The sequence below is a fragment of the Oncorhynchus nerka genome, linkage group LG22 (assembly GCF_034236695.1).
Source record: "Oncorhynchus nerka isolate Pitt River linkage group LG22, Oner_Uvic_2.0, whole genome shotgun sequence".
Classification (NCBI taxonomy): domain Eukaryota; kingdom Metazoa; phylum Chordata; class Actinopteri; order Salmoniformes; family Salmonidae; genus Oncorhynchus; species Oncorhynchus nerka.
The window spans coordinates 1135977-1280155 of NC_088417.1; the positions used below are offsets into that span (position 1 = coordinate 1135977).

The following is a 144179-nucleotide window of genomic DNA, read 5'->3' on the forward strand; positions in this document are numbered from 1 at the left end:
CACCCCTCACTTCCCTCTGTGTGATTCAGAACACCCCTCACTTCCCCTCTGTGTGATTCAGAACACCCCTCACTTCCCCTCTGTGTGATTCAGAACACCCCTCACTTCCCCTCTGTGTGATTCAGAACACCCCTCACTTCCCACTTCCCCCTCTGTGTGATTCAGAACACCCCTCACTTCCCCTCTGTGTGATTCAGAACACCCTCACTTCCCCTCTGTGTGATTCAGAACACCCCTCACTTCCCCTCTGTGTGATTCAGAACACCCCTCACTTCCCCTCTGTGTGATTCAGAACACCCCTTCCCTCTGTGTGATTCAGAACACCCCTCTGTGTGATTCAGAACACCCCTCACTTCCCCTCTGTGTGATTCAGAACACCCTCACTTCTGTGTGATTCAGAACACCCCTCTTCCCCTCTGTGATTCAGAACACCCTCACTTCCCCTGTGTGATTCAGAACACCCCTCACTTCCCCTCTGTGTGATTCAGAACACCCCTCACTTCCCTCTGTGTGATTCAGAACACCCTCACTTCCCCTCTGTGTGATTCAGAACACCCTCACTTCCCCTCTGTGTGATTCAGAACACCCCTCACTTCCCCCTCTGTGTGATTCAGAACACCCCTCACTTCCCTCTGTGTGATTCAGAACACCCTCACTTCCCCTCTGTGTGATTCAGAACACCCACTTCCCCTCTGTGTGATTCACCCCTCACTTCCCCTCTGTGTGATTCAGAACACCCCTCACTTCCCCTCTGTGTGATTCAGAACACCCCTCACTTCCCCTCTGTGTGATTCAGAACACCCCCACCTCTCACTTCCCCTCTGTGTGATTCAGAACACCCTCACTTCCCTCTGTGTGATTCAGAACACCCTCACTTCCCCTGTGTGATTCAGAACACCCCTCACTTCCCCTCTGTGTGATTCAGAACACCCTCACTTCCCCTCTGTGTGATTCAGAACACCCTCACTTCCCTCTGTGTGATTCAGAACACCCTCACTTCCCCTCTGTGTGATTCAGAACACCCCTCACTTCCCCTCTGTGTGATTCAGAACACCCCTCACTTCCCCTGTGTGATTCAGATTCAGTGTGATTCAGAACACCCCTCACTTCCCCTCTGTGTGATTCAGAACACCCCTCACTTCCCCTCTGTGATTCAGATTCCCCTCTGTGTGAGAACACCCTCACTTCCCCTCTGTGTGATTCTTCCCCCTCTGTGTGATTCAGAACACCCCTCACTTCCCCTCTGTGTGATTCAGAACACCCCTTCCCCTCTGTGTGACTTCCCCTCTGTGTGATTCAGAACACCCCTCACTTCCCCTCTGTGTGATTCAGAACACCCCTCACTTCCCCTCTGTGTGATTCAGAACACCCTCACTTCCCTCTGTGTGATTCAGAACACCCCTCACTTCCCCTCTGTGTGATTCAGAACACCCTCACTTCCCCTCTGTGTGATTCAGAACACCCCTCACTTCCCCTCTGTGTGATTCAGAACACCCTCACTTCCCCTCTGTGTGATTCAGAACACCCCTCACTTCCCCTCTGTGTGATTCAGAACACCCCTCACTTCCCCTCTGTGTGATTCAGAACACCTCTCCCCTCTGTGTTTCAGAACCCTCTCACTTCCCCTCTGTGTGATTCAGAACACCCCTTCCCCTCACTTCCCCCTCTGTGTGATTCAGAACACCCCTCACTTCCCCTCTGTGTGATTCAGAACACCCCTCACTTCCCCTCTGTGTGATTCAGAACACCCCCCCTCACTTCCCCTCTGTGTGATTCAGAACACCCTCACTTCCCCTCTGTGTGATTCAGAACACCCCTCACTTCCCCTCTGTGTGATTCAGAACACCCCTCACTTCCCCTCTGTGTGATTCAGAACACCCCTCACTTCCCCTCTGTGTGATTCCACCCCTCACTTCCCCTCTGTGTGATTCAGAACACCCCTCACTTCCCCTCTGTGTGATTCAGAACACCCCTCACTTCCCCTCTGTGTGATTCAGAACACCACCTCACTTCCCTCTGTGTGATTCAGAACACCCCTCACTTCCCCTCTGTGTGATTCAGAACACCCCTCACTTCCCCTCTGTGTGATTCAGAACACCCCTCACTTCCTGTGTGATTCAGAACACCCCTCACTTCCCCTCTGTGTGATTCAGAACACCCCTCACTTCCCCTCTGTGTGATTCAGAACACCCCTCACTTCCCCTCTGTGTGATTCAGAACACCCTCACTTCCCTCCCCTGTGTGATTCAGAACACCCCTCACTTCCCCTCTGTGTGATTCAGAACACCCCTCACTTCCCCTCTGTGTGATTCAGAACACCCCTCTGTGTGATTCAGAACACCCCTCACTTCCCCTCTGTGTGATTCAGAACACCTCTCACTTCCCCTCTGTGTGATTCAGAACACCTCTCACTTCCCCTCTGTGTGATTCAGAACACCTCTCACTTCCCCTCTGTGTGATTCAGAACAGAGCTATATATTTTATTTTTATCTACTCTTTTATTAAAGTATTATGTGCAATGATTCTGATTTGAAAATGTGATGCAGTATTCTTTACTATTGTGTTGTCTTCCTATGATTACCTTGTTGTAGTGGATGGGCTACAGGGACATGATTAGTATTCTTTACTATTGTGTTGTCTTCCTATGGTTTTCTCTAGAATTCATTAGGGAATGAAAGAAGAAAACTGTCCCAGAGTCAAGCTGTCCCTCAAAATAAAACTAAGCTCTACAAACATAATTTATCAGCTTACAACCTGTTTATGAGGGACCACCTTAAAGCAAAAGGTTTGTGCAGGTTTGGCTTTAATTAGCTGTTTGCAATTGCAAGAGCAAGGCGGGCATTCGAGTATTGTGGACTATATGCATTTGTCAACCGGTGTGTCTTTGATGTAGGTTCATTATTATACTCTTTGAGATGAATGATCAGAGGAGTTTCTCTTCAGAACTTTATGGGTCTAACAGCAAACTCTACTGACTCCATCTGACACATATTTCTACTTTGTTTCAACCAGTAAGTGTTTGTTGTTGTAATGCCTTGATAGAATAGATAGATAAAAGGTACACAGGGCAAATGGCAGGCATTACCACCTGACACAAACCCCATTACAATGAGGAGGCAGACATTACCACCTGCCTCAAAACCCCATTACAATGAAGAGGCAGGCATTACCACCTGACACAAACCCCATTACAATGAGGAGGCAGACATTACCACCTGCCTCAAAACCCCATTACAGTGAGGAGGCAGACATTACCACCTGCCTCAACCCCCATTACAGTGAGGAGGCAGACATTACCACCTGCCTCAACCCCCATTACAGTGAGGAGGCAGACATTAACACCAGGGACATGATTACCTTGTTGTAGTGGATGGGCTACGGGAACATGATTACCTTGTTGTAGTGGATGGGCTACGGGGACATGATTACCTTGTTGTAGTGGATGGGCTACAGGGACATGATTACCTTGTAGTGGATGGGCTACGGGAACATGATTACCTTGTTGTAGTGGATGGGCTACAGGGACATGATTACCTTGTTGTAGTGGATGGGCTACAGGGACATGATTACCTTGTTGTAGTGGATGGGCTACAGGGACATGATTACCTTGTTGTAGTGGATGGGCTACAGGGACATGATTACCTTGTTGTAGTGGATGGGCTACGGGAACATGATTACCTTGTTGTAGTGGATGGGCTACGGGAACATGATTACCTTGTTGTAGTGGATGGGCTACAGGGACATGATTACCTTGTAGTGGATGGGCTACGGGAACATGATTACCTTGTTGTAGTGGATGGGCTACAGGGACATGATTACCTTGTTGTAGTGGATGGGCTACAGGGACATGATTACCTTGTTGTAGTGGATGGGCTACGGGAACATGATTACCTTGTTGTAGTGGATGGGCTACGGGGACATGATTACCTTGTAGTGGATGGGCTACAGGGACATGATTACCTTGTAGTGGATGGGCTACGGGAACATGATTACCTTGTTGTAGTGGATGGGCTACGGGGACATGATTACCTTGTAGTAGTGGATGGGCTACAGGGACATGATTACCTTGTTGTAGTGGATGGGCTACGGGGACATAATTACCTTGTTGTAGTGGATGGGCTACGGGGACATGATTACCTTGTAGTAGTGGATGGGCTACAGGGACATGATTACCTTGTTGTAGTGGATGGGCTACGGGGACATAATTACCTTGTTGTAGTGGATGGGCTACAGGGACATGATTACCTTGTTGTAGTGGATGGGCTACAGGGACATGATTACCTTGTAGTAGTGGATGGGCTACAGGGACATGATTACCTTGTTGTAGTGGATGGGCTACAGGGACATGATTACCTTGTTGTAGTGGATGGGCTACAGGGACATGATTACCTTGTTTCCGTAGCCCATCCACTACTACATGATGAACTTGTTGTAGTGGCTGGGCTACAGGGTTGTAGTGGATGGGCTACAGGGTTGTAGTGGATGGGCTACAGGGTTGTAGTGGATGGGCTACAGGGACATGATTACCTTGTTGTAGTGGATGGGCTACGGAAACATGATGAACTTGTTGTAGTGGCTGGGCTACAGGGTTGTAGTGGATGGGCTACAGGGTTGTAGTGGATGGGCTACAGGGTTGTAGTGGATGGGCTACAGGGAATTAGACTCATACATTATTCTGTTGCTTCCAATTGCAATGACTAACAACATTAATATTGGCTCTTTTAATCAGACGAAAGCACTTGTGTTCATCACGGTAGTCTGACTAAATATATCATTAGCCTGTGGTCTCTGGGCCATCACAGGGAAAGCTATTCATTGTCACAGAAAAAAAGATTCTCACTGATGGATCTCTGTTGGAATATTTAAAAAGGAGGAACACTGTGCATCTCAGAGAATACATGTGAACACAGGAGGGGCCTGGAGATGGTGCCAGAGGTCTGAAAGTTGAAATGGCCCCTCAGAGAGCGATCACAGCTGCCTGTTCTATAGTAGACCATAGTGAGTGAACCTGTTCTACAGTAGACCACAGTGAGTGAACCTGTTCTATAGTAGACCATAGTGAGTGAACCTGTTCTATAGTAGACCATAGTGAGTGAACCTGTTCTATAGTAGACCACAGTGAGTGAACCTGTTCTATAGTAGACATAGTGAGTGAACCTGTTCTATAGTAGACCATAGTGAGTGAACCTGTTCTATAGTAGACCATAGTGAGTGAACCTGTTCTACAGTAGACATAGTGAGTGACCCTGTTCTATAGTAGACCACAGTGAGTGAACCTGTTCTATAGTAGACCACAGTGAGTGAACCTGTTCTATAGTAGACCATAGTGAGTGAACCTGTTCTATAGTAGACCACAGTGAGTGAACCTGTTCTATAGTAGACCATAGTGAGTGAACCTGTTCTACAGTAGACATAGTGAGTGATCCTGTTCTATAGGAGACCATAGTGAGTGATCCTGTTCTATAGGAGACCATAGTGAGTCAACCTGTAATTGGCACTGTGCCGACCAACGGTAGCAGTGGGTGTCAGTCCTATCGCCTCTGACCATAGAACATTGTCCATACCAGAAAATCAACGCCGAACAAATGAGAAAAGCCTTACTTGAGTTTTAATGTTTGAATGCAGCCTTTTCAATGACCGCAGGATACAGACATCTCGTCAACACATGTTGTACATTCATGAAACTATTGAGGCAAAATAACTGTTAGAACAATGAAAATATTCAGTGAAAAACTAAACAGGCTTTTGTCTTCTGTAATCACTTACCTGGGTCAAAAATGGAAGAAAGCCTGACCTGAACTTGACCAATGAGAAACTAATTTCCTTTGCAAAACGTTGGTATAGTTTGCTGCGGTTTTTATACTAATGAGAATGATCCAGTACCAACCACTACTAACCCAGGATTTTTTTGTGGCGCTGCTGAATACGGCCCGGGGAGGGGGGGGGCAAAATAAACACCTCCTGCTAACCACTATTTACTAACCATAGGGCCCCTGTCCTGCCATCTGTCTCACCCTGTCCAAGCAGCTTAAGGCTTTTCTTCCTTTACCCACATGATGTGCGGTGACCACCGTTTAAATGCAAACTATCAAATACATTTTTAACCCATTGATAATTCTCAAACAAAAACAGAACTTGTCTATCATAAACTCAACATTGGATCAGTTTCTTGCTTGATGTACATTCAGTTATTTCAGTGTATAAAATCAATACTAAATAAAATGAATTTAAAAAAACAAATTAAAACTGTCTGTTAGGAATAAACAAATATACAGTGCCTTCAGAAAGTATTCACAACCTTGACTTATTACACATTTTGTTGTGTTACATCCAGAAATTAAAATGGATTACATTTAGATTTTGTGTCACTGGCCTACACACAATATCCCATAATGTCAAAGTGGAATTACGTATTTTTATTTTTTACAAATGAATAAAAAATGAATATCTTAAATGTCTTCAGTCAATAAGTATTCAATCCCTTTGTTATGGCAAGCCTAAATAAGTTCAGGAGTAGAAATGATCTGAACAAGTCACATAAGTTGCATTGACTCACTGTGTGTAATAATAGTTTAACAATTTTTGAATGACTTCCTCATCTCTGTACCCCACACACACAATTATCTGTCAGGTCCCTCATCTCTGTACCCCACACACACAATTATCTGTCAGGTCCCTCATCTCTGTACCCCACACACACAATTATCTATCAGGTCCCTCATCTCTGTACCCCACACACACAATTATCTGTCAGGTCCCTCATCTCTGTACCCCACACACACAATTATCTGTCAGGTCCCTCATCTCTGTACCCCACACATACAATTATCTGTCAGGTCCCTCATCTCTGTACCCCACACACACAATTATCTGTCAGGTCCCTCATCTCTGTACCCCACACATACAATTATCTGTCAGGTCCCTCATCTCTGTACCCCACACACACAATTATCTGTCAGGTCCCTCATCTCTGTACCCCACACACACAATTATCTGAAAGGTCCCTCATCTCTGTACCCCACACACACAATTATCTGTAAGGTCCCTCAGTCGAGCAGTGAATTTCAAACACAGATCCAACAACAAAGACCAGGGAGGTTTTCCAATGCCTCGAAAAGAAGGGCACCTATTGGTAGATAGATTAAAAAAAGCAGACATTGAATATCCCTTTGAGCATGTTGAAGTTATTAATTACACCTTGGATGGTGTATCAATACACCCAGTCACTACAAAGATACAGGCGTCCTTCCTACCTCAGTTGCCGGAGAGGAAGGAAACTGCTCAGGGATTTCACAATGAGGCCAATGGTGACTTTAAAACAGTTAAATGAGTTTAATGGCTGTGATGGGAGAAAACTGAGGATGGATCAACAACCTTGTAGCTACTCTACAATACGAACCTAATTTACAGAGTGAAAAGAATGAAGTCTGTACAGAATAAAACATATTCCGAAACATGCATCCTGTTTGCAATAAGGCACTAAAGTAAAACTGTCAAAAATGTGGCATCTGTAAGAACTAGGAGTTTTTCAGGATAAATAGAAATGCAACAGAGCTAAGCACAGGTAAAATCCAAGAGGAAACCCTGGTTCAGTCTGCTTTCCAACAGAGATTAATTCACCTTTCAGCAGGACAATAACCTAAAACATAAGGCCAAATATACACTACAGTTACTTACCAAGAAGACATTGAATGTTCCTGAGTGGCTTAATTATGTATGGCAAGACTTGAAAATGATCAACAACCAATTTGACAGAGCTTGAAGAAATTTTGAAAGAATAATGTGCAAATGTTGTACAATCCTGGTGTGCAAATCTCTTAAGAGACTTACCCAGAAACACTCACAGCTGTAATCGCTGTGGTTAGAGCGTTGGACTAGTAAGTTCAAACCCCCGAGTTCTGCCCCTGAACAGGCAGTTAACCCACTGTTCCTAGGTCGTCATTGAAAATAAGAATTTGTTCTTAACTGACTTGCCTAGTTAAATAAAGGTAAAAAAAAAAAAAAAAAAAGTGAATAAAGGAGATATTTCTCTATTTAACTTTAAATTAATTAGCAAGAATGTCTAAAAACATGTTTTCACTTTGTCATTAGAGGGTTTTGTGTGCAGATGTGTGAGAGAAAATAGATAATTAATCCATTTTGAATTCAGGTTCTAACAAAATGTGGAATAAGTCAAGGGTTATGAATGCTTTCTGATAGCCACACAAATTACATACAGGTCATTACTTTTCCCTCTATATAAGAAGTAACCAAATAAGTTCCCAATAGAAGATGAGAGAACAAAAGGCATGCCTGGTCCCAGATCTGTTTGTACTCTTGTCCAGTTCGGTATTACACTGAGTGACAGAGAGTAGGCATGATAGCTGTATAGACCCACAGGAATCACCAGGACAGAAACTGACTCCTGAACCAGAGCAACCCACATGAATCACTAGGACAGAGACAGAATCATGAAGCATCAGGACAGAACCAGATCAACCCATATGAAGCATCAGGACAGAAACTGACTCATGAATCATCAGGACCAAGACACAGACTCAGGACCAAGACACTCATGAGTCATCAGGACAGAAACAGACTCATGAGTCATCAGGACAGAAACAGACTCATGAGTCATCAGGACAGAAACAGACTCATGAGTCATCAGGACAGAAACAGACTCATGAGTCATCAGGACAGAAGCAGACTCATGAGTCATCAGGACAGAAGCAGACTCATGAATCATCAGGACAGAAACAGACTCATGAATCATCAGTCATCAGGACAGAGATGGTAACAGACATGATCCAGCTCAACTGTATCTTCCACTGTGACTCCAGTGTCGGGAGGAGCTGCGACTAGAGGAGTGGTAAGACCTGCAGAGGGACAGACACATGAATGGGGGAAAACAGTGAAAATAGAACTAAATATTTCACTTTAGTCTCGTTAAGTGGATGGTTAGACTCTTAAAAATGTTTTTAAAATAGTGGAGTAACTTTAGCAAGAGGAGAAGAGAACAGAGAATTAACCTGTGGGGGGGTTGAGAATATACCTGTCAGGTGGGGGGCTTGAGAATATACCTGTCGGGGGGTGGGGGGCTTGAGAATATACCTGCCGGGGGTGGGGGGCTTGAGAATATACCTGGGGGTGGGGGGTTGAGAATATACCTGTCAGGTGGGGAGGTTGAGAATATACCTGTCGGGGGTGGGGGGCTTGAGAATATACCTGTCGGGGGTGGGGGGTTGAGAATATACCTGTCAGGGGGTGGGGGGGTTGAGAATATACCTGTCAGGGGGTGGGGGTTGAGAATATACCTGTCGGGGGGTGGGGGGTTGAGAATATTGCTGTCAGGGGTGGGGGGTTGAGAATATACCTGTCAGGGGGTGGGGGGCTTGAGAATATACCTGTCGGGGGGTTGGGGGTTGAGAATATACCTGTCGGGGGGTGGGGGGCTTGAGAATATACCTGTCGGGGGGTGGGGGGTTGAGAATATACCTGTCGGGGGGGGGGGGCTTGAGAATATACCTGTCGGGGTGGGGGGTTGAGAATATACATGTCAGGTGGGGGGCTTGAGAATATACCTGTCGGGGGTGGGGGCTTGAGAATATACATGTCAGGGGGGTGGGGGGCTTGAGAATATACCTGTCGGGGGTGGGGGGCTTGAGAATATACCTGTCGGGGGGTGGGGGGTTGAGAATATACCTGTCGGGGGGTGGGGGGTTGAGAATATACCTGTCAGGTGGGGAGGAGGGGGTGAGAATATACCTGTTGGGGGTGGGGGGCTTGAGAATATACCTGTCGAGAATATAACTGTCAGGTGGGGGGGTTGAGAATATACCTGTCAGGTGGGGGGTTGAGAATATACCTGTCAGGTGGGGGGTTGAGAATATACCTGTCAGGTGGGGGTTGAGAATATACCTGTCAGGTGGGGGGTTGAGTTGGGGTGAGAATATACCTGTCAGGTGGGGGGAGAATATGCCTGTCAGGTGGGGGGTTGAGAATATACCTGTCGGGGGGGGGTTGAGAATATACCTGTCAGGTGGGGGTTGAGAATATACCTGTCAGGGGGTTGAGAATATACCTGTCAGGTGGGGGGTTGAGAATATACCTGTCAGGTGGGGGGTTGAGAATATACCTGTCAGGTGGGGGTTGAGGTCAGGTGGGGGGTGGGGGGTTGAGAATATACCTGTCGGGGGTGGGGGGTTGAGAATATACCTGTCAGGTGGGGAGGAGGGGGTGAGAATATACCTGTCAGTTGGGGGTTGAGAATATACCTGTCAGGTGGGGGGTTGAGAATATACCTGTCAGGTGGGGGGTTGAGAATATACCTGTCAGGTGGGGGTTGAGAATATACCTGTCAGGGGGTGGGGGGTTGAGAATATACCTGTCGGGGGGGGGGTTGGGTCAGGTGGGGGTTGAGAATATACCTGTCAGGTGGGGGGGCTTGAGAATATACCTGTCAGGTGAGAATATACCTGGTGGGGGTTGAGAATATACCTGTCAGGTGGGGGTTGAGAATATACCTGTCAGGTGGGGGTTGAGAATATACCTGTCAGGGGGGGTGGGGGGGTGGGGGCTTGAGAATATACCTGTCGGGGGTGGGGGGTTGAGAATATACCTGTCAGGTGGGGAGGAGGGGGTGAGAATATACCTGTCAGTTGGGGGTTGAGAATATACCTGTCAGGTGGGGGGTTGAGAATATAGAGTTGAAGTCGGAAGTTTACATACACCTTAGTTCAAATGTATTTGAGTTTTTCACCATTTCTGACATTTAATCCTAGTAAAACTTTCCTGTTTTAGGTCAGTTAGGATCACCACTTTATTTTAAGAATGTGAAATGTCAGAATAATAGTAGAGTTCTTTCATCACATTCCCAGTGGGTCAGAAGTTTACATATACTCAATTAGTATTTGGTAGCATTGCCTTTAAATGGTTTAACTTGGGTCAAGCGTTTCGGGTAGCCTTCCACAAGCTTCCCACAATAAGTTGGGCCCATTCCTCCTGACAGAGCTGGTGTAACTGAGTCAGGATTGTAGGCCTCCCTGCTCGTACACGCAAGGAGTTGTGCCCACAATTTTTCTATAGGATTGAGGTCAGGGCTTTGTCATGGCCACTCCAATACCTTGACTTTGTTGTCCTTAAGCCATTTTGCCACAACTTTGGAAGTATGCTTGGGGTCATTGTCCATTTGGAAGACCCATTTCTGACCAAGCTTTAACTTCCTGACTGATGTCTGGAGATGTTGCTTCAATATTTCCACATAAATGTTCCAGCCTCATGATGCCATCTATTTTGTGAAGTGCACCAGTCCCTCCTGAAGCAAAGCACCCCCACCCCCATGCTTCACGGTTGGGATGGTGTTCTTCGGCTTGCAAGCATCCCCCCAAACAGTTCTATTTTTGTTTCATCAGACCAGAGGACATTTCTCCAAAAAGTACAATCTTTGACCCCATGTGCAGTTGCAAACCGTAGTCTGGCTTTTTTATGGCGTTTTTGGAGCAGTGGCTTCTTCCTTGTCAATATAGGACTCGTTTTACTGTGGATATAGATACTTTTGTACCGGTTTCCTCCAGCATCTTCACAAGGTCCTTTGTTATTGTTCTGGGATTGATTTGCACTTTTTGCACCAAAGTAGGTTCATCTCTAGGAGACAGAACGCGTCTCCCTGCTGAGCGGTTTGATGGCTGCATGGTCCCATGGTGTTTATTCTTGTGTATTATTTGTACAGATGAACGTTGTACCTTCAGGCATTTGGAAATTGCTCCCAAGGATGAACAAGACTTGTGGAGGTCTTCAATGCTGATTTCTTTTGATTTTCCCATGATGTCAAGCAGAGGTTCTGAGATTGAAGGTAGGCCTTGAAATACATCCACAGGTACACCTCCAACTGACTCAAATGATGTCAATTAGCCTATCAGAAGCTTCTAAAGCCATGACATAATTTTCTGGAATTTTCCAAGCTGTTTAAAGGCACATTCAACTTAGTTTATGTAAACTTCTGACCCACTGGAATTGTGACACAGTGAATTATAAGTGAAATAATCTGTCTGTAAACAATTGTTGATAAAATGACTTGTGTCATGAACAAATTAGATGTCCTAACCGGCTTGCCAAAACTATAGTTTGTTAACAAGAAATTAGTTGAGTGGTTGAAAAACGAGTTTTAGTGACTCCAACCTAAGTGCATATAAACTTCCGACTTCAACTGTACCTGTCAGGGGGGGTCTGAGAATATACCTGTCTGATGTGTGTGTGTGTGGGGGGCGACCTCTTACCTGGAGCTCCTGGAGCTATCACTCCTTCTCCCACGCCTCCTGCTGGAGCTGCGGCTACGACTCCGACTGGAGTAAGTGTCATAGGAGTCAGACCTGTGTTAAGATAGACAAAGGACTGTTCACTAAACCATTAAAGTATTCAGACTTCATCCAAGTACACACTGCATTCGGAAAGTATTGAGGACCCTTGACTTTCTCCACACTGTTACATTACAGCCTTGTTCTAAAATCGATTCAATATTTGATTTCCCCTCAATCGACACACAATACTCAACAATGAGAAAGCAAAAATACTTAAGACATTTTTGTAAATGTATTAAAAATGAACAGAAATACATTTTGACATAAGTATTCAGACCCTTCGCTATGAGACTCGAAATTGAGTCAGGTTCATCCTGTTTCCATTGATCATCCTTGAGATGTTTCAACATCTTGATTGAGTCCCCCTGTGGTAAATTCAATTGACTGGACATGATTTGGAAAGGCACACACCTGTCTATATAAGGTCCCGCAGATGACTGTGCATGTCAGAGAAAGAACCAAGCCCTGAGGTCGAAGGAATTGTCAGTAGAGCTCAGAGACAGGATTGCGTTGAGGCACAGATCTGGGGAAGGATACCAAAAAGTTTCTGTAGCACAAGAAGGTCCCCGAGAACAGTGGCCTCCATCATTCTTAAATGATGTTTGGAACCACCGACACTCTTCCTTGAGCTGTCTGCCCGGCCAAACTGAGTCATCAGAGGAGAAGGGCCTTGGTCAAGGAGGTGACCACTGGCAGAGCTCTAGAGTTCCTCTGTGGAGATGGGAGAACCTTCCAGAAGGGCAACCATCTCTGCAGCACTCCACCAATCAGGCCTTTATGGTAGAGTGGCCAGATGGAAGCCACTCCTCAGTAAAAGCCACATGACGGAGTTTGCCAAAAGGCACCTAAAGGACTCTCAGAGAATGAGAAACAAGATTCTCTGGTCTTATGAAACCAAGATTGAACACTTTGGCTTGAATGCCAAGCATCACGTTTGGAAGAAACCTGGCACAATCACTACATAGAAGACTGATGGTGGTGGCATCATGCTGTGGGGATGTCTTTCAGCGGCAGGGACTAGGAGACTAGTCAGGAGAAAGGGAAAGATGAAAGGAGCAAAGTAGAGAGATCCTTGATGAAAACCTCCTCCATAGTGCTCAGGACCTCAGACTGGGGCGAAGGTTCACCTTCCAATAGGACAACAACCCTAAGCACACAGTCAAGACAACGCAGGAGTGGCTTTGGGACAAGTCTCTGAATGTCCTTGAGTGGCCCAGCCAGAGCCAGGACTTGAACCCAATCAAACATCTCTGGAGAGACCTGAAAATAGATGTGCAGCGACATTCCTCATCCAACCTGACAGAGCTTGAGAGGATCTGCAGAGGAGAATGGGAGAAACTCCAAATACAGAGGTGCCAAGCTTGTAGCGTCATACCCAAGAAGACTCAATGCTGTAATCGCTGCCTCAAGTGCTTCACCAAAGTACTGAGTAAAGGGTCTGAATACTTATGTAAATGTGATTTTTCAGTATTTTTTTTTTTTTTTACAAATGTTGCTTTGTCATTGTGGGGTATTGGGTGTAGATTGATGACGAAAAAAACCCCATTTAAATCAATTTTAAAATAAGACTGAATATAACAAAATGTGGAAAAAGTCAGTGGCTGAATTCTTTCCGAATGTACTGTAACTAGAGTTTACCCACAAACCCCAAAAATGTATATTTGTTGATTGACATGATGCACATGTAGAGAAAACATGGAGACATGACTGAGGAGGACAGATGGACAGGTCTAGACGGTCTACACTGAGGAGGACAGATGGACAGGTCTAGACGGTCTACATTGAGGAGGACAGATGGACAGGTCTAGACGGTCCACATTGAGGAGGACAGATGGACAGGTCTAGACGGTCTACGTTGAAGGAGGACAGATGGACAGGTCTAGACGGTCTACATTGAGGAGGACAGATGGACAGGTCTAGACGGTCTACATTGAGGAGGACAGATGGACAGGTCTAGACGGTCCACATTGAGGAGGACAGATGGACAGGTCTAGACGGTCCACATTGAGGAGGACAGATGGACAGGTCTAGATGGTCTACATTGAGGAGGACAGATGGACAGGTCTAGATGGTCTACATTGACAGGTGAGGAGGACAGATGGACAGGTCTAGACGGGACAGGTCCACATTGAGGAGGACAGATGGACAGGTCATTGAGGAGGACAGATGGACAGGTCTAGACGGTCCACATTGAGGAGGACAGATGGACAGGTCTAGATGGTCCACGTTGAAGGAGGACAGATGGACAGGTCTAGACGGTCCACGTTGAAGGAGGACAGATGGACAGGTATAGATGGTCCACATTGAGGAGGACAGATGGACAGGTCTAGACGGTCTACATTGAGGAGGACAGATGGACAGGTCTAGACGGTCTACATTGAGGAGGACAGATGGACAGGTCTAGATGGTCTACATTGAGGAGGACAGATGGACAGGTCTAGACGGTCCACGTTGAAGGAGGACAGATGGACAGGTCTAGATGGTCCACGTTGAAGGAGGACAGATGGACAGGTCTAGATGGTCTACATTGAGGACAGATGACAGATGGAGGACAGGTCTACGGTCTACGGGAGGACAGATGGACAGGTCTAGACGGTCTACATTGAGGAGGACAGATGGACAGGTCTAGATGGTCTACATTGAGGAGGACAGGTAGACCGGTCTAGATGGTCTACATTGAGGAGGACAGGTGGACAGGTCTACATGGTCAACATGTCTAGTATACCTGGATCTCTTGCGTCGATCATAAGAACGGCTTCTGGAATTACTTCTACTATAGGTCCGACTATGACTGTTGTAGCTGCGGTAGGTGATGCTGCGGGACTGGGAGCGCCCTCTGGGATACCTCCTCCTGCTCCTGCTCCGACTCCTAGGAGAAGAGTTCCAGATTAAATCAGATTATTTCTGTCATGTCCATATCAGACCTGTAGATCATAAAACATGGATATGTTGCATAAATTACCTTTATATTACACAAACCAGACCTGGCTACATATCAAAATAACATCAATAAGTTCAGTCAGTCAACCAGCCAGCCAGCTGGCCACCCAACCAGTCAGTCAGTCGGTCAGCCAACCGGCCAGTAAACCAGCCAGCCAGCTGGCCACCCAACCAGTCAGTCAGTCGGTCAGCCAACCGGCCAGTAAACCAGTCAGTCAGTAAACTGCCCAGTCAGTCAGTCAGTAAGCCAGACAGCCAGTCAGCCAGTAAGTAAGCAAGCCAGTAAGTAAGTAAGCCAGTCAGCAAACCTGGAGGAGTAGCTGGAGGAGCGCGATCTATTCCTGGAGCGGCTGGAGGAGGGGGATCTTCCTCTGGACCTGTGGGAGGGGCTAGACCCCGACCGGGACCTCCTGCTTCCCCGCTCCTCCTCCGTGGCCCCTCCCACGGCTCCAGCTGCAGACTGAGACCTCTCCTCACTGGAACTGCTGTCCTGGTTCCTGGGCCTCTGGTTCAGTCTGGCCGTCTTCCGTACCTCGTCGAACAGCGACCCAGGACGCACCCGGCTCTGGCTCTTGATCTGGATGCTGACTCCCCCCTGGGTCCTCCCGCCTTGGCTCTGGGTCCTGCTGCCCTGGGGCCTGATGCCTTCCTGGGGCTGGGTCCGGGGCCCACTGTGCTCCGGGAGTCTGGTGGGGAGCAGACGAGCCAGGGAGGGGTTTGGGTTCAGGGCTTGCAGAGCAGCCATCCCCTTTAGAGGCTTCCATTTAGGGTCGACAGTTTCCTGCTGCTCCCCACTAGCTAGCATCACAGCTGGCAGAGATGCTGTACACTGTGGATCTTTAACAGGTGAGAGAAACATGTCTCCCTTCTTTAAGGAGCGACTCAGAGGAGACAGTGTTTTCAGACTGATATCTGGTGCCTGTTGGCCCGGAAGGCCTGGTGGCTCGGTAGTGGGGTCAGGGAGGTCATGTTCTGGGGTGCAGATCTCCATATCGTCTACCATCTCTGGCTGATCCATCTTTGGCAGGTTAGCAGTGAGGTCCTGAGGTTTTGAGTGTTTTGGGTTCGAGTTGGCAGTTGGTTTAGCTTTCAGTTCTTTGGTAATCTCTGCTGCATCTTCCACTCTGTGAGGAATTGGCTGTACGGAACCGTTTCTGTTGGGCGAAGCAGGACTTATCTCCTCCTTTTCCAGACATGGAGATTTGCCAGGTCTTCCCCTGACAGCTCTCTGAGGACTATCCTTTACAGCAGTATGTTTTTGCTCCAGACGTTTCTCTTTCTGGGACTCATCCTCCTCCTCATCCTCTCCAAACTCCATTGGCGGCTGCCAGTGGAATGTCTCCTTCAGCTTCTGGTGTTTCCTCTTGGACCGCTTTGACTTGACCTTTGACCTGGTGGAGCCAGACTTGGCAGAGCTCCTCCTCTTGCGTTTGTGTTTACGTTTGTTCTTCTTCCTGCTCTTGTGTCTCTCTGCCTCGGGGCCCTTCTCAGGGCTCCCCTCCAATGGGGTGGCATTATGTACAGGTGCAGGAAGCAGCAACACAGAGGTTCCAGGGGCTTTGTTCATCTTGCTGTGTGACCGTACATGGTGTTCATGTTCTGACTCGGAGCTGGCCTCGCCCTCCTCCTTCTCTGACAGGAAGACCTTGGGCTCGGTGGTGGCCATCTTGGGCAGCACCTTCTCAGAGTCGCTCTCAGAGTCCCACCCAGCGAGAGCTCCTAGTCTCTGGTCAGGAATCTCTGCTGACCTAACATCAGGCTTCTGGTTGTTCACCAGGCTGGTCTTTCTGCCTAGTTTATCCCCGTCACTGTCCCACTCTGACCTACTGCTGGGTTCCTCCAAGGACTTTTGGTTTGGTTTCAGACTTTTTGCTTCCGTTTCCTGATGACGTCGGTCTTCTGATAAGATGCCAAAGAGCTTTGGTCCCTTGGAGCCATTCTGCCTGGGCCCAGGACTGTGTTCGCTGTCTGTTCCGTCCTCAGATTCAGATGAAAACATGTTGATCTGGGAGTCAGGCGCTTTGAGGTACTTATCCAGGTTCTTGATCCGCTTCAGAGAGCTGTAGTACTGTTTCCAGCCCTTGTCTATAGTCTTGTCTAAGGTCTTGTCTAGGCCTCTCCTGTGAGAGTCATAGGAGTCTGACCTGCTGTAGGAGGAGGATCTGCTGTAGTAGGGACCTGGTGACCGTATCCTGGACCGGGAGTGACTCCTGGAGTGACTGTGAGACCGGCTGTAGGACCTGCTCCTGTAGGAGCCGCTGGGTGATCGTCTCTGGTGTCTGTGGCTCTTAGAGCCACGGCTCTTTTCCAGGTGGGAGTTATCTGGGTGGTTATCAGATGTACTGGGAGCTGTGGGGCCTATGGGGGACAGGCAGGCTGGAGTCGTCTTGGTCTTGACCTCCTGGACTCGGACGTAGGAGGGTTTCCACGGTTTCTGGCCGGGCTTCCAGCGTGAGGGAGGGGGCTGTCACTCATGGGTATGACAGGGGCGTTCTCAGGGGCTGGGGTGGCAGGGAGGGCTTTGGTCTCTACACCCTTCACTGCCCCTGCGGCTGAGGTGTCTGGCTTTAGCCTGCTGACGTCAGCCATCTTGGACTTCTTGGAGGATCTGGTTGCCTTTCTCCTCCTGACCCGGGACAAAGACCTGGACCTGGATCTGTACCGGGATCTGGATCGAGACCTGGATGTGGACCTTGACATAGATAGAGACCTGCTTCTGGAGTGAGACAGACTCCTGGACTGGGAGTAAGACACAGACCTGCCCCTGGATCTGGAGCGGCTAGGTGTGTAGGAACTGGAGTCTCTGGATGAAGGGGAGGAGTGACGCCGCTTGCCCGACCCGGAGCACTGCTTTCTGGGGGAGCGTCTGTGGGCGGAAGGGGTCCGGGACACTGAGAGGGACCTTCTCTCAATATCACCAGGATTTGTCCCCTGACCCTCTCGGACGGGCGACTGTTTGGGCTCTTTGCTCTTGGTGGACTCCTTCTTTTGTCTCTTGGCATGTTTGCGTTTCTTGGCCTTCTTGCGCTTGGCTTTCTTCTTCTCCTTCCTGTGTGGGCGGGGCTGGCTGGAGCGGTCAGAGCTGTGGCCTGAGGAGCACTCCGGGGACTGGGACCATGGGGAGTCACTCCTGCTGCGTTCTCCCTCCCATCTGCTGGAACAACGGTCATTCAATCTGTTAAGTCAAGATCCCACCCTCAGAGATAACAGTCGAACTGACCTCAAGGTTTCAAACAATACGACATGTAGCTGGATCAGTGGTTAGCATTGATAATGCTTAAGTTGTCACACAGAGTAGCTATGTATTATATATACACATATAGTAGTTATAGTAGCTTTAATTTATTTTTTATTTTTTAACCTTAATTTAACCAGGCAAGTTAGTTAAGAACAAATTCTTATTTTCAATGACTGCCTAGGAACAGTGGGTTAACTGCCTGTTCAGGGGCAGAACGACAGATTTGTACCTTGTCAGCTAGGTATTATTTAGATATAGTAGTCATAGTAGCTATGTATTATACATACATATATATATACATATATACACATATACATACATACATACACATATATATACACATACAACCCCACAATGTGTATTATATATACACATACAACCCCACATATATATACATACACACATATATATATACATACACATATATACATACATACACATACATACATATACATATATATACATACATATATATACACATACATATATATACACATACATACATATACACATACATACATACATATATACACATACATACATATATACACATACATACATACACATACATACATATATATATACACATACAACACATACAATATGATTTTCATGGATATTTACACATTTTGTCTGTCATAGTTAACATACATACACATATATACATACAGGCATACATACACATATTTTACACATACTTAAAATAAATACATATTTTGCCACACTGTATATAGTATTATAGTATCTATACATTATATATAGTACATTATAGTATCTATACATTGTATATAGTAGTTATAGTATACATACATATATTATACATATATACATATATAGTAGCATGAATTATATATACATACATATAGTATCTATACATTATATATAGTACACATAGTAGCTATACATTATATATAGTAGTACACATAGTATCTATACAATACATATATATAGTTATAGTATCTATGAATTATATATATAGTTATAGTATCTATGAATATATATACACATACATATATATACTATAATTATATATAGTAGTATACATCTATATATTATATACACATACAACCCCACAATGTATTTTCTGAATTTTTATCAGTTTTGTCTGTCATAGTTGAAGTGTACTTATGATGACAATTACAGGCTTCTCATCTTTTTAAGTGGGAGAACTTAAAATAAATACTTTTTTGCCCCACTGTATATAGTAGTTATAGTATCTATGAATTATATATAGTAGTTATAGTATCTATGAATTGTATATAGTAGTTATAGTATCTATGAATTATATATAGTAGTTATAGTAGCTATGAATTATATATAGTAGTTATAGTAGCTATGAATTATATATAGTAGTTATAGTATCTATGAATTATATATAGTAGTTATAGTATCTATGAATTATATATAGTAGTTATAGTATCTATGAATTATATATAGTAGTTATAGTATCTATGAATTATATATAGTAGTTATAGTAGCTATGAATTATATATAGTAGTTATAGTATCTATGAATTATATATAGTAGTTATAGTAGCTATGAATTATATATAGTAGTTATAGTAGCTATGAATTATATATAGTAGTTATAGTAGCTAGGTATTATATATAGTAGTTTTAGTAGCTATGAATTATATATAGTAGTTATAGTATCTATGAATTATACATAGTAGTTATAGTATCTATGAATTATACAGAGTAGTTATAGTAGCTATGAATTATATATAGTAGTTATAGTAGCTAGGTATTATATATAGTTATAGTAGCTGTGAAATATATATAGTAGTTATAGTAGCTAGGTATTATATATAGTAGTTATAGTAGCTATGAATTATATATATATATATGTAGTTATAGTAGCTATGTATTATATATAGTAGTTATAGTAGCTATGAATTATATATAGTTATAGTAACTATGTATTATATATAGTAGTTATAGTAGCTATGAATTATATATAGTAGTTATAGTATCTATGAATTATATATAGTAGTTATAGTATCTATGAATTGTATATAGTAGTTATAGTATCTATGAATTATATATAGTAGTTATAGTAGCTATGAATTATATATAGTAGTTATAGTAACTATGAATTATATATAGTAGCTTATATTATATATAGTAGTTATATAACTATGTATTATAGTAACTATGTATTACATATAGTAGCTATGAATTATATATAGTAGTTATAGTAACTATGTATTACATATAGTAGCTATGTATTCATTCAGTTGTACAACTGACTAGGTATCCCACTTTCCCTTTCCCTATTATATATTTATATATACAGTACCAGTCAAAAGTTTGGACACACCTACTCATTCAAGAGTTTGCCTTTTTACTATTTTCTACATTGTAGAATAATAGTGAAGACATCAAAACTATGAAACACATATGGAATCATGTAGAAACCACAACAAGTGTTAAACACATGGTTTTAGGGGAGCTGGGAGTCTCCTATTGTATTGTGACACTTAAATGGTAAGGACCTTTCGGCCCTACCATGCAGTTCCACCATGTATTGTATACAGTTAAACAGTGGTGTACTTGTCTCCTCGGCTCCATCTCTCTACGCTGGGTGGCTGGTAGGTCTTGGTTCTCTGCATTTCCTCCTTCCAGTGGGGCGGAGTTTCGCTGCTTCCTTGTCCCTCCTCTTCCGAAGCCGAGTGCGACTTAGAGCACGTCGGGGTGTGGTACCTCTGCAGAGAGAACAGAACAGGAAACTAAACCAGACTGACCTACAGCACACTGGTGTTCTGCACGTCACTTCCTCCCCTGATAATCTTGTCCAGCTCCTACACAGAGCTCCCAAAGAGCTGGTTACCTGATTTCCATGAAGTCAACATTGAATGGTTGCTTTAGTGGGGAATTAAAGACCACAGACAGAAAGATGTTTGCTTCTCTTCCATTAAAAAAAGATCTCTCAGGTCATTCAGCAACATCTTGTTGTCTCCGTACCGTTCATCTTATGTCCTTTGAACAGGTTATGCCTTTGTGCAGAGTCCTGATTCAGTCACATTGGGGCTTTAGAGAGACTTCAGACTGGAGAATGTATACCATTGGTATGGTAGGGGTTATAATATGTACCATTGGTAGTGTATGGTAGGGGTTATAATATGTACCATTGGTAGTGTATGGTAGGGGTTATAATATGTACCATTGGTAGTGTATGGTAGGGGTTATAATAGGATAATGTACCATTGGTATCGTATGGTAGGAGTTCTAATAGGATAATGTACCATTGGTATCGTATGGTGGGAGTTATAATATGTACCATTGGTAGTGTATGGTAGGGGTTATAATATGATAATGTACCATTGGTAGTGTATGGTAGGAGTTATAATATGTACCATTGGTAGTGTATGGTAGGGGTTATAATATGATAATGTACCATTGGTATCGTATGGTGGGAGTTATAATATGATAATGTACCATTGGTATCGTATGGTAGGAGTTATAATATGATAATGTACCATTGCTATCGTATGGTAGGAGTTATAATATGTACCATTGGTATCGTATGGTAGGAGTTATAATATGATAATGTACCATTGGTATCGTATGGTAGGAGTTATAATATGTACCATTGGTATCGTATGGTAGGAGTTATAATAGGATAATGTGCCATTGGTATAGTATGGTAGTAGTTATAATAGGATAATGTACCATTGGTATAGTATGGTAGGAGTTATAATATGTACCATTGGTATCGTATGGTAGGAGTTCTAATAGGATAATGTACCATTGGTATAGTATGGTAATGGGTATAATAGGATAATGTACCATTGGTATAGTATTGTAGTAGTTAAAATAGGATAATGTACCATTGTCCCTCTGCCTTTGATCTTGCGTCCAGACTTGGTGACTGACTGCTTCAGGTCATTGGGAAGGGAGGAGACCTCTGGCTTAGTTCTGGAAATAACATGAACACAATTATAGACAAACAAACTGGAAGCCATTTGGTTTTCAGTTTAGGTCATTTTGAGGCTTAAATGGCTGGGGGGGCAGTATCGAGTAGCTTGGATGAATAAGGTGCCCAGAGTAAACTGCCTGCTACTCAGTCCCATTTGCTAATATATGCATATTATTAGTATATTTGGATAGAGAACACAATGAAGTTTCTCAAACTGTTTGAATGATGTCTGTGAGTATAACAGAACTCATATGGCAGGCAAAAACCTGAGAAAAAATCCAACCAGGAAGTGGGAAATCTGAGGTTGGTCATTTTTCAACTCGTACCCTATTGAAGATACAGTGGGATATTGGTCATGTTGCACTTCCTAGGGCTTCCACTAGATGTCAACAGTCTTTAGAAACTTGCTTGAGGCTTCTACTGTAAAGGAGGGGCTCATAAGGGCTCTTTGAGTCAGTGGTCTGGCAGAGTGCCACAAGCTCGTGACGCTCGTTCAGATGAGGTAGCTCGCGTTCCATTGCTTTTCTACAGACAAAGGAATTCTCCGGTTGGAACATTATTGAAGATTTATGTTAAAAACATCCTAAAGATTGATTCTATACATCGTTTGACATGTTTCTACGGACTGTAACGGAACTTTGACATTTCGTCTGCTCCTAGTGAACGCGCTTCGTAACTTTGAATCCACATCAATTATGGATATTATCGAACAAATCAAACATTTATTGTTTAACTGGGATTCCTGGGAGTGCATTCTGATGAAGATCATCAAAGGTAAGTGAATATTTATAATGTTATTTCTGTTGACTGCACAATATGCGCTGGATCGGTTTGGCTCGTTTGGTCTCTGAGCACCGTACTCAGATTATTGCATGGTTTGCTTTTTCCGTAAAGCTTTTTTTAAATCTGACACACCGGTTGCATTAAGGAGAAGTGTATCTAAAGTTCCATGCATAACACTTGTATTTTCATCAACATTTATTATGAGAATTTCTGTAAATTGATGTGGCTCTGCAAAATCACCGGATGTTTTTGGAACTACTGAACATAACGCACGAATGTAAACTAAAAATACACTGCTCAAAAAAATAAAGGGAACACTAAAATAACACATCCTAGATCTGAATGAAATATTCTTATTAAATACTTTTTTCTTTACATAGTTGAATGTGCTGACAACAAAATCACACAAAAATTATCAATGGGAATCAAATTTATCAAGTCACACTCAAAATCAAAGTGGAAAACCACACTCCAGGCTGATCCAACTTTGATGTAATGTCCTTAAAACAAGTCAAAATGAGGCTCAGTAGTGTCTGTGGCCTCCACGTGCCTGTATGACCTCCCTACAACGCCTGGGAATGCTTCTGATGAGGTTGCGGATGGTCTCCTGAGGGATCTCCTCCCAGACCTGGACTAAAGCATCCGCCGACTCCTGGAAAGTCTGTGGTGCAACGTGGCGTTGGTGGATGGAGCGAGACATGATGTCCCAGATGTGCTCAATTGGATTCAGGTCTGGGGAGAGGGCGGGCCAGTCCATAGCATCAATGACTTCCTCTTGCAGGAACTGCTGACACACTCCAGCCACATGAGGTCTAGCATTGTCTTGCATTAGGAGGAACCCAGGGCCAACCGCACCAGCATATGGTCTCACAAGGGGTCTGAGGATCTCATCTCGGTACCTAATGGCAGTCAGGCTACCTCTGTCTGGCGAGCACATGGAGGGCTGTGCGGCCCCCCAAAGATATGCCACCCCACACCATGACGGACCCACCGCCAAACCGGTCATGCTGGAGGATGTTGCAGGCAGCAGAACGTTCTCCACGGCGTCTACAGACTCTGTCACATGTGCTCAGTGTGAACCTGCTTTCATCTGTGAAGAGCACAGGGCGCCAGTGGTGAATTTGCCAATCTTGGTGTTTTCTGGCAAATGCCAAACGTCCTGCACGGTGTTGGGCTGTAAGCACAACCCCCACCTGTGGACGTCGGGCCCTCATACTACCCTCATGGAGTCTGTTTCTGACCGTTTGAGCAGACACATGCACATTTGTGGCCTGCTGGAGGTCATTTTGCAGGGCTCTGGCAGTGCTCCTCCTGCTCCTCCTTGCACAAAGGCGGAGGTAGCGGTCCTGCTGCTGGGTTGTTGCCCTCCTACGGCCTCCTCCACGTCTCCTGATGTACTGGCCTGTTTCCTGGTAGCGCCTCCATGCTCTGGACTCTACGCTGACAGACACAGCAAACCTTCTTGCCACAGCTTGCATTGATGTACCATCCTGGATGAGCTGCACTACCTGAGCCACTTGTGTGGGTTGTAGACTCATGCTACCACTTGAGTGAAAGCACCGCCAGCATTCAAAAGTGACCAAAACATCAGCCAGGAAGCATAGGAACTGAGAAGTGGTCTGTGGTCCCCACCTGCAGAACCACTCCTTTATTAGGGGTGGCTTGCTAAGCTAATTGCCTATAATTTCCACCTGTTGTCTATTCCATTTGCACAACAGTATGTGCAATTTATTGTCAATCAGTGTTGTTTCCTAAGTGGACAGTTTGATTTCACAGAAGTGTGATTGACTTGGAGGTACATTGTGTTGTTTAAGTGTTCCCTTTATTTTTTTGAGCAGTGTATAAACTTTATCGAACAAAACATACATGTTTTGTGCAACATGAAGTCCTATGTGTCACGCCTTGGTCAATATGTTTTGTGTTTTCGTTATATATTTTTGGTCAGGCCAGGGTGTGACATGGGTTATGTGTTGTGTTCGTATTGGGGTTTTATTAGCATTGGGATTGTGTATGATTAGGGGTGTGTCTAGTTAGGCTTGGCTGCCTGAGGCGGTTCTCAATCAGAGTCAGGTGATTCTCGTTGTCTCGGATTGGGAACCGTATTTAGGTAGCCTGAGTTTCACTTTGTATCTTGTGGGTGATTGTTCCTGTCTCAGTGTAGTGTTCACCAGATAGGCTGTAATAAGTTTCACGTTCCGTTTGTTGTTTTCATTTTTATAAGTTATTTCATGTATTGTTCCGTTTTCCTTCATTAAAGAAACATGAGTAACCACCACGCTGCATTTCGGTCCGACTCTCTTTCAACAACAGACGAACGCCGTTACACTATGAGTGTCATCTGATGAAGATCAAAGGTTAGTGATTAATTCTCTCTCTATTTCTGATTTTTGTGACTCCTCTCTTTGGCTGGAAAAATGGCCGTGTTTTTCTGTCACTTGGCTCTGACCTAACATAATCGTTTGTGGTGCTTTCGCCGTAAGTCTATTTGAAATCGGACACTGTGGTGGGATTAACAAGAAGTGTATCTTTAAAATGGTGTGAAATACTTCTATGTTTGAGGAATTTTAATTATGGGATTTCTGTTGTTTTGAATTTGGCGCCCTGCACTTTCACTGGCTGTTGTCATATCGATCTTGTTAGCGGGATCTCAGCCTTAAGAAGTTAACCTGTTAATCCTACCCCCTACTTTTTCGAACATTCTGTTAAAAATCGCGCAACATTTCACTGTCCTGCTACTCATGCCAGGAATATAGTATATGCATATGATTAGTATGAGTGGATAGAAAACACTGACATTTCTAAAACTGGTTAAATCACGGCTGTGACTATAACAGAACGTGCGTTTCATCGAAAAGCGCAGGAAAATCTGATCACTGAAAACTGGAAAATATATCAATGTGCCACTTGCATGTATTGTTGAATGGAAACCAAATTACATGGGGCCGAGATTGCAATTCCTACAGCTTCCACACGATGTCACCAGTCTTGTCATTTGCCTAGGCTTTGTTTCTTGGTCAAACGAACAAGAGACAGCCCATTTCCTCCGGTCTCCGACAGGATGTTTTGGATGGGAAATATCCGGACATGATTTCAAGACGTGGAGCTATTGAATACACATCGCCCCGTGATCAATTTGATAGATTATTAACGTTTTGTGAAAGTTTATCGTCGACTTTTTTAATTTAAAAAAATGACGTTGCGTTATAAAACGCTGTTTTTTCCTTGATCACACAGTCTTCATAGATCGATATCTAGGCTATATATGGACCGATTTAATCGAAAAAAAGACCCAATAGTGATGTTTATGGGACATCTAGGAGTGCCAACAAAGAAGATCGTCAAAGGTAATGAATGTTTTATATTTTATTTCTGCGTTTTGTGTAGCGCCGACTATGCTAATTATTTTGTTTACGTCCCCTTCGGGTATTTCGGGGTGTTGCATGCTATCAGATAATAGCTTCTCATGCTTTCGCCGAAAAGCATTTTAAAAATCTGACTTGTTGGCTGGATTCACAACGAGTGTAGCTTTAATTTAGTACCCTGCATGTGTGTTTTAATGAACGTTTGAGTTCCGGGTCGACGTAAGAGGTTAACAGGTTTAGTAACAGAGAGAGGGTTAGTATCAGAGATAGACTGACGTGTCTGGATGGTCCTCCTGACCCGGCTGGTCTCTCCTCAATAGGAAGCGGTTCTCAGGAACAGGAGGGATCTCCTCTGGACGAACTACTGGTTTCTCTCTCTTCAAACCACTCTGCTCCTTCCCTCCACCCTCCTCCTCCACAGCTACCGCCACCATCCCTCCATCCACAGGGCTGTGAGAAAATTATTGAGTGAGCAGCAACAAAAAACGTACCAATTAAAAAAACATCACAACCGTGGAATGTAAAGAGATTTGAATGTGCAGGAGAGTTGCACATCACAATAAGCCCGAAATGTCTTGTGAATAATTTAGCCGTATTGGTGTGAGGTAGTCCACAGTGAACCTCACCCCTTTAGACCAGGCTCCACCCTGTCAGTGTGACCCTCTCTCTTCACCTCCCTCTCTCTCCTCCTCTTCTTGGAGCGTTTGCTCTTGGAGTGTCTCTTTCGCCTGTGGTGGTGGTGCTTCTCCTCAGATTCACTCCCAGACTCCAGAGAGGAGAACTGAGAGGAGCCGGGAGAACTGAGGGAGGAGTCTGCAGAATGCGACCGCCGCTTCCTCTTTCCTTCCAGAACTACAGAACACAGAGAGACAGAGAGACAAGAGAGACAAGAGAGACACAGAGAGACAGAAACAGACAGAGTGAGTGAAAGACACACAGCGAGAGAGAGAGAAACAAACACACAGCGAGAGAGAGAGAAACACAAACACACAGCGAGACAGACAGACAGAGACACAGAATGAGAGATACAGCGAGACAGACAGACAGAGACACAGAATGAGAGATACAGCGAGACAGACAGACAGAGACACAGAATGAGAGATACAGCGAGACAGACAGACAGACAGACACAGAATGAGAGATACAGACAGAGACAGACAGACAGAGACACAGAATGAGAGATACAGCGAGACAGACAGACAGAGACACAGAATGAGAGATACAGCGAGACAGACAGACAGAGACACAGAATGAGAGATACAGCGAGACAGACAGACAGAGACACAGAATGAGAGATACAGCGAGACAGACAGACAGAGACACAGAATGAGAGATACAGCGAGACAGGTTCCAGAGTTCCAAATTGAGCAGAAGCTGCTGAAAAAAACAAGCTCCTATGGTTTTTAGATTTAAGTACATTAGTGTGTGAGGAGGGGGGTTCCAAATTGACACAAAAAAAACAAGCTCCTATGGTTTTTAGATTTAAGTACATTAGTGTGTGAGGAGGGGGGGGGGACACAAAACAAGCAACAAAGATAAGCTTTTGAAGAAGTTACTATTTTTATAAAATTGTACAGTTATCTTAGCTAGCTGAATTGTTTACCAGTTGCTAAGCAGTTGATGGGACTCTCCTAAAATAAGCTAGCTAGCTAAATAATAGAAAGACAAAAGAACAGAAGACAAAGGACATTAAAGTAAAGACACTAGAGACAGTAATACAAGAAACAATGCTGTTTTGGAAAAGGTAGGCTTCTATTGCAGCGTTGTGGCCAACATCACCAGCGTTGCTATGGAAACTATTTACCCACCAGACATCCAGACAGAGAAAGATAAGAGAAACGTTTCAAAGGCTTGATGATGGGACAGAACCATGAATGTATGTTTGCAGAGCTTACCAGTTACAAAACAAGAACCAATGTAATATTTAATACCAAACGAGGGCACGTATGAAGAAGGGTCATTTGCATCAGCCAAGGCTGTCAGATCAGCATTTTGGAAGAAGCTGACCAGAGAAACAGGTGTCAAGCTGTCAACTTCTACAATAAAGGAATTGTATTGATACAAGACAATGATTCAAGCCTCAAGGCTTTTGAGAATATGTTTGCTACCCTAAAAGTAGAAGCTGAGGAAAAAGTAGAGGGAGATGACGGAGAAAAGCCCCAACAGCCTCTGTGACGCAGCAAGAAGCCCTCTACCTACCTCACCTGTAGCAGACAGAGCCAAGAACATGCCTAAAACACCAAGAACACCATTAAAATGAAAATAAACTATTTTCTTAACTCTATTTTTGAGCTGCACTGTTGGTTAGGGGCTCGTAAGTAAGCATTTCATGGGAAGGTTGGTGTATTCGGCTCATCTGACAAATACAATTTGATTTATGAACAAAAGGTTTTCAACATAATCCAGGGAGAATCAGGAATTCCCCAGGGAAGCTGTCTAGGCCCCTTTTTTCAATCTTTACTAACGACATTCCACTGGCTTTGAGTAAGGCCAGTGTGTCGATGTGTGCAGAGGACTCAACACTATACACGTCAGTTACTAGAGACTGAAATGACTTCAACACTTAACAAAGAGCTGCAGTTAGTTTCAGAATGGATGGCAAGGAATAAGTTAGTCCTAAATATATAAACAATTTAAACCATTGTATTTGGGACAAATCATGCACTAAACCTAAGAAAAATCGTGTAAAAAATAATGTGGAAATGAGGTGACTAAATTACTTGGAGTAACCCTGGATGGTAAACTATCATGGTGAAAACATATTGATACAACAGAGGCTAAAATGTGGAGAAGTCTGCCTATAATAAAGTGCTGCTCTCCCTTCTTAACAGCACTGTCAACAAGGCAGGTCCTACAGGCCCTAGTTTCTACCTTCTTAACAACACTATCAACAAGGCAGGTCCTACAGGCCCTAGTTTCTACCTTCTTAACAACACTATCAACAAGGCAGGTCCTACAGGCCCTAGTTTCTACCTTCTTAACAGCACTATCAACAAGGCAGGTCCTACAGGCCCTAGTTTCTACCTTCTTAACAGCACTATCAACAAGGCAGGTCCTACAGGCCCTAGTTTCTACCTTCTTAACAACACTATCAACAAGGCAGGTCCTACAGGCCCTAGTTTCTACCTTCTTAACAACACTGTCAACAAGGCAGGTCCTACAGGCCCTAGTTTCTACCTTCTTAACAACACTGTCAACAAGGCAGGTCCTACAGGCCCTAGTTTTGTTGCACCTGGACTACTGTTCAGTCGTGTGGTCAGGTGACACAAAAAAGGACTTAGGAAAATTGCAATTGGCTCAAAACAGGGCAGCACGGCTGGCCCTTGGATGTACACAGAGAGCTAATATTAATAATATGCATGTCAATCTCTCCTGGCTGAAAGTGGAGTAGAGATGGACTTCATCACTACTTTTATTTATGAGAAGTATTGACATGTTGAATGCACCAAGCTGTCTGTCCAAACGACTGGCACACAGCTCGGACACCCATGCATACCCCACAAGACATGCCACCAGAGGTCTCTTTACAGTCCCCAAGTCCAGAACAGACTATGGGAGGCGCACAGTACTACATAGAGCCATGACTACATGGAACTCTATTCCACATCAAGCAAATGATAACGCAGTAGAATCAGATTTTAAAAAACAGCGGGGACTGTAAAGCAACACAAACACGATAACATACGTTGAGCCAGTAACCAAAAGGTTGCTGGATCAAATCCCAGAGCTGACAAGGTAAACATCTCCTGTTCTGCCCATGAACAAGGCAGTTAACCCACTGTTCCCCGGTAGGCTGTCATTGTAAATAAGATTTTTTTCTTAACTGACTTGCATAGTTAAATAAAAAGTTAAATACACACGAATGCATGGATTTTGTGTTGTAGATATGTGTTAGTAGAGTTGGGGCCTGAGTGCACACAGTGTGTTGTGAATTCTGTAATGAATATATTGTTTTTAAAATTGTATAACTGCCTTCATGTTGCTGGACTCTAGGAAGAGTAGCTGCTGCCTTGACTGGAACTAATGGGGATCCATAATAAACCCCAGGAAGAGTAGCTGCTGCCTTGGCAGGAACTAATGGGGTCCCATAATAAACCCCAGGAAGAGTAGCTGCTGCCTTGACAGGAACTAATGGGGATCCATAATAAACACCAGGAAGAGTAGCTGCTGCCTTGGCAGGAACTAATGGGGATCCATAATAAACCCCAGGAAGAGTAGCTGCTGCCTTGACAGGAACTAATGGGGATCCATAATAAAACCCAGGAAGAGTAGCTGCTGCCTTGTCAGGAACTAATGGGGACCCATAATAAACCCCAGGAAGAGTAGCTGCTGCCTTGGCAGGAACTAATGGGGATCCATAATAAACCCCAGGAAGAGTAGCTGCTGCCTTGGCAGGAACTAATGGGGATCCATAATAAACCCTAGGAAGAGTAGCTGCTGCCTTGGCAGGAACTAATGAGGATCCATAATAAACCCCAGGAAGAGTAGCTGCTGCCTTGACAGGAACTAATGGGGACCCATAATAAACCCCAGGAAGAGTAGCTGCTGCCTTGGCAGGAACTAATGGGGATCCATAATAAACCCCAGGAAGAGTAGCTGCTGCCTTGGCAGGAACTAATGGGGATCCATAATAAACCCCAGGAAGAGTAGCTGCTGCCTTGGCAGGAACTAATGATCCATAATAAACCCCAGGAAGAGTAGCTGCTGCCTTGACAGGAACTAATGGGGATCCATAATAAACCCCAGGAAGAGTAGCTGCTGCCTTGTCAGGAACTAATGGGGACCCATAATAAACCCCAGGAAGAGTAGCTGCTGCCTTGGCAGGAACTAATGGGGATCCATAATAAACCCCAGGAAGAGTAATTGCTGCCTTGGCAGGAACTAATGGGGATACATAATAAACCCCAGGAAGAGTAGCTGCTGCCTTGGCAGGAACTAATGGAGATTACATTTACATTTAAGTAATTTAGCAGACGCTCTTATCCAGAGCGACTTACAAATTGGTGCGTTCACCTTATGACATCCAGTGGAACAGCCACTTTACAATAGTGCATCTAAATCGTTTAAGGGGGGTGAGAAGGATTACTTTATCCTATCCTAGGTATTCCTTAAAGAGGTGGGGTTTCAGGTGTCTCCGGAAGGTGGTGATCGACTCCGCTGTCCTGGCGTCGTGAGGGAGTTTGTTCCACCATTGGGGGGCCAGAGCAGCGAACAAATTGTATAAATACAATACAAACTACCAGTCTAGTTAAATAGCTACGGGATAACACAGGAGTGAATGACAGATAAGTCACTCCATGGAGGCAGTGTGGTCCCTACCATCGTTGGCTGACTTAGTGATGAGCTGACCACAGTCCATCACCCTAACATCAGCGTACGGCCTGCTGGCTCCGTCCGTCTTCAGACCCTCAATCCTCTTGATCACCTCAAAGCCTGAGATGACCAGGCCAAACACCACATGGACCCTGCAGGGAGGAGAAAGGGTCAGAGAGGGGTGGAGAGGTTAGGGACCACAGTACCACAGCGAGGTTAGACACTGAAAATAATACAACTGGGAGAGGTTAGGGCCAACCAAGATAGTTGTATTGATTAATTTTATGTGCCAAGTAAACCTTCTCTGGAGCTGCAAGGTAGTGAGACAAGACATACCCATCGAGATGAGGTGCTGTCTTGGTGGTTCTGTTCGAGGAACCAGGGTTACAGTCCAGTATGGCCCGGGCAGAATTATGGAACACAGCGAGAAAGGAGGGAGAGAATGAGAGGACGTCATGGCAACCAAAACACAGGTAGAAACCACGGCCATTATTACATAGCATTTATCTGCAACACCTCTTGGAATTATTTTTTTTTAATTAAAAAAATGTAATGACCAAGTATACTGGGCTTAAAGGAAGAGCTATAGTTGAAGTATTCTGTTATGAGGTGAGGACAGGTGTGTGTGTGTTGAGGTATTCTGTTATGAGGTGAGGACAGGTGTGTGTGTTGAGGTATTCTGTTATGAGGTGAGGACAGGTGTGTGTTGAGGTATTCTGTAATGAGGTGAGGACAGGTGTGTGTGTGAGGTATTCTGTAATGAGGTGAAGACTGGTGTGTGTTGAGGTATTCTGTAATGAGGTGAGGACAGGTGTGTGTGTTTGTGTGTGTGTGAGGTATTCTGTAATGAGGTGAGGACTGGTGTGTGTTGAGGTATTCTGTAATGAGGTGAGGACTGGTGTGTGTGTGTGTGTTTGTGTGTGTTGAGGTATTCCGCTATCAGGTGAGGACAGGTGTGTGTGTGTATTGAGGTATTATGTTATGAGGTGAGGACAGGTGTGTGTTGAGGTATTATGTTATGAGGTGAGGACAGGTGTGTGTGTGTATTGAGGTATTATGTTATGAGGTGAGGACAGGTGTGTGTGTGAGGTATTCTGTAATGAGGTGAAGACTGGTGTGTGTGTGAGGTATTCTGTAATGAGGTGAAGACTGGTGTGTGTGTGAGGTATTCTGTAATGAGGTGAAGACTGGTGTGTGTGTGAGGTATTCTGTAATGAGGTGAGGACAGGTGTGTATTGAGGTATTCTGTAATGAGGTGAGGACAGGTGTGTGTGTGTGTTGAGGTATTATGTTATGAGGTGAGGACAGGTGTGTGTTGAGGTATTATGTTATGAGGTGAGGACAGGTTTGTGTTGAGGTATTCTGTAATGGGGCGGCAGGGTAGCCTAGTGGTTAGAGCGTTGGACTATTAACCGAAAGGTTGCAAGTTCGAATCCCCGAGCTGACAAATGTACAAATCTGTCGTTCTGCCCCTGAACAGGCAGTTAACCCACTGCTCCCAGGCCGTCATTGAAAATAAGAATTTGTTCTTAACTGACTTACCTAGTAAAATAAAGGTACAAAAAAAAGAAAAAAGAAAATGAGGTGAGGACTGGTGTGTGTGTGTGTTGAGGTAATCTGTAATGAGGTGAGGACTGGTGTGTGTGTGTGTGTATGTTGAGGTATTCTGACATCAGGTGAGGACAGGTGTGTGTGTGTGTGTATGTTGAGGTATTCTGACATCAGGTGAGGACAGGTGTTGAGGTATTCTGGAGCCCTGAACAACAGAACCTTTTGTGACAACACAGTCATTGTCATGCTATACCATCATGGCGAAATGTCAAATGACTCACTGTGCTCAATGTCAGAAGAAGACAATACATGTTCACACTACAACAATATATTATCTAGATGGATGTTCAAATGACTGCTGGCTCTGTTGTGTTGCTGCCCTGGTGCAGTAGAAAAGAGGCTGTGTTCATAGTGTACATTAAGTTACGGCCCTAGAAAATCCCTTTAATTTCTTGGCCTGATTCCATCTAGTTTTTCTCCAAATTCTGTTTCTTTGTTTAGTTTTTCCAGGTTTCTATTTTTCAGAAATGGTTCAGGTTTTCGCTCTCAAAATCACACCTTTTTAGAATCGAAAAACAACCAAATTTGATGTTTTAAGTTCACAACCATGCTTAAACCACATCAGGAGACCCCTTTTGAGATCTGGGAAAAATTCTTTAACTCAACTGCGCACCAGCCAGAGACCGAATTTGCAAAACAAAATAGCCACTGGACTGAGGCAAATAATCATGATGTTCTGGGAAAGTAGGCATAGGTTACATTGTAATTAACATTCAATTGAGAAGGTTTTTGGGAAAGTCATTACATTAGCATCATCGCTAACAGCTACTACAAAAAGTGGTAGACAAACGCGCACACAGACATTCCCGCGCTGTTGACTCTTCATGTTTTACGATAATATGGGGAAAATAAATTACTTTTCTAATAAATGCAATACATTTAGTTAATGCATTTTTTTTTTAATATTGTTGAATTCCATTTTAATTGTCTGGATTCCGTGATTGCATCCTCATTCTCCGCAGCATGGATTCTATAGGGCCCTACTAAGTTTAAAACAGACTTGTGAATGAGAGATAAAAGACAGACAGACAGGAGAAGAGAGAGAAACAGAAACAGCCCCGGAGACATATTACCTTGGAAGACCACGATGACTTTCTGCAAATTTTACACAAAAATGGCAAGAGAAACATTTTAACTTATTTGTGTAAAAAAAATAAGGAATCCATGTTTGTTTATTTCTGTGCATTAAAGCACATCGACTGACTGAAGGGGAGAAGGGATGCAAAATTCAGACAACATGATGCTATTCTGCAGTGCTTAGCCCTGACGTAACACAAATAGACAGGCCTCTATTCTGCAGTGCTTAGCCCTAACATAATATATACAAGTTGAAGTCGGAAGTTTACAAACACTTAGGTTGGAGTCATTTAAATTCATTTTTCAACCAATCCATAAATTTCTTGTTAACAAAATATATAGTTTAGCCAAGTCGGTTAGGATATCTACTTTGTGCACGACACAAGTACTTTTTCCAACAATTGTTTACAGACAGATTATTTGGGCGGCAGGGTAGCCTAGTGGTTAGAGCGTTGGACTAGTAACCGAAAGGTTGCAAGTTCGAATACCCGAGCTGACAAGGTACAAATCTGTCGTTCTGCCCCTGAACAGGCAGTTAACCCACTGTTCCCAGGCCGTCATTGAAAATAAGAATTTGTTCTTAACTGACTTGCCTAGTAAAATAAAGGTAAAATAAATAAAATGTTGTGGGGGTGCTTTGCTGCAGGAGGGACTGGTGCACTTCACAAAATAGATAGCATCATGAGGTAGGAAGCTTGTGGAAGGCTACCCGAAACGTTTGACCCAAGTTAAACAATTTAAAGGCAATGCTACCCAAATACTAATTGAGTGTATGTAAACTTCTGACCCACTGGGAATGTGATGAAATAAATTAAAGCTGAAATAAATAAATAATTCTCTCTACTTTATTCTGACATTTCACATTCTTAAAATAAAGTGGTGACCCTTACTGACCTAAAACAGGGAATTTTTGCTAGGATTAAATGTCAGGAATTGTGAAAAATTGAGTTTAAATCTATTTGGCTAAGGTGTATGTAAACTTCCGACTTCACCTGTATATAGCCCTGGCATAATACACAGACAGGCCTCAGATAAACAGCAAAACAAATGCCATCTCATGTACAAACCTGTCAACCAGAAAGCTTAGTAAATGTTATGGCACCATCATGAATTTCTACTCACATGAAGAATTGGGACCCGTTGGTGTGTTTGCCGCGGTTGGCCATGGACAACAGGAAAGCTCGGTCGTGTTTGAGAATAAAGTTCTCGTCTATTTGAGAGAGAGAGAGGCAGGGACAATCTGTGAGATTTACACCTCTCACTGTCTGTGGTGGAGGTGGTGAGAGAGAGGGATAGAGATGGATAGAGGGAGTGAGAGAGAGAGGGATGATAGAGGAATGGAAAAAGGAATAGAGAGAGAAAGAGAGGGATAGACAGCGAGAGATCGCGAGGGATAGAGAGAGGAGGGATAGAGAGAGATCGAGAGAGAGAGGGATAGAGAGAGAGAGATAGAGAAAGAGAGAAAGAGAGGGATAGAGTGCGAGATCACGTGTCCTCCCAGTATAGGACTGACAGATCAATAACCTGAGATAGAATAGAGGTTCTAATAATGTGATCACTAAAACAATCATCCCTCACCTTCAGACTGCTACATCCCTCACCTTCAGACTGCTACATCCCTCACCTTTGTTGACATACATTAAATCGCCCCCGACCACCACTCTGCCCCCCGCCCCCTACCACCGCTCTGCTCACCGCCCTGCTCACTACCCTACCTGGAAAAGCTAATAACAGTGACACGGCTTGAGTGGCTACAGCTAACAGGAATTGAAAGGTAGAAACCCCCGGAGCAGGACACCATCAACTGGCTGGCTGGTTGACTGACTAACTGGCTTGCTGACTGGCTAGCTCAGGGGTTCCCAAACATTTTATTAACTGTGGGACACACCTGGGGAGGTGTCCATTTCCCCGGGAACCACCAGAAAAACCTAACTTAGACCAAAGTAGTAAAAAAAACTTAATCCCAAACATTTATATTCTCATCGGTAAGCTTTAATGGCAAATTTGAAGTAAATTACTAGAAAATAGCAAATTATTAATGGACAACAGATTTAGTTCCAAATAGTTCAAATTCATTGAATTAGCCCATAGCTATCATTGATAGGTCTATAGTAATTATTGATTTAGTATTAATATACATTATCATTGATAGGTCTATAGTAATTATTGATTTAGTATTAATATACATTATCATTGATAGGTCTATAGTAATTATTGATTTAGTATTAATATACATTATCATTGATAGGCCTATAGTAATTAGTTATCTAGCATAGATGTACGTTATCATTGATAAGTCTATAGTAATTATTGATGTAGTATTAATATACACTCCCGATCAAGAGTTTTAGAAGACCGACTCAATTCCAGGGTTTTTCTCTATTCTCTACAGTGTAGAATAATAGTGAAGACAACAAAACTATGAAATAACATGTAGTAACCAAAAAAGTTTTAAATAAGTCAAAATAAATTATATATATTTGAGATTCTTCAAATAGCCACCCTTTGCCTTGATGACAGCTTTGCACACGCTTAGCATTCTCTCAACCAGCTTCATCAAATCAATCAAATTTATAAAGCCCTTCGTACACCAGCTGATATCACAAAGTGCTGTACAGTGCTGTACAGAAATCCAAACAGCAAGCAATGCAGGTGTAGAAGCACGGTGGCTAGGAAAAACTCCCTAGAAAAGGCCAGAACCTAGAAAGAAACCTAGAAAGGAACCAGGCTATGAGGGGTGGCCAGTCCTCTTCTGGCTGCCGGGTAGAGATTATAACAGAACATGGCCAAGATGTTCAAATGTTTATAGATGACCAGCAGGGTCAAATAATAATAATAATGACAGTGGTTGTCGAGGGTGCAACAGGTCAGCACCTCAGGAGTAAAGAGAGAAAGAAAGAGATAATTAAATTAGAAACAGCATACTTAAATTCACACAGGACCACGGATAAGACAGGAGAAGTACTCCAGATATAACAAACTGACCCTAGCCCCGCGACACAAACTACTGCAGCATAATACTGGAGCCTGAGACAGGAGGGGGTCGGGAGACACTGTAGCCCCATCCGATGATTCCCCCGGACAGGGCCAAACAGGAAGGATATAACCCCACCCACTGCCAAAGCACAGCCCCCACACCACTAGATGGATATCTTCAACCACCAACTTACCATCCTGAGACAAGGCCAAGTATAGCCCACAAAGATCTCCCCCACGGCATTACCCAAGGGGGGGCGCTAACCCAGACAGGAAGATCACGTCAGTGACTCAACCCACTCAAGTGACGCACCCCTCATAGGGACGGCATGAAAGAGCACCAGTAAGCTAGTGACTCAGCCCCTGTAATAGGGTTAGAGGCAGAGAATCCCAGTGTAGAGAGGGGAACCGGCCAGGGTAGTATTCACCTAGAACGCATTTCAATTAACAGGTGTGCCTTCTTAAAAGCTCATTTGTGGAATTTAATGTGTTTGAGCCAATCAGTTGTGTTGTGACAAGGTAGGGGGGTAATAAGATAGAGTTGGTTGAGAGCGGTCTTAGTGCCAGCTACGCTTTCTGGTGGTAAATAGATGGCTACAGATGAGAACTCTCTTGGTAGATATGATAAGCTGTAGACCACACTAAGGTACTCTACCTCAGGAGAGCAATACCTTGAGACTTCTTTAATATTAGACATCGCGCACGAGCTGTTACTGACAAAAATATACACACCCCCACCCATCATCTTACCAGAGGTAGCGTCTCTGTTCTGCCGGTGCATGGAAAATCCCGCCAGCTCTATATTGTCCGTTTCACCGACACGTGGCTGAACGAAGAAACATCAGATGTTGCAGTTTTTAATGTCCCGTTGGTAGGATAACCGTAATATTAGGTCATTTATTTCCCTAACAATTGCACATTAGCAAGAAGAATGGAAGGCATTTGGAGTTTATTCGCTCGCCTCCGGATTCTCAGAAGGATCCCTGATCTGCGTCCCCTTTCCCAGCGTTTTTTCTTCACCCAAAAAAGGCGTGGATCTGTGCCTGTTAGAGCAGGATATCCTTCTCGTCGGACTTGTTAAAAGAAAAAGTTTCTTCCTGTCCGTGGTGAGTAATCACTTTTCTGAAAGTCCAAAAGTTCTATTCGGTCATAAGAGACAGAAGCAGCAAAAAAAATGGCACATTTGGTTGGGAGAATGTAAAACATCGGCTATGGTCTCTGCGCCATCTCTGCAGCAGAGGTTACTCTGGGTCTTCCTTTCCTGTGGCGATCCTCATGAGAGCCTGTTTCATCATAGAACTTGATTTTTGCGACTGAACTTGAATACATTTTCAAAGTTCTTGAAATTTTCCAGGTTGACTGACCTTCATGTCTTCAAATCTTTCTAGGGCAGGCGTTCCGCTAGCGAAACCCCTCGACAACATTCCACTCAAAAGGCAGCGCGCGAAATTCAAAAATATTTTTTTGAAATATGTAACTTTCACACATTAACAAGTCCAATACAGCAAATGAAAGATAAACTTCTTGTTAATCTACCCATTGTGTCTGATTTCAAAAAGGCTTTACAGTGAAAGCACAACATATGATTATGTTAGGTCATAGCCAAGTCAAAAAAACACAGCCATTTTTCTGCCAAAGATAGGAGTCACAAAAATCAGAAATATAGATAAAATTAATAACTAACCTTTGATGATCTTTATCAGATGACACTCATAGGACATCATGCTACACAATACATGTATGTTTTGTTCGATAATATGCATATTTATATCCAAAAATCTCAGTTTACATTGGCGCGTTATGTGCAGTAATGTTTTGTTTCCAAAACATCCGGTGAGTTTTCAGAAATACTCATAATAAACATTGATAAAAGATACAAGTGTTATTCACAGAATTAAAGATAGACTTCTCCTTAATGCAACCGCGGTGTCAGATTTAAAAAAAAAAAAAAAAACTTTACGTAAAAAGCATAATCTGAGAACGGCACTCAGAGCCCAATCCAGCCAAAGAAATATCCACCATGTTGGAGTCAACAGAACAGAAATAACATTATAAATATTAACTTACCTTTGATGATCTTCATCAGAAGGCACTCCCCCAGGAATCCCAGTTCGACAATAAATGACTGATTTGTTCCATAAAGTCCATAATTTATGTCCAAATTGCCACTTGTTGTTAGCCCAGTAATCCATCTTCATGAAGCGCGAGCACTTCGTCCAGACAAAAACTCGAAAAGTTCCATTACAGGTCGTAGAAACATGTCAAGCGATGTATGGAATCAATCTTTAGGATGTTTTTAACATAAATCATCAATAAGGTTCCAACCGGAGAATTTCATTGTCTGAAGAAAAGCACTGGAATGAGAGCCAACTCTGTCGGGGGCGCGCGTCACAAGCCTGAGACACTCTGCCTGACCCATGACTCAATTCAGCTCCCATTCCCCCCTCCTTTATAGCAGATGTCTGAAACAAGTTTCTAAAGACGGTTGACATCTAGTGGTGGCCATAGGAAGTGCAACTTGACCCCATTCTCCGAGTTGGGCATCTCCGGCGCGGCCCACGCTTGGATTGCGTCCTACCTGACAGGTCGCTCCTACCAGGTGGCGTGGCGAGAATCCGTCTCCACACCACGTGCTCTCACCACTGGTGTCCCCCAGGGCTCTGTTCTAGGCACTCTCCTATTCTCGCTATACACCAAGTCACTTGGCTCTGTCATAACCTCACATGGTCTCTCCTATCATTGCTATGCAGACGACACACAATTAATCTTCTCCTTTCCCCCTTCTGATGACCAGGTGGCGAATCACATCTCTGCATGTCTGGCAGACATATCAGTGTGGATGACGGATCACCACCTCAAGCTGAACCTCGGCAAGACGGAGCTGCTCTTCCTCCCGGGGAAGGACTGCCCGTTCCATGATCTCGCCATCACGGTTGACAACTCCATTGTGTCCTCCTCCCAGAGCGCTAAGAACCTTGGCGTGATCCTGGACAACACCCTGTCGTTCTCAACTAACATCAAGGCGGTGGCCCGTTCCTGTAGGTTCATGCTCTACAACATCCGCAGAGTACGACCCTGCCTCACACAGGAAGCGGCGCAGGTCCTAATCCAGGCACTTGTCATCTCCCGTCTGGATTACTGCAACTCGCTGTTGGCTGGGCTCCCTGCCTGTGCCATTAAACCCCTACAACTCATCCAGAACGCCGCAGCCCGTCTGGTGTTCAACCTTCCCAAGTTCTCTCATGTCACCCCGCTCCTCCGCTCTCTCCACTGGCTTCCAGTTGAAGCTCGCATCCGCTACAAGACCATGGTGCTTGCCTACGGAGCTGTGAGGGAACGGCACCTCAGTACCTCCAGGCTCTGATCAGGCCCTACACCCAAACAAGGGCACTGCGTTCATCCACCTCTGGCCTGCTCGCCTCCCTACCACTGAGGAAGTACAGTTCCCGCTCAGCCCAGTCAAAACTGTTCGCTGCTCTGGCCCCCCAATGGTGGAACAAACTCCCTCACGACGCCAGGACAGCGGAGTCAATCACCACCTTCCGGAGACACCTGAAACCCCACCTCTTTAAGGAATACCTAGGATAGGATAAAGTAATCCCTCTTACCCCCCTTAAAAGATTTAGATGCACTACTGTTCCACTGGATGTCATAAGGTGAATGCACCAATTTGTAAGTCGCTCTGGATAAGAGCGTCTGCTAAATGACTTAAATGTAAATGTAGACACTGTGTATTCCATTCGGTAGGTCAAGCTTTAAAAAGTCCAACCAGGAGGTTTGTAGTTTGTCTCAGGTTTTCACCTGCCATTTGAGTTCTGTTATACTCACAGACATCATTCAAACAGTTTTAGAAACTTCAGAGTGTTTTATATCCAATACTAATAATAATATGCATATATTAGCATCTGGGACAGAGTAGGAGGCAGTTCACTCTGGGCACGCTATTCATCCAAAAGTGAAAATGCTGCCCCCTATCCCAAAAAGGTTAAAGTAATGATGGACTGTCGTTTCTCTTTGGTTATTTGAGCTGTTCTTGCCATAATATGGACGTGGTCTTTTACCAAATAGGGCCACCTTCTGTATACCACCCCTACCTTGTCACAACACCACTGATTGGCTGAAACGCGTTGAGGAAAGAAATTCCACAAATTAACTTTTAACAAGGCATATCTATTAATTGAAATGCATCTCAAGAAGCTGGTTGCGAGAATGCCAAGTGTGTGTGTAAAGCTGTCATCAAGGCAAAGGGTGGCTACTTTCAAGAATCTCAAATATAAAATAGATTTTGATTTGTTTAACACTTTCTGGTTACCACATGATGCTATGTGTTACTTCATAGTTTTAATGTCTTCACTATTATTCTACATTGTAGAAAATAGTACAATTAAGAAAAACCCTGGAATGAGTAGGTGTGTCCAAACTTTTGACTGGTACTGTATATATATACAGTATATATCAAATCCCGCAACACACCTGGAACCTCGTTGTGGTTTGGGAACCACTGGGCTAGCTGGCTGACTGACAGGCTGGCTGGCTGACTGACAGGCTGGCTGACTGACAGGCTGGCTGACTGACCTAGGCAGACATCTTGTATTGAGCTGGGGGAGGTGGAGTGGTACAGGTTGACATTGTGTTACTGAGCTGAGGACAGTCTCTTACCTTCTCATTTTGCAAAAGACCACACTCTATAAATAAAAGAATATGTTGAACATTTTAGGCAGGAAGATTGGAGCTTGAAATAAAGAAAATAGATTAGCGTCTCCATGCTGAATCACAAAGCTCACTACTAGATACGTTGACTAGATGGAAGGCAATACAACAAAGAGTTAACAGCACAACTTAAAACTGGCAGCTCACCACCAGTTACCTATCTGTCTGTCCATGCAACTACAGGCATGCAGTTGTAGTCTCTAAGATAGAGGTGCACAGCAGCATATTATTTTTTAGATATGAATTCAAAGGGAGATTTACGGTATTATATCCGATTAATAGATCCTACTCCTTACCTTCAAAGTAGCCTCCATATATGGATTCCCCTCCTCTTCCATTGCCTGCAAGAAGATTAAACAGTGAGTTTCCAACATGGCACAGAACAGTAAGAATGTATGGAAATCACGGCAGGGTAAATCAGGGCATCAGATAAATAAATAATAATAAAATAATAATAAATTACCGTTCAAAAGTTTGGGGTCACTTAGAAACTTAGAAACGTTTTTTTTTTTTAAAGGCACATTTTTTTTGTCCATTAAAATAACATCAAATTGATCAGAAATACAGTGTAGACATTGTTAATGTTGTAAATGACTATTGCAGCTGGAAACGGCAGATTTTTTCATGGAATATCTACATAGGCACATTATCAGCAACCATCACTCCTCCCAGTGAAGAGGTGACTCTGGGATGCTGGCCTTCTAGGCAGAGTTGCAAAGAAAAGCCATATCTCAGACTGGCCAATAAAAATAAAAGAATAAGATGGACAAAATAACAGACAGACAGACACTGGACAGAAGAACTTTGCCTAGAAGGCCAGCATCCCGGAGTCGCCTCTTCACTGTTGACTGGTGCTTTGCGGGTACTATTTAATGAAATGTAATTTGAGGACTTGTGAGGCATCTATTTCTCAAACTAGACACTAAATGTACTTGTCCTCTTGCTCAGTTGTGCACCGGGGTCTCCCACTCATCTTTCTATTCTGGTTAGAGCCAATTTGCGCTGTTCTGTGAAGGGAGTAGTACACCGTGTTGTACGAGATCTTCAGTTTCTTGTCAATTTCTCATATGGAATAATAGCCTAGACTGAAGAGTTTCAGAAGAAAGGTCTTCGTTTGTGGCCATTTTGAGCCTGTAATCGAACCCACACATGCTGATGCTCCAGATACTCAACTAGTCTAAAGGAGGCCAGTTGTATTGCTTCTTTAATCAGAACAGTTTTCAGCTGTGCTAACATAATTGCAAAAGGATTTTCTAATGATCAAATAGACTTTTAAAATTATAAACTTGGATTAGCTAACACAACGTGCCATTGGAACACAGGAGTGATGGTTGCTGATAATGGGCCTCTGTACGCCTATGTAGATATTCCATTGGAACACAGGACTGATGGTTGCTGATAATGTAGATATTCCATTATAAAAAAATCAGCCGTTTCCAGCTACAATAGTCATTTACAACATTAACAATGTCTGCACTCTATTTCTGATCAATTTGATCTTATTTTAATGGACAAAAAAACATGTTTTTCTTTCACACTAACACACTACTGGTCAACAATTTTACAACACCTACTCATTCAAGGGTTTTTCTTTATTTTTACAATTTTCTACATTGTAGAATAATAGTGAAGACATCAAAACTATGAAATAACACAAATGGAATCATGTAGTAACCAAAAAATGTGTTAAACAAATCAAAATATATTTTAGATTCTTCAAAGTAGCCACCCTTTGGCACTAATGAGAGCTTTGCACACTCTTGGCGTTATCTCAACCAGCTTTAAGAGGTAAGGGGTAGTCACCTGGAATGCATTTCAATTAACAGGTGTGCCTTCTTAAAAGTTCATTTGTGGAATTTCTTTCCTCCTTAATGCATTTGAGACAATCAGTTGTGTTGTGACAAGGTAGGGGGGTATTTGGTAAAAGACCAAGTCCATATTATGTCAAGAACAGCTCAAAAAAGCAAAGAGAAACGACAGTCCATCAATACTTTAAGACATGAAGGTCAGTCAATACGGAAAATTTCAAGAACTTTGAAAGTTTCTTCATGTGCAGTCGCAAAAACCATCAAGCCCTATGATGAAACTGGATCTCATGAGGACTACCACAGGAAAGGACCTTGGCTGCAGAGGATAAGTTCATTACAGTTAACTGCACCTCAGCCCCTCAGATTGCAGCCCAAATAAATGCTTCACAGAGTTCAAGTAACAGACACATCTCAACATCAACTGTTCAGAAGAGACTGCGTTGATCAGGCCTTCATGGTCAAATTGCTGCAAAGAAACCACTACTTAAGAACACCAATAAGAAGAAGAGACTTGCTTGGGCTGAGAAACACAAGCAATGGACATTAGGTGGAAATATGTCCTTTGGTTTGATGAGTCCAAATGTGAGATTTTTGCTTCCAACTGCCGTATCTTTGTGAGACGCAGAGTAGGTGAATCCACCTTGAAGCATGGAGCAGGTGTGATGGTGTGTGGGTGCTTTGCTGGTGGCGACACTGTCGGTGATTTATTTTGAATTCAAGGCAAACTTAACCAGCATGGCTACCAAAGCACTCTGCAGCGATATGCCATCCCGTCTGGTTTGGGCTCAACAGGACAATGACCCAAAACACACATCCATGCTGTGTAAGGGCTAATTGACCAAGAGTGATCACCCGACCTCAACCCAATTGAGATGGTTTGGGATGAGTTGGACCACAGAGTGAAGGAAAATCAGCCAACAATTGCCCAGCATATGTGTGAACTGTTGGAAAAATATTCCTCATTCAGCTTATTGAGAGAATGCCAAGAGTTTGCAAAGCTGTCATCAAGGCAAAGGGTGGCTACTTTGAAGAATCTCAAATATCAAATATAGTTTGATTTGTTGAACACTTTGTTGGTTACCACATGATTCCATATGTGTTATTTCATAGTTTTGATGTCTTCACTATTATTCTACAATGTAGAAAATAGTACAAATAAAGAAAAACCCTTGAATGAGTAGATGTCCAAACTTTTGACTGGTACTGTATGTATATTACACAATATATTGTGCAGGTTTACCCTATGAAGATGTAATATATTGTGTAGGTTTACCCTATGAAGATGTAATATATTGTGCAGGTTTACCCTATGAAGATGTAATATATTGTGCAGGTTTACCCTATGAAGATGTAATATATTGTGCAGGTTTACCCTATGAAGATGTAATATATTGTGCAGGTTTACCCTATGAAGATGTAATATATTGTGCAGGTTTACCCTATGAAGATGTAATATATTGTGCAGGTTTACCCTATGAAGATGTAATATATTGTGCAGGTTTACCCTATGAAGATGTAATATATTGTGTAGGTTTACCCTATGAAGATGTAATATATATTTACCCTATGAAGATGTAATATATTGTGTAGGTTTACCCTATGAAGATGTAATATATTGTGCAGGTTTACCCTATGAAGATGTAATATATTGTGCAGGTTTACCCTATGAAGATGTAATATATTGTGCAGGTTTACCCTATGAAGATGTAATATATTGTGCAGGTTTACCCTCGGTGAAGTCTCCTCCCTGTATCATGAAGTTCTTTACAACTCTGTGAAATGTGGAGCCTTTAAAACACAGCTTTTTCCCTGTGCTTTTTCCAGTTCCTCTCTCACCTGTAAAAACACAGTTACAGAATTAACTAAATGTTTGAAGTTGTAATAGTCATATGTACAGGCTACACATGGGTATACAACATCCAACCAAAATGCTTACTGCTTGTTCCTTCTCCACAATAAGACAAAATAAAATATAATCATAGGAACATAAAGAGAATGGCTCAGTAGAATAGAATAAATGTTTAAGCATAATACAGGAAGTCAATTTATACTCCAATATTTTATACTTCCAACACGTCTCATGTCCTTTTGGGGAACGGAGGATTGGGGGGCAAGTTTCAATTGGGGAACGGAGGATTGGGGGGCAAGTTTCAATTGGGGAACGGAGGATTGGGGGGCAAGTTTCAATTGTGCAGTATTTAACACTCATAATAAGAGTCTGGTAGCAGCAGTTGAGATGTGTGTGTGTAGCGTGTGTGTGTAGCGTGTGTGTGTGTAGCGTGTGTGTGTGTAGCGTGTGTGTGTGTAGCGTGTGTGTGTAGCGTGTGTGTATAGCGTGTGGATGAAGGTTATTATTTTAAACAAAAACACTTTTTTTTTTGTAAACTGAAATAAAACAAACCCGTTACTAAAAGTATTATTTTGAATCTTATTATCTTAAAAACCCCAACTATTATCGTAGACCCCAGAACAAACTAAAATAAAAACCATCATGAATTACATTAGGTGTTAGTTTTTTCTCTCCATTTTGGGCTAAATCAACTAAAAACGTTTTTAAATGATGTTTAAGTTTTTTTTTCAAGCCTCAATCTGGGGGGGTGATGTCACATTGACTTTCCCTTCTTAGACGTTGCAAACATCAAGCAACGGTAGAGTGCCACGTCAAGCAACGGTAGAGTGCCACGTCAAGCAACGGTAGAGTGCCACGTCAAGCAACGGTAGAGTGCCACGTCAAGCAACGGTAGAGTGCCACGTCAAGCAACGGTAGAGTGCCACGTCAAGCAACGGTAGAGTGCCACGTCAAGCAACGGTAGAGTGCCATGTCAAGCAACGGTAGAGTGCCATGTCAGACTGTGCAGTTGGGCACCAGACAGCTATAACACGTTGGTCATGTTCCTCTGCTCAGACGTTGCCAACTGGATCTTACATCTGGATAGGTATCAGCTAACCACAACATATAGCTATAGCAGTCTGGTGTCCGATTGCACAGTCGATGACAATGCATGCACCCATTGGTTGATGCATGCAATGTATTGTACAGTCGATGACAATGCATGCACCCATTGGTTGATGCATGCAATGTCTGAGTAGGGGAACCATGATGCGGTTAGCTGATACGTAAAATAACAGGTTTTGTAAGCTCTGGCAGAAGTCAGCAACTTCTGAGCAGAGGAACGCAATAGTTAGCTCTCACAATTAATAAATAAATAAATTAATAAAAAATGAAAATGTGAAATGTCTTCAGTCAATAATTATTCAACCCCTTTGCTATGGCCTAAATAAGTTCAGGAGTAAACATTTGCTTAACTAAAGTCACATAATAATTTGCATGGACTCACTGTGTGCAATAACAGTATTTAACATGATTTTTGAATGGACTAACACATCTCTTTACCCCACACACACAATTATCTATAAGGTCCCTCAGTAGAGCAGTGAATTTCAAACACAGATTCAACAACAAAGACCAAGGAGGTTTTTCCTCGCAAAGAAGGGCCCTGGTAGAATGGTAAAAAAAAGAAAAAGACATTGAATCCATCTTTCAGTATGGTGAAGTTATTAATTACACACCACCCGAAGTATCAATACACCCAGTCACTACAAAGATACAGGCGTCCTTCCTAACTCAGTTGCCGGAGAGGAAGGAAACTGCTCAGGGATTTCACAATGAGGCCAATGGTGACTTTAAAACAGTTAAAGGAGTTTAATGGCTGTGATGGGAGAAAACTGAAGCCTGGTCAACAACATTGTAATTTCTCCACAATTCTAACCAATACACGTGATTAGCAAACGTTATAGCGGGTGTAGCGAAATGCTGCAGTCGACAAGGTTGTTCTGGCTCGGAGTTATATAATGAGCGAACGTTGTGTCAAATGGACAATGTGCCGATCCTCTCCAACCTGGCAGGGTATAATTTGATATGAAATCTTTTCTTAATTTATAGACTAATCAACGCTGATCAGGCCTGATCCTGGCCGATATGCAGCCCCCTAGCTGAGAAAACCCCCCAAATCCCTGCTAAGTAGAATAGTAGCCTAGGCTATACAGTGTCTATGAATGCCCATGTGGTAGCCACCGTTTGTAAAACAGGCAATTGACTTTTAATCCCAGTCATTTGGTGACATTAAATTGTGTTAATGCAGATAATTTTACGTAAACGTGGTTTTGCAGATTTCACACTTACGAAATAAACCAAAACTTGTTTCTCACACTACCAAATCAAATTGTATTGGTCACATACATGTGATTAGCAGATGTTATTGCAGGTGTAGTGAAATGTTTGTTTTTCTAGCTCCAACAGTGCAGTAATATCTAACCAGTGATATCTAACAAATTACACAATATATACCCAACACACACAAATCTAAGTAGGAATGAAGACAATATACATATGGACGAGCGATGTCAGAGCAGAACGGACTAAGATACCGTAGAATAGTAAAGAATACAGTATATACACGAGATGAGTAATGCAAGATATGAAAATATCTTTAAGTGACGAAGAATATAGATGACAGTATCTACATATGAGATGAGTAATGCAAGATATGTAACTTTAAAGTGACTAGTGTTCCTTTCTTGAAAGTGGCCAGTGATTTCTAGTCTATAGGCAGCAGCCTCTAAATGTGCTAGTGATGGCTGTTTAACAGTCTGATGGCCTTGAGATAGAAGCTGGGTTTCAGTCTCTCGGTCCCAGCTTTGATGCACCTGTACTGACCTCGCCTTCTGGATGTTAGCGGGGTGAACAGGCCGTAGCTCGAGTGGTTGATGTCCTTGATGATCTCCTTGGCCTTCCTGTGACAATGGGTGCTGTAGGTGTCCTGGAGGGCGGGCAGTTTGCCCCTGGTAATGCTTTGGGCAGACCGCACCACCCTCTGGAGTGCCTTGCGGTGGCGGACGGTGAAATTGCCGTACCAAGTGGTGATACAGCCCGATAGGATGCGCACAATGGTACATCTGTAAAAGTTTGTGAGGGTCTTAGGGGCCAAGCCAAATTTCTTCAGCCTCCGGAGGTTGAAGAGGCGCTGTTGCGCCTTGTTCACCACACTGTGTGAGGGTGGTCCATTCCAGTTTGTCAGTGATGTGCACACCAAGGAACTTGAAGCTTTCCACCTTCTCCACTGCGGTCCAGTCAATGTAGATAGGGGGGTGCACCCTCTGCTGCTTCCTGAAGTCATCGATTATGTCCTTTGTTTTGTTAATGTTGAGTGAGGTTGTTTTCCAGGCGCCACACTACCAGAGCCCTCACCATGTTTTCCAGGCTCAACACTACCAGAGCCCTCACCTCCTCCCTATGTTTTCCAGGCGCCACACTACCAGAGCCCTCACCTCCTCCCTATGTTTTCCAGGCGCCACACTACCAGAGCCCTCACCTCCTCCCTATAGGCTGTTTCATCATCGTTGGTAATCAAGCCTACTACTGTTGTGTCATCTGCAAACTTGATGATTGAGCTGGAGACGTGCTTGGCCACGCAGTCATGGGTGAACAGGAAGTACCCGAGGGGGCTGAGCACGCACCCTTGTGGGGCCCCAGTGTTGAGGATTAGCGGAGTGGAGCTGATGTTTCCTGCCTTCACCACCTGGGAACGCCCGTCAGGATGTCCAGGATCCAGTTGCACAGGGCGGGGTTCAGACCCAGGGCTTCGAGCTTAATGATGAGCTTGGAGGGTACTATGGTGTTAAATGCTGAGCTGTAGTCAATAAACAGTATTCTTGTACTGACGTTGCATCAAAAGGCAATTTGGAACTCGGTTGTGAGTGTTGCAATCAAGGGCAGTCAGTTTTTACGCACTACGCGCTTCAGCACTCAGCGGTCCGAGCTTGTGTGGTCTACCACTTCGCAGCTGAGCCGTTGTTGCTCCTAGACGCTTCCACTTCACAATAACAGCACTTTAAGTTGACCGGGGCAACTCTAGCAGGGCAGATATTTAAACTGACTTGTTGGAAAGGTGACATCCTATGACGGTGCCACGTTGAAAGTCACTGAGCTCTTCAGTAAGGCCATTCTACTGCTAATGTTTGTCTATGGAGATTGAATTGCTGTATGCTCAATTGTATACACCGGTCAGCAACGGGTGTGGCCGAATCCACTCATTTTGAAGGGGTGTCCACATACTAGCGTAGCTTGTCTACAGTTTTGTTGGTGTATCGAGTCAGTCGGATGTTTCTATAGGCAGTCATTTCTGTTTCTGTGTGTAAAGGGAGCGGATTGAGACGTGACATTTACTCCTTGAGGTGCTGACTTGCTGCACCCTCGACAACTACTGTGATTATCATTATTTGATGCTGGTCATTTATGAACATCTTGGCCATGTTCTGTTATAATCTCCACCCGGCACAGCTAGAAGAGGACTGGTCACCCCTCATAGCCTGGTTCCTCTCTAGGTTTCTTCTTAGGTTTTGGCCTTTCTAGGGAGTTTTTCCTAGCCACCGTGCTTTTACACCTGCATTGTTTGCTGTTTGGGGGTTTAGGCTGGTTTTCTGTACAGTACTTTGAGATATCAGCTGATGTACGAAGGGCTTTATAAAAAAATATATATATAAAAAAAGAGAATGTAGGGAGAAGAACTGTGACCACTGGTCACTTTTTTGTTGGAGTCTCTAATGCACATAACACATGGAAGGAACACTCAAATCTACGAGAATTAACAGTTGTCTTCGAGAGAAGAGAGATGGATTGAGATGTGAGGGGGTGTCGATCCCCCTTCCTAAATATCACTCATATTTAGGAAGGGGGAATGGCAAATACAATGTAAGTAATTGAATTTATGTACCCCTAATTGCACCGAATACATCTGTTTATCCTACAGCTATTGTAAACAGTAATCATGAGCCTATAAACCAAAGTTACAGTGTTAGCACTGAGGTGGTGTGCAATAGTAGGAAGACCACATTATGCAGCTCACCCTGCACTATCAGCTCCACTTGTGTGTAGAAGGTAGTTGTTAGGTTAGACTACTCGTTGGTTATTACTGCATGGTCGGATCTAGAAGCACAAGCATTTCGCTACACTCGCGTTAACATCTGCTAACCATGTGTATGTGACAAATAAAATTTGAATACCATGAGTAAGTCTTCCTCTGATATGCTTCCCAGTAAAGCATTAAAAACAATCAAGTAACCCAGAAAAGTGCAAAAAAAAATAGCACATATTAATATATGTAGCCTAAGAAACAAGGTCCATGAAGTCAATAACTTGCTTGTAACAGATGTCATTCCTATTCTGACTATCTCTGAAACTCACGTAGAGAATACCTTGATGATACAGTGGTAGCAATACATGGTTATAACATCTACAGAAAATACAAATGCCAACGTGGGCGCTGTTGCAGTCTATATTCAGAACCACATTCCTGTAAAGCTTAGAGACGATCTAACGTTAAATACTGTTGAAGTAATATGGCTACAGGTTCATCTGCCTCACCTAAAGCCCATTCTGGTGGGAAGCTGCTATAGACAGTCAGTATCTGGGTAATGTTAAATACTGTTGAAGTAATATGGCTACAGGTTCATCTGCCTCACCTAAAGCCCATTCTGGTGGGAAGCTGTTATAGACCACCAAGTGCTAACAGTCAGTATCTGGATAATGTGTGAGAAATGCTTGATAATGTATGTGATATCAACAGAGAAGGATATTTTCTGGGTGATTTAAATATTGACTGGTAATCATCAAGCTGCCCACTCAGGAAAAAAACTTTGAGCTGTAACCAGTGCCTCCAACCTGGATCATGTTGTCAGTCAACCTACCAGGGTAGTTACAAACAGCACAGGAATTAAATCAACATGTATTGGTCACATATTTACTAATGTTGCAAATATTTGCTACAAAGCAATATCCAAATACATGTAGTGATCACAGCATAATATCCATATGTAGGAAAACCAAAGTTCCAAAGGATGGGCCTGATATACTGTATCAGAGGTCATACAATAGGTTTTGTAGTGATTCCTATGTTGATGATGTAAAGAATATTTGTTGGTCTGTGGTGAGTAATGAGCAGCAACCAGACGCTGCACTTGACACATTTATGAAATTCCTTCCATTCCAGTTACTAATAAGCATGCACCCATTAAGAAAATGACTGTAAAAACTGTTAAATCCCCTTGGATTGATGAGGAACTGAAACATTGTATGGTTGAGAGGGATGAGGCAAAAGGTATGGCAATTAAGTCTGGCAGCCCAACTGATTGGCAAACGTACTGCAAATTATGAAATCACGTGACTAAACTAATTAAAAGGAAACTACACTATGAAACAAAGATAAATTATGTAAAGAATGATAATAAAAAGCTTTGGGGCACCTTAAATGAAATTTTGGGGAAAAAAGCTAACTCTGCTCCTTCATTCATTGAATCAGATGGCAAGATAAGCAAACATGCCAGCAACAAACACTGACACTGTACATCCAAGTATATTGGACCAAATTATGACACGAATTGTACATTTGAATTCCGTAAAGTCAGTGTGGAAGAGGTGAAAATTGTATTGTCTATCAACAATGACAAGCCACCGGGGTCTGACAACTTGGATGGAAATATTACTGAGGATAATAGCAGACGATATTGCCACATCTTCAGTTTAAGCGGACTATGGAGCGTGTGCCCTCAGGCCTGGAGGGAAGCTAGTCATTCCGCTACCTAAGAATAGTAAAGCCCCCTTTACTGGCTCAAATAGCCGACCAATCAGCCTGTTACCAAACCTTAGTATTTGACCAGATACAATGTTATTATACAGTAAACAAATTGACAGACTTTCAGCTTATAGGGAAGGACATTTAACAATCACAGCACTGACACAAATGACTGATGATTGGCTGAGAGAAATTGATGAAATGATTGTGGGTGCGGTCTTGCTAGACTTCCGTGCAGTTTCTGTCTGCTGCTGGAAAAACTTGTGTGTTATGGCTTTTCACCCCCTGCTATAATGTGGATAAAGAGGTACTTTTCTAACAGAACACAGAGTGTTCTTTAACGGCAGCCTCACTAATATAATCCACTTAGTATCAGGAATTCCCCAGGGTAGGTGTTTAGGCCCCTTGCTTTCTCAATTTTTACTAACGACTGACTGTGTCTATGTATGCAGATGACTCAACAATATCCACGTCAGCTACTACAGCGACTGACATGACTGCAACACTCAACAAAGAGCTGCAGTTAGTTTCAGAGTGGGTGGCAAGGAATAAGTTAGTCATAAATATTTCTAAAACTAAAAGCATTGTATTTGGAACAAAACACTCACTAAACCCTAAACCTCAACTAAATCTTGTAATGAATAATGTGGAAATTGAGCAAGTTGAGGTGACTAAACTGTTTGGAGTAACACTAGATTGCAAACTCATGGTCAAAACATATTGATGCAGTAGTAGCTAAGATGGAGAGAAATCTGTCTATAATAAAGCGCTACTCTGCCTTCTTAGCAACACTATCAACAAGGCAGGTCCTACAGGCCCTAGTTTCTACCTTCTTAACAGCACTATCAACAAGACAGGTCCTACAGGCCCTAGTTTCTACCTTCTTAACAACACTATCAACAAGGCAGGTCCTACAGGCCCTAGTTTCTACCTTCTTAACAGCACTATCAACAAGGCAGGTCCTACAGGCCCTAGTTTCTACCTTCTTAACAGCACTATCAACAAGGCAGGTCCTACAGGCCCTAGTTTTGTTGCACCTGGACTACTGTTCAGTCGTGTGGTCATGTGACAAAAAAAGGACGTAGGAAAATTTAAATTTGCTCAAAACAGGGCATCACGGCTGGCCCTTGGATACACACAGAGAGCTAATATTAATAATATGCACGTCAATCTCTCCTGGCTGAAAGTGGAGGAGAGATGGACTTCATCACTACTTGTATTTGTGAGAAGTATTGACATGTTGAATGCACTGAGCTGTCTGTCTAAACTACTGGCACACAGCTCAGATACCCATGCATGCCCCACAAGACATTCCACAAGAGGTATCTTCACAGACCAAGTCCAGAACAGAATATGGGAGGCGCTCAGTACTACATCGAGCCATTACTACATGGAACTCTATTCCACATCAGGTAACTGATGCAGCAGTAAAATTAGATTTTAAAAAGCAGATAAAAAAAACACCTTATGGCAGACACATACATACACATGGATTTAGTACTGTAGATGTGTGGTAGTGGTGGAGTAGGGGCCTGAGGGCACACAGTGTGTTGTAGATATGTGGTAGTGGTGGAGTAGGGGCCTGAGGGCACACAGTGTGTTGTAGATGTGTGGTAGTGGTGGAGTAGGGGCCTGAGGGCACACAGTGTGTTGTAGATGTGTGGTAGTGGTGGAGTAGGGGCCTGAGGGCACACAGTGTGTTGTAGATGTGTGGTAGTGGTGGAGTAGGGGCCTGAGGGCACACAGTGTGTTGTAGATGTGTGGTAGTGGTGGAGTAGGGGCCTGAGGGCACACAGTGTGTTGTAGATGTGTGGTAGTGGTGGAGTAGGGGCCTGAGGGCACACAGTGTGTTGTAGATATGTGGTAGTGGTGGAGTATGGGCCTGAGGGCACACAGTGTGTTGTAGATATGTGGTAGTGGTGGAGTAGGGGCCTGAGGGCACAGTGTGTTGGGAGATCTGTGAATGTATTGTATTGTTTTAAAAATTGTATAAACTGCCTTAATTTTGCTGGACCCCAGGAAGAGTATCTGCTGCCTTGGCAGGAACTAATGGGGATCCATAATAAACCCAAGGAAGAGTAGCTGCTGCCTTGGCAGGAACTAATGGGGATCCATAATAAACCCCAGGAAGAGTAGCTGCTGCCTTGGCAGGAACTAATGGGGATCCATAATAAATACAACAGAAATACACAGGCAAAGACAGACCGACATGGGGACAACCGAGACCGGCTACATCACCCTCGCCCCCTTCCTCCCCTATCATCTCCTCCCACACATGTCCCCGTCAGCATGCTTTGTCTCTCTGGAAGCCTGTCCCGGTGTCTCTTATTGGAATTTAAAGGAAACCGAAACCCCTGTAAACACCACTTGAACTGGAGAGAAATGTGTGAGCGTCGGGAAACTGTCCAAAAGCACAACCCTCCCTTTATATATGAGCAGAGGAGAAGGGGTCTAATTTCCCATCCTAACACCTCCCACAGCTTGCCAGAGAGACAGAGACCCACTGTGCTTTAAAATCCTGTCTCCAGCCACCAGGCAACCTGTTATTATCTGAACAGTCATCAGGTTTATGAAACTCTCTCATGTGGTTTAACACACTCATTAACACCATCTGAAGGCAGTCAGAAACCAGCCTATAGTACACTTACAACCACTCCAACAGTCCAGAATGTATCGCATACTGAGGGCAGGAGGTAGCCTAGTGGTTAGAGCATTGAACCATTAACAGAAAAGTCACAAATATGTCTGTGCCCTTGAGCAAGGCACTTAACTCTAATTTGCTCCAGGGGAGCCGTACTTTTATGGCTGACCCTGTAAAACAACACATTTCTGGTGTATGTGTAAAAACAAACATTACAAATATATATTATTTTACATTTAACACACAGTGCATTCGCAAAGGATTCAGAACCCTTGACTTTTTACACATTGTTACATTACAGCCTTATTTTATTGTACCTTTATTTAACCAGGTAGGCTAGTTGAGAACAAGTTCTCATTTGCAACTGCGACCTGGCCAAGATAAAGCATAGCAGTGTGAACAGACAACAACACAGAGTTACACATGGAGTAAACAATTAACAAGTCAATAACACAGTAGAAGAAAAAAGAAAAAAAGACAGTCTATATACATTGTGTGCAAAAGGCATGAGGAGGTAGGCGAATAATTACAATTTTGCAGATTAACACTGGAGTGATAAATGATCAGATGGTCATGTACAGGTAGAGATACTGGTGTGCAAAAGAGCAGAAAAGTAAATAAATATAAACAGTATGGGGATGAGGTAGGTAAAAATGGGTGGGCTATTTACCGATTAGACTATGTACAGCTGCAGCAATCGGTTAGCTGCTCAGATAGCAGATGTTTGAAGTTGGTGAGGGAGATAAAAGTCTCCAACTTCAGCGATTTTTGCAATTTGTTTCTGTCACAGGCAGCAGAGAACTGGAACGAAAGGCGGCCAAATGAGGTGTTGGCTTTAGGGATGATCAGTGAGATACACCTGCTGGAGGGCGTGCTACGGGTGGGTGTTGCCATCGTGACCAGTGAACTGAGATAAGGCGGAGCTTTACATAGCATGGACTTGTAGATGACCTGGAGCCAGTGGGTCTGGCGTCGAATATGTAGCGAGGGCCAGCCGACTAGAGCATACAGGTCGCAGTGGTGGGTGGTATAAGGTGCTTTAGTAACAAAATGGATGGCACTGTGATAAACTGCATCCAGTTTGCTGAGTAGAGTATTGGAACTTCCGGCGCCGACAGAGATGGCCGCCTCGCTTCGCGTTCCTAGGAAACTATGCAGTTTTTTGTTTTTTTTACGTGTTATTTCTTACATTAGTACCCCAGGTCATCTTAGGTTTCATTACATACAGTCGAGAAGAACTACTGAATATAAGATCAGCGTCAACTCACCATCAGTACGACCAAGAATATGTTTTCCGCGACGCGGATCCTGTGTTCTGCCTTACAAACAGGACAACGGAATGGATCGCATGCAGCGACCCAAGGAAACGACTCCGAAAAAGAGGGAAACGTTGCGGCCTTCTGGTCAGACTCCGAAAAAGGGCACATCGCGCACCACTCCCCAGCATTCTTCTTGCCAATGTCCAGTCTCTTGACAACAAGGTTGATGAAATCCGAGCAAGGGTAGCATTCCAGAGGGACATCAGAGACTGCAACGTTCTCTGCTTCACAGAAACATGGCTTACTGGGAAGACGCTATCCGATGCGGTGCAGCCAACGGGTTTCTCCACGCATCGCGCTGACAGAAACAAACATCTTTCTGGTAAGAAGAGTGGCGGGGGCGTATGCCTCATGACTAACGAGACATGGTGTGATGAAGGAAACATACAGGAACTCAAATCCTTCTGTTCACCTGATTTAGAATTCCTCACAATCAAATGTAGACCGCATTATCTTCCAAGAGAATTCTCTTCGATTATAATCACAGCCGTATATATCCCCCCCCAAGCAGACACGTCGATGGCTCTGAACGAACTTTATTTAACTCTTTGCAAACTGGAAACCATTTATCCGGAGGCTGCATTCATTGTAGCTGGGGATTTTAACAAAGCTAATCTGAAAACAAGACTCCCTAAATTTTATCAGCATATCGATTGCGCAACCAGGGTGGTAAAACCTTGGATCACTGTTACTCTAACTTCCGCGACGCATATAAGGCCCTGCCCCGCCCCCCTTTCGGAAAAGCTGACCACGACTCCATTTTGTTGATCCCTGCCTACAGGCAGAAACTGAAACAAGAGGCTCCCACGCTGAGGTCTGTCCAACGCTGGTCAGACCAAGCTGACTCCACACTCCAAGACTGCTTCCATCACGTGGACTGGGACATGTTTCGTATTGCGTCAGATAAAAATATTGACGAATACGCTGATTCGGTGTGCGAGTTCATTAGAACGTGCGTTGAAGATGTCGTTCCCATAGCAACGATAAAAACATTCCCTAACCAGAAACCGTGGATTGATGGCAGCATTCGCGTGAAACTGAAAGCGCGAACCACTGCTTTTAATCAGGGCAAGGTGTCTGGCAACATGACCGAATACAAACAGTGCAGCTATTCCCTCCGCAAGGCTATTAAACAAGCTAAGCGTCAGTACAGAGACAAAGTAGAATCTCAATTCAACGGCTCAGACACACGAGGCATGTGGCAGGGTCTACAGTCAATCACGGACTACAAGAAGAAACCCAGCCCAGTCACGGACCAGGATGTCTTGCTCCCAGGCAGACTAAATAACTTTTTTGCCCGCTTTGAGGACAATACAGTGCCACTGACACGGCCTGCAACGAAAACATGCGGTCTCTCCTTCACTGCAGCCGAGGTGAGGTGAGTAAGACATTTAAACGTGTTAACCCTCGCAAGGCTGCAGGCCCAGACGGCATCCCCAGCCGTGCCCTCAGAGCATGCGCAGACCAGCTGGCCGGTGTGTTTACGGACATATTCAATCAATCCCTATACCAGTCTGCTGTTCCCACATGCTTCAAGAGGGCCACCATTGTTCCTGTTCCCAAGAAAGCTAAGGTAACTGAGCTAAACGACTACCGCCCCGTAGCACTCACTTCCGTCATCATGAAGTGCTTTGAGAGACTAGTCAAGGACCATATCACCTCCACCCTACCTGACACCCTAGACCCACTCCAATTTGCTTACCGCCCAAATAGGTCCACAGACGATGCAATCTCAACCACACTGCACACTGCCCTAACCCACCTGGACAAGAGGAATACCTATGTGAGAATGCTGTTCATCGACTACAGCTCGGCATTCAACACCATAGTACCCTCCAAGCTCAAATCAAATCAAATTTTATTTGTCACATACACATGGTTAGCAGATGTTAATGCGAGTGTAGCGAAATGCTTGTGCTTCTAGTTCCGACAATGCAGTGATAACCAACAAGTAATCTAACTAACAATTCCAAAACTACTGTCTTATACACAGTGTAAGGGGATAAGGAATATGTACATAAGGATATATGAATGAGTGATGGTACAGAGCAGCATACAGTAGATGGTATCGAGTACAGTATATACATATGAGATGAGTATGTAGACAAAGTAAACAAAGTGGCATAGTTAAAGTGGCTAGTGACATAAGAATGCAGTCGATGATCTAGAGTACAGTATATACATATGCATATGAGATGAATAGTGTAGGGTAAGTAACATTATATAAGGTAGCATTGTTTAAAGTGGCTAGTGATATATTTACATAATTTCCCATCAATTCCCATTATTAAAGTGGCTGGAGTTGGGTCAGTGTCAATGACAGTGTGTTGGCAGCAGCCACTCAATGTTAGTGATTGCTGTTTAACAGTCTGATGGCCTTGAGATAGAAGCTGTTTTTCAGTCTCTCGGTCCCAGCTTTGATGCACCTGTACTGACCTCGCCTTCTGGATGATAGCGGGGGTGAACAGGCAGTGGTTCGGGTGGTTGATGTCCTTGATGATCTTTATGGCCTTCCTGTAACATCGGGTGGTGTAGGTGTCCTGGAGGGCAGGTAGTTTGCCCCGGTGATGCGTTGTGCAGACCTCACTACCCTCTGGAGAGCCTTACGGTTGAGGGCGGAGCAGTTGCCGTACCAGGCGGTGATACAGCCCGCCAGGATGCTCTCGATTGTGCATCTGTAGAAGTTTGTGAGTGCTTTTGGTGACAAGCCGAATTTCTTCAGCCTCCTGAGGTTGAAGAGGCGCTGCTGCGCCTTCTTCACGCATTCAGTTTGTCTGTGATGTGTATGCCGAGGAACTTAAAACTTGCTACCCTCTCCACTACTGATCCATCGATGTGGATAGGGGTGTTCCCTCTGCTGTTTCCTGAAGTCCACAATCATCTCCTTAGTTTTGTTGACACACCACACTCCGAGGGCCCTCACCTCCTCCCTGTAGGCCGTCTCGTCATTGTTGGTAATCAAGCCTACCACTGTTGTGTCATCCGCAAACTTGATGATTGAGTTGGAGGCGTGCATGGCCACGCAGTCGTGGGTGAACAGGAGTACAGGAGAGGGCTCAGAACGCACCCTTGTGGGGCCCCGTGTTGAGGATCAGCGGGGAGGAGATGTTGTTGCCTACCCTCACCACCTGTGGGCGGCCCGTCAGGAAGTCCAGTACCCAGTTGCACAGGGCGGGGTCGAGACCCAGGGTCTCGAGCTTGATGACGAGCTTGGAGGGTACTATGGTGTTGAATGCCGAGCTGTAGTCGATGAACAGCATTCTCACATAGGTATTCCTCTTGTCCAGGTGGGTTAGGGCAGTGTGCAGTGTGGTTGAGATTGCATCGTCTGTGGACCTATTTGGGCAGTAAGCAAATTGGAGTGGGTCTAGGGTGTCAGGTAGGGTGGAGGTGATATGGTCCTTGACTAGTCTCTCAAAGCACTTCATGATGACGGAAGTGAGTGCTACGGGGCGGTAGTCGTTTAGCTCAGTTACCTTAGCTTTCTTGGGAACAGGAACAATGGTGGCCCTCTTGAAGCATGTGGGAACAGCAGACTGGTATAGGGATTGATTGAATATGTCCGTAAACACACCGGCCAGCTGGTCTGCGCATGCTCTGAGGGCGCGGCTGGGGATGCCGTCTGGGCCTGCAGCCTTGCGAGGTTAACACGTTTAAATGTCTTACTCACCTCGGCTGCAGTGAAGGAGAGACCGCATGTTTTCGTTGCAGGCCGTGTCAGTGGCACTGTATTGTCCTCAAAGCGGGCAAAAAGTGATTTAGTCTGCCTGGGAGCAAGACATCCTGGTCCGTGACTGGGCTGGGTTTCTTCTTGTAGTCCGTGATTGACTGTAGACCCTGCCACATGCCTCTTGTGTCTGAGCCATTGAATTGAGATTCCACTTTGTCTCTGTACTGACGCTTAGCTTGTTTAATAGCCTTGGGAGGGAATAGCTGCATTGTTTATATTCGGACATATTACCAGACACCTTGCCCTGATTAAAAGCAGTGGTTCGCGCTTTCAGTTTCACGCGAATGCTGCCATCAATCCACGGTTTCTGGTTTGGGAATGTTTTTATCGTTGCTATGGGAACGACATCTTCGGCGCACGTTCTAATGAACTCAGCACACCGAATCAGCGTATTCGTCAATATTTCCATCTGACGCAATCTGAAACATGTCCCAGTCCACGTGATGGAAGCAGTCTTGGAGTGTGGAGTCAGCTTGGTCTGACCAGCGTTGGACAGACCTCAGCGTGGGAGCCTCTTGTTTTAGTTTCTGCCTGTAGGCAGGGATCAGCAAAATGGAGTCGTGGTCAGCTTTTCCGAAAGGGGCGGGGCAGGGCCTTATATGCGTCGCGAAGTTAGAGTAACAATGATCCAACCACCCCTGGTTGCGCAATCGATATGCTGGTAAAATTTAGGGAGTCTTGTTTTCAGATTAGCTTTGTTAAAATCCCCAGCTACAATGAATGCAGCCTCCGGATAAATGGTTTCCAGTTTGCAAAGAGTTAAATAAAGTTCGTTCAGAGCCATCGATGTGTCTGCTTGGGGGGGATATATACGGCTGTGATTATAATCGAGGAGAATTCTCTTGGAAGATAATGCGGTCTACATTTGATTGTGAGGAATTCTAAATCAGGTGAACAGAAGGATTTGAGTTCCTGTATGTTTCCTTCATCACACCATGTCTCGTTAGTCATGAGGCATACGCCCCCGCCACTCTTCTTACCAGAAAGATGTTTGTTTCTGTCGGTACGATGCGTGGAGAAACCCGTTGGCTGCACCGCCTCGGATAGCGTCTTCCCAGTAAGCCATGTTTCTGTGAAGCAGAGAACGTTGCAGTCTCTGATGTCCCTCTGGAATGCTACTCTTGCTCGGATTTCGTCAACCTTGTCGTCAAGAGACTGGACATTGGCAAGAAGAATGCTGGGGAGTGGTGCGCGATGTGCCCTTTTTGGAGTCTGACCAGAACACCGCCTCGTTTCCCTCTTTTTCGGAGTCGTTTCCTTGGGTCAGATCCATTCCGTTGTCCTGTTTGTAAGGCAGAACACCGGATCCGCGTCGCGAAAAACATATTCTTGGTCGTACTGATGGTGAGTTGGCGCTGATCTTATATTCAGTAGTTCTTCTCGACTGTATGTAATGAAACCTAAGATGACCTGGGGTACTAATGTAAGAAATAACACGTAAAAAAACAAAAAACTGCATAGTTTCCTAGGAACGCGAAGCGAGGCGGCCATCTCAGTCGGCGCCGGGGTCATCAAGCTCGAGACCCTGGGTCTCGACCCCGCCCTGTGCAACTGGGTACTGGACTTCCTGACGGGCCGCCCCCAGGTGGTGAGGATAGGCAACAACATCTCCTCCCGCTGATCCTCAACACGGGGCCCCACAAGGGTGCGTTCTGAGCCCTCTCCTGTACTCCCTGTTCACCCACGACTGCGTGGCCACGCACGCCTCCAACTCAATCATCAAGTTTGCGGACGACACAACAGTGGTAGGCTTGATTACCAACAACGACGAGACGGCCTACAGGGAGGAGGTGAGGGCCCTCGGAGTGTGGTGTCAGGAAAATAACCTCACACTCAACGTCAACAAAACTAAGGAGATGATTGTGGACTTCAGGAAACAGCAGAGGGAACACCCCCCTATCCACATCGATGGAACAGTAGTGGAGAGGATAGCAAGTTTTAAGTTCCTCGGCATACACATCACAGACAAACTGAATTGGTCCACTCACACGGACAGCGTCGTGAAGAAGGCGCAGCAGCGCCTCTTCAACCTCAGGAGGCTGAAGAAATTTGGCTTGTCACCAAAAGCACTCACAAACTTCTACAGATGCACAATCGAGAGCATCCTGGCGGGCTGTATCACCGCCTGGTACGGCAACTGCTCCGCCCTCAACCGTAAGGCTCTCCAGAGGGTAGTGAGGTCTGCACAACGCATCACCGGGGGCAAACTACCTGCCCTCCAGGACACCTACACCACCCGATGTTACAGGAAGGCCATAAAGTTCATCAAGGACATCAACCACCCGAACCACTGCCTGTTCACCCCGCTATCATCCAGAAGGCGAGGTCAGTACAGGTGCATCAAAGCTGGGACCGAGAGACTGAAAAACAGCTTCTATCTCAAGGCCATCAGACTGTTAAACAGCCACCACTAACATTGAGTGGCTGCTGCCAACACACTGTCATTGACACTGACCCAACTCCAGCCACTTAATAATGGGAAATGATGTAAATATATCACTAGCCACTTTAAACAATGCTACCTTATATAATGTTACTTACCCTACATTATTCATCTGATATGCATACGTATATACTGTACTCTACATCATCGACTGCATCCTTATGTAATACATGTATCACTAGCCACTTTAACTATGCCACTTTGTTTACTTTGTCTACATACTCATCTCATATGTATATACTGTACTCGATACCATCTACTGTATGCTGCTCTGTACCATCACTCATTCATATATCCTTATGTACATATTCTTTATCCCCTTACACTGTGTATAAGACAGTAGTTTTGGAATTGTTAGTTAGATTACTTGTTGGTTATCACTGCATTGTCGGAACTAGAAGCACAAGCATTTCGCTACACTCGCATTAACATCTGCTAACCATGTGTATGTGACAAATAAAATTGGATTGGATTTGATTTGATTTGAAGCTATTTTGTAGATGACATCGCCGAAGTCGAGGATCGGTAGGATAGTCAGTTTTACTAGGGTAAGTTTGGCGGCGTGAGTGAAGGAGGCTTTGTTGCAGAATAGAAAGCCGACTCTAGATTTGATTTTAGATTGGAGATGTTTGATATGAGTCTGGGTTTGGGAGAGACCTTTTTTGGTCCTATTTGTTTACCTATTTGTTTCTTTTCATCAGTTCTCTGTTATCTTTGCAAACGCTTGGTCTGTTTTCACACCTTTTTCTTTTCAATATTTTAGATGGGCTAACAATGCTAATAATAGTAATATAGGTAGGCCTAATCCTATTAAGTTTTTATCTTGGAATTCACAATGAACAATCCTGTCAAGGGGTCTAGGGTCTTCTCTCATTTGAAAAAGCTAAAAGCAGATGGGGTATTTTTTACAAGAGACCCATTTGCGCATTAAAGATCACTGAAGGCTACAAAACTCCAGGTTTAGTCAGGTTTTCCATTCAGACCTTCAAAGCCAGAGGGGTTGCACTTTTGGTTAATAAAATAATACATTTCTCTACTACTCATGTTATTTCAGACAGTGAGAGACACTTAATCACAACTGGAACCATTTGGCAAACACCTGTAGTATTGGTTAATGTATATGCTCCCATTTCTTATGTTGAATTTGCCAATGGGTTGCTGGGGGAAAATCCCTTCTCTGAACACCCATCTTTTGATATTTGGCAGGGGTCTGAATTGTGTTATTAGCCCTGCTTCAGACCACTCCAACCCCTGAACAATGTCTCATTCTGCTATGTCAAAGTCCTCAGATTTTAGGTTCAGAATGGGTGTACAGATCCCTGTACATTTCAGAATCAAGAGAGTATTCTTTCTTTTCACATGTACACCAAACTTTTTCTCATATTGACCATTTCTTCATTGATCATAAGTTACTTACAAATGTCAACTCTCCTGAATATTTACCCACTGTCATTTCTGACCATGGACCTTTAGCCCTATCAGGACAAACCCATTCTCCTCTCTGGAGATCCAATTCTCGTCTCCTGTCTGATGCAGACTTTTGTAATGTTATCTCCACTTCTATTGATCATTTTTCTTTTTTCAAATCAGACAATCTCAACCTCTCCTATGGGAATCACTTACGGCTTATTTTAGAGGAGAAATTATTTCTTATTCTTCTCATTTAAACAAAACTCGGAAAGCTAAACTTGACGAACTCTAAAGCCATCCTTGACTCAGACCATCAATATGCCCTGACACCATCCCCAGAGCTATATAAGCAACGCTTGAACTTACAATCTGAATTCGATCTCTTGTTCACCACTGAGGAAGAACGGTGACTATAGCATTCACGTGGTACCTACTGTGAACATAGCGACAGTGCAAGTCGCTTGCTCACACACAAATTAAAAATGCAGTGCTGCCTCCCTTCTGATTCCCCAAATGAAAGATTCCTTTCATAGCTTGTTATCTGACCCTACGGAGATCAATGACACCTTCAAATCTTTCTATTCCTCCCTGTATACATCAATTTCCATCAGATACTCCCACAGAATGGTGCCGGAGAGGGTGGCAGACATTTTACGTGCTCCTAACCAACAGTGTTATTTTGTTCGCTTTTTTTGCGTTGTAACTTAAAAATATTTTTTACATAATGTTGCTGCTAACGTCTCTTATGACCAAAAATAACTGCTGGACATCAGAACAGCGATTCCTCACCACAAACTGGTAGAAGCTTTTGACTTTAACAAATCCGACATGAAGGATATAGTGCTTTCCGGGAACAGGCCCAAATCCCCATCATTTGCGTGACGAGAAGATGGAGAAAAAGGGGGAGGAGGTCGGGCTGCATTCTGAGAATTCGTAGGCGATCGAGTAAACCCCCACTGCCGTCTGTTCTATTGGCAAACACGCAATCATTGGAAAATAAAATCGATGACCTACGAGGAAGATTAATCTACCAACGGGACATTAAAAACTGTAAAAACGAATGTTTCACGGAGCCGTGGCTGAACGACAACATGAACAACATACAGCTGCTGGGTTTCACACTATAAATCGGCAGGATAAAACAGCAGCCTCTGGTAAGACAAGGGGTGGCGGACTATGTGTTTTGTAAACAACAGCTGGTGCATGATATTTAAGGAAGTCTTAAGGTTTTGCTCGCCTGAGGTAGAGTATCTCATGATAAGCTGTAGACCACACTGTCTACACCTAGAGAGTTTCTGTATTTTTGTACAGTAGCAAGAAGAAGTGTGTGAACCCTTAGCAGAAATTGGTCATAAAATTTGATCTGACCTTCATCTAAGTCACAACAATAGACACACACAGTCTGCTTAAACTAATAACACACAAACAATTATCATTTTTCATGTCTTTATTGAACACACCGTGTAAACATTCAGTGCAGGTTGGAAAAAGTATGTGAAACCTTGATTTTAAAGCTGGTTGACCCTCCTTTGGAAGCAATAACCTTAACCAAACGTGTTCTGTAATTGAGGATCATACCTGCACAACTGTCAGGAGGAATTTGACCATTCCTCTTGCTGTTTCAGTTCAGCAAAATTCTTGTGATGTCTGGTGTGAACTGCTCTCGAGGTCATGTCACTGCATCGCAATCGGGTTGAGGTCAGGACTGGGCCACTCCAGAAGGTGTATTTTCTTCTGTTGAAGCCATTCTATTGTTGATTTACTTCTGTGTTTTGGGTTGTTGTCCTGTTGCATCACCGAACTTCTGTTGACCTTCAATTGGCGGACAGATAGCCTTACATTATCTTGATAAACTTGGGAATTCATTTTTCCGTCGATGATACTAAGCTGTCCAGGCCATGAGGCAGAAAAGCACACCCAAACCATGATGCTCCCTCCACCATACTTTACAGTTGAGATAAGGTTTTTATGTTCGTGTGCTGTGCCTTTTTCTCCACACATAGTGTTGTGTGTTCCTTCCAAACAACTCAACTGTAGTTTCATCTGTCCACAGAATATTTTGCCAGTAGCGTAGTAGTGGAACATCCAGGTTCTCTTTTGCAAACTTTTTTTTTGGACAGCAGTGGCTTCTTCCGTGGTGTCCTCCCATGAACACCATTCTTGATTAGTATTTTACGTATCGAAGACTCATCAACAGAGATGTTAGCATGTTCGAGAGATTTCTGTAAGTCTTTAGCTGACACTCTAGGATTCTTCTTAACCTCACTGAGCATTCTGTGCTATGCTCTTGCAGAGTAGCAACAGTGCTGAACTCTCTCCATTTATAGACAATATGTTTTACAGTGGACTGATGAACATCAAGGCTTTTAGAGATACTTTTGTAACCCTTTATAACTTTATGCAAGTGAGCAATTCTTGATCTTAGGTCTTCTGAGATATCTTTTGTTTGAAGCATGGTTCACATCAGGCAATGCTTCTTGTAAATAGAAAACTCAATTTTTTTTGAGTGTTTTGTATAAGGCAACTCTAACCAACATCTCCAATCTCATCTCAATGATTGGACTCCAGGTTAGCTGACTCCAATTATATTTTGGAGAAGTCATTAGCCTAGGGGTTCACATACTTTTTCAAACCTACGCTGTGAATGTTTAAATGTATTCAATATAGACAAGAAAACTACAATAATTAGGGTGTTTTTAGTTTAAGCACACTGTGTGTGTCTATTATTGAGACTTGGATGAAGTTCAGTTCAAGTTTTATAACCAATTTATGCAGAAATCCAGGTAATTCCAAAGGGTTCACATACCCTTTCTTGCCACTGTGGCTGTCTACATACCATCACAGACCGATGCTGGCACTAAGACCGTACTCAATGAGCTGAAAACCGCCATAAGAAAACAAGAAACCGCTCTTCCAGAGCGGCCGGGGACTTTAATGCAGGGAAACTTAAATCCTTTTTAACCTGTTGCTTCTACCCTCTACTTTTTTGAACATTCTGTTAAAAATCGCGCAACATTTCAGCGCCCTGCTACTCATGCCAGGAATATAGTATATGCATTTGCTTAGTCTGTGTGGATAGAAAACACTCAGACGTTTATAAAACTGGTTAAATCACTGCTGTGGCTTTACTAGAACGGCATTTACATCGAAAAGCACAGGAAAAACTGATCACTGAAAATGGGAAAATATATCCATGCGCTACTTGAACCCATTGATAAAGGTGAACCACAATTAATTGACTGAGGTTGCAGTACCTACAGCTTCCACACGGTGTCTAGAGTCTTGTCATTTCCCTTCGAGTTTTTTCTTGGTCAAACACATGCAGGGTACCGTATTTCTTCAGGTCTAGGACCGGATATTTTCGTTGAGTTTCTAGCCGGACATTTTTCCAGACGGACAGCTAATGATCTTTACATCGCCTCCTGATGAATTTTATCGCTTATTAACGTTTACTAATACCTAAAGTTGCATTACAAACGTATTTCGAAGTGTTTTGTGAAAGTTTATCGTCGACTTTTTGAATTTTAAAAATGACGTTACGTTTTGAAAACGCTGTTTTTTTCGTTTATCACACAGTCTACATATAACGATATCTTGGCTTTATATGGACCGATTTAATCGAAATAAAGACCCAATAGTGTTTATGGGACATCTAGGAGTGCCAACAAAGAAGATGGTGAAAGGTAATGACTGTTTTCTATTTTATTGTGCGGTTTGTGTAACGCCGAAATGCTAATTATTTTGTTTACGTCCCCTGCGTGGCTTTTGTGTTGTAGTGTATTGGTGCATGCTATCAGATAATAGCTTCTCATGCTTTCGCCGAAAAGCATTTTAAAAATCTGACTTGTTGCCTGGATTCACAACGAGTGTAGCTTTAATTCGATACCCTGCATGTGTATTTTAATGAACGTTTGAGTTTTAACTAATACTATTAGCATTTAGCGTAGCGCATTTGCATTTCCAGAGCTCTAGTTGGGACGCAAGCGTCTCAGGTAGAAGCAAGAGGTTAACAAAAGTGCACCAGCATGTTAAAAAAAAACTCAACCACCTCCACACACAGATACTTGTACAAAGCTCTCCCTCACCCTCCATTTGGCAAATCTGACCATAATTACATCATCCTGATTCCTGCTTTCAAGCTAAAAATTACAGCAGGAAGCACCAGTGACAAGATCAATAAAAATGTGGTCAGATGAAGCAGATGCTAAGCTACAGGACTATTTTGCTAGCACAGACTGGAATATGTTCCGGGATTCCTCCGGTGGCATTGAGGCGTACACCACATCAGTCACTGGCTTCATCAATAAGTGCATCAATGACGTCGTCCCTACAGTGACTGTACAAACACCCCAACCAGAAGTCATGAATTCCAGGCAACATCTGCACTGAGCTAAAAGGGTTGCAGCATTCAAGGAGCGGGACTCTAGCCCAGAAGCTTATAAGAAATCCCGCAATGCCCTCCAACGAACCATCCAACAAGCAAAGCATCAATACAGGACTAAGATCTAATCGTACTACAATGGCTCCGACGCTCATCGAATGTGGCAGGGCTTGCAAACCATTACAGACTACAAAAGGGAAGCACAGCCCAGTAACACGAGCCCAAAAGATGAGCTAAATTACTTTTATGCTCGCTTCGAGGCAAGTAACACTGAATCATGCATGACAACATCAGCTGTTCCGGACGACTGTGTGACCACGCTCTCCGCAGCCGATGTGAGCAAGACCTTTAAACAGGTCAACATCCACAAGGCCTCAGGGCGAGACAGATTGCCAGGACATGTACTCAGAGCATGCGCTGACCAACTGGCAAGTGTTTTCATTGACATTTTCAACCTCTCCCTGTCTTAGTCTGTAATTTCAAGCAGACCACCATAGTCCCTGGGCCCAAGAACACTATGGTAACCTGCCTAAATGACTACCATCCCGTAGCACTCACATCGGTAGCCATTAAGGCAGGTCATGGCTCACAACAACAACATTATCCCAGAAACACTAGACTCACTCAAATTTGCATACCACCCCAACAGATCCACAGACGATGCAATCTCTATTGCACTCCACACTGCCCTTTCACACCTGGACAAAAGGAACACCTATGTGAGATTGCTATTCTTTCACTTTAGCTTTGCATGCCCTCAAAGCTCATCACTAACCTAAGGACCCTGGGCCACCCCCAGGTGGTAAGGGTAGGTAACAACACATCCGCCACACTGATCCTCAACATGGGGGCCCCTCAGGGGTGCGTGCTCAGTCCCCTCCTGTACTCCCTGTTCATCCATAACTGCACGGCCAGGCAAGATTCCAAACCATCATGAACTTCTTGGTGACAGGGGGCAGTATTTTCACATCCGGATGAAATGCATGCCCAAATTCAACTGCCTGCTACTCATCCCCAGAAGATAAGATATGCATATTATTTGGATAGAAAACACTCTGAAGTTTCTAAAACTGTTTGAATCATGTCTGTGAGTATAACAGAACTTATGTAGCAGGTGAAACCCAGAGGAAAAACCATTCAGATCTTTTTTTGTTTTTGAGGTCACTCTTTTTTCAATGTTTTTCATTGGGAATCCAGATTTCTAAGGGACCTTCTTGCAGTTCCTACAGCTTCCACTGGATGTCACCAGTCTTTAGAAATTGGTTGAGGTTTTCTTTTGTGTAATGAAGAAGTACAGCCATCCAGAACGAGGGTAACTTGAAGTGTACTGTTAGAGGCGCAAGACCAGAAAGGTACCGTCAGTTTGTTTTCTTCCTGTATTGAACACAAATCCTCCCGTCTTCAATTTTATTGAGTATTTACTTTAAAAAAATACCTAAAGTTGTATTACAAAATTAAGTTTGAAATGTTTTGGCAGACTTTACAGGTAACTTTTGAGATATTTTGTAGTCACGTTGCCCAAGTTGAAACCGGTGTTTTTCTGGATCAAAAGCGCCAAATAAATGGACATTTTGGATATATAGACGGAATTAATCAAACAAAAAGGACCAATTGTGATGTTTATGGGACATATTGGATTGCCAACAAAAGAAGCTCGTCAAAGGTAAGGCATGATTATATATTGTTATTTCTACGTTTTGTGTCGCGCCTGCAGGGTTGAAATATGTTTTCTCTCTTTGTTTACGAAGGTGCTATCCTCAGATAATAGCATCGTTTGCTTTCGCCAAAAAGCCTTTTTGAAATCTGACATGTTTGATTGCAAATGGCCTAGGGAGGGGTGGGGGGTTGGAGGCAGGCTCCAACCCCCACCCCTCCCTAGGCCTAGGCAGGCTCCAACCCCCACCCCCCCTAGGCCTAGGCAGGCTCCAACCCCCACCTCTCCCTAGGCCTAGGCAGGCTCCAGGCCTAGGCAGGCTCAACCCCCACCTCTCCCTAGGCCTAGGCAGGCTCCAACCCCCCACCCCTCCCTAGGCCTAGGCAGGCTCCAACCCCCACCCTCCCTCCCTAGGCAGGCTCCAACCCCCAATCCCCCCCACCCCCTAAACTTAGGCAGGCTCCACACTGAAATATGGAACAAAAACATTGTTTTGATGAAAGAAAACGGCATCTTCATTAGTCCAGGGGCATTCTTTGTTTCATGTTAACTAAAACCTGCCAACGAAGATTAAGCTCCCAAAATCAAGCAGGGAAAAAGAAAACCTGGGCCAAATATCTACAAGTTAACAAGGAGGTGAAGTGTCTCAAGTCCCATTATAAAGGGAATTACCACCCTTTTAAAACAGGAGGAAATGTATAGATGCGAAAGAGGAGTCCCGGCTAAAATGGTGCTTTTGTTTTGTATAAACGTTCACACCACTATTGTACACGCCATGCCTGGTACATAAGTGAAAAATACACATGCCTAGTACATACATTATACATGAAACTCAGACTGGTATGCCATCCCGAAACACTATCTCAGATAGGGTCAGACTGTGTGGCACTTTCACCATATCCTGCAGCAGCTCTTCCTCCAGGGAGAGGTACTGTAGCTGTTACTGTCTCAGTACAGTGATGTTTCACCACATCCTGCAGCAGCTCTTCCTCCAGGGAGAGGTACTGTAGCTGTTACTGTCTCAGTACAGTGATGTTTCACCACATCCTGCAGCAGCTCTTCCTCCAGGGAGAGGTACTGTAGCTGTTACTGTCTCAGTACAGTGATGTTTCACCACATCCTGCAGCAGCTCTTCCTCCAGGGAGAGGTACTGTAGCTGTTACTGTCTCAGTACAGTGATGTTTCACCACATCCTGCAGCAGCTCTACCTCCAGGGAGAGGTACTGTAGCGGTTACTGTCTCAGTACAGTGATGTTTCACCACATCCTGCAGCAGCTCTTCCTCCAGGGAGAGACGTCTTCATGGGAATGGAGGTAATGTCTAACTGGATGTTCATTATAGACTAGGTACATTTAATACATCTCATACGTGGAGGTTAAGATCGGCTTCATGTAATACTGAGTTGGAACTCTGCTCTGTGGGGGATACATAGACAGGATGAAACATCCAGACCTGCTGTGTCTGGTCAATACTCACCAGTGCACAAACTGAGGAAGTTTTTGCTAGTCTTGGGACAGACATCGGAGAACAGTTGATAGACTATACGTCCAACTGAAAAAGACAGAACAATTTGTTAGGCCTGACTGAGGAATCAATCTGAAACATATCCTGGGCTGACAGGTCTCTCTGGCCAATAAATATTTCTAATGGCAGTATGGCACCTGACCAATCATCTCAACATCGCAGTTATCACTAGGGCTGGGACGATACCAGTATCGCACAATTTTTTCCATGGCAAAACTGAATACATAAAACCACTCTTTGGTCCTTTAGAACGTGCTGTATGTAAAATATTGTATATGCTATAGCTTGGAAAATGAATACATTTGACTCTGGGTGACAACCTGCTAGTTTCTACCATTGGGGCTGCTTTCCTAAAAAAGTTCAATCCGCTTCCTGTTTTGTTTCTTTGCTATGATACAAACGAGTATGGCGATACTGGTATGGTCCCGGACCTAGTTGTCACTGCCATTCTCAACACCTTGGACCGCAAGTCAACACCTTGGACCGCAAGTCAAACACCTTGGACAGCAAGTCAACACCTTGGACAGCAAGTCAACACCCTGGACATCATGTCAACACCCTGGACATCATGTCAACACCCTGGACATCATGTCAACACCCTGGACATCATGTCAACACCCTGGACACCATGTCAACACCCTGGACACCATGTCAACACCCTGGACACCATGTCAACACCCAGGACACCATGTCAACACCCAGGACACCATGTCAACACCCTGGACACCATGTCAACACCCTGGACACCATGTCAACACCCTGGACACCATGTCAACACCCTGGACACCATGTCAACACCATGTCAACACCCTGGACATCATGTCAACACCCTGGACATCATGTCAACACCCAGGACACTATGTCAACACCCTGGACATCATGTCAACACCCAGGACACTATGTCGACACCCTGGACACCATGTCAACACCCTGGACATCATGTCAACACCCTGGACACCATGTCAACACCCTGGACACCATGTCAACACCATGTCGACACCCTGGACACCATGTCAACACCATGTCGACACCCTGGACATCATGTCGACACCCAGGACACCATGTCGACACCCAGGACACCATGTCGACACCCTGGACACCATGTCGACACCCAGGACACCATGTCGACACCCTGGACACCATGTGACACCCTGGACACCATGTCGACACCCTGGACACCATGTCAACACCCTGGACACCATGTCAACACCCTGGACACCATGTCGACACCCTGGACACCATGTCGACACCATGTCGACACCCTGGACACCATGTCGACACCCTGGACATCATGTCAACACCATGTCGACACCCTGGACACCATGTCAACACCCTGGACACCATGTCAACACCCTGGACATCATGTCAACACCCAGGACACCATGTCAACACCATGTCAACACCCTGGACACCATGTCAACACCATGTCAACACCCTGGACACCATGTCAACACCCTGGACACCATGTCAACACCTTGGACACAATGTCAACACCCTGGACACCATGTCAACACCCTGGACACCAAGTCAACACCCTGGACACCAAGTCAACACCCTGGACACCAAGTCAACACCCTGGACACCAAGTCAACACCCTGGACACCAAGTCAACACCCTGGACACCAAGTCAACACCCTGGACACCATGTCAACACCCTGGACACCATGTCAACACCCTGGACACCAAGTCAACACCCTGGACACCATGTCAATACCATGTCAACACCCTGGACACCATGTCAACACCCAGGACACCATGTCGACACCCAGGACACCATGTCGACACCCAGGACACCATGTCGACACCCAGGACACCATGTCGACACCCTGGACACCATGTCAACACCCTGGACACCATGTCAACAACCTGTCAACACCCTGGACACCATGTCAACACCCTGGACACCATGTCAACACCCTGGACACCATGTCAACACCATGTCGACACCCTGGACACCATGTCGACACCCTGGACACCATGTCGACACCCTGGACACCATGTCGACACCCTGGACACCATGTCGACACCATGGACACCATGTCGACACCCTGGACACCATGTCGACACCCTGGACACCATGTCGACACCCTGGACACCATGTCGACACCCTGGACATCATGTCAACACCATGTCGACACCCTGGACACCATGTCAACACCATGTCGACACCCTGGACACCATGTCGACACCCACCATGTCGACACCATGTCGACACCCTGGACACCATGTCAACACCATGTCGACACCCTGGACATCATGTCAACACCATGTCGACACCCTGGACACCATGTCAACACCATGTCGACACCCTGGACACCATGTCAACACCCTGGACACCATGTCAACACCCTGGACATCATGTCAACACCCAGGACACCATGTCAACACCATGTCAACACCCTGGACACCATGTCAACACCCTGGACACCATGTCAACACCCTGGACACCATGTCAACACCCTGGACACCATGTCAACACCCTGGACACCATGTCAACACCCTGGACACCAAGTCAACACCCTGGACACCATGTCAACACCATGTCAACACCCTGGACACCATGTCAACACCCTGGACATCATGTCAACACCATGTCAACACCCTGGACACCATGTCAACACCATGTCAACACCCTGGACACCATGTCAACACCATGTCTGGACACCATGTCAACACCATGTCAACACCCTGGACACCATGTCAACACCCTGGACACCATGTCAACACCCTGGACATCATGTCAACACCCTGGACATCATGTCAACACCCTGGACACTATGTCAACACCCTGGACACTATGTCAACACCATGTCACACCATGTCAACACCATGTCAACACCATGTCGACACCCTGGACATCATGTCGACACCCAGGACACCATGTCAACACCCTGGACACCATGTCAACACCCTGGACACCATGTCAACACCCTGGACATCATGTCAACATCATGTCAACACCCTGGACACCATGTCAACACCCTGGACACCATGTCAACACCCTGGACACCATGTCAACACCCAGGACACCATGTCGACACCCTGGACACCATGTCAACACCCTGGACATCATGTCAACACCCTGGACACCATGTCAACACCCTGGACACCATGTCAACACCATGTCAACACCCTGGACATCATGTCGACACCCAGGACACCATGTCGACACCCTGGACACCATGTCGACACCCTGGACACCATGTCGACACCCTGGACACCATGTCGACACCCTGGACACCATGTCGACACCATGTCGACACCATGTCAATACCATGTCAACACCCTGGACACCATGTCGACACCATGGACACCATGTCGACACCCTGGACACCATGTCACACCCTGGACACCATGTCATGGACACCATGTCAACACCCTGGACACCATGTCAACACCCTGGACACCCTGTCAACACCCTGGACACCATGTCAACACCATGTCACACCCTGGACACCATGTCAACACCCTGGACACCATGTCCACCCTGGACACCATGTCGACACCCTGGACACCATGTCAACACCCTGGACACCATGTCAACACCATGTCAACACCCTGGACACCATGTCAACACCATGTCAACACCATGTCAACACCCTGGACACCATGTCAACACCATGTCACCCTGGACACCATGTCGACACCCTGGACACCATGTCGACACCCTGGACACCATGTCGACACCCTGGACACCATGTCGACACCCTGGACACCATGTCAACACCCTGGACACCATGTCGACACCCTGGACACCATGTCGACACCCTGGACACCATGTCAACACCATGTCAACACCCTGGACACCATGTCACACCCTGGACATCATGTCAACACCCATGTCGACACCATGTCGACACATCATGTCAACACCATGTCAACACCCTGGACACCATGTCAACACCCAGGACACCATGTCGACACCCTGGACACCATGTCAACACCCTGGACATCATGTCAACACCCTGGACACCATGTCAACACCCTGGACACCATGTCAACACCATGTCAACACCCTGGACATCATGTCGACACCCAGGACACCATGTCAACACCCTGGACACCATGTCAACACCCTGGACACCATGTCACACCCTGGACACCATCAACACCCTGACATGTCAACACCCTGGACACCATGTCAACACCATGTCAACACCCTGGACACCATGTCGACACCATGTCAACACCATGGACACCATGTCAACACCATGTCACACCCTGGACACCATGTCAACACCCTGACACCATGGACACCATGTCAACACCCTGGACACCATGTCAACACCCTGGACACCATGTCAACACCCTGGACACCATGTCAACACCATGTCAACACCATGTCACACCCTGGACACCATGTCAACACCCTGGACACCATGTCAACACCCTGGACATCATGTCAACACCATGTCACCATGTCACCCTGGACACCATGTCAACACCATGTCAACACCCTGGACACCATGTCAACACCCTGGACACCATGTCGACACCCTCACACCCTGGACACCATGTCGACACCCTGGACACCATGTCGACACCCTGGACATCATGTCAACACCATGTCAACACCCTGGACACCATGTCGACACCCTGGACACCATGTCGACACCCTGGACACCATGTCGACACCCTGGACACCATGTCGACACCCTGGACACCATGTCGACACCCTGGACACCATGTCGACACCCTGGACATCATGTCAACACCATGTCGACACCCTGGACACCATGTCAACACCATGTCAACACCCTGGACACCATGTCAACACCCTGGACACCATGTCGACACCCTGGACACCATGTCAACACCCTGGACACCATGTCAACACCATGTCAACACCCTGGACACCAATGTCAACACCCTGTCGACACCATGTCAACACCCTGGACACCATGTCAACACACCTGGACACCATGTCAACACCCTGGACACCATGTCAACACCCTGGACACCATGTCAACACCCTGGACACCATGTCAACACCATGTCAACACCCTGTCAACACCATGACACCATGTCAACACCCTGGACATCATGTCAACACCCTGGACACCATGTCAACACCCTGGACACCATGTCAACACCCTGGACACCATGTCAACACCATGTCAACACGCACCATGGACACCATGTCAACACCCTGGACACCATGTCAACACCCTGGACATCATGTCAACACACATGTCGACACCCTGGACACCATGTCAACACCCTGGACATCATGTCAACACCATGTCTGGACACCATGTCAACACCATGTCTGGACAATCATGTCAACACCCTGGACACCATGTCAACACACCATGCACCCTGGACACCATGTCGACCCCTGAGTATGGAAACACCCACATCATGTCAACACCATGTCGATACCCTGGACACCATGTTAACACCATGTCAACACCCTGGACACCATGTCGAGGGACACCATTGTACAGTGGACATCATGTCAAACCATGGGCATCCAATCTGGACACAATGTCAACAAACAGTTACTGTTGATGTCAACACCCTGGACACCATGTCGACACCCTGGACACCATGTCGACACCCTGGACACCATGTCGACACCCTGGAAACCATGTCGACACCCTGGACACCATGTCGACACCCTGGACATCATGTCAACACCATGTCGACACACTGGACACCATGTCAACACCATGTCAACACCCTGGACACCATGTCAACACCCTGGACACCATGTCAACACCCTGGACATCATGTCAACACCCAGGACACCATGTCAACACCATGTCAACACCCTGGACACAATGTCAACACCCTGGACACCATGTCAACACCCTGGACACCATGTCAACACCCTGGACACCATGTCAACACCCTGGACACCATGTCAACACCCTGGACACCATGTCAACACCCTGGACACCAAGTCAACACCCTGGACACCATGTCAACACCATGTCAACACCCTGGACACCATGTCAACACCCTGGACATCATGTCAACACCCTGGACACCATGTCACACCATGTCAACACCCTGGACACCATGTCAACACCCTGGACACCATGTCAACACCATGTCAACACGCTGGACACCATGTCAACACCCTGGACACCATGTCAACACCCTGGACATCATGTCAACACCATGTCAACACCCTGGACACCATGTCAACACCCTGGACACCATGTCAACACCCTGGACACCATGTCAACACCCTGGACATCATGTCAACACCATGTCGACACCCTGGACACCATGTCAACACCCTGGACATCATGTCAACACCTGGACACCATGTCAACACCCTGGACATCATGTCAACACCCTGGACACCATGTCAACACCTGCCTAGCATGCTCCCCAGAGTATGGAAACACCCACCCAGCTCGCCCTGTATATATAGTGTTACTGTATGCAGTAGGTTGTACAGTAAACGGTAAATAGGGCATCCAATCTGGAGCACAATAAAACAGTTACTGTTGATATTTAAAGCTCTGGCTTTATGATTTAATATCCTGTTGCATTTCAAATAAGAGTGTTGGGCCTGTCACCGAAAGACTGTTGGTTGAAATCCCAGAGCCGACTAGGTAAAAAAAATCTGGTCTCAGCTTTCAATAGTGCAACAAGCCTAGCCCAGGCTATATGTAAAACGTGAATGAAAATGTCAGAGCAGCAAGGTCCTGTCTCAGCATTTTCTTAGTCTGGCAGTGAGCCATCACCGGGTGGTTGTTGACGCGTCTTACCTGGTTCTCTGTTGATCTCCACATCAAAGTAGCACTGAGGACGCTCCTTCACCCCCATCCTGACCACAGAGCAGACTGGGACACCTGTAAGGCAGAGAGCGAGAGAAAGAGGGAGTGAGAGCGAGCGAGAGAAAGGGCATTACTACTATAGGCAGACCTTTACGGCAATAATATTTTTGCCACATTTGCACAGTTGAGGGAAATGTACGATCTCCCCGCATCGAACTTTCTTTGACATCTTCCCGAAAACTATGTGCCACTGAGGCAATTACACCTGCACGCGAATTGTATATTTTCATGTACCTCGCCCCTGGCTCCAAGAGTTTGATCTCTTTACAGCATATGACTCTGTATCCATACAACATTTGAAGGAGACCTGGGAGGAAGACCATGGTATGGAGATTACTGATGACTGTTGGGCTGATTGCCTACGAGATATTCACTTGTGCTCCCGACACCAACTTATTCAAAGTGACTCACAGACTCCTGTCGTGTCTTTGGAATCATTCACCTGAAGACTTATTTTTTATCAAAAATTCTCTGTAATTATTATTACGTGATTAAACTAACTTAATTATGTAATTGTAATTAACTAGGAAGTCGGGGCACCAAGGAAAATATTCAGATTAAAGTTATAATTTTTCTAATATAACTTTCAGATATTTTAATATCAATCAATTAATCTTCTAATTAATGAATTATTCTTTACCTCACGTTAGTCTCATTCCAAACGTCGTGAATTGTTGGTTATCTGCACGAACCCAGTCTTCACTATGAGTCATCCATACATCAATTTTCTTAAATCATTTATTTACTAACTAAATAATCAATCACAGAAATACATAAACAAACAGTAGATATGGTTACAAGGTAATGATAACAGAGTTTCCCTAGTGGGATAAACCGGTATCGCGGCTTGGTGGACAAAAGGGGAGTGGGGGTCGACTGAAATACATGACACGACCACGTGATCATTATAACAATTGAATGTTAATCCTTTGTACATGAACGCTCAATCATTCAGGAATAATTGCAATCAATCAATATATTTACGCTCAGTGTGTCGTCGTGATCTCTGTTGGAGAGTTTGTCCGCCCTCTAGCTCTCTGCCGTGGTTAGAATGGATTGTTCAGAGTAACATTCAGCAATGTTGTTATAGAATAGATGTTTCGGCGGTTGTTGGTCTTCGCGTTCAATGATACCGAATTCCTAGCTGCAGACTAGTAATTAGTATCAAGGATTTGTTCTTATTCTGTCGGTTCGATAGTCTCAGAGTTTAACCACGTGGTATGGTTAGGAATTCAGCAATCGTCTGAAACCTTAGCACCTCTCGTAATTGAGAGAAGCATGGTCTCCAGATAAATTCCCAAGGTGGGGTTATATTCAGAAGAGCAGAAAGGGGTTGTCCCATGACGCCAGATCAATGTCTGTGCTCATGTGGCGGTCCTCTGATTTAGTTAAACTCCAAAGGGAATTGGAGTTTCCTTCATTAAACAGTTTAAAAATCACATTACATAATTTCACAAATATTTTCATTAATCTTTACTCATTCATTTTTATACAACAATTTGATGTGATCCTCACAACTGAGACTCATGTATAAACAGGGTTATGGTAATGTGGCTGTACTGTCTCTGAGTTTCACAAAATTGTACCAAACGGACAAGTTCGTAGCTGGCTACTTCACCGACCTTTTATACATTCTCCAGAACATGAATATTGTTCAGTTCAACAAGTTCTGTGAGGTGGAAGAAGTTACTTTGTTCGCTCTATGAAAACTCTCTCTCTAGACTGTCTGGCCATGAGGAAGAATCTCCTCCAGGAATGTATGACCTGCCTAACAGAGTCTGGTGTAGGGTGAAAGAGAGAGAGGGGTGGTGCTCGCTGTACCCAAAGAGGGCAACGTCATGACACTCCACTATTCCTGTACCAAATTACACACGTTCTACTGAAAATCTGCAGAGGGTACCCTGGGTCACCTCTTCTGGTCATGCCCCAAACTGCACACATTCTGGCAGGATATTTATATAAGTGTTTCTCATTAGTATACAGCTGTAACCTCATACCAGCCCAGGATACTGCTATTTTAGGAAGGTCACAGCACCTAACGACTTTAACCAACTGAGAACAGAAAACATTACAATATGGCATGTTTATTGGAAAAATAACAATTTTGAGCCTTTGGAATAAAGAGACTGGTTTTTAATAATACCTGGTTAGCTGAAGTCACTAGCTTGCTACATGTAGAAAGGATTCGACATGGCAGATCTAATACATTTGTTAACTTCTCTAGGATAGGGAGCAGCATTCAGAATTTTGAATGAAAAGCATGCCCAAATTCAACTGCCTGCTACTCATCACCCAGAAGATAAGATATGCATATTATTAGTAGATTTGGATAGAAAACACTCTGACGTTTCTAAAACTGTTTGAATCATGTCTGTGAGTATAACAGAACTTATGTAGCAGGCGAAACCCAGAGGACAAACCGTTCAGATGTTTTTGAGGTCATTCTCTTTTCAATGGGAATCCAGATTTCTAAGGGATCTTCTTGCAGTTCCGACAGCTTCCACTGGATGTCAACAGTCTTTAGAAATTGGTTAAGATTTTTACTTTGTGTAATGAAGAAGTACGGCCATCCAGAACGAGGGTAACTTGAAGTGTACTGTTAGATAGAGGCGCGTGACCAGAAACATTTTGGATATATAGACGGAATTAATCAAACAAAAAGGACCATTTGTGATGTTTATGGGACATATTGGAGTGCCAACACAAGAAGCTCGTCAAAGGTAAGGCATGATTATATATTTTTATTTCTACGTTTTGTGTCGCGCCTGCAGGGTTGAAATATGCTTCTCTCTCTTTGTTTACGAAGGTGCTATCCTCAGATAATAGCATCGTTTGCTTTTGCCAAAAAGCCTTTTTGAAATCTGACATGTTTGATTGCCAATGGCCTAGGGAGGGGTGGGGGGTTGGAGGCAGGCTCCAACCCCCCACCCCTCCCTAGGCCTAGGCAGGCTCCAACCCCCCACCCCTCCCTAGGCCTAGGCAGGCTCCAACCCCCCACCCCTCCCTAGGCCTAGGCAGGCTCCAACCCCCCACCCCTCCCTAGGCCTAGGCCTAATAGCATCGTTTGCTTTCGCCAAAGCCTTTTTGACATCTGACAAGTTGGCTAGATTCACAACAAGTGCAGCTTTAATTTGGTGTCTTGCATGTGTGATTTCATGAATGTTTGATTTTTATAGTAATTTATTTGAATTTGGCGCTCTGCATTTTCACTGGCTTTTGGCCAGGTGCTAGCGTCCCACATATCCCAGAGAGGTTAAGACATGGCAGCCGTTTATCACGCATCTTTCACGTGATGATGGGAAACAACATACAACCAACCCTGATCCACAGTAATTATTTTTAATGCAAAGCATAGTCCTTACACTGTCAAATATCAATGAAGCAAGGTGCCAATCCCTTAATGCAGGCAAACTTAAATCAGTTTTACTAATAATTGAGACAGTAGATCTAGCTGGTCTGTCATTATATAATAGAGACAGTAGATCTAGCTGTCATATTACAGTCCGTAGAAACATGTCAAACGATGTATAGAATCAATCTTTAGGATGTTTTTATCATAAATCTTCAATAATGTTCCAACCAGATTTCCTTTGTCTTCAGAAATGCAATGGAACACAAGCTAACTCTCTCGTGAACAGTCTTTGAAACTTCAGTGTTTTCTACCCAAATCTACTAATAATATGCATATATTAGTAACGGTGCCTGAATAGCAGGCATTTTACTCTGGGCACGCTTTTCATCCAAACATGAAAATGCTGCCCCCTATCCCAAACAGGTTAAAGTCCCCGGCCACTAGACACGCCGCTTCTGGGTGAGCATTTTCTTCTTTGCTTATGGCCTTACAGAGTTGGTCGAGAGCGGTCTTAGTGCCAGCTTCGTTCTGTGGTGGTAAATAGACGACCATAAATAATATAGATGAGAGCACTTGGTAGATAGTGTGGTCTACAGCTTATCATACGGTACTCTACCTCAGTATGTCAAGAGTTCTTTAATATTAGATAACGCTGTTATGACAAATAGACACACACCCCCACCCCTCATCTTACCAGAGGTAGTGTCTCTGTTCTGCCGGTGCATGGAAAATACTGCTAGCTCTATATTGTTCGTATCGACGTTCAGCCACATCTCGGTAAAACATAAGCCGTTACAATTTTTGAATGTCCCATTGGTAGGATAATCTTAATCATAGGGCATCAACTTTATTTTCCAATGATTGCACGTTAGCAAGAAGACCTGATGGCAGTGCGAGCTACAGATTCTCAGAAGGCTGTCCCATCTGTGGCCCCTTTTCCTGCGTATTTTCTTCACACAAAAGGTGTGGATCTGGGCCTGTTCCAGTGAAAGCAGGATATCCTTCTCGTCGGACTCGTTAAAAGGAAACAAGTTTAATCCAGTCCGCAGTTGAAACCAATGCATTGAATGGTATTTTTTGCAAAACAGTGATTGCGTTAGTCTAAATCATGACTATCCGATCTACTCATCACAGTATGAATAGTAGGCTATCTTACATAGGTCTGCAAACGCAATGATGCATGGACTGCTTTATTATAAAGGTGCATTGTCATGGTGAAAATGTGCTTCCCCAAACTTGAAACTCACACACAGCCTATGCATAGGTTAGTGATTTAGCCATTTGTTACTTTTCTTATTGGCCGAGGAAAATTAAATGTGGGGGACCCCCACTGTAAGGGACACACAACACCAGCTTGGCTGTTTAGCTCACATTTTTTAACATGATTGACCGGGACACAGAGTGACACCCCACCCAAAATGGGCAGGGTTTGAGGACAAGGAAATTGATTTGAATACCAGGGAGGACCCACAGTGTCTACTTTATTGTATCTAACTAGTCCATAGCCTATTGAAAGTCTGCTAGATTGGTAGGGAAAACACTTTGCCAAGTTACATGACACCATAGGCCCTTTTTGAACTGGGCAAATGTTTTTGATCAAATTGTCGACCCTAGCCCAATTAAGGAGTAACGTTAGGCTCCTTTGGCAGCCAAAAACGCCATCTAAACACAAATGAATTCTCAATTGCTTTAAGGTTCATGAAGCCCTCTACTTTCATATTGTATCAAAAAATAATTTCACAAACGCAAAATATATTTACTGTACATGGTTTTAACATTTGCAGCAGACGGTACTTCAGTGACAACGCATTTGTGGCATCCATCTTCCGCTTACACACATGTGTTCAGAGATGCAGATGTTAATTACCGTCTGTTTTCCGTGAACAAGCTCTGTAATATGAAAATATGGCCGTGTGGGAACCCCAACCCCGTAAAAAGCTGCAATAACTGAACCTTGTTTTTATTAGTTCTCGCTAATATCAACGACATGTTCCTTGTTTCCAAAACCGTAACGCGAGCGATGCGTTTAGATTTAGAGCAAGCGTTGAGGCACTCAACGACCGGAAAATACCATCTTCATTAAACACTAAAGATAGTTACAGTCGCGCCCATTGTTGACCTACTTTCACTTTCAGTTAGGATATTGTCTGTAACTACTGCTAAGTACTGAGCCATGGTTGCGAGGTTAATTTGTGTTGGAGTTTGAACAATTATAGTACCAGCACATAGTATGCCTGCTAAATAGACATATCCGCCGTGACTTGATATGCAATGGTTACTTGGCTGTGATCTGGCTCTCTGACTTGTTGTTGTTGACTGATCTGACTGTTGTTGTTGACTGACTCCATGGCGTTTGTCACAGTTTGTTACCATCTAGCTCTCTTGGAAAGGCACAATACATATGATACGAATGTGTTTTATCAAGCTGGTTTTATACGCCAACAAGCTAAAGACTCCGTAGTAGGCTACTAGCACACGTTCATTAGCTAGCTAACGTTAGCAATCTCAATTTAACACGTTAGTTAGCAAGCCAGCTAACCTTGCGATGTCCAGGCCGTTTGTTGAGCTAAACAAACAACATCGGTTGTTTATTGATTCCCAGAGGTTGACAAGATGCCACCATTAATAAAAAATAATAACAATAATAAACAATATCGTTTCGATGAAGTAACCTACGCAGGCTTTACCTACCTGTGATCTGCGCACGGTAGCTGGGCGCTGTATGAATGCAACAGCCGTGTGCGAGGATCAAAACTGCAATGTATCATGGGTAATTTGTCTGACTGATCAACAAATAATGAGCTGTTATTTGATGCAAGGTGATTTGTAGATCAGTCAATCGACCGTCGCCTGTGTCATGTTAAAAAGGTCCGTGCTAAAAATCTTCCCAGCGTGAAATTAGTTCCGAGGCGTTCTTGACCGTGACGGCATGTTGTCACTTTTTACACCCTGCAGCCGTTTCGATGCCTTCTAACACTGTATGGTGAATGCAGCTAAAATAATATGTATTTCCCGCTCGAGTTCGTTAGGGATGAGCCTTTCGAGTATTTTCTGTGAGCCGGCTCATTTGGTTAGTTCACATTAAAGAGCAGGGTTTTAGTTCAAAATGCTTCAAAATCGACCTAGAACAATGAACAAAATTGCAAATCTCCAATGTTAAACACAGAAGGTGGGCTACCATGATGTCAGATCGTGAAAAAAAATACAAATACATTTTTACCTGGCCAAATTAATATAAAATAATAATACAGAAACGCACACACACAAAAAGAATCAGCGTGGACGAGATTGAGGTGCTCTCCCCACCATTTATTCTTTCTTTAGATAGTTACTGTGTAACTTATCTGCAGAAAAACGTTGTTCTGAACTCAGAAAGCAGTACTAGCGGTATTGCAAATCAGGGAGCCAAATGAACGGCTATTTGACCGATGAAATTCGGTTCCCTACTTTAACCAAAATATAATTTAAAAAAGAGCCGTTCATTCATGGACTGTCTACATCCAGGTTGCAGCCGGTGTATACATGCCAACTTCACATGTGTACTCAGGGAGCAGCGATGACGTCATCCAAAAACATGGCAAACATTGGTTGAATATAAAATGTTAATATCCTCCTAACTGTCATTAAATAAATAAAAATCATCTGCTTCGCAGCAATTATTTGAATCATTTAATTTATGTTTTGAAAACTAAAATTGTGTTGTAATGAACTCACTTATGTGAAATGGTGGTGGACTGAATTTCTGGATTTTACTACTTTAAATAATACTTTCAAGATCAATTGGATAAAACAATTCCTGTCTTCTATGTTGTTTTGCAATTATATTGACAAAGTTCCAGTGAAACGTTCTTTTTCTTGTCATGGTCCTTAATTTATAAACACAATTTTCTCCACACAGATATTATATATGGAATAATGGGGATATATTGTATAAAAATACCTCTCTGTTTTTAGAATATTGGTTCTAATATCCTATTGGTGAGCCAACTGGTAAATGCAGAGGGTCTTTTACTCAGTTATAAAGAATTCTTATCACTTTACAAGGTCCCTGTAACACCTAAAGTGTTCCCTCGGATCCAAAAACATGGCAAACATTGGTTGAATATAAAATGTTAATATCCTCCTAACTGTCATTAAATAAATAAAAATCATCTGCTTCGCAGCAATTATTTGAATCATTTAATTTATGTTTTGCACACAAAGGTGATGACTAAAGTGTGTTATTAGGAATGATCCAAATCTGACTTCTCACCCATTACATTAGGAAAACTGTTGTAATGAACACTTATGAGAATGGTGGACTGAATTTTCTGGATTTTACTACTTTAAATAATACTTTCAAGATCAATTGGATAAAACAATTCCTAAGAAGACCCACTTCTGTCTGGAATTTTATTCCTCATGTCTTCTCTACTTTTGGTGGCCTTAACTTCATGTTGTTTTGCAATTATAATATTGACAAAGTTCCAGTGAAACGTTCTGCTTTTCATCGGCAGGTTTTCTTGTCATGGTCCTTAATTTATAAACACAATTTTTCTCCACACAGATATTATATATGGAATAATGGGGCTCTGGGACCCTCCTCTCTTCTCCAGACCATCTTTATTGTATAAAAATACCTCTCTGTTTTTAGAATATTGGTTCAGAAATAATATCCTATTGGTGAGCCAACTGGTAAATGCAGAGGGTCTTTTACTCAGTTATAAAGAATTCTTATCACTTTACAAGGTCCCTGTAACACCTAAAGATTTTGCAATTGTTTTAGATGCCATTCCCTCAGGTGTTGCTATGTTATTCAGGAACATGTCAAGACCTGACCCTCAGAGTCTACCTTCTATTGACCCTGTTGACTCATCAGTAGGAAAGATTTGTTTCTCTTTTGGTCCATTCAACAACAGAGCGATACAATCCTTGTTTCAGCAGGATGTTGTATCTATACCTTGTCATTCCTTATTGGAATGGATTTATTGATAATATCTGTTGGAAAAAAGTTTGGATGTTGCCACACACATACCTACTTGTTAACAAAATTAAGGAAGTTTCCTTTAAAATTATTCATAAATATTATCCTGCCAACCACTATATGAAGAAGTTTAAGGAAAACATCAACTCAAACTGCTCCTTTTGTAATGACCACCCAGAAACAGTTGTGCATCTTTTTTGGCATTGTATGCATGTAAGAAAACTGTGGCAAGACAGCAGTAGGTTTATAATTGAACACATTTATGAAGATTTTACACTATTGTGGAGAGATCTACTGTTTGGATTCTTTACATACAATAGAAATAAGCGGAATCATTTTTATGTAATTAATTTCATTATTCTTTTGGCCAAATTTCATATACACAAATGTAAATTTACAAACAGAAAACCACATTTTCGTACCCTACAAAAAGAAATTGAACTGTATTTTAAGACGGTTAAATGCTCTACTAACAAAAAAGCTGTTAGAATTGTAAGTATATGCATGTCCCTTAAGGTCCCTGTGTAATTGTAATGTGATATTGTACCCCTAGCCCCACCCCCAGCCCCGCCCCTAGCCCCGCCCCTAGCTCGATTGTCTATTGTTTGTAATCTATGTATGCTTGTGTTCCCTCATGTGCTTTATGTATTGATTTGTTGTTAATAAAATTAAAATATATATATATTTTTTAAATAATAATAATCTGACTTCTCTATGGAAATTGTCTTTCTGGGCCGGGCATCAGTTAAACGGCAGTACCAAAGCAAAACTATAGGATCAGTCGAAACTGTGCTTGCTTCGAGACTGAAACCCTGGCCCCTTGCTGTAAAAGCATTTATATACACACTAGATGACAAATAGGGGGTGCTATGTTGAAGCTGTAGTGCCTCCATCTTGGCACTCCCCTCACCGTTGTAAATAATATTTTGGAAGCTATAGAAATGCATTTATTAATGTCTACATTTGTTTTATACCATGTGTATTATATTATAGACACCTTAATGCATACTGTAATGAAAACAGCAGGGAGCAGGTCTCGAACCCTCGACCTTCTAGCCCGAGGTCCGGCGCGCTATCGACTCTGCCGCAAAAGTGTGCTCGTGCGGCAGGGTCGATTTCCGGCTTATAAACCCAGGGTCGTTACAATACTTTGACATATTATGTGAGCTAAACATAAAAATAAAATACATCAAAACATTTTCTTAACATTTTTTGACATTAGTAATGTTACTGGCCCCACTACAAAAAAAAAACTTAAATACATGTAATTTTGTCATTGAAACATTTAATTGAAATACTGTAGAATTCCATTCATTCCTATGGGGAGTCCCAATATGGCCGACATGTGGGTTCAAAGCCTCTCAATGGCCAATACATAGCATCAGCAATACAGGGTTTATATACTGTACCATTTGTGTAAACAGTGAAGCATTGAGTTTATAAAGAAGAGAAGGCTGGTAGCAGCAGCCAGAGTGTGGGTGAGTGGGTGTGTGGAACAGAAAATAGTGAGCGTGTGAAAAGTTGTGGGTGTGTGGAACAGGCTCTAGCAGTCAAACAAGGAAATGGTTCCAATCGTTTTTCCACCATTCATTTTTTTCCATAGGGGATTTTAGAAACATTAAATAAAAGCTGTGTTTTGTGTACACTAGGCAAAGGTAATCTCTGGATTCACTAATGTTAGCTAAATTTAGTAATGAATAAATTGACTAAATGTCTTTGAATTGACAATTCTATGAACTGTATTGTGCATGCTTTAAATTGACACCTGATACCTGTTAGCAAAGGTGTCAGCAAGAGCTAACATGCAGGAGCTGGCAGGGATTTGTAGTCTTGCATGATGCCTACTTTGATGCTCATTAGTATTTTCGAATCAGAGTAGAGCCTACACAAAACACAGCCCTTGTTTTAAGTGTTTCTAACATTTCCTATGGGAAAAACGATTGGAACAATTTCCCTGTTTGACCGCTAGGTTTTATGACACCTTCTCTGTTGGGCTCTATAGGTTAGATGGTTTTGATCGAGCAGTGTTTTCTATTTTATTTTATTTACCACGCGACTACCAGAGAGTTTCTAAACCCAGAGGCGAAAAGTCACGAAACTTCCGGGAACGCTTGTGAAACAGACCAAGCAGACCAGGCTGAGGTTTGGGAAGTCAATAGCCGTGTTTGAGAGCATCAAATACATGATGCATTGTGGGCAAATGACTGAAGGATCGATCTACAAATAATAATTAATATTTATTTATGATCCAAAGTTATATGTAGATCGTCAGTCGCCTGCAATGTTGGCTGTAATGTCGAGCAAGCCCATTGAGAGAAGTAAAAAAAATAATCTGAAAATGTAAATGCATAACCTAGATTTGAGCCAATTGGCGTGTGACTGACTGATCTACAAATAATATTGAGTAGTTATTTAGGAAGCAAGGTCATTTGAATATCAGTGAGTCTCAACTCGCCTTTAAAGTCAGGTGCAATGTCAAATGCCTTAAGTAGTTGAACATGTTATTACTCCAACCTAGTGAAAGTGACAAACTGACACTTTTTTAGTTGTTGTTAAAAACAACTTTATACTGTATATCGGAGTGCCTTTGATTTGTCGGCCCATACATTCGCAATTCGGTGCGAGATGACTGTTTCTGTGCATGAGTTTAGCTAGCCGTTGCCACATTCAAAACAACTGGGAACTCTGAAATCTTCAACTTCCAACTTTTGGACAATTGGGAACTTGAGGGGAAAAATTGTTTTGAACAGTCATCCAACTCAACTCGTTTTTTTCCCCAGTTGTCTTGAAAGCACCATTAGGCAAAGTTGGATAGCTAATCTCATGTGCAGAAACACATCATCGGGTCTAACGGTAAAAGTTGACTGTTGACGAAAGTCTAGGAGAGAAGTTGGGGCTAGAGCAATATGACTAGGTCCCTGGTATACAGAAAAAACCAGAGCCCTGAAGCTTGTCTTCATGCCTGCTTCGCTGACTTGCCTCGTCATATCGTTGCCGCTCTGCTTTAGCTGCCTCCAGTTGCTCCCTTGGACGGCGATACTCCCCAGCCTGTCTCCAGAGTCCCTGCCTCCAGTTCCTCCCTTGGACGGCGATACTCCCCAGCCTGTCTCCAGAGTCCCTGCCTCCAGTTCCTCCCTTGGACGGCGATACTCCCCAGCCTGTCTCCAGAGTCCCTGCCTCCAGTTGCTCCCTTGGACGGCGATACTCCCCAGCCTGTCTCCAGAGTCCCTTTCGCTGCTTGGTCCTTTGGTGGTGGGAAGTCACGGCCGTCAAAAGCAGTGTGGTGAGCGTACAATTTTCCTTAATTTAAAATGACGCCAATAAAACAATAATAAAACAATAAACCATACAAAACGACCGTGGGCAAAAGTGACACAAACAAAGACAACTTCCCACACAGAAAGGAGGGAAAAGGGCTACCTAAGTATGGTTCCCAATCAGAGACAACGATAGACAGCTGTCCCTGATTGAGAACCATACCCAGCCAAAACAAAGAAATACAAAAACATAGAAAATAGAACATAGAATGCCCACCCAAATCACACCCTGACCAAACCCAAAATAGAGACATAAAAAGCTCTAAGGTCAGGGTGTGACAGTTACTGACTTTCCATTTGCATTCATTATCCAAAGTTGTTCTAACAAATGGTCTTGGTAGGGGTCATATTGCATTGTGCAGTGGTACTCTGGTTTTGCTCTGCCAGCTTGAGGTATATGAGCCTGAATAAACCTACCCCACTTCCCTATGGTTCTATTCACTTCTTTCTCAATGTTCCCTAACTAATACCCATTTGCTGTCTCTCCTGTCATTATCTCCACCTACCGAAGGACGTCAGAGTACAAAAATCAGTTAACCACCTAACTGAGGAACTCAATTTAACCTTGCGCAATACTGTAGGTGCAGTCGTACCCCTAAAAACAAAAAACATTTGTTATAAGAAACTAGCTCCCTGGTATACAGAAAATTCCCGAGCTCTGAAGCAAGCTTCCAGAAAATTGAAACTGAAATGGCGCTACACCAAACTGGAAGTCTTCCGACGATCTTGGAAAGACAGTACCGTGCAGTATCGAAGAGCCCTCACTGCTGCTCGCTCATCCTATTTTCCCAACTTAGTTGAGGAGAATAAAGAACAATACAACATTTTCATTTTGATACTGTCGCAAAGCTAACTAAAAAGCAGCATTCCCCAAGAGAGGATGGTTTTCACTTCAGCAGTGATAAATTCACGAAATTCTTTGACGGAAAGATCATGATCATTAGAAAGCAAATTACGGACTCCTCTTTAAATCTGCATATTTCTCCAAAGCTTAGCACAACACTGCCAGGACCTAGGATCAAGGGTGACACTCAAGTTTTTAAATACTAGATCACATTGATGAAAACAGTCTTAGCCTCTAAACCTTCAAGCTGCATACGAGAGCTTATTCCAGCTAAACTACTGAAAGAGCTGCTTCCTGTGATTGGCCCTCCTACGTTGAACAAAAATAAACGGCTCCCTATCCACTGGATGTGTGCCAAACTCACTAAAAGTGGCAGTAATAAAGCCTCTCTTGAAGAAGCCAAACATTGAAAATATTTAAAAAACTTTTGGCCTATATCAAATCTCCCATTTCTCTCAAAATTCTTTGAAAAAGCTGTTGCGCAGCTGCCTTCCTAAAAACAATGCATACAAAATGCTTCAGTCTGGTTTTAGACCGCATCATAGTACTGAGACTGTACTTGTGAAGGTGGTAAATGACCTTTTAATGGCGTCAGACCGAGGCTCTGCATCTGTTCTCGTGCTCCTAGACCTTAGTGCTGCTTTTGATACCATCAATCACCACACTCTTTTGGAGAGATTGGAAGCCCAAATTGGTCGACACGGACAAGTTCTGGTCTGGTATAGATCTTATCTGTCGGAAAGATATCAGTTTGTCTCTGTGAATGGTTTGTTCTCTGACAAATCAACTGTAAATTTCGGTATTCCTTAAGGTTCCGTTTTAGGACCATTATTCTACTTCCGGCGCCGACAGAGATGGCCGCCTCGCTTCGCGTTCCTAGGAAACTATACAGTCTTTTGTTTTTTTACGTGTTATTTCTTACATTAGTACCCCAGGTCATCTTAGGTTTCATTACATACAGTCGAGAAGAACTACTGAATATAAGATCAGCGTCAACTCACCACCTTTCAAACAGGACAACGGAATGGATCCCAGCTGGCGACCCAAAAAAACGACTCCGTAAAAGAGGGAAACGAGGCGGTCTTCTGGTCAGACTCCGGAGACGGGCACATCGTGCACCACTCCCTAGCATTCTTCTCGCCAATGTCCAGTCTCTTGACAACAAGGTGGATGAAATCCGAGCAAGGGTAGCATTCCAGAGGGACATCAGAGACTGTAACGTTCTTTGCTTCACGGAAACATGGCTCACTGGAGAGACGCTATCGGAGGCGGTGCAGCCAGCGGGTTTCTCCACGCATCGCGCCGACAGAAACAAACATCTTTCTGGTAAGAAGAGGGGCGGGGCGTATGCCTTATGGCTAACGAGATGTGGTGTGATCACAGAAACATACAGGAACTCAAATCCTTCTGTTAACCTTATTTAGAATTCCTCACAATCAAATGTCGACCGCATTATCTACCAAGAGAATTCTCTTCGATTATAATCACAGCCGTATATATTCCCCCCCAAGCAGACACATCGATGGCTCTGAACGAACTTTATTTGACTCTTTGCAAACTGGAATCCATACATCCTGAGGCTGCATTCATTGTAGCTGGGGATTTTAACAAGGCTAATCTGAAAACAAGACTCCCTAAATTGTATCAGCATATCGATTGCGCAACCAGGGCTGGTAAAACCTTGGATCATTGTTATTCTAACTTCCGCGACGCAAGCTGATTACACACTCCAAGACTGCTTCCATCACGTGGACTGGGATATGTTTCGTATTGCGTCAGATAACAACATTGACGAATACGCTGATTCGGTGTGCGAGTTCATTAGAACGTGCGTTGAAGATGTCGTTCCCATAGCAATGATTAAAACATTCCCTAACCAGAAACCGTGGATTGATGGCAGCATTCGCGTGAAACTGAAAGCGCGAACCACTGCTTTTAATCAGGGCAAGGTGACTGGTAACATGACCGAATACAAACAGTGCAGCTATTCCCTCCGCAAGGCTATTAAACAAGCTAAGCGTCAGTACAGAGACAAAGTAGAATCGCAATTCAACGGCTCAGACACAAGAGGCATGTGGCAGGGTCTACAGTCAATCACGGACTACAAGAAGAAAACCAGCCCAGTCACGGACCAGGATGTCTTGCTCCCAGGCAGACTAAATAACTTTTTTGCCCGCTTTGAGGACAATACAGTGCCACTGACACGGCCTGCAACGAAAACATGCGGACTCTCCTTCACTGCAGCCGAGGTGAGTAAAACATTTAAACGTGTCAACCCTCGCAAGGCTGCAGGCCCAGACGGCATCCCCAGCCGCACCCCCAGAGCATGCGCAGACCAGCTGGCCGGTGTGTTTACGGACATATTCAATCAATCCCTATACCAGTCTGCTGTTCCCACATGCTTCAAGAGGGCCACCATTGTTCCTGTTCCCAAGAAAGCTAAGGTAACTGAGCTAAACGACTACCGCCCCGTAGCACTCACTTCCGTCATCATGAAGTGCTTTGAGAGACTAGTCAAGGACCATATCACCTCCACCCTACCTGACACCCTAGACCCACTCCAATTTGCTTACCGCCCAAATAGGTCCACAGACGATGCAATCTCAACCACACTGCCCTAACCCACCTGGACAAGAGGAATACCTATGTGAGAATGCTGTTCATCGACTACAGCTCGGCATTCAACACCATAGTACCCTCCAAGCTCGTCATCAAGCTCGAGACCCTGGGTCTCGACCCCGCCCTGTGCAACTGGGTACTGGACTTCCTGACGGGCCACCCCCAGGTGGTGAGGGTAGGCAACAACATCTCCACCCCGCTGATCCTCAACACTGGGGCCCCACAAGGGTGATATGGATAATGTAGCCAAGAAAGTAATACTAAGTATTTTCTGTAGTAAGCTGTTAGTAGCCCATGTGCTTTACCCAAATAATTTGGTCCCTTTTCCTCTCCTAATTTAGCCTACTGTTCTGACTTGGTGGTGCACATGTAGCCTGTAGCCTGTTTAGAGAAATGTCATAGAATATTGTAAGAGCTTTCAATGTCTGCTTATATGCCCCCTTTATTTATCCTACGGTTCTGACTTGGTGTACAGTGAGAATACTGTAAAAACGGCCCATGTTCTGAATTATGTCCCTGTACATTTCAAAAGTGCTGAACAAATAGTTATATTGACTATGTCAGTCCAGGCTCGCTAATTAATGTCTTATTTAAAAATTAAGGATTCCCTCATGCCGTAGTTTGTACATATCAATTGTCAGGACTATGGGAGGCACACAGTACTACATAGAGCCATGACTAGATGGAACTCTATTCCACATCAAATAACTGACGCAAGCAGTGAAATTATATTTTAAAAAACAGATTTAAAAAAACAAACACCTGTGAAGCTGTGAAGCAACACAAACATTGGCACAGACACACACGATAACATACGCACAATACATAGACATGGATTTAGTTCTGTAGATGTGTGGTAGTGGTGGAGTATGGGCCTGAGGGCACACAGTGTTCTGTAGATATGTGGTAGTGGTGGAGTATGGGCCTGAGGGCACACAGTGTGTTGTAGATGTGTGGTAGTGGTGGAGTATGGGCCTGAGGGCACACAGTGTTCTGTAGATATGTGGTAGTGGTGGAGTATGGGCCTGAGGGCACACAGTGTTCTGTAGATATGTGGTAGTGGTGGAGTATGGGCCTGAGGGCACACAGTCTGTTGTAGATGTGTGGTAGTGGTGGAGTAGGGGCCTGAGGGCACACAGTGTGTTGTAGATATGTGGTAGTGGTGGAGTATGGGCCTGAGGGCACACAGTGTTCTGTAGATATGTGGTAGTGGTGGAGTATGGGCCTGAGGGCACACAGTGTTCTGTAGATATGTGGTAGTGGTGGAGTATGGGCCTGAGGGCACACAGTGTGTTGTAGATGTGTGGTAGTGGTGGAGTAGGGGCCTGAGGGCACACAGTGTGTTGTAGATATGTGGTAGTGGTGGAGTATGGGCCTGAGGGCACACAGTGTTCTGTAGATATGTGGTAGTGGTGGAGTATGGGCCTGAGGGCACACAGTGTTCTGTAGATATGTGGTAGTGGTGGAGTATGGGCCTGAGGGCACACAGTGTTCTGTAGATATGTGGTAGTGGTGGAGTAGGGGCCTGAGGGCACACAGTGTGTTGTGAAATCTGTGAATGTATTGTAATGTTTTAAAATTGTATAACCTAATTTTGCTGGACACCAGGAAGAGTAGTTGCTGCTTTGGCAGCAACTAATGAGGATCCAGAATAAATACAAATTAGGCTGAATTAACTGTTTCATTGTGATGCGGTAGCACAAAAAGGACTCTGAGGACACCTCCTTTGGTCCGTACACACCTTCACCACCGGCTCCGCCTCATAAGTGGGAGCAAAATAACTGGTTCGATGAGATACATTACGTTCACGTACCGCACCCAGATGAGAAAGAAGACGAGTCATCGACAAAACAAGAAAAAGCTAAACCAAGAGTAGAATATGATTGGGTTAACCTGATGCAAGATTTGGGCTTCAAGGATGCATAGACACTGTCACTGTTGATAGTTTCACAGTGACATTTAAAATCTAAAAATGTGTCGGTGTGATGTGCCAGTGACATGTCAAACTGACCCTTTTCCAGGAATAGCTAGCCGCAAGATTAGAATGTGCCTCAGAGCATGGGTTGACTTGGTCCTGAAGAAAGAGTATATAGGAAGCATGCTTTCAATGGAAAGGCGTGATAGTGCTACTTGACTTCTCACTGGCAGACAGCTCGTGATACTTCAACCATCATCAACCTAAAAGGTCAATATCTGACTTTAAATACTCTAGAACAATCGTAACTTTTGATTTCTGGATCTTGTAAAAGAGACGAACAGAGCCCATTACCCAGTACATTCCTATTGCCTAATTACATTTACATAATTACATAACATAATTAACATAATCCACCCCGTAACTGGAGGAGATACACAGCATCAGTGGAGATACAAAGGGTCTTGATCTCGACACAGAATTTTAACAAGATTCAGCGAATCATAGTAGGAGAAACAGATACTGAGTGATTGGATAAGAAATTGTGAGTGAAAGAACATACTCTTTGGGGACCAACCAGGTCAACCTGCGCTAAGGTAAATAACCGCTTGTTGTAATACATATATAAGGCATTAGTAGTAAGTGTTTTGATGATTGTTGATGTTATAGATTAAGGACCAAAAATAAACTGTAATAACGTGTACAACTATGTGAATTGCAAACATTGAATAAAAAGTAGAAACTAGACCAAAAACCCTAGGGGAGAGAACACCTCTGACACTCCCAATCTAGGGGAACTAGTTTCTACACTAAAGACAATATGATGGTTTGGACAGAATAATAATTTTATTGTAACACGTATATTAATACTCAAGTAGTATTAGTCGACGGACACTATAAATCGTAACTATGGTTACTTGTGTGAGTCTAGATATAAGAGCATACAAAGGGAAAGCGGAAGTAAAGCAAGAGGTACTCTAAGTCTGATTGATATTATCTAAGATCCAGAAACAAGCCTAACGGCATCACACAAGGCTAATCTCCGAATAAAAGGGCAGGATACATACAGTGGGGCAATTTTTTTTTTTTTTAGTCAGCCACCAATTGTGCAAGTTCTTCCACTTAAAAAGATGAGAGAGGCCTGTAATTTTCATCATAGGTACACTTCAACTATGACAGACAAAATGAGAAAAATAAAGCCAGAAAATCACATTGTAGGATTTTTAATGAATTTATTTGCAAATTTGGTGGAAAATAAGTATTTGGTCACCTACAAACAAGCAAGATTTCTAGCAGGGACCTTTATTCAGAGGGGTTGGGTTAAATGCAGAAGACACATTTCAGTTGAAGGCATTCAGTTGTGCAACTGACTAGGTTATCCCACTTTCCCTATATAACTATTGTCCACACACACACACCATTCTACACTGCTCAAAAAAAATAAAGGGAACACTTAAACAACAATGTAACTCCAAGTCAATCACACTTTTGTGAAATCAAACTGTCCACTTAGGAAGCAACACTGATTGACAATAACTTTCACATGCTGTTGTGCAAATGGAATAGACAACAGGTGGAAATTATAGGCAATTAGCAATACACCCCCAATAAAGGAGTGGTTCTGCAGGTGGTGACCACAGACCACTTCTCAGTTCCTATGCTTCCTGGCTGATGTTTTGGTCACTTTTGAATGCTGGCGGTGCTTTCACTCTAGTGGTAGCATGAGGCGGAGTCTACAACCCCCACAAGTGGCTCAGGTAGTGCAGCTCTCCAGGATGGCACATCAATGCGAGCTGTGGCAAGAAGGTTTGCTGTGTCTGTCAGCGTAGTGTCCAGAGCATGGAGGCGCTACCAGGAGACAGGCCAGTACATCAGGAGACGTGGAGGAGGCCGTAGGAGGGCAACAACCCAGCAGCAGGACCGCTACCTCCCCCTTTTGTGCACGAGGAGCACTGCCAGAGCCCTGCAAAATGACTTCCAGCAGGCCACAAATGTGCATGTGTCTGCTCAAACGGTCAGAAACAGACTCAATGAGGGTGGTATGAGGGCCCGACGTCCACAGGTGGGGGTTGTGCTTACAGCCCAACACTGTGCAGGACGTTTGGCATTTGCCAGAAAACACCAAGATTGGCAAATTCACCACTGGCGCCCTGTGCTCTTCACAGATGAAAGCAGGTTCACACTGAGCACGTCACAGACGTGACTGAGTCTGGAGACGCTGTGGAGAACGTTCTGCTGCCTGCAACATCCTCCAGCATGACTGGTTTGGCGGTGGGTCAGTCATGGTGTGGGAAGGCATTTCTTTGGGGAGCCGCACAGCCCTCCATGTGCTCGCCAGAGGTAGCCTGACTGCCATTAGGTACCGAGATGAGATCCTCAGACCCCTTGTGAGACCATATGCTGGTGCGGTTGGCCCTGGGTTCCTCCTAATGCAAGACAATGCTAGACCTCATGTGGCAGGAGTGTGTCAGCAGTTCCTGCAAGAGGAAGTTATTGATACTATGGACTGGACCGCCCGTTCCCCAGAACTGAATCCAATTGAGCACATCTGGGACATCATGTCTCGCTCCATCCACCAACGCCACGTTGCACCACAGACTGTCCAGGAGTTGGCGGATGCTTTAGTCCAGGTCTGGGAGGAGATCCCTCAGGAGACCATCCACCACCTCATCAGGAGCATGCCCAGGCGTTGTAGGGAGGTCATACAGGCACGTGAAGACCACACACACACTACTGAGCCTCATTTTGACTTGTTTTAAGGACATTACATCAAAGTTGGATCAGCCTGCAGTGTGGTTTTCCACTTTAATTTTGAGTGAGACTCCAAATCCAGACCCCCATGGGTTGATAAATTTGATTTCCATTGATAATTTGTGTGATTTTGTTTTCAGCACATTCAACTATGTAAAGAAAAAAGTATTTAATAAGAATATTTCATTCTGATCTAGGATGTGTTATTTTAGTGGTCCCTTTATTTTATTTGAGCAGTGTATATAACTGTCTATACACACCATCCTAAATAACTACTGTACATAGTTTCTAGTAAAAAAAACTAAAAAAACAAACTAAGTTTATTCTGAGGACCAATACAGCTGCATTAGACAAAACATGTTTGAGGGGAGGATGGATGGGGCCATGTATCGCAAGATCTTGACCAACAACCTACTCCCTCAGTAAGAGCATTGAAGATGGGTCGTGGCTGTGAGAGCCGGAATTCTTACTGGTTGGTAGATGATCAAATACTTATGTCATTCAATAAAATGCAAATTAATTAATTAAATCATACGTGATTATCTGGATTTTTGTTGAAGTGTACCTATGATAAAAATTGACCTGAACCCCCTTAATGCCTAATCCAAAGACCTCCACCTGTATCACCTCCAGCACTCCTATTCCAAAGACCTCCACCCGTGTATTCCAAAGACCTCCACCCGTGTATCCCCTCTAGCAATCCTGCGACTTCCTCCCACCCACCCAATACATTCCAAAGCCATCAGACCCCTACAGATAACCATTAACTTCTGGTGTAGACCCTCTAAACCTCCATCAGTGACATGAATAAGTAGATGTTCTGAGAACATCCTAAATAAACTGTCTACACACACAAGCTTATAGAACTAGTCTTCACACCATCATTTATATTTTGGAAACTGATATCTCATTCTAATATTTCTTGGTATTAAGTAATACTGCACTATTGGAGCTAAAAAAAAACAAACAGGCATTTTGCTGCACCTGCAAAATGTGGGTACGCGACATGGTTCGGACAGGTCAGTCTGTTTGAAAGGACCCAGAGGAGAGGAGTTCTCATCCTGACCAAACCTTGGTCAAGACACTGTGCGCTGATGCATTCAGATCAAGAAAACAACTTGCAGGTACATTCTATTGTATAATGGGTTGGAAAGTCATCCAGAATCTCTCTCCGGTGTGGGAGACCCTCTTACCCAAGTGCAGCTCCTATTAAATATAGGACGTGTGTCCATAGACCCAGTGTGCAGTTCCTTCCATCTCCTAACAGTACAGATCGGGCTCCCTAAAAAACACAGGACACCAGTTAAATGAGACATTTTGATATTTAATCCATTAATTTAAAAGGAAAATAACTTTTTCGGTTGGAGGTTATCTTAAGAAAACAAAAAGAACCAGACATATAAAAGAACTACAGCTGTGAGCAATATGGGCTGTTAACTACTATACTGAAATCCTAATTACTGATTGGAGGAAATAGTCCTATGGTACTAGAGATCGAGGTTGAGTAGCTGGGTACAGCAGCTGCAGAACCACTGTTGGTCCAGTCGGGGAGTTCTTAGTGTGACCATAGAGGTAGATAGAGGACTCATCTTTGTATCTGTACCATTATAGCGTATGTGACAGAATGAGCAGTGCCATTGAGGCCATATCCATTTTAAAGTAGTACATTTTCTTATTGGCCAATTGCTCTCCACTCAGTTGACTACTTTAAAATGGTTTAAGCCCTCTATGGCAATGTCCATGCTAAAATGGGTTTTATCCATGAGGAGTCCTCTCTCTACCGATTGTGACAGACAGGAAGAGTCAAGTGCGGGAGCTTTTCCAGAGTGACACAGGAGGGTGTCTTCCTCAAGAAGTCTTCTCAACAGCAGCAGCCTCCTCCCTCTCCATCTTGGCCTCCTGTCTCCATCTTGCTTTCTTTTCCATGTTCTGAGCTGTTAGAGACTCATGCCTGCCGGCAGCCTGGGGAACACACACACAATTGGTCAGTCGATCCTTCTCACCACACACACCTGGGGCAGCGAAACGATTGCCGGGATTCAATTCCAGGCGCATTATAGCAGACAATTTATGCTTGAGCCGACATGCACAGCATTTTCCTGTGAATGCGAACTCCGTGAACGTAAGGGAAATTACTTTTAGAAAGGGGCATTGCTGGCTGTCCAGTGTATTTATTACGGATTAGGGCTGTTGCAGTAACCGTATTACCACCACACTGGCAGTCACGAGTCATGAAGGCAGTAAAATGCCACATGACCTTTTTAGTCACGGTAATTAGGCTTCTCCAAGCTCGGATGCTGCTGATGGGCATTTGTAGCCTACCAAACTTTCTGGTACTCAGCACTATAATCTAATCACTCTGATATCAATTCAAATGTAAACGAAAACCTTATCAAACACTTCATGAGAGCCCATGTTGCTCTATTTAAGATGACATGGATTTCCCCCATTTCGATACAGGTGCATAATGGTCCATTTTAAAATCAAAACAAATGTCACATTATTTAGTATGTAAAGACAAGAATAAATACAACTGTTTTTCTTTTTACTTGTCTGATGGTGACAACCTATTACCAAAAAAAAAAAACGTCCTCTCAGTCAACTGCGTTTATTTTCAGCAAACTTAACACGTGTAAATATTTGTATGAAGAGCAGTTTCAACAAAAGCCAAACTGACAAACAAGTTCCACAGACATGTGACTAACAGAAATTGAATAATGTGTCCCTGAACAAAGAGGGGGGTCAAAATCAAAAGTAACAGTCAGTATCTGGTGTGGCCACCAGCTGCATTAAGTACTGCAGTGCATCTCCTCCTCATGGACTGCACCAGATGTAACAGTTATTGCTGTGAGATGTTACCCGGCGATGTCATCTACAAAATGGCTTCCAACACTCTACTCAGCAAACTGGATGCAGTCTATCATAGTGCCATCCGTTTTGTCACCAAAGCACCTTATACCACCCACCACTGCGACTTGTATGCTCTAGTCGGCTGGCCCTCGCTACATATTCGTCGCCAGACCCACTGGCTCCAGGTCATCTACAAGTGCATGCTAGGTAAAGCTCCGCCTTATCTCAGTTCACTGGTCACGATGGCAACACCCATCCGTAGCACACGCTCCAGCATGTGTATCTCACTGATCATCCCTAAAGCCAACACCTCATTTGGCCGCCTTTCGTTCCAGTACTCTGCTGCCTGTGACTGGAACGAACTGCAAAAATCGCTGAAGTTGGAGACTTTTATCTCCCTCACCAACTTCAAACATCAGCTATCCGAGCAGCTAACCGATCGCTGCAGCTGTACATAGTCTATTGGTAAATAGCCCACCCATTTTCACCTACCTCATTCCCATACTGTTTTTATACTGTTTTTTTTATTTATTTATTTACTTTTCTGCTCTTTTGCACACCAATATCTCTACCTGTACATGACCATCTGTTCATTTATCACCCCAGTGTTAATCTGCAAAATTGTATTATTCGCCTACATCCTCATGCCTTTTGCACACATTGTATATAGACTGCCCATTTTTTTTTTCTCTACTGTGTTATTGACTTGTTAATTGTTTACTCCATGTGTAACTCTGTGTTGTCTGTTCACACTGCTATGCTTTATCTTGGCCAGGTCGCAGTTGCAAATGAGAACTTGTTCTCAACTAGCCTACCTGGTTAAATAAAGGTGAAAAAAAAAAAAAATACCCTCCTCCACCAAGGAACCTGCAAGTTCTGACATTTCAGGGGGGAATGGCCCTAGCCCTCACCCTCCGATCCAACATGTCCCAGACGTGCTCAATGGGATTGACATCCGGCCTCTTCGCTGGCCATGGTAGAACACTGACGTTCCTGTCTTGCAGGAAATCCTGCACAGGACTAGCAGTATGGCATTGTCACCTTGGAGGGTCATGTCAGGATGAGCCTACAGGAAGGTTACCACGTGAGGGAGGAGGATGTCTTCCCTGTAACGCACAGCGTTGAGATTGCCTGAAATGACAAGCTCAGTCCGATGATGCTGTGAAACACCGCCCCCGACCATGAGGGACCCTCCACCTCGATCCCGCTCCAGAGTACAGGCCTCAGTGTAATGCTCATTCCTTCAATGATAAACCCAAATCCAGGTATTAGACAGGTATTTACCTCCCCATGGTTGCAGGATCTTGTCTATTTTTACAAGTTTTGTATTGAAATTCATTGTGGAGAGCTTATTTATATTTTGTGTTATGAATACCAAGTATGTCTACTTCACCATCAGCCCATTTTATAGGTAAACTGCAGGGTAATGTAAAAGTTTAAAGATCCAATACGTATTATTGTACACTTATCATAATTAGGTTTTAGTCCAGAGATACAAGTTATCTAGACCTTCAATGAGACATGGGATCTAGCTCGCAGACTTAATATAAAACTAGAGTCATCAGCATACATGGACACCTCTGTTTTTAAGCCTTGGATTTCTAATCCTCTAATGTTATTGGATCTGATTTTAATAGCTATCATTTTGATGGCCATAACGAATAGATATGGTGACAGCGGACACCCTTGTTTGACTCCTCTTGACAATTCAAAACTGAGAAGTAGCCGTTATTTACTATTTTACACCTGGGATTGCTATACATTATTAATACCCATTTTAAAAAGAGAATTACCAAAATTAAAAAATAAATTAAAAATCAGGTATTTATAAATAACATCCAGTCTTACTTTATCAAATGCCTTTTCAAATTCCACTATAAATACCATTCCTGGCTTCTTATACGTTTCATGATGTTTTATTAGTTCTAGTAGTGGTCGTATATTATCTCCAATGTATCGTCCATGTAAAAAAAAACAGTCTGATCAGGATGAACAATACTTGGTAAAAATCCTTTTAGTGTGCATTTTGTATTTTAGCATCACAACATGTGTAAGGGACCTCCAGTTTTTAGATAGATTGAGTCTTTATATTTTCCATCTGGGTCTTGTTTTAATAGAGAAATAAGACCTTCCTGCTGAGTACCTGAGACTATCATTTCTATAGGAGTAGTTAAAACAGTATATAAAAAAAATACTTGATATACTATCAAGCCCTGGGTTTTTTTCCCCAGACTGAAAGGATTTTAATAGCCCCAAGAAGTTATTCCTCTAATTTGGCCTTTGCATTGATCTTTCTGTACATTTTAGCTGATTTTCATTTTTTTTTTTTTATATTATTTGGAAAGAATTCCTGACCGTAATCTTCATTCAGTGGGAGGGGATGAAAGAGATCTACCTAAAATAATTAGCTTCCTCTTAAAACATAATTCTGAGAATCATAGATGACTCCGTCTTCAGTAACGAGTTTCTGCAAATTCTTTTTGTTAGTGTTCCTGTTTTAGAGATTCAGGAAGAATTGTGTGCATTTTTCTCCATATTCAATCCAGTTTGCTTTATTTTTGTAATAGATTACATTAGATAGTTCTTGAATAAGTTCCTCAAGTTTTTTTCCATCTCTGTAGTATCGTTTTGTTGCTGTCTACCTGTACTATTAGTTCATACATTTCCCTTGTTAGTCTTCTCTCTTTAGCCAGAAACTGCTTTTTTATTATTGATGAATATTGAATGACCCCTGAATGTACATTTATTTAAAAAGGTATTCCAAACATTAAAAAGGGGATTTTCTGAATCTATATTATAATGAAAAAAATTCTGTTATAAATTATTTTGTCTTAGTTTACTGGATGACAACTTATTTTTAACTTTGATTAAATTTCCCCGTCCAACATAAGAGTTATGTGAATGCCAATTAGATGATCCAATCGCATTGGATTGAATTCCAGGCTATATGTCCCACCATATAGATGTATATAGGATTCTAGTGACCAAAAGTATTTTTAGCATGGGCTGAAGTAGACAACTGGGTGGGACTTCCTATGGGTTAAGGAAGGATCACATGATGCCATCCAGGTCATCAGGAGGGATCAGCCAATTAATTATACTGCTGAGCAAACATTCGTAACTCCAGGGGGCAGTAAATCACCAACCTTTGGTTTATACCCATTCTTCCCCAGGTTGACAGTGAACAGGCAGGCTGTAATGATACTCACCCTCTTCCCCAGGATGACAGTTAACAGGCAGGCTGCAATGGTGGCAATAATCATCGCGTAACACGCTTTCACTCTCAACCTGTTCCTGGCTGCATCTAGCATCTCAAACCTGCAACACACAAACACAAATAGACACGGTGACTGAATTAATCATGAAGTGTATATGGGGAGGTTGTCCCCACAGACTATTGAAAAAAAAACACAAAAAAACATTTGAGCAAAACAAAGGGCGAACCACAGCATTTAACCCCAGCAAGGTGACTGGGAATATGGTTGAATATAAACAGTGTAGCTATTCCTTCCGCAAGACAATAAAACAGGCACAATGTTTGTCTCTGTACTATGATGGACTACCAAGGGAAAACCACATCGCAGACACCGAAGTCTTGCTCCCGGACAAGCTCAATACCGTCGCCCTCTTTGTGCCACAGACACAGCCCTCCCTCAAAGACTGGGCTCTCGTTCTCCGCAGCCGACGTGAGAAAGACATTTAAGTGCGTTAACCCTCGCAAGGCTGCTGGCCCAGATCCCAAGCTGCTTTTAGATGTGTGCAAAATCAAATCAAATTGTATTTGTCACATACACATGGTTAGCAGATGTTAATGTGAGTGTAGCGAAATGCTTGTGCTTCTAGTTCCGACAACGCAGTAATAACCAACGAGTAATCTAACTAACAATTCCAAAACTACTACCTTATACACACAAGTGTAAAGGGATAAAGAATATGTACATAAAGATATGAATGAGTGATGGTACAGAACGGCATAGTTAAGACGCAGTAGATGGTATCTAGTACAGTATATACATATGAGATGAGTAATGTAAGGTATGTAAACATTATATAAAGTGACATTGTTTAGTGGCTAGTGATACATTTATTACATCAATTTTCCATTATTAAAGTGGCTGGAGTTGAGTCAGTGTGTTGGCAGCAGCCACTCAATGTAAGTGCGACCGCTCGCACTTCCGGGTTGGAGCGAGCGGTCGCATCTGCACTCGGTCCGCAGGTAGTATTACATTTCATTACATTTCATTATAGTACAACGGTTTGATTTGTCTAATCTTATCAATTTCTTCTTAGCTAGCTACACAGCCGTCTTTGTTTCATAGATAATTGCGTAATTATCGTATTTCGTCGTCCTAACGCAGTCTACACTGCCCTGCAGCTAGCCAGCTAGCTAACGTCCACCGTTAGCTAGTCCACCGTCTACCGATTAGCAGCACAACTATTACACTCAACTGAACGACTTGATTAGTGTAGTGTTAGCTAGCTACATAGTTGTCTTTGCTGTCTTCGTACCCAAGATAATTGTGTAGTTTAGAGTGTGTAGTTTTATGTCGTCCTTAACATAGGACACTCTGCTAGCTAGCCAACAGCTAGCCAACGTCTACCGAACAGAACTTCTGCACTCAACAATCCGGTCGCATTTCGCTTCGCTCCACAGGTAGTATCACATTTTCATTTCATTTCATTACAGTACAACGGCTTGATTTGTTTGATCGTAGCTAGCTGTAGCTAGCTACACAGCCGTCTTTGTATCAAAGATAATTGTGTAGTCTAGAGCGACTTCCTAGGTTAGTTAGCCAGCTATTGTCGTTCTTTTAACGCAACGTAACGTAATCAACACTGCTAGCTAGCCAGCTAGCCCCGAATAGCAGCACAGTAGAAACTATTACACTCAACGGAACGACTTGATTAGTGTAGTGTCAACAACGCAGCCAATGCCAACTAGCCTACTTAGTCAACAACGCAGCCTCTGCCAGCTAGCCTACTTCAGCAGTACTGTATCATTTTAATCATTTTAGTCAATAAGATTCTTGCTACGTAAAAACTAACTCTCTGAACACTCGTGACGTGTAGTCCACTTGTCATTCCAATCTCCTTTGCATTAGCGTAGCCTCTTGTGTAGCCTGTCAACTATGTGTCTGTCTATCCCTGTTCTCTCCTCTCTGCACAGACCATACAAACGCTCCCACACCGCGTGGCCGCGGCCACCTAATCTGGTGGTCCCAGCGCGCACGACCCACGTGGAGTTCAGGTCTCCGGTAGCCTCTGGAACTGCCGATCTGCGGCCAACAAGGCAGAGTTCATCTCCGCCTATGTCTCCCTCCAGTCCCTCGACTTCTTGGCACTGACGGAAACATGGATCACCACAGACAACACTGCTACTCCTACTGCTCTCTCTTCGTCTGCCCACGTGTTCTCGCACACCCGAGAGCTTCTGGTCAGCGGGGTGGTGGCACCGGGATCCTCATCTCTCCCAAGTGGTCATTCTCTCTTTCTCCCTTACCCATCTGTCTATCGCCTCCTTTGAATTCCATGCTGTCACAGTTACCAGCCCTTTCAAGCTTAACATCCTTATCATTTATCGCCCTCCAGGTTCCCTCGGAGAGTTCATCAATGAGCTTGATGCCTTGATAAGCTCCTTTCCTGAGGACGGCTCACCTCTCACAGTTCTGGGCGACTTTAACCTCCCCACGCCTACCTTTGACTCATTCCTCTCTGCCTCCTTCTTTCCACTCCTCTCCTATTTTGACCTCACCCTCTCACCTTCCCCCTACTCACAAGGCAGGAAATACGCTCGACCTCATCTTTACTAGATGCTGTTCTTCCACTAACCTCGTTGCAACTCCCAAGTCTCCGACCACTACCTTGTATCCTTTTCCCTCTCGCTCTCATCCAACACTTCCCACACTGCCCCTACTCGGATGGTATCGCGCCGTCCCAACCTTCGCTCTCTCTCCCCCGCTACTCTCTCCTCTTCCATCCTATCATCTCTTCCCTCTGCTCAAACCTTCTCCAACCTATCTCCTGATTCTGCCTCCTCAACCCTCCTCTCCTCCCTTTCTGCATCCTTTGACTCTCTATGTCCCCTATCCTCCAGGCCGGCTCGGTCCTCCCCTCCCGCTCCGTGGCTCGACGACTCATTGCGAGCTCACAGAACAGGGCTCCGGGCAGCCGGCGGAAATGGAGGAAAACTACGCCTCCCTGCGGACCTGACATCCTTTCACTCCCTCCTCTCTACATTTTCCTCTTCTCTTCTCTCTGCTGCTAAAGCCACTTTCTACCACTCTAAATTCCAAGCATCTGCCTCTAACCCTAGGAAGCTCTTTGCAACCTTCTCCTCCCTCCTGAATCCTCCTCCCCCCCCCCTCCTCCCTCTCTGCAGATGACTTCGTCAACCATTTTGAAAAGAAGGTCGACGACATCCGATCCTCGTTTGCTAAGTCAAACGACGACACCGCTGGTTCTGCTCACACTGCCCTACCCTGTGCTCTGACTCTTTCTCCCCTCTCTCTCCAGATGAAATCTCGCGTCTTGTGACGACCGGCCGCCCTACAACCTGCCCGCTTGACCCTATCCCCTCCTCTCTTCTCCAGACCATTTCCGGAGACCTCCTCCCCTACCTCACCTCGCTCATCAACTCATCCCTGACCGCTGGCTACGTCCCTTCCGTCTTCAAGAGAGCGAGAGTTGCACCCCTTCTGAAAAAACCTACACTCGATCCCTCCGATGTCAACAACTACAGACCAGTATCCCTTCTTTCTTTTCTCTCCAAAACTCTTGAACGTGCCGTCCTTGGCCAGCTCTCCCGCTATCTCTCTCAGAATGACCTTCTTGATCCAAATCAGTCAGGTTTCAAGACTAGTCATTCAACTGAGACTGCTCTTCTCTGTATCACGGAGGCGCTCCGCACTGCTAAAGCTAACTCTCTCTCCTCTGCTCTCATCCTTCTAGACCTATCGGCTGCCTTCGATACTGTGAACCATCAGATCCTCCTCTCCACCCTCTCCGAGTTGGGCATCTCCGGCGCGCCCACGCTTGGATTGCGTCCTACCTGACAGGTCGCTCCTACCAGGTGGCGTGGCGAGAATCCGTCTCCACACCACGTGCTCTCACCACTGGTGTCCCCCAGGGCTCTGTTCTAGGCCCTCTCCTATTCTCGCTATACACCAAGTCACTTGGCTCTGTCATAACCTCACATGGTCTCTCCTATCATTGCTATGCAGACGACACACAATTAATCTTCTCCTTTCCCCTTCTGATGACCAGGTGGCGAATCGCATCTCTGCATGTCTGGCAGACATATCCGTGTGGATGACGGATCACCACCTCAAGCTGAACCTCGGCAAGACGGAACTGCTCTTCCTCCCGGGAAGGACTGCCCGTTCCATGATCTCGCCATCACGGTTGACAACTCCATTGTGTCCTCCTCCCAGAGCGCTAAGAACCTTGGCGTGATCCTGGACAACACCCTGTCGTTCTCAACTAACATCAAGGCGGTGGCCCGTTCCTGTAGGTTCATGCTCTACAACATCCGCAGAGTACGACCCTGCCTCACACAGGAAGCGGCGCAGGTCCTAATCCAGGCACTTGTCATCTCCCGTCTGGATTACTGCAACTCGCTGTTGGCTGGGCTCCCTGCCTGTGCCATTAAACCCCTACAACTCATCCAGAACGCCGCAGCCCGTCTGGTGTTCAACCTTCCCAAGTTCTCTCACGTCACCCCGCTCCTCCGCTCCCTCCACTGGCTTCCAGTTGAAGCTCGCATCCGCTACAAGACCATGGTGCTTGCCTACGGAGCTGTGAGGGGAACGGCACCTCAGTACCTCCAGGCTCTGATCAGGCCCTACACCCAAACAAGGGCACTGCGTTCATCCACCTCTGGCCTGCTCGCCTCCCTACCACTGAGGAAGTACAGTTCCCGCTCAGCCCAGTCAAAACTGTTCGCTGCTCTGGCCCCCCAATGGTGGAACAAACTCCCTCACGACGCCAGGACAGCGGAGTCAATCACCACCTTCCGGAGACACCTGAAACCCCACCTCTTTAAGGAATACCTAGGATAGGATAAAGTAATCCCTCTCACCCCCCCTCCCCCTGAAAAGATTTAGATGCACTACTGTTCCACTGGAGGTCATAAGGTGAATGCACCAATTTGTAAGTCGCTCTGGATAAGAGCGTCTGCTAAATGACTTAAATGTAAATGTAAAATGTAAATGGCTGGTTAACAGTCTGATGGCCTTGAGATAGAAGCTGTTTTTCAGTCTTTCTGTCCCTGCTTTGATGCACCTGTACTGACCTCGCCTTCTGGATGATAGCGGGGTGAACAAGCAGTGGCTCGGGTGGTTGTTGTCCTTGATGATCTTTTTGGCCTTCCTGTGACATCAGGTGGTGTAGGTGTCCTGGAGGGCAGGTAGTTTGTGGCCTGTCAGGAAGTCCAGTACCCAGTTGCACAGGGCGGGTTCGAGACCCAGGGTCTCGAGCTTGATGACGAGTTGAGGGTACTGTGTTGTTAAATGCTGAGCTGTAGTCGATGAACACCATTCTGACATAGGTATTCCTCTTGTCCAGATGTGTTAGGGCCGTGTGCAGTGTGGTTGAGATTGCGTCGTCTGTGGACCTGTTGGGTTGGTAAGCAAATTGGAGTGGGTCTAGGGTGTCAGGTAGGGTGGAGGTGGTATTGTCCTTGACTAGTCTCTCAAAGCACTTCATGATGACGGAAGTGAGTGCTCCGGGGCGGTAGTCGTTTAGCTCAGTTACCTTAGCTTTCTTGGGAACAGGAACAATGGTGGCCCTCGTGAAGCATGTGGGAACAGCAGACTGGGATAAGGCTTGATTAAATATGTCCGTAAACACACCAGCCAGCTGGTCTGCGCATGCTCTGAGGACGCGGCTGGGGATGCCGTCTGGGCCTGCAGCCTTGCGAGGGTTAACACGTTTAAATGTTTTACTCACATCGGCTGCAGTGAAGGAGAGTCCGCAGGTTTTGGTAGCGGGCCGTGTCAGTGGCACTGTATTGTCCTCAAAGCGAGCAAATACGTTTTTTAGTCTGTCTGGGAGCAAGACATCCTGGTCCGCGACTGGGCTGGTTTTCTTTTTGTAATCCGCGATTGATGGAAGACCCTGCCACATAACTCTCGTTTCTGAGCCGTTGAATTGCGACTGTCTCTATTCTGACGCTTAGCTTGTTTGATTGTCTTGCGGAGGGAATAGCTACACCCTATTCGGTCATGTTGCCAGACACCTTGCCCTGGTTAAAAGCAATGGTTTGTGCTTTCAGTTTCGCGCGAATGCTGCCATCAATCCACGGTTTCTGGTTGGGGAATGTTTTAATAGTTGCTGTGGGTACGACATAAACGATGCACTTGCTAATAAACTCACTAACTGAATCAGCTTATTCATCAATGTTATTTGACGCAATGCGGAACACATCCCAATCCACGTGATGGAAGCAGTCTTGAAGCGTGGAATCAGATTGGTCGGACCAGCGTTGAACAGACCTGAGCGCGGGAGCTTCTTGTTTTAGTTTCTGTCTGTAGGCAGGGAGCAACCAAATGGAGTCGTGGTCAGCTTTTCTGAAAGGAGGGCGGGGGAGGGCCTTCTATGCGTCCCGGAAGTTGGAATAACAATGATCCAGGGTTTTACCAGCCCTGGTCCGCAATCGATATGCTGATACAATTTAGGGAGTCTTGTTTTTCAGAGTAGCCTTGTTAAAATCCCCAGCTACAATGAATGCAGCCTCAGGATATGTGGTTTCCAGTTTACATTGAGTTAAATAAAGTTTGTTCAGGGCCATCGATGTGTATGCTTGGGGGGGATATATATATATATATAAAACCAGGCAGGACATTTCAAAACTCTACACGAGTTTTCCTGTTGGAGTGACCATGTTAAAGAGGGATCCTTATGAGGGTGATTAAGTGTATTGGACAGAGGGGTGTGTGTGCGTGCGTACGTGCCAGTGTGCTACTTCTGCTTCATATCAAACCAGCAGATCATTTCTCAGATGTCAGGAACCCGAACCACAGCAACTACTTAAAACATTACCTGCTACAGAGACACACACCTGAAAGAGAGAGAGGCAGAGACCTCATTTGAACTATTAAAATCAATCAGGGGCGGGTGTGTTGGGAGGTCTGTTTGTAAACAGGAAGTGTCCACTTACGACACTAGCTCTGGGATCTGGTCAGGGGTCTTGAAGCGTCCAGACCAGACCAGGATCCTCTGGTCCATGGGAGAGGGTCTGTAGCCAGGGACTTTAAAGGCTGGACGGGGATCTGGGAAAGGACACAACAATCAACGCACGAAAACCATGTGATCCTGGATGGCCAGATAGCGAGAAACAATGAAAAGAAACTGCCACGTGGGGAATCTAGGTGGCTCGTTTTAGCTTGTTCTTGATACCATGTCTTGTTTTGAGGTGTTTGACTGACCAACCTTGTCTGTTTTGCCCCAACCAACAAACTTCAGCAGTTTGGTTGTACATCATGAATTCAGCATAGCAAGTTTGAATGAAGGTCTGGTTATTAAATGGGTAAATAGTTGAATCCATTCTCCGGAAGCCCTGTCTGAGCCAGAACAGCCCATTGGACAGGACCCCATCCCCTGTTTCTGTAGCAAGTCAGCTTGATGTACTGTATGTACACCTCCTGGACAGGGCTATAGTTAATTGTATAGAGACTAGAGGTCGACCGATTATGTTTTTTCAAAGCAGATTCAGTTTATTGAAGGCCCAAAAAAAGCCCATACCTATTAAACCGGCCTATATATATCTGTAATAATGACAATTACAACACTGAATGAATAATTATTTTAACTTAATATGTAAATAAAAATCTATTTAGCCTCAAATAAATAATATGTTCAATTTGAGTGTAAAATAATGCAAAGAGTGTTTAAGAAAAAGTAAAAGTCCAATATGTGCCATGTAAAAAGCTAATGTTTAAGTTCCTTGCTCAGAACATGTGAAAGCTGGTGGTTTCTTTTAACTTCTTGGATATAGGGGGCGCTCTTAATTTATGGATAAAAAAACGTTCCCGTTTTAAACAAGATATTTTGTCACGAAAAGATGCTCGACTATGCATATAATTGACAGCTTTGGAAAGAAAACTCTGACGTTTCCAAATCTGCAAAGATATTATCTGTGAGTGCCACAGAACTGATGCTACAGGCGAAACCAAGATGAAATTTCAAACAGGAAATGCCCCAGATTTTGAATGCGCTTTGTTCCAATGTCTCCTTATATGGCTGTGAATGCGCAAGGAATGAGCCTACACTTTCTGTCGTTTCCCCAAGGTGTCTGCAGCAGTGTGACGTATTTGTAGGCATATCATTGGAAGATCATAAGAGACTACATTTACCAGGTGCTCCGGTTGGTGTCCTCCGTTGCAATTATTGCGTAATCTCCAGCTGCGTGTATTTTACCATTTGCTTCAGAGGAGAAACCAAACTGCCACGAATGACTTATCATCGAATAGATATGTGAAAAACACCTTGAGGATTGATTCTAAACAACGTTTGCCATGTTTCTGTCGATATTATGGAGTTAATTTGGAAAAACGTTCAGCGTTGTAATGACTGAATTTTCTGGGGGTTTTCTTAGCCAAACGTAATGAACAAAACGGAGCGATTTCTCCTACACAAATAATATTTTTGGAAAAACTGAACATTTGCTACCTAACTGAGAGTCCTCATTGAAAACATCCAAAGTTCTTCAAAGGTAAATTATTTTATTTGAATGCTTTTCTTGTTTTTGTGAAAATGTTGCCTGCTGAATGCTAGGCTTAATGCTATGATAGCTATCAATACTCTTACACAAATGCTTGTGTATCTATGGTTGAAAAGCATTTTTGAAAATCTGAGATGACAGTGTTGTTAACAAAAGGCTAAGCTTGTGAGCCAATATATTCATTTCATTTGCGATTTTCATGAATAGGTAACGTTGCGTTATGGTAATGAGCTTGAGGCTATGATTACGCTCCCGGATACGGGATTGCTCGAAGCAACAGGTTAACACGAGACTTCTATATTCCAGTTAAGAAGTTTTAGGTTGTAGTTATTATAGGACTATTTCATATACCTTTGACTATTAGATGTTCTTATAGGCACAATAGTATTGCCAGCCTAATCTCAAGAGTTGATAGACTTGAAGTCAAACAATGCTGTGAAGCAAGCATTGCAAAGAGCTGCTGGCAAACGCAGGCAAGTGCTGTTTGAATGAATGCTTACGAGCCTGCTGCTGCCTACCACCGCTCAGTCAGACTGCTCTATCAAATCAGACTTAATTATAATAAGCGCAGAAATACGAGCCTTTGGTAATTAATATGATAAAATCCAGAAACTATCACTCTGAAAACAAAATGTCTTCTGTCAGTGAAATATGGAACAGTTCCGTATTTTATCTAACGGGTGGCATCCATAAGTCTAAATATTGCTGTTACATTGCACAACCTTCAATGTTGTGTCATAATTATGTAAAATTCTGGCAAATTAATTACGGTCCTTGTTAGGAAGAAATGGTCTACACACAGTTCGCAACGAGCCAGGCGGCCTAAACTGCTGCATATACCCCACTCTCTTTGCACAGAACGCAAGAGAAGTGACAATTTCTCTAGTTAATATTGCCTGCTAACATGAATTTCTTTTAACCTAACATGCAAGTTAAAAATATATATACTTGCGTATTGATTTTAAGAAAGGCATTAATGTTTATGGTTAAGTACAATGGCTTTTTTCACGCTTGTTAAATCATCCCCCGTTTGGCGGTAGGCTGTGATTGGATAATAAATTATCAGGCACAGTATTTATTATTTGCAACGAGGGACAAGCTAGTAAAACTAGTAAAATCAACCATGTGTAGTTAACTAATGATTATGCTAAGATTGATTGTTATAAGATATGTTTAATGCTAGCTAGCAACTTACTTGGTCCCTTGTTGCACTCGCGTAACCGGTGGTCAGCCTGCCACGCAGTCTCCTCGTGGAGTGCAATGTAATCGTCCATAATGGGCATCCAAAAATGCTGATTACCGATTTTCAAGTTTTCATTACATCGGCCCTAATTGAGTCGGCCATGCAGATTAATCATTCAACCTCTAATAGAGACAGTTAAGACTCAGATTTAGGAATCATTGAATTTCACATGCTCCGGCTGTTAGCGTCGACCTACATGGTTACATCCCTTCCCTCATTCTCAGGAGTGAACTTTCTCCCAGTTTCTATGGCTACTAAATGTCAGGCACCCCTGTGGCTTAAGACTAGACTGAGATCAGATGATTAATGAAGATATTATTAGTGAGATATGAATGAAGAGTTGGCTCAGTGATTTACTAACAGATAACTCCAGTACACAGCTGATGTTGACATAACTAGCTGTGCTATCTTCCGCCACATAGGTATTTATTTATTTTATTTATGTACTGTGGGTCCACTGGGAACAAAAAGACTCTGGAATGACTTCCTGACTGAGCACACAGCCAAAGGCTGGAGAACAAAACAGAACAGGATCAGAGGCTGGAGAACAGGATCAGGATCATTAAATCAGCTTAACTCCTCCCTCACCAGGGAATCAGGTGTGTGTTCCTACCATGTGCTGGGACTGCAGGTGTTGCAGGCGGAGGTTCTGGGTTTCCCGTCTGAGGTTTACTGCACATCCTCCTCTGTCCCCCCAGCTCAGCCAGAGCTCTGCTCCGTCCCCCCATCTGTCTGCACCATTGACCTGTGAGAGAGACCACCACATCAGTCAGAAGAGACCTTTAACCACAACAGAAAGAGAGCAGCATCAGCTTCAATGAGAACAGTCTAAGTCTCGAGTAGCTCAGCAGTCTAAGGCACTTCATCACTACAGAACCCAGTTCAAGCCCAGGCTGTGTCACAACCTCCCTTCACAGGGAGTTCTATAGGGCAGCGCACAATTGGCCCAGGATTGTCTGGATTAAGGGAGGGTTTGGCCAGGAGGCTTTACTGGGCCCAACGCACTCCAGCTACTCCTTGTGGCGGGCCGGGCGCCAGCAGGCAGACTTCAGTCATCAGTTGACCGGTGTTTACTCCGACACATTGGTGTAGCTGGCTTCCGGGTTAAGGGGGCTGGTGTTAAGAAGCGCGGTTTGGTGGGTCATGTTTCGGAGGACGCACGACTCGACCTTCACCTCTCCCGAGCCCGTTGGAGAGTTGCAGCGAAGAGACAAGATCGGAGGAAACACTGCCGAACTGACAACCAATACCAGTCCTCCTGAGTGGTGCCTCAGCACTGCCTTAGACCGCAGCGCCACTCAGGAGGCCCAGATTACATATTTTTTAAATAGATAAATCAGGTATTAGCTAGGAACATCCAACAGCAGGTGACAACATACCCAAACCACAAATTGTGTCATATTTCTACTGCGCTACTCACTCTGTGTTCACTAGTTTACCGACCTCTTGCACAGTTAAAAGTTGCTTTGAGATTCGATATTCCCATCTTCACATGTCAATAGCTCGCAAACAACTAAGTCCGGGTCTGAGGAGCCATTTGGCATAGATGCTAGCCTAGCTACCCATCACCCTAGCAGGGTTTTCTTGATGGCATGAACACAGCCCGTAACGCGGTTAGCCCTTGAGGCTGGGCCTGAGGATTGTCTCGGGTCAGTGGCTGTCTAGATCCCTGCTATTTTCAATCTTCTCTGACCTGCCCTGTCTGGAACTGAAGCCACTCCCACATTGTCTTGGCTGTGTGCTTAGGGTCGTTGTCCTGTTGGAAGGTGAACCTTAGGAATTCAGACTGGGGCTGAGTGCTCTGGAGCAGGTTATCATCAAGGATCTCTGTACTTTCTCTTCCTTCATCTTTGCCCTCGATCCTGACTAATTATAGAGTTACCAGCCTCAAATTGCAGCCCAAATAAATGCTTCAGCGTTCAAGTAAACAGACACAACTGTTCAGGCGTGACTCAGGCCTTCATGGTAAAATTACTGCAGAGAAAGGACACCAATAAAGAGACTTCCTTGGGCCAAGAAACACAAGCAATGGACCGTTGGAAATTTGTCCTTTGGTCTGGAGGCACAATTTGAGATTTTTGGTTGCAACCGCCGTGTCTTCATGAGACGCAGAATAGGTGAATATATGATCTCCACATGAGTGGTTCCGACCGTCTAAGCATGGAGGAGGAGTTGTGATGGTGCTCTGCTGGTGACAAGGTCTGATTTATTTAGAATTCAATGCACACTTAACCAGCATGGCTACCACAGTATTCTGCAGCGATACACCATTCCATCTGGTTTGCGCTTCGTGGGAGTATCATGTTTTTCAACAGGACAATGACCCAAACACACCTCCAAGGCTGTGTAAGGGCCATTTGACGAAGGAGAGTAATGGAGTGCTGCATCAGATGACCTGGCCTCCACAATCCCCCAACCTCAACCAAATTGAGATGGTTTGGGATGAGTTGGGTGAAGGAAAAGCAGCCAACAAGTGCTCAGCATATGTGGGAACTCCTTCAGTAGTGTTGGAAAAGCATTCACGGTGAAGCTGGTTGACAGAAAGCCAAGAGTGTGCAAAGCTGTCATCAAGTCAAAGGTTGGCTACTCTGAAGAATCTCAAATATATTTAGATTTGTTTAACACTGTTTTTGGTCACTACATGACTCCATAGGTGTTATTTCATAGTTTTGATGTCTTCAATATTATTCTACACTGTAAAAAAATAGTACAAATAAAAGGAAAACCCTTGAATGAGTAGGTGTTCTAAAGCTTTTGACCGGTATGTATGCATGTATACACACACAAATATTGGAATAATTTTCTGTGCAGACTAAATTGTGTGCAACTTGCCTCGTTAAGAGATAATCACCAACATTCTACTCCCTTTGCGGAGTTAATTTTTCCAAGGTAATGTACAGAACTGAGGCGTTTATCCCGCTTATACTACAGCTGCCAAAGAAAACAATATGAAAGCACACATTTAACGGTAGATATTTATTTTTCGCTGAGATCTTCATTTATAAGCAAATTTCATACTTTCATCTTTTGGTATATTATTGCATCATGATTGCAAGGTGCCCCAATATCTGGTTATAATGTCCATTCTAGAATGCCCTTCCAGCCAATCAGAAATGAGTATTCAACAATATCGTGGTATAAATAAGTAAGAGCTTAGAAGAGCTACAGAAATTGTAATGTTTCAAATATTTATATAAAAGTGTGCAAGTGCTTTATGGGAAACCCAAAGGGTGTGCAATGACTTTCCCTACACTGTGAACAAACCGTTGGTTTGATGTGCCTAGGTCATGTGATCAGGAAGCTATTGAAATTAGTCAAACTAAAACTAACTAAATTAAGGTCAAAGAAATTCATGCATTTTTCAGAAAACCAAAGGTTATGTGATGTTTGTTCCTACCTTTTGAACAGTTCAAAGATGGTTTGGGTGTGTCACATGGTCAAGGAGATTAAAAAAGGGTGCGCAACATACTGAGGTTGCTAGGTCACATGGCTGAAGTGAAATTTTGAATAACGAAATTGTAAAAAAGTTCCAGATATAATTGTATAAGTGCTTTATGGGAAAACTAAAAGGTGTGCAGCATGTGTCCCTCCCTTCTGAACAGTTTAAAGTTATGAATTCTCTCGAAGTGGTCAGAGTGATTGAAATTTGAATATTTTAATTATGCAATTTGTTGACGGTACCTAACTAGTTGCATTAGACAGTGGGCAAGGCTGCCTACTCCATGCCGTGTGATACTGAAACTCAAGTCGGAATCGGGAAAATAAGAAATGTCCAATGTTGTACACCATTTTTTCTAAACTGAATACTGTACTTCAAATCGTTTACGAGCTATTTAAAAGTTTGAAACTCCAAATGTCTGGTGAATATCGAATCTCAAACCAACTATCACGGTTCTCGACAGTCTGTCGTACGTGATAGTTGTCCCACAATGTTATTCAACCCAGATATAGAACGGTTCAAACACCGACATGCCATACTCACCTATGGTCGTGCCAAGGGCATTGTAGGGTCTGATGAAGTTCATGTTAAAAGATCTTAAATAAGATGCGACCTTTTTATGCCATGAAAACGTAGCAAAAAATGTTATTCGACAGCTCTCTTCAGCTGTTGAAAGTCACGCAGCACAATACACATACGACCCAAGATATATAACTGCGACCGCGAAGGGGGTGGAGAAGGCTCTTCACTAGTTACCACAACCACAAAGTCAGAATCATGTCTAAACCACGCTTATTTCTACAATGTATCTCTTTAAACCCTGATTTTAAACCTAACCCTAAACATAACCACACTGCTAACATTATGCCCAACGTAGACCAAAAAGCAAATGTTAGTTTTCATGAAGTTTTACGATATTGCCAATTTGGACTTTGTGGCTGTGGTAACTAGGGACAAATGCGTCGCAGGGAAATAAGAAGGACCCTACATGAGCGCAGAGCGCAGAGCGCCTCACTACCGCCTGCTCAATAAAACATGTTATACAAAGATATTGTAAGGACCCTGGGTTTATAAGCGCGGATATCGACTCTGCTGCTTTTGCGGCACAGTCGACAGCGCGCTGGACTTCGGGCTTAAAAGGTCGAGGATTCGAGGCCTGCTCCCTGCCTGTTTCATTACAATACATATTTCAGAAATGTTATAAAAATTAAACAATGCTATTCAGTGTCTTTGATGGTACTTCAGACAGAGCTCAGCTGGTAACTTAGTACCTGTTCTGCTCTTCTTCTTCTGTGGATGTTATATGGTGGTTGGCAACCAACTTCAAGGTGCATTTACAGTCACCACTTTCAATGTAATATTTAATTAATTCGGCGAATCTTTGGTGCAAAATTATGAACGGACATTTCTTTATCATATCGTTATATTGTATGTTAATTGGTTTGTTATTTCAGTAAATATCGTTTTTATCATTTGGATGTGCTTATTATGTTCAGGCAATCGGACAGGGCACGTATTTCACGTGTTGCGCATGTAGGACCTGCGGGAGGACCTTGTAGTCCACAATGGCGGCGCCCAACGGAACTTTAAACTGTGAGGACTTTTCAATGTTTCAGGTAATACTCGTGTCATCTTTTTGTATTCCATGAATAGCATTTTAGTATGACATTCGCGACAACCGATAAACACGGATAATTGTGAAGCTCTGTGTCGTGATCGGATTGAATGAGTGACACCTGTATGGACCTAGCTCTCAAACTTGTGCAACCCCGTATTATCGGTATATTCAACAACGTTTAAGAAATGTATTATTTTCAACGGTATTATCCTGCGATCAAAAAATGTTAGCTAACTGGTTAGCAATTAGCATGCTTGACATTTCAGTGGAAATACTAATATTATCAGCTTTTTTGATAAGCGGTTTAGCAAAGCAAATACATCCCGTATCGGCATACGGTCCCCAGTTATTGGCCACCATACAATTGTGTTCAATTACAATATCTATTTAATTGTTTTAAAAAAAGAGAGACTAACCTCGTCTCCGAAGTGTTTACTATACTGAATACAAATATTAACGTACCTAAGGGTGGTGGCGTGACAGGTTGCTGGTGGAGGTTTTCCTTTTCTGTGCTGCATGTTTTGTGGCCCTGAGAGCCAGCACCTTCTGCCTGTTCCGGTCGCTATGGCTGGTGCAGTAGATACAGTGCTGCAACAGAATTTGCCTCCTCTGTTGCAAGCAATGTGGGGGATCCACTGCGACAACCATTGGTCACCTGGCCACTCAGCCTGTCCGCCAGGGTCTGCCGAGGTACACCATGCACCTTGGTAGATAAGAATAGAAATACTTGTGGTATTCTCCTAAAAACAAAAAACATCCCCGCAGTCATCCATGGCTTGGCACATGAACATGTCCACCTGACTAACCTTGGCAGCCCGGTGGATAGCCATCCCTGCCCCGGACAGACAACTCCAATTTTGATACGGTAAAGCTTGACAACAATCAAATCAAATTTTATTTCTCACATGTGCCGAATACCGTCAAATGCTTACATACAAGCCCTTAACCAAGAGTGCCGTTTTAAGAAATAAAATGAAGAGTTCAAATAACAATAAGGAGGCTATATACAGGGGGTACCAGTACCAAGTCAATGTGCAGGGATACAGGTTAGTCGAGGTAACTGAGGTAATATGTACACGTAGGTAGGGGTAAAGTGACTATGCAAAGATAAAACAGCGAGTAGCAGCAGCATGCAAATAAAAGGGTTGGGGTTAATGCAGATAGTTTGGGTTGCCATTTGATTAGCTGTTCAGCAGTATTACGGTTTGGGGGTAGAAGCTAGAATTATTTTCTGAACAGCACTTTGAGATATCAGCTGATGTACGAAGGGCTATATAAATACATTTGATTTGATTTGATTTTGGGACCTAGACTTGGCACTCCGGTACCGCTTGCCGTGTGGTAGCAGATAGAACAGTCTATGACTTGGGTGGCTGTAGTCTTTGGCAATTTTTAGGGACTTCCTCTGACACCAACTGGTATAGAGGCCCCAGTGATGTACTGGGCCCTACGTTCTACCCTCTGTAGCGGTCGGAGGCCGAGCAGTTGCCATACCAGGTGGTGATGCAACCAGTCAGGATGCTCTCGATGGTGCAGCTGTCAAACGTTTTGGGGATCTGAGGACCCATTCCAGATCTCTTCAGTTTCCTGAGGGGGAATAGGCTTTGTTGTGCCCTCTTCACGACTGTCTTGGTGTGTGATAAAGTAATCCTTCTCACCCCCCCCTTAAAAGATTTAGATGCACTATTGTAAAGTGGCTGCTCCACTGGATGTCATAAGGTGAATGCACCAATTTGTAAGTCGCTCTGGATAAGAGCGTCTGCTAAATGACTTAAATGTAAATGTTTGGACCATGATGATTTGTTGGTGATGTGGACACCAAGGAACTTGAAGATCTCAACCTGCTCCACTACATCCCCGTTGATGAGAATGGGGGCGTGCTCGTCCCTCTTTTTCCTGTAGTCCACAATCCTCTCCTATGTCTTGATCACGTTGTGGGAGAGGTTGTTGTCTTGGCACCACACTTCCAGGCCTCTGACCTCCTCCCTAGAGGCGGTCTCATCATTGTCAGTGATCAGGCCTACCACTGTTGTTGTCTACAAACTTAATGAGTCGTGCTTGGTCATGCAGTCATGGGTGAACAGGGAGTGCAGGAGGGTACTAAGCACGCACCCCTGAGGGGCCACCGTGTTGAGGATCTGTTAGGGCGGTATGCAAATTGGAATGGGTCTAGAGTTTCTGGGATGATAGTGTTGTGAGCCAGCCTTTCAAAGCACTTCATGGTTACATACGTGAGTGCTACGGGTTGAAAGTAATTTAGGCAGGTTACCTTGGTGTTCTTGGGCACAGGGACTGTGGTGGTCTGCTTGAAACATGTAGGTATTAGAGACTCGGCCAGGGTCAGGTTGAAAATGTCAGTGAAGACATTTGACAGATGGTCGGCGCAGGCTCAGAGTCCACGTCCTGGTAATCCATTTGGCACTGCGGCCTTGTGAATGATGACCTGTTTAAAGGTCTTACTCACACAGTCGTCTAGAACAGCTGGTGCTCTCATGCATGCCTCAATGTTGCTTGCCTCGAAGCGAGCATAGAAGCCATTTAGCTCGTCTGGTAGGCTTGTCACTGGGCAGCTCATGGCTGTGCTTCCCTTTGTAGTGCCCTCAATCTCACACAAATTATCAAGGAACCCACCAGGTACAACCCTAAATCCGTAAACATGGGCACCCTCAGACATTATCCTGACCAACTTGCCTTCCAAATACACCTCCGCTGTCTTCAATCAGGATCTCAACGATCACTGCCTCGTTGCCTGTATCCGCTACGGGTCCGCGGTCAAACGACCACCCCTCATCACTGTCAAACGCTCCCTAAAACACTTCTGTGAGCAGGCCATCCTAATCGACCTGGCCGGGTATCCTGGAGGGGTGCCTGGTCATTCTTTAAAAGTAATTCCCTCACCATCTTAGATAAGCATGCTCCGTTCAAAAAATGCAGAGGTACACTTCATAGGTACACTTCAACTATGACAGACAAAATGAGAAAAGAAAATCACATTGTAGGATTTTTAATGAATTGATTTGCAAATTATGTTGGAAAATAAAAATAAAAGTCCGTTGTCATTTGCAAGCCCTGCCACATCCGACGAGCATTGGAGCCAGTGTAGTAGTATTCAATCTTAGTCCTGAATTGACACCTGTTTGATGGTTCATCTGCGGGCATAGCATGATTTCTTATAAGCGTCTGGGTTAGTGTCCCGCTCCTTGAAAGCGCCACAGCTAGCTAGAAGGGGTGTATTTAGTCTTAGAACTTACTGTTCTTTTCCAGTCCATTAAAATGTTTAGCTTGAGGTGATTTAGTACTCCAGTTGGGAGAAAATTAGCTAGGCGGCATTCTGCCTTCCCCCTACAGTTCTCAGCCATTAGCTTCACCCACGACGGCCTCATGTGAACTATAACCAAGACGCTGTGTTTTAACTTTAGAAACGTGAATAATCATCGCTTGCGATACGACTTTTGAAAGATATGGCCTTGATCTTTTATCAGCAAGAAAGAATCCTTCGAATAAAAAATAGATACAGGTACAGCTATGGAGCCTTCATCTACACTTCCGCTACAGTTGGAGTTGCTTACGAACTGGTGTTCAGACCAGATTGCAGAATAATAGTGAAGACATCAAAACTATGAAATAACACATATGTAATCATATAGTAACCAAAAAAGTGTTAAACAAATCAAAATATTTTATATTTGACATTCTTCAATGTAGCCACCCTTTGCCTTGATGACAGCTTTGCACACTCTTGGCATTCTCTCAACCAGCTTCATGAGGTACCTGGAATGGATTTCAGGTGACTACTGTCGGTGATGGAAACACATTGAACTTTAGATTGTTATTCGGTACATGAAAACTTAAGCAAAAAATAAAATGTGTGCACTACATCATCGCGCACGGATTTTTATCCACAAGTCAGTTTGGTGGAAACACACCACTGTTGGGAAAATTTGCATATTTTCTTTGTGGATTTTAGAATACTTGCATGAAAATCTGTCACGGATTAGATGGAAACCTAGCTAGTGACGCCAAATTCACTCTGCTTCTTCCATAGCCTGAATACCTGACTTGAATTTAATTCACGACCTCTACAAGCCTGAATGTTGAAGAAAATTATATTTTAACGTACTTTACCGGTTGTCTGTGTGGTTGGTCCTTATGCAGGTAGGAATGTGAGACAATATATCCACAGGAAAGTATAATTACATCGACTTTTCAAAGCGCTGGTTGTGTGTTCAGATTTTTAATACATGCACACTTGACGAGCTGGTGCACGTGTTTACATGGTTCCGCACATGCTTTAGGTGTTAGAAATCTGAATCCAGGTTATTTAATTATACTTTCCTGTGGATATTTTCCTACCTGCAAAAGGACCAACCACACGGACAACCCGTAAAGTAAGTTCAAAATGTAATTTTATTCTACATTCTGGCTTCGAGAGCTTGAGAGGAAATTTTGCAAAATAATGTATGGCATTAATTTGACTGTGAACCAGAAATGCATAAACCAGAGGTATCACAGTCTGATGTCAGGCAACATCTTCACTTGCATTGAATGCTGAATGTACTCAGCTGTTTTAGCAATCATACTATTTCCCCTGGCTTAGATTGTGCACCGTGCATAACAGAATGGTGTCACCTATTGTTTACGCATGTAATACTGTGTTACAGTTAGCTAGCTAAATATGTAGCCTAATGTCTATGTCAGTTAGCTATGAGTTCTCCACATTCATTCATGCTTTTAAAGAAGAGCTAGCTAGGGTCAATGGATGTTTCACACCCCATATGTAGTTAGCGCTTGACAACCTTTTGCTTGTGGTCTAAGCAGGGGTGGACTGGGACCAAAAATCAGCCCTAACACAACTTTTTTTTTCTTCTTTGAAGCCCCAATTTGTTTTGCCAGAAAATAATGATTTTGTACAACAACAAAAAACAAATTATTCAGGCCCACTGAGCTAAAGATGCCCAAAGTACCAGATGGCCAGTCCGCCCCTGGGTCTAAGGACAGTGTCTCTGCCTCAGTTGGCCTCTCAGAAGATCTGCACTCTTCTATATTGTCAGTAGACTGTGTCTATTTTGTCAGTAAACTCTGTCAATAAACTGTCTGGGTCTGTCTGTCAGTAACGATCTGCCTGTCTGTCCCTCCCCCAGGATGTTCTGAAGGTGATGCGTAACATAGATGACCGTATTGTCCATTCTCTCAACACCACCGTGCCGACTGTCTCCTTCTCAGGCAGAGTGGACGCCACCCAGACATGCAGACAGCTCTATGAGTCTGTGAGTCACAGCTTTAACCTTTAACCTCCCCCTCCACACAGTATACCTTTAACGTCTCCTCCACACCAGTATACCATAAGCCTGTGATATCTGGCATGCTGTAGCCTTTCACAGTATACCTTTAACCTCTCCTCCACACCAGTATACCTTAAGCTTTAACATTTAACCTCTTAAGCCTGTGATATCTGGCTGTAGCCTTTGCATTGGATAATGCTAGATTCTAAATAAACAGAGTAAAATTCACGGACGACTAAGAAAAGCTCAAACCAAGTTTATTCACCCACTGTGTCAAACAGCTGAAAAGACAAAGATATGTTTCCACAAGTATATATATTTATACCCTCTACTGGGTGGAGTCAACTAGCCAATACATCTCTGTTGCTAGGCAGGAAATTAATATGGTCAAATCCGGAAACTATAATTTCGAAAACAAAACGTTTTTTCTTTCAGTGAAATACGGAACCGTTCCGTATTTTATCTAACGGGTGGCAGCCATAAGTCTAAATATTCCTATTACATTGCACAACTTTCAATATTATGTCATAATTACTAAAATTCTGGCAAATTAGTTCACAATGAGCCAGGCTGCCCAAACTGTTGCATATTTCCTGACTCTGCGTGCAATGAAAGCAAGAGAAGTGACACAATTTCCTTAGTTTAATATTGCCTGCTAACATTAATTTATTTTAATTAAATATGCAGGTTTTAAAAAAATATCCTTCTGTGTATTGATTTTAAGAAAGTCATTGATGTTTATGGTTAGGTACAGTCGTGCAACGACTTTTTTCACAAATGCGCTTCTGTTAAATCATCCCCCATTTGGAGAAGTCTTTGTCAGGAAGAAATGGTCTTCACACAGTTCGCAACGAGCCAGGCAGCCCAAACTGCTGCATATACCCTGACTCTGTTGCACAGAATGCAAGAGAAGTAACAACATTTCCCTAGTTAAAATAAATTCACGTTAGCAGGCAATATTAACTAAATATGCAGGTTTAAAAATATATACTTGTGTATTGATTTTTAAGAAAGGCGTTGATGTTAGGTACACATTGGTGCAAGTACAGTGTTTTTTTTTGCGAATGCGCTTGTTTAATCACCCGTTTGGCGAAGTAGGCTATGATTCAATGATAAATTAACAGGCACAGCATCGATTTATATGCAACGCAGGACAAGCTAGATAAACTAGTAATATCATCAACCATGTGTAGTTAACTAGTGATTATGTTAAGATAAGTTTAATGCTAGCTAGCACCTTACCTTGGCTCCTTGCTGCACTCGCATAACAGGTAGTCAGCCTGCCACGCAGTCTCCTCGTGGAGTAACAGGTAGTCAGCCTGCCACGCAGTCTCCTCGTGGAGTAACAGGTAGTCAGCCTGCCACGCAGTCTCCTCGTGGAGTAACAGGTAGTCAGCCTCCAGCTCCTCGTGCAGGTAGTCACGCAGTCTCCTCGTGGAGTAACAGGTAGTCAGCCTGCCACGTCAGTCTCCCTCCATGCAGTCTCCTCGGAACAGTAACAGGTCTCCTCGTCAGCCACGCCACGCAGTCTCCTGGAGTAACAGGTAGTCGTGGAGTAACAGGTAGTCAGCCTGCCACGCAGTCTCCTCGTGGAGTAACAGGTAGTCAGCCTGCCACGCAGTCTCCTCGTGGAGTAACAGGTAGTCAGCCTGCCACGCAGTCTCCTCGTGGAGTAACAGGTAGTCAGCCTGCCACTCAGTCTCCTCGTGGAGTAACAGGTAGTCAGCCTGCCATGCAGTCTCCTCGTGGAGTAACAGGTGGAGTAACAGCCTGCCACGCAGTCTCCTCGTGGAGTAACAGGTAGTCAGCCTGCCACTCAGTCTCCTCGTGGAGTAACAGGTAGTCAGCCTGCCATGCAGTCTCCTCGTGGAGTAACAGGTAGTCAGCCTGCCACGCAGTCTCCTCGTGGAGTAACAGGTAGTCAGCCTGCCATGCAGTCTCCTCGTGGAGTAACAGGTAGTCAGCCTGCCATGCAGTCTCCTCGTGGAGTAACAGGTAGTCAGCCTGCCACGCAGTCTCCTCGGTGGCCTGCCACGCAGTCTCCTCGTGGAGTAACAGGTAGTCAGCCTGCCACGCAGTCTCCTCGTGGAGTAACAGGTAGTCAGCCTGCCACGCAGTCTCCTCGTGGAGTAACAGGTAGTCAGCCTGCCACGCAGTCTCCTCGTGGAGTAACAGGTAGTCAGCCTGCCATGCAGTCTCCTCGTGGAGTAACAGGTAGTCAGCCTGCCACGCAGTCTCCTCGTGGAGTAACAGGTAGTCAGCCTGCCACTCAGTCTCCTCGTGGAGTAACAGGTAGTCAGCCTGCCATGCAGTCTCCTCGTGGAGTAACAGGTAGTCAGCCTGCCACGCAGTCTCCTCGTGGAGTAACAGGTAGTCAGCCTGCCACTCAGTCTCCTCGTGGAGTAACAGGTAGTCAGCCTGCCATGCAGTCTCCTGGAGTAACAGGTAGTCAGCCTGCCAGTAACAGGTAGTCAGCCTGTCCAACGGTAGTCAGTCTCCTCGTGGAGTAACAGGTAGCCTGCAGCCTCCTCGCCACAGCCTCAGTCTCCTCGTGGAGTAACAGGTAGTCAGCCTGCCATGCAGTCTCTGCCATGCAGTCTCCTCGTGGAGTAACAGGTAGTCAGCCTGCCACGTGGAGTAACAGTCAGCCTGCCATGCAGTCTCCTCGTGGAGTAACAGGTAGTCAGCCTGCCATGCAGTCTCCTCGTGGAGTAACAGGTCAGCCTGTCAGCCTGCCACTCAGTCTCAGCCTGCCACGTCTCCTCGGAGTAACAGGTAGTCAGCCTGCCATCTCCTCGCAGTCTCCTCAGTCTCCTCGTGAGTAACAGGTAGTCAGCCTGCCACGCAGTCTCCTCGTGGAGTAACAGGTAGTCAGCCTGCCAACAGGTCAGTCTCCTCGTGGAGTAACAGGTAGTCAGCCTGCCATGCAGTCTCCTCGTGGAGTAACAGGTAGTCAGCCTGCCACGCAGTCTCCTCGTGGAGTAACAGGTAGCCTCAGCCTGCAGGTAGTCATGCAGTCTCCTCGTGGAGTAACAGGTAGTCAGCCTGCCACGCAGTCTCCTCGTGGAGTAACAGGTAGTCAGCCTGCCACTCAGTCTCCTCGTGGAGTAACAGGTAGTCAGCCTGCCACGCAGTCTCCTCGTGGAGTAACAGGTAGTCAGCCTGCCATGCAGTCTCCTCGTGGAGTAACAGGTAGTCAGCCTGCCACGCAGTCTCCTCGTGGAGTAACAGGTAGTCAGCCTGCCACTCAGTCTCCTCGTGGAGTAACAGGTAGTCAGCCTGCCACGCAGTCTCCTCGTGGAGTAACAGGTAGTCAGCCTGCCACGCAGTCTCCTCGTGGAGTAACAGGTAGTCAGCCTGCAGGTAGTCACGCAGTCTCCTCGTGGAGTAACAGGTAGTCAGCCTGCCACTCAGTCTCCTCGTGGAGTAACAGGTAGTCAGCCTGCCACGCAGTCTCCTCGTGGAGTAACAGGTATTCAGCCTGCCACGCAGTCTCCTCGTGGAGTAACAGGTAGTCAGCCTGCCACTCAGTCTCCTCGTGGAGTAACAGGTAGTCAGCCTGCCACGCAGTCTCCTCGTGGAGTAACAGGTAGTCAAAATACTAATTGAGTGTATGTAAACTTCTGACCCACTGGGAATGTGATGAAAGAAAGAAAAGCTGAATAAATAATTCTCTCTCCTACTATACTGACATTTCACATTCTTAAATTAGGATCGCCACTTTATCTGACCTAAGACAGGGAATTTTTACTAGGAGTAAATGTCAGGAATTGTGATAAACTGAGTTTAAATGTATTTGGCTAAGGTGTATGTACATTTCCGATTTCAACTGTATGTGGTGACTGTTGTAGTTGTTGTTGTGTATATGTGGTGTCATGTTTGGTGTGTTTGTGTTATGTTTGTGTTATGTTTGTGGTATTGTGTTGCAGCTGATGGAGGCCCACCTGAGCAGAGACCGAGCCATTAAGACGTGTATAGCCCAGACCTCTGAGGTGGTGGGCCAGCTGAGAGAGCAGAGGGCCAAGGACGGAGACAACATGACAACTGTCAAACTACTCAGGAAGGAACAGACCAAGGTAATACATGACCTATACTACACTATACTAAGCTACAGCCCTTCACGTAGCTGCCCCCACCCCCAAACATCTTCCCGCTGCTATACCCCTCCATGGTAATGTCGGTAGACCGCTGCTATACCCCTCCATGGTAATGTCGGTAGACCGCTGCTATACCCCTCCATGGTAATGTCGGTAGACCGCTGCTATACCCCTCCATGGTAATGTCGGTAGACCGCTGCTATCCCCCTCCATGGTAATGTCGGTAGACCGCTGCTATCCCCCTCCATGGTAATGTCGGTAGACCGCTGCTATACCCCTCCATGGTAATGTCGGTAGACCGCTGCTATACCCCTCCATGGTAATGTCGGTAGACCGCTACCAATAGGGCAAAACAGGTATTAGGTGCAACACTGTTGAAGCCAGCTAGCCAGGCTAGGTTTATAAGATTCTCTACATATTTTATAGATAAAAACAACTAAATGATATATATATATATATACACAATGTTGTTTTCATTGTTGCTTGAACAGTCGCTAAGATTATTTGCTTTTGATCCTTGCACAATCCCTATTTTTGGATGCAGCAGATGTTAGCTAAAATGCCAACACCAGACCACGACTAACGTGGAAAAGACACACGAGGAAAGACACAGGCTAAGTGAGGCTACATGCTAAATACATTACACAGTAGATTGAGGCGTCACAAAGGTTATAAATGGCTATAAACTAAAAAAACAAATAGAATAATATATATCTTAAACGAGGCATGTGTCACACCGCATAAATGAGCTAGCATGGCTGGCTAACATCTTGGCTAGCAGGCTAGAAATGACATTCCGCACATGGGACAGGAAAATACCTTGTAAACATTATTAACATGGTAAAGGTCGCCATAACAACGGCTCCCTTTAACAGCAATGAAGTAATGATGATGATGATAATGACCTAAAGAAGCAATAACGGTACTGTTAGAGTTTGCGTTAATTCAAATCTGGTATCAGGATAAATATAACAATGAGTTATACTCTGTATTTTTTATTAGCTAAGTAATAAATGGCAAATGCAACTTTTGTATATGCGGGCTCACTGTAATACCACGCAGGGCAGAACAGAGAACTGACAAGATGTATGTAAAACAGTATTCTTTATAGACATGGTTCCAACACGTCTGTTGGCCTATCACAGTAGAGACTGGGCGTGGTTTAAACTTGCCCCGCCTATCGCAGGCGCTCAGGCGGGTCCCCGCCCCTTGGCGCTTCTTGGAGTTCTCCCTCCTCGATGTATAGATCCTTACTGTTCTGGTATCGCAGCCTAGTTATAACAGTTGCTCAGTTCCTGCTATTGTGTTGTTCAGTATTTTTCCATCTCAGTTAAACCTCGTGATGACCACCCCTCCCTATCACAACTTTGTAAGATACAGCAAGTCACACCATGTGCTCAATATTGTTACATACAAACACAAGGACAAAGCATCTGCTTTGTCAGTCCATTCTGTCCACGATCTCACTCTGACGGCAGCAGCGAGGTTCAGTGAGGCACACTGGGAATGGCGAACTGTGATTGGCTGATACAAGTCAGGTGACTTGTAGGTACCACTAATAAGAAAATAAGGAGTGATGGACAAGCAGAACAAACTACCAGTTCAGGGTTGCTAAAACTGCTAACTAGGAGCTGGAATTCTTAACACTAGTCCTCAATAGTCTCCAGGTTTCTGTTGTTGGCAGTATTTGACTGTATTAGAAGCAGGGTTCAGTGTTACCTTGTTGTAGTGTGTCTGAGTGTCTGTCGGTCTTTTCTCCTCCAGTTAAAACTCATGCGGTCGGAGCTGAATGTTGAAGAGGTTGTTAATGACAGAAGTCTGAAGGTAAGAACATCACTCTGACCTCTCATCTCATGGCCTGTTTGACCTCTCAAGCACACTCCCAGGATCTCTCACACAGACACAGATATATGGACTTCAATGACCTCCGGTGCTGTTCCTTCCTCAGGTGTTCAGTGAACGGTGCCGGACCCACTACACGCCTCCTACGGTCAAGTGACTATCTGAGCTGCTCTGGTGAGAATAGCTGCAGATCCAGGTGGCTGCATCAGGATCAGAACCAGCCATTGAGTCACCCGTGGACTTGACCCTTGCCCTCCAGCCGACCACACTGTTATCATCCATGGGGACCGCTGCGTTGCCTCACAACAAGGCCACCTCTGTCAAGCAATCTGCTCTGTTTATTTTCATGATTGTAGTTTTTATTTGAATTTTTTTAAACAATGAAGTGTTTTCCAATGGCCCTCTGGTGTCTGACTTCTTTTTTTTTAAACAATGAAGTGTTTTCCAATTCCCCAGTTGAGGCGTAACTTAATGTCCTGCTACACTAGACTTGCTGAGCGTGAGACGCTCCTATTAATTTCAATGAAACCTGGGTGGAAATGTCTGCTCAATCTAAAATGACAACCGACTGATTGCAGCATTACTGTAAAAATTGAGAAGGAAAGGGGAGAAGGTAAGGAACTTCTGTCGGCATTAAAGACCAAAATTGGCTAAAGATAATTGTGATGAATGGAGGACACCAGTTTAATTTTGTTAAATTGACAGCTGTGCCATACAAAATAGTTGGGAGGAGATTTTCGATGTACTGATTACATGGTTTATGAACTGATACACAAAACGAGGCCGGATTGAAATTATTATACCGATAGAATGTTATATACTGTACAGTTGAAGTCGGAAGTTTACATACACTTAGGTTGGAGTCAATAAAACTAGTTTTTCAACCACTCCACACATTTCTTGTTAACAAACTATAGTTTTGGCAAGTCGGTTAGGACATGTACTTTGTGCATGACACAAGTAATTTGTCCAACAATTGTTTACAGACAGATTATTTCAATTATAATTCACTGTATCACAATTCCAGTGGGTCAGAAGTTTACATACACTAAGTTGACTTTGCCTTTTAAACAGCTTGGAAAATGTCAGAAAATAATGTCATGGCTTTAGAAGCTTCTGATAGGCTAATTGACATCATTTGAGTCAGTTGGAGGTGTACCTGTGGATGTATTCCAAGGCCTACCTTCAATCTCAGAACCTCTGCTTGACATCATGGGAGAATCAAAAGAAATCAGCCAAGACCTCAGAACAAAAATTGTAGACCTCAAGTCTGGTTCATCCTTGGGAGCAATTTCCAAATGCCTGAAGGTAGCATGTTTATCTGAATGAACAATAGTACGCAAGTATAAACACCATGGGACCAAGCAGCCGTCATACCACTCAGGAGGGAGACGCGTTCTGTCTCCTAGAGATGAACGTACTTTGGTGCGAAAAGTGCAAATCAATCCCAGAACAACAGCAAAGGACCCTGTGAAGATGCTGGAGGAAACAGGTACAAAAGTATCTCTAGCCACAGTTAAACTAGTCCTACAGTGGGGCAAAAAAGTACATATTTTCCACCATAATTTGCAAATAAATTCATTAAAAATCCTTCAATGTGATTTTCTGGATTTTTTTCACATTTTGTCTGTCATAGTTGAAGTGTACCTATGATGAAAATTACAGGCCTCTCATCTTTTTAAGTGGGAGAACTTGCACAATTGGTGGCTGACTAAATACTTTTTTGCCCCACTGTATATATATGTGTGTGTATATATATATATATATATATATATACAGAATAGTTGAAGTGTACCTATGATGAAAATACTTTTTTGCCCGACTGAAAGGCCGCTCAGCAAGGAAGAAACCACTGCTCCAAAACCACCATAAAAAAAGACAAATTACGGTTTGCAACTGCACATGGGGACAAAGTTTGTACTTTTTGGAGAAATGTCCTCTGGTCTGATGAAACAAAAATAACTGTTTGGCCATAATGACCATTATTATGTTTGGAGGAAAAGGGGGGATGCTTGCAAGCCGAAGAACACCATCCCAACCGTGAAGCACGGGGTGGCAGCATCATCATGTTGGGGTGATTTTAAAAATCTATATATATCTACACGGACAGCTTTTTTCCATCTACGTAACATTGCAAAAATCAGAAACTTTCTGTCCAAAAATGATGCAGAAAAATTAATCCACGCTTTTGTCACTTCTAGGTTAGACTACTGCAATGCTCTACTTTCCGGCTACCCGGATAAAGCACTAAATAAACTTCAGATAGTGCTAAATACGGCTGCTAGAATCCTGACTAGAACCAAAAAAAATATCATATTACTCCAGTGCTAGCCTCCCTACACTGGCTTCCTGTCAAGGCAAGGGCTGATTTCAAGGTTTTACTGCTAACCTACAAAGCATTACATGGGCTTGCTCCTACCTATCTCTCTGATTTGGTCCTGCGTACATACCTACACGTACACTACGGTCACAAGACGCAGGCCTCCTAACTGTCCCTAGAATTTCTAAGCAAACAGCTGGAGGCAGGGCTTTCTCCTATAGAGCTCCATTTTTATGGAACGGTCTGCCTACCCATGTCAGAGACGCAAACTCGGTCTCAACCTTTAAGTTTTTACTGAAGACTCATCTCTTCAGTGGGTCATATGATTGAGTGTAGTCTGGCCCAGGAGTGGGAAGGTGAACGGAAAGGCTCTGGAGCACTGGGATTCTCTGCCTCTAACCAAATCAAAATCCAATCAAATGGGGATCTGCCTCTAACCCTATTACAGGGGCTGAGTCACTGGCTTACTGGAGCTCTTTCATTCCGTCCCTGGGAGGAGTGCGTCACTTGAGTGGGTTGAGTCACTGATGTGAACTTCCTTGTCTCAGGATGGTAAGTTGGTGGTTGAAGATATCCCTCTAGTGGTGTGGGGGCTGTGCTTTGGCAAAGTGGGTGGGGTTATATCCTTCCTGTTTGGCCCTGTCCGGGGGTGTCCTCGGATGTGGCCACAGTGTCTCCTGACCCCTCCTGTCTCAGCCTCCAGTATTTATGCTGCAGTAGTTTATGTGTCGGGAGGCTAGGGTCAGTTTGTTATATCTGGAGTACTTCTCCTGTCTCCACCCGGCACAGCCAGAAGAGGACTGGCCACCCCACATAGCCTGGTTCCTCTCTAGGTTTCTTCCGAGGTTTTGGCCTTTCTAGGGAGTTTTTTCTAGCCACCGTGCTTCTACACCTGCATTGCTTGCTGTTTGGGGTTAGGTTAGGGGTTAGGGTTAAGGGGTTGGGGTTAGGGTTAGGGGTTAGGGTTAGAGGGTTAGGGTTAAAGGGTTAGGGTTAGGTTGTTTGGTGGAGCAAACAAAGAGACACGGAGGAAGGCAGGAGAGAGAAGCTATGAGCAGCAGACCAAGACGCGACTGTGGGCTTTGTTCCAAACAGAATATCGTGCGGCTAGACGGACATTTCAAGTCTGTACATGCACTTAAGTCCGGTACTATGGAATGGACGAATGCTATGCAATTTAGCCGGTTTTCGACTGAGAGACAGCAGCCCGAATCAGGGCAGTATATGCAGCCTGACAACGGTGTTGAACCGCGGCCGGAGGACCCTGTGATTTTGCAGTGTTTTGAAAGTGAGTTGTCCGTGGAGCAGCAGCTGGTGGACGAGGGTGATCAGACGGCAGGTGCGTCGGCGGCGGTGCAGCCAACCAGTCAGGTCGGTAGTGAACTGTGCTCGGAACCGAGGGAGCAAGGCTGCGTCGTGGCGACTTCCACGGAGAGCGAGAGTGATGAAGACGGCGGCGTGCCGTCCAGAATTGAGGTTTGGAGTAATGCAATTTTGACTCAATATGAACACTATATTATGGGTATACACCCTTCAGTTAAACAAATTGACAATAGTCGCACCAGTTTATCCCGAGTACGGGAATTCCTCCGCATTATGTCAGAGGGCAAGGCCGATGAAGGACTGTGTTTTCTGGATAACTACAGACGTGTGTCTGAGTGGTATGGTCAATGTGACGACCGTGGTTTGGCACCATCCACGTTAAAAATGTACCGAGCCGATGTTAGAGGTTTCTTGAATTATCTTATTCAGTTCCGGCCAAATGGTATGCAAGCTAAGGTCGTTGGAATTCGAAAGATGTTACTCTGCTTGGCGAAGATGGACAGGGACTCGCGGCAGAGCCAGGCAACGCATAGGGCAAAATTCCGCCAACGCTGCAGGGACGAGGTGCTCAGCGCTGCGGAGTTAAAACGCTTTGTTGAGCTAAGCAATCAAGCAATTCCTTCAGTTCTCAGTAGGCTGGAGGTCCGTGCCACCTGCTCTGACAGGCGTAGGTTTGCAGCTCTCATGTCCAGCCGGTTGGCCATATTTAATGGCACTCGACGATCCCCAGTCAACATGTTTAGTGAGAGTGATTTTACTGAAGTAACCCCGGAAGGTGGGGGTTATCAGATGTGCGTTGCGAGCCACAAAACAAACTATAGCTTCGGGGAGTGCAGAATTGTTATATGTCAGGAGGAATACACTTGGCTTAAACGATTCCATCAAATCAGGCCTCATCTGAGTGGAATGACCTCAGACACAGAACTCTTCTTTTTCACATCCTGCGGTCAACCGTACGGTAATCTGTGTGAGTATGTGGGGCAAATCTTTGCAGAGTTTGGCATTGGAAGTAAAGTGACCTTCGGTACAATTCGACGCAGTGTTGCCACATTGAACTTTAACCAAGGTTCGGTTACAGACCGGGGAACTGTGGCTGACCATATGTGTCACTCTCTGGAAACGCAGGCACGGCACTACCGGTACCATAATTTGCCCAAAAATGCCAGCCGGGCCCGGACACTGATTGAGGGACAAATCAATTAATGATTAACTGAAATTCACCCTTGTATTTGTGTCATTATGCATTAAAATGATTAAAAATGTGTTTCATTTTGGGTTACCAGGTGCCTATTTTCACCAGTTGCACATGAAACATAGTGTTATTTTTGAAAAGTTTGGACTTTTCACAACTATTTTAGAATCCTCCATAAATGTACCTTTGGCGCCCTCCAGTGAATTTTCCCCAGTAGTGGGGCTCCATAGTGGGCATTAAAATTTGGAGTCCAGGTAAATGTATTTAGAACCATATTTTTTGGGGGGGTTACCAGGTGCCTTATTTTCAATCACCAGTTGCACGGATGTATATCACAATCCGTATCCATCAAAATATTTTAAACCGTCCACAAAGCACTCAGGACGGCCCCCCATTGATAGAGGGCCGTAGTAGGGTGCTAACATAGTGGGCATGAATATCTGGAACACCGGTAAGTGCATATAGAACCGTAATTATATTTTTGGGTTACCAGGTGCCGATTTTCAATCACCAGCTGTGAAATGTGTTGTTTTTAATGGTTCTTAAAAATCGTTTTGAATATCCTCTTCTTCTAAGTGCATTGAATAGTGTATTTATTGCATAATCCAGGTCTTGCTTGCAAGATGATATCCTGTAGAACCGTATAATTTGTGATTTTATTATTCCCTTAAATGTATGTTTAGGATGGTAACTGTGTTTATGAAGTAAAGCATGTGTGTCTGTTGGTTTGAAGTAAACTCTAGTGTGTAGTGTTTTCTGTGATTGATTGTTATTACTGAAAAAAACTGTTGTGTCTAAGAAGTTGACTTCTTGCGGATGAATTGTGTATTTAACCTTAATGGATGGATGATGACCGTTGAGAATGTTTATAAAATCTGTGAATAACTGGATGTCGTGGGGCCAGGCTCCTATTATGTCGTCTAACAAGAGGTAATAAAAAGTGGGTTGATATGGACACAGACCAGCTAGATCTACTGTCTCTATTACATTATGACAGACCAACTAGATCTACTGTCTCTATTATATTATAACAGACCAGCTAGATCTACTGTCTCTATTACATTATGACAGACCAGCTAGATCTACTGTGTCTATTATATTATGACAGACCAGCTAGATCTACTGTCTCTATTATATTATGACAGACCAGCTAGATCTACTGTCTCTATTATATTATGACAGACCAGCTAGATCTACTGTCTCTATTATATTATGACAGACCAGCTAGATCTACTGTCTCTATTATATTATAACAGACCAGCTAGATCTACTGTCTCTATTACATTATGACAGACCAGCTAGATCTACTGTGTCTATTACATTATGACAGACCAGCTAGATCTACTGTCTCTATTATATTATAACAGACCAGCTAGATCTACTGTCTCTATTATATTATGACAGACCAGCTAGATCTACTGTCTCTATTATATTATGACAGACCAGCTAGATCTACTGTCTCTATTATATTATAACAGACCAGCTAGATCTACTGTCTCTATTATATTATGACAGACCAGCTAGATCTACTGTCTCTATTATATTATGACAGACCAGCTAGATCTACTGTCTCTATTGGATTATGACAGACCAGCTAGATCTACTGTCTCTATTGGATTATGACAGACCAGCTAGATCTACTGTCTCTATTATAATATGACAGACCAGGTAGATATACTGTCTCTATTATATTATGACAGACCAGCTAGATCTACTGTCTCTATTATATTATGACAGACCAGCTAGATCTACTGTCTCTATTATATTATGACAGACCAGCTAGATCTACTGTCTCTATTATATTATGACAGACCAGCTAGATCTACTGTCTCTATTATATTATGACAGACCAGCTAGATCTACTGTCTCTATTATATTATGACAGACCAGCTAGATCTACTGTCTCTATTGGATTATGACAGACCAGCTAGATCTACTGTCTCTATTATATTATGACAGACCAGGTAGATCTACTGTCTCTATTATATTATGACAGACCAGCTAGATCTACTGTCTCTATTATATTATGACAGACCAGCTAGATCTACTGTCTCTATTATATTATGACAGACCAGCTAGATCTACTGTCTCTATTATATTATGACAGACCAGCTAGATCTACTGTCTCTATTATATTATGACAGACCAGCTAGATCTACTGTCTCTATTCTATTATGACAGACCAGCTAGATCTACTGTCTCTATTGTATTATGACAGACCAGCTAGATCTACTGTCTCTATTATATTATGACAGACCAGCTAGATCTACTGTCTCTATTATATTATGACAGACCAGCTAGATCTACTGTCTCTATTATATTATGACAGACCAGCTAGATCTACTGTCTCTATTATATTATGACAGACCAGCTAGATCTACTGTCTCTATTATATTATGACAGACCAGGTAGATCTACTGTCTCTATTATATTATGACAGACCAGCTAGATCTACTGTCTCTATTATATTATGACAGACCAGCTAGATCTACTGTCTCTATTATATTATGACAGACCAGCTAGATCTACTGTCTCTATTATATTATGACAGACCAGCTAGATCTACTGTCTCTATTATATTATGACAGACCAGCTAGATCTACTGTCTCTATTATATTATGACAGACCAGCTAGATCTACTGTCTCTATTATATTATGACAGACCAGCTAGATCTACTGTCTCTATTGTATTATGACAGACCAGCTAGATCTACTGTCTCTATTATTTTATGACAGACCAGCTAGATCTACTGTCTCTATTGTATTATGACAGACCAGCTAGATCTACTGTCTCTATTATTTTATGACAGACCAGCTAGATCTACTGTCTCTATTATATTATGACAGACCAGCTAGATCTACTGTCTCTATTATATTATGACAGACCAGCTAGATCTACTGTCTCTATTATATTATGACAGACCAGCTAGATCTACTGTCTCTATTATATTATGACAGACCAGGTAGATATACTGTCTCTATTATATTATGACAGACCAGCTAGATCTACTGTCTCTATTATATTATGACAGACCAGCTAGATCTACTGTCTCTATGTCTCTATTATATTATGACAGACCAGCTAGATCTACTGTCTCTATTATATTATGACAGACCAGGTAGATCTACTGTCTCTATTATATTATAACAGACCAGCTAGATCTACTGTCTCTATTATATTATGACAGACCAGCTAGATCTACTGTCTCTATGTCTCTATTAAAAAATGACAGACCAGCTAGATCTACTGTCTCTATTATATTATGACAGACCAGCTAGATCTACTGTCTCTATTATATTATGACAGACCAGCTAGATCTACTGTCTCTATTATATTATGACAGACCAGCTAGATCTACTGTCTCTATTATATTATGACAGACCAGCTAGATCTACTGTCTCTATTATATTATGACAGACCAGCTAGATCTACTGTCTCTATTCTATTATGACAGACCAGCTAGATCTACTGTCTCTATTATATTATGACAGACCAGCTAGATCTACTGTCTCTATTATATTTATGACAGACCAGCTAGATCTACTGTCTCTATTATATTATGACAGACCAGCTAGATCTACTGTCTCTATTATATTATGACAGACCAGCTAGATCTACTGTCTCTATTGTATTATGACAGACCAGCTAGATCTACTGTCTCTATTATATTATGACAGACCAGCTAGATCTACTGTCTCTATTATATTATGACAGACCAGCTAGATCTACTGTCTCTATTATATTATGACAGACCAGCTAGATCTACTGTCTCTATCATATTATGACAGACCAGGTAGATCTACTGTCTCTATTATATTATGACAGACCAGCTAGATCTACTGTCTCTATTATAAAATGACAGACCAGCTAGATCTACTGTCTCTATTGTATTATGACAGACCAGCTAGATCTACTGTCTCTATTATATTATGACAGACCAGCTAGATCTACTGTCTCTATTATATTATGACAGACCAGCTAGATCTACTGTCTCTATTATATTATGACAGACCAGCTAGATCTACTGTCTCTATTATATTATGACAGACCAGCTAGATCTACTGTCTCTATTATATTATGACAGACCAGCTAGTTCTACTGTCTCTATTATATTATGACAGACCAGCTAGATCTACTGTCTCTATTCTATTATGACAGACCAGCTAGATCTACTGTCTCTATTGTATTATGACAGACCAGCTAGATCTACTGTCTCTTATATTATATTATGACAGACCAGCTAGATCTACTGTCTCTATTATATTATGACAGACCAGCTAGATCTACTGTCTCTATTATATTATGACAGACCAGCTAGATCTACTGTCTCTATTATATTATGACAGACCAGCTAGATCTACTGTCTCTATTATATTATGACAGACCAGCTAGATCTACTGTCCCTATTATATATGACAGACCAGCTAGATCTACTGTCTCTATTATATTATGACAGACCAGCTAGATCTACTGTCTCTATTATATTATGACAGACCAGCTAGATCTACTGTCTCTATTATATTATGACAGACCAGCTAGATCTACTGTCTCTATTGTATTATGACAGACCAGCTAGATCTACTGTCTCTATTATATTATGACAGACCAGCTAGATCTACTGTCTCTATTATATTATGACAGACCAGCTAGATCTATGACATTATATTATGACAGACCAGCTAGATCTACTGTCTCTATTATATTATGACAGACCAGCTAGATCTACTGTCTCTATTATATTATGACAGACCAGCTAGATCTACTGTCTCTATTATAAAATGACAGACCAGCTAGATCTACTGTCTCTATTATATTATGACAGACCAGCTAGATCTACTGTCTCTATTATATTATGACAGACCAGCTAGATCTACTGTCTCTATTCTATTATGACAGACCAGCTAGATCTACTGTCCCTATTATATTATGACAGACCAGCTAGATCTACTGTCTCTATTATATTATGACAGACCAGCTAGATCTACTGTCTCTATTATATTATGACAGACCAGCTAGATCTACTGTCTCTATTATATTATGACAGACCAGCTAGATCTACTGTCTCTATTATATTATGACAGACCAGCTAGATCTACTGTCTCTATTATATCATGACAGACCAGCTAGATCTACTGTCTCTATTATATTATGACAGACCAGCTAGATCTACTGTCTCTATTATATTATGACAGACCAGCTAGATCTACTGTCTCTATTATATTATGACAGACCAGCTAGATCTACTGTCTCTATTATATTATGACAGACCAGCTAGATCTACTGTCTCTATTATAAAATGACAGACCAGCTAGATCTACTGTCTCTATTATATTATGACAGACCAGCTAGATCTACTGTCTCTATTATATTATGACAGACCAGCTAGATCTACTGTCTCTATTATATTATGACAGACCAGCTAGATCTACTGTCTCTATTATATTATGACAGACCAGCTAGATCTACTGTCTCTATTATATTTGACAGACCAGCTAGATCTACTGTCTCTATTATATTATGACAGACCAGCTAGATCTACTGTCTCTATTATATTATGACAGACCAGCTAGATCTACTGTCTCTATTCTATTATGACAGACCAGCTAGATCTACTGTCTCTATTATATTATGACAGACCAGCTAGATCTACTGTCTCTATTCTATTATATTACAGACCAGCTAGATCTAGATCTACCAGCTGTCTGTCTCTATTATATTATGACAGACCAGCTAGATCTACTGTCTCTATTATATTATGACAGACCAGCTAGATCTACTGTCTCTATTATATTATGACAGACCAGCTAGATCTACTGTCTCTATTATATTATGACAGACCAGCTAGATCTACTGTCTCTATTATATTATGACAGACCAGCTAGATCTACTGTCTCTATTATATTATGACAGACCAGCTAGATCTACTGTCTCTATTATATTATGACAGACCAGCTAGATCTACTGTCTCTATTATATTATGACAGACCAGCTAGATCTACTGTCTCTTTATATTATGACAGACCAGCTAGATCTACTGTCTCTATTATATTATGACAGACCAGCTAGATCTACTGTCTCTATTATATTATGACAGACCAGCTAGATCTACTGTCTCTATTATATTATGACAGACCAGCTAGATCTACTGTCTCTATTATATTATGACAGACCAGCTAGATCTACTGTCTCTATTATACTATGACAGACCAGGTAGATCTACTGTCTCTATTATATTATAACAGACCAGCTAGATCTACTGTCTCTATTCTATTATGACAGACCAGCTAGATCTACTGTCTCTGTTGTATTATGACAGACCAGCTAGATCTACTGTCTCTATTATATTATGACAGACCAGCTAGTTCTAGTGTCTCTATTATATTATGACAGACCAGCTAAATCAACTTTCTCTATGTCTCTATTATAAAATGACAGACCAACTAGATCTACTGTCTCTATTATATTATGACAGACCAGCTAGATCTACTGTCTCTATTATACTATGACAGACCAGGTAGATCTACTGTCTCTATTATATTATAACAGACCAGCTAGATCTACTGTCTCTATTCTATTATGACAGACCAGCTAGATCTACTGTCTCTATTATATTATGACAGACCAGCTAGATCTACTGTCTCTATTATATTATGACAGACCAGCTAGATCTACTGTCTCTATTATATTATGACAGACCAGCTAGATCTACTGTCTCTATTCTATTATAAAATGACAGACCAGCTAGATCTACTGTCTCTATTATATTATGACAGACCAGCTAGATCTACTGTCTCTATTATATTATGACAGACCAGCTAGATCTACTGTCTCTATTATATTATGACAGACCAGCTAGATCTACTGTCTCTATTATATTATGACAGACCAGCTAGATCTACTGTCTCTATTATATTATGACAGACCAGCTAGATCTACTGTCTCTATTATATTATGACAGACCAGCTAGATCTACTGTCTCTATTATATTATGACAGACCAGCTAGATCTACTGTCTCTATTATATTATGACAGACCAGCTAGATCTACTGTCTCTATTATATTATGACAGACCAGCTAGATCTACTGTCTCTATTATATTATGACAGACCAGCTAGATCTACTGTCTCTATTATATTATGACAGACCAGCTAGATCTACTGTCTCTATTATATTATGACAGACCAGCTAGATCTACTGTCTCTATTATATTATGACAGACCAGCTAGATCTACTGTCTCTATTATATTATGACAGACCAGCTAGATCTACTGTCTCTATTATATTATGACAGACCAGCTAGATCTACTGTCTCTATTATATTATGACAGACCAGCTAGATCTACTGTCTCTATTATATTATGACAGACCAGCTAGATCTACTGTCTCTATTATATTATGACAGACCAGCTAGATCTACTGTCTCTATTATATTATGACAGACCAGCTAGATCTACTGTCTCTATTATATTATGACAGACCAGCTAGATCTACTGTCTCTATTATAGCTAGATCTATGACAGACCAGCTAGATCTACTGTCTCTATTATATTATGACAGACCAGCTAGATCTACTGTCTCTATTATATTATGACAGACCAGCTAGATCTACTGTCTCTATTCTGACAGACCATTATGACAGACCAGCTAGATCTACTGTCTCTATTATATTATGACAGACCAGATCTAGATCTACAGTCTCTATTCTATTATGACAGACCAGCTAGATCTACTGTCTCTATTATATTATGACAGACCAGCTAGATCTACTGTCTCTATTATATTATGACAGACCAGCTAGATCTACTGTCTCTATTATATTATGACAGACCAGCTAGATCTACTGTCTCTATTATATTATGACAGACCAGCTAGATCTACTGTCTCTATTATATTATGACAGACCATCTAGATCTACTGTCTCTATTATATTATGACAGACCAGGTAGATCTACTGTCTCTATTATATTATAACAGACCAGCTAGATCTACTGTCTCTATTCTATTATGACAGACCAGCTAGATCTACTGTCTCTGTTGTATTATGACAGACCAGCTAGATCTACAATCTCTATTATATTATGACAGACCAGCTAGTTCTAGTGTCTCTATTATATTATGACAGACCAGCTAAATCAACTGTCTCTATTATAAAATCTCTATTATATTAATGACAGACCAGCTAGATCTACTGTCTCTATTATATTATGACAGACCAGCTAGATCTACTGTCTCTATTATATTATGACAGACCAGCTAGATCTACTGTCTCTATTATATTATGACAGACCAGCTAGATCTACTGTCTCTATTATATTATGACAGACCAGCTAGATCTACTGTCTCTATTATATTATGACAGACCAGCTAGATCTAGTGTCTCTATTATATTATGACAGACCAGCTAAATCTACTGTCTCTATATCCCTATTATAAAATGACAGACCAGCTAGATCTACTGTCTCTATTATATTATGACAGACCAGCTAGATCTACTGTCTCTATTATATTATGACAGACCAGCTAGATCTACTGTCTCTATTATATGACAGACCAGCTAGATCTACTGTCTCTATTATATTATGACAGACCAGCTAGATCTACTGTCTCTATTATATTATGACAGACCAGCTAGATCTACTGTCTCTATTATATTATGACAGACCAGCTAGATCTACTGTCTCTATTATATTATGACAGACCAGCTAGATCTACTGTCTCTATTATATTATGACAGACCAGCTAGATCTACTGTCTCTATTATATTATGACAGACCAGCTAGATCTACTGTCTCTATTATATTATGACAGACCAGCTAGATCTGTCTCTATTATATTATGACAGACCAGCTAGATCTACTGTCTCTTATATTATGACAGACCAGCTAGATATATTAT

General features: G+C 43.7%; 3 protein-coding genes across 3 annotated transcripts; 1 reads left to right on the top strand and 2 right to left on the bottom strand.

Annotated features, from left to right (window-relative positions):
• Positions 1-8543: 8543 nt before the first annotated feature.
• nktr (natural killer cell triggering receptor) lies at positions 8544-84732 on the bottom strand. Its single transcript, XM_065006863.1, is given in 17 exon segments — positions 8544-8855; positions 12255-12347; positions 15061-15204; positions 15584-17741; positions 17744-18426; positions 21066-21217; positions 22343-22430; positions 26853-27026; positions 27203-27428; positions 31896-32041; positions 32226-32255; positions 35700-35787; positions 42560-42604; positions 45800-45907; positions 71756-71830; positions 78529-78612; positions 84641-84732. Coding segments are annotated over 16 exon segments (4332 nt in total). The 5' UTR covers positions 78587-78612; positions 84641-84732; the 3' UTR covers positions 8544-8791.
• A 14929-nt stretch (positions 84733-99661) lies between these two features.
• fam162a (family with sequence similarity 162 member A) lies at positions 99662-118340 on the bottom strand. Its single transcript, XM_029647053.1, has 5 exons — positions 118153-118340; positions 114784-114915; positions 111365-111476; positions 104418-104526; positions 99662-100320 (listed from the first exon to the last, which is right to left on the bottom strand). The coding sequence occupies exons 1-5, from the start codon at positions 118193-118195 to the stop codon at positions 100207-100209; spliced, it is 510 nt and encodes a 169-aa protein (XP_029502913.1). The 5' UTR covers positions 118196-118340; the 3' UTR covers positions 99662-100206.
• A 776-nt stretch (positions 118341-119116) lies between these two features.
• mix23 (mitochondrial matrix import factor 23) lies at positions 119117-130848 on the top strand. The gene is made up of 5 exons (XM_029647054.2): positions 119117-119225; positions 124369-124494; positions 128439-128585; positions 130371-130430; positions 130555-130848. The coding sequence occupies exons 1-5, from the start codon at positions 119175-119177 to the stop codon at positions 130603-130605; spliced, it is 435 nt and encodes a 144-aa protein (XP_029502914.1). The 5' UTR covers positions 119117-119174; the 3' UTR covers positions 130606-130848.
• Positions 130849-144179: the final 13331 nt, after the last annotated feature.

Coding starts and splice junctions, on each gene's coding strand:
- fam162a (XM_029647053.1), bottom strand. CDS start 118,195: ATGAACTTCATCAGACCCTACAATGCCCTTGGCACGACCATAG. Junction 114,916..118,152: donor TGCCCTTGGCACGACCATAG/GTGAGTATGGCA, acceptor TCTCTCTCACAG/GTCAATGGTGCAGACAGATG. Junction 111,477..114,783: donor ACCTGCAGTCCCAGCACATG/GTAGGAACACAC, acceptor GTCCTTTCCCAG/ATCCCCGTCCAGCCTTTAAA.
- mix23 (XM_029647054.2), top strand. CDS start 119,175: ATGGCGGCGCCCAACGGAACTTTAAACTGTGAGGACTTTTCAATGTTT. Junction 119,226..124,368: donor AGGACTTTTCAATGTTTCAG/GTAATACTCGTG, acceptor TCCCTCCCCCAG/GATGTTCTGAAGGTGATGCG. Junction 128,586..130,370: donor TCAGGAAGGAACAGACCAAG/GTAATACATGAC, acceptor TTTCTCCTCCAG/TTAAAACTCATGCGGTCGGA.